The sequence below is a fragment of the Toxorhynchites rutilus genome, chromosome 2, assembly GCF_029784135.1.
Source record: "Toxorhynchites rutilus septentrionalis strain SRP chromosome 2, ASM2978413v1, whole genome shotgun sequence".
Classification (NCBI taxonomy): domain Eukaryota; kingdom Metazoa; phylum Arthropoda; class Insecta; order Diptera; family Culicidae; genus Toxorhynchites; species Toxorhynchites rutilus.
The window spans coordinates 217,315,686-217,456,159 of record NC_073745.1 but is presented as its reverse complement, the minus strand read 5'-3'; the positions used below and the strand labels follow the sequence as shown (position 1 = coordinate 217,456,159).

General features: G+C 39.5%; 8 protein-coding genes, 2 long non-coding RNA genes and 1 pseudogene across 12 annotated transcripts in view; 6 read left to right on the top strand and 5 right to left on the bottom strand.

Moving 5' to 3' along the window:
- Window positions 1-3,454, top strand: part of LOC129765481 (uncharacterized) — a 4,517-nt gene extending 1,063 nt beyond the window's left edge. The window contains exons 3-7 of the mRNA XM_055765847.1: window positions 1-78; window positions 136-459; window positions 519-766; window positions 824-3,233; window positions 3,290-3,454. The exon at window positions 1-78 is cut by the window's left edge and continues 439 nt beyond it. Of these exons, the coding sequence (XP_055621822.1) occupies window positions 1-78; window positions 136-459; window positions 519-766; window positions 824-3,233; window positions 3,290-3,360 (3,131 nt within the window). The 3' untranslated portion in view covers window positions 3,361-3,454. The remainder of the gene's footprint in view (window positions 79-135; window positions 460-518; window positions 767-823; window positions 3,234-3,289) is intronic.
- A 16,352-nt stretch (window positions 3,455-19,806) lies between these two features.
- On the bottom strand, window positions 19,807-22,553 carry LOC129769649 (esterase B1-like). Its single transcript, XM_055772033.1, has 7 exons — window positions 21,853-22,553; window positions 21,656-21,793; window positions 21,450-21,600; window positions 20,996-21,387; window positions 20,593-20,937; window positions 20,277-20,531; window positions 19,807-20,220 (listed from the first exon to the last, which is right to left on the bottom strand). Exons 1-7 carry the CDS (start codon window positions 21,991-21,993, stop codon window positions 20,020-20,022), a joined length of 1,623 nt encoding a protein of 540 aa, XP_055628008.1. The 5' UTR covers window positions 21,994-22,553; the 3' UTR covers window positions 19,807-20,019.
- On the top strand, window positions 22,177-42,839 carry LOC129769650 (esterase B1-like). Its single transcript, XM_055772034.1, has 4 exons — window positions 22,177-22,599; window positions 41,098-41,235; window positions 41,291-42,172; window positions 42,230-42,839. Exons 1-4 carry the CDS (start codon window positions 22,459-22,461, stop codon window positions 42,686-42,688), a joined length of 1,620 nt encoding a protein of 539 aa, XP_055628009.1. The 5' UTR covers window positions 22,177-22,458; the 3' UTR covers window positions 42,689-42,839.
- Window positions 42,840-54,465: 11,626 nt separating this feature from the next.
- On the bottom strand, window positions 54,466-55,827 carry LOC129770743 (uncharacterized). The gene is made up of 3 exons (XR_008742187.1): window positions 55,564-55,827; window positions 55,469-55,509; window positions 54,466-55,373 (listed from the first exon to the last, which is right to left on the bottom strand). It is a non-coding gene; the product is annotated as an uncharacterized LOC129770743 (long non-coding RNA).
- A 479-nt stretch (window positions 55,828-56,306) lies between these two features.
- On the top strand, window positions 56,307-57,514 carry LOC129769212 (charged multivesicular body protein 6). The gene is made up of 4 exons (XM_055771318.1): window positions 56,307-56,516; window positions 56,587-56,696; window positions 56,806-57,227; window positions 57,283-57,514. The coding sequence occupies exons 1-4, from the start codon at window positions 56,442-56,444 to the stop codon at window positions 57,321-57,323; spliced, it is 648 nt and encodes a 215-aa protein (XP_055627293.1). The 5' UTR covers window positions 56,307-56,441; the 3' UTR covers window positions 57,324-57,514.
- Window positions 57,515-63,064: 5,550 nt separating this feature from the next.
- On the top strand, window positions 63,065-99,844 carry LOC129767760 (CTD nuclear envelope phosphatase 1 homolog). 2 transcript variants are annotated; one of them, XM_055768943.1, is made up of 5 exons: window positions 63,065-63,806; window positions 86,203-86,451; window positions 93,439-93,621; window positions 93,691-93,885; window positions 99,590-99,844. In XM_055768943.1, exons 1-4 carry the CDS (start codon window positions 63,702-63,704, stop codon window positions 93,880-93,882), a joined length of 729 nt encoding a protein of 242 aa, XP_055624918.1. In that variant the 5' UTR covers window positions 63,065-63,701; the 3' UTR covers window positions 93,883-93,885; window positions 99,590-99,844. The 2 variants fall into 2 exon arrangements, with proteins under 2 accessions (XP_055624918.1, XP_055624917.1); XM_055768942.1 differs by having other exon boundaries at window positions 63,066-63,806; window positions 86,194-86,451.
- On the top strand, window positions 64,603-64,733 carry LOC129772191 (U4 spliceosomal RNA; annotated as a pseudogene).
- LOC129767761 (uncharacterized) lies at window positions 84,870-86,422 on the bottom strand. Its single transcript, XR_008741571.1, has 3 exons — window positions 85,632-86,422; window positions 85,356-85,526; window positions 84,870-85,266 (listed from the first exon to the last, which is right to left on the bottom strand). It is a non-coding gene; the product is annotated as an uncharacterized LOC129767761 (long non-coding RNA).
- Window positions 99,845-118,131: 18,287 nt separating the features above from the next.
- On the bottom strand, window positions 118,132-120,255 carry LOC129768385 (peroxisomal membrane protein PEX14). 2 transcript variants are annotated; one of them, XM_055769999.1, is made up of 5 exons: window positions 119,813-120,253; window positions 119,427-119,750; window positions 118,768-118,988; window positions 118,505-118,702; window positions 118,132-118,449 (listed from the first exon to the last, which is right to left on the bottom strand). In XM_055769999.1, the coding sequence occupies exons 1-5, from the start codon at window positions 119,894-119,896 to the stop codon at window positions 118,443-118,445; spliced, it is 834 nt and encodes a 277-aa protein (XP_055625974.1). In that variant the 5' UTR covers window positions 119,897-120,253; the 3' UTR covers window positions 118,132-118,442. The 2 variants fall into 2 exon arrangements, with proteins under 2 accessions (XP_055625974.1, XP_055625975.1); XM_055770000.1 differs by lacking the exon at window positions 118,132-118,449 and having other exon boundaries at window positions 118,501-118,702; window positions 119,813-120,255.
- Window positions 120,256-129,853: 9,598 nt separating this feature from the next.
- Window positions 129,854-132,283, top strand: LOC129768449 (protein SHQ1 homolog). The gene is made up of 4 exons (XM_055770114.1): window positions 129,854-130,478; window positions 130,550-130,727; window positions 130,792-131,487; window positions 131,546-132,283. The coding sequence occupies exons 1-4, from the start codon at window positions 130,324-130,326 to the stop codon at window positions 131,777-131,779; spliced, it is 1,263 nt and encodes a 420-aa protein (XP_055626089.1). The 5' UTR covers window positions 129,854-130,323; the 3' UTR covers window positions 131,780-132,283.
- A 7,443-nt stretch (window positions 132,284-139,726) lies between these two features.
- The window catches only part of LOC129769957 (UDP-glycosyltransferase UGT5-like), a 20,230-nt gene continuing 19,482 nt past the window's right edge, over window positions 139,727-140,474 (bottom strand). The window contains exon 4 of the mRNA XM_055772498.1: window positions 139,727-140,474. This exon is cut by the window's right edge and continues 535 nt beyond it. Within this exon, the coding sequence (XP_055628473.1) occupies window positions 139,883-140,474 (592 nt within the window). The 3' untranslated portion in view covers window positions 139,727-139,882.

The window sequence follows — 140,474 nt, the reverse complement described above, 5'->3', positions numbered from 1 at the left end:
GTCTCGAAGATGTGTACGACATTTTTGAAAGGATAGGTTCAAAATCGTACATGCTGGTGGCGGGTAATACTGCACACGGTACGTTTGAAGATCATAACAGCCCATGAAAATAATCTAGAGCTAGAATATTTTCAGGTGTATTTCGTCGAGCGTACACAGAAGTGTTTATTGATGTCACTTCAATAGAAGAACTGAAGGACCACTCACTGAACGAATATTTATCAATCGGAGCGAACGTTTCCATAACAGAAACTATGAGAATACTCAAAAACGCTGCTGCTGAAGACCCTAACTTTTCTTATTGTAATGAACTGGTCAAACATTTGGATTTGATAGCAAACATTCCAGTTAGAAATACAGGCACATTGGCTGGCAATCTGTGTCTCAAAAATCAACACAATGAGTTCCCTTCGGACTTGTACCTTCTGTTGGAGACCGTAGGGGCACAATTAACCATAGGTTTACATGGATTTAGTTATTTGTTGTCACATTTCGCTCATTTTAACCGATATTTTCAGTTGAAGCTGGCGGCAAACTCAACATTGTCTCTGTCCTTGATTTTCCCAAACTCAATATGAACAAGAAAATTCTTCTGAAAGTAACATTGTTCCCACTGACTCCGGAATTCCACGAGTTCAGATCGTACAAAATAATGTCTCGGGCACAGAGTGTTCATGCCTACTTGAATGCGGCATTCCTTTTCACAGTCACAAGAGAGTCAACCGTTGAACATGTGTCCATCTGTTTCGGAGGGATACATTCGAAGGTTTACTATAGATTTTTAATTTAGTATATTTTCATCTGTACATGAATATTTTCACAGTTCACACACGCTACAAGAACCGAAGGCTATCTTCGAGGCAAAAAACCCTTTTTAAACGAAATAATGCAGGAGGCACTAATCACATTACTGTCAGAGGTGGAACCGCACAACACGGAGTTGGGATCATCTCCTGCTTATCGCAAACAACTTGTTTCCGCACTTTTCTACCGAGCAGTCCTAGACATCACACAAAAGAGGCAGCTACCCGTGAACCCGATTTACAGCTCCGGGTGCACCGGTCTTCAGAGACCGCTTTCAACCAGCAAGCAAGAGTTCCAAACCATCCAGCAAAATTGGCCCATGACCAAAAACATCCCCAAAGTCGAGGGTATGGTTCAAACATCAGGTGAGGCCAAATACATCGAGGATCTTCCCAATCTACCAAATGAACTGTACGGCGCCCTCGTTTGCGCTACTCGACCGAGGTCTCGGATCATCGATATCGATACCTCCAGTGTACTAAGTGTTCCGGGAGTTCACGTGTTCTATTCTGCCAAAAATATTCCGGGTAAAAATAACTTCATGCCGTCGGAGTTGGACAATCTGTACGTAGAAGAAATCTTCTGCAGCGAAGAAGTTCTGTACCACGGACAACCGGTCGGAATCATTCTGGCAGACACATTTGATCTAGCGCACCGAGCAGCACAACAAGTGGAAATATGCTACAGCGAACCGGATGGTAAACCTGTCCTACCGACACTAAAACATGTACTCGCAGCGGATGCTTCAGATCGCATCCATGATCAACCGTACGATAAAATAGGTGAGAGATATGGTTCGACCGAGAATTGCCACAAGAAGATTGAAGGTCGCTTCGAACTACCCAGCCAGTTCCACTTCTCGATGGAGCCACAAACCTGTATCTGCGTTCCGGCCGAGGATAGCATGGATGTCTACAGCTCCACCCAGTGGGTTGATCAGTGTCAAGTGGCAATTGCTCTAGCCCTTAACATCCCCGAGCATCGGTTGAATTTCTACGTACGACGACTTGGAGGAGCCTTTGGGGCGAAACTTACCCGCGCCTCGCAGGTGGCTTGCGCTTGCGCAATCGCTGCACACTTCAGCCAGCGACCTGTGCGACTTGTCCTCTCGCTCGAGTCCAACATGGAGGCGATTGGGAAGCGTGCCTCCTGCGTTAGTCACTACGAAGTGGAGGTCGACGAGAAGGGCAAGATTATGAAGTTATTGAACAACTACTGGGAGGACTACGGATGTAGTTTGAACGAACCGATAGAGATGGTAACTGCGCAGTTCTATAAGAATTGTTACGACGCAAGCAGCTGGAAGCTGATCGGCAAAGCAGCCTTGACGGATTCGGCTAGCAACACGTGGTGCCGTGGTCCCGGTACGAACGAAGGTATTTCCATGATCGAGAACATTATGGAACACATTGCTCACGAGTTGGGAAAAGATCCGCTAGCTGTTAGACTGGAGAATATGGGCCCTGATTGTAAAATTCGGGATCTTCTGCCAGATTTTATCCGCAATGTACAATACGAAGAAAGGCTGCGGAACATAACACGTTTCAATGAATTAAATCGTTGGAAGAAACGTGGAATTGCAGTGGTTCCCATGCAGTACCCTCAAATATTCTTCGGGCAGATGCATGCATTGGTATCGATTTTCCACGTAGATGGAACGGTGTCAATCACAACAGGTGGCATTGATATGGGACAGGGAGTGAATACTAAGGTTACCCAGGTGGCAGCACACATTTTAAAAGTACCAATAGAAAAGATCCTCGTTAAGGGAATGAGTAACTTAACTTCTCCGAACGCAAGTGTTTCCGGTGCAAGCATGACCAGCGAGGCGGCTAGCTTCGCAGTGAAAAATGCATGCGAAATCCTAGTGAAACGCATAAAACCAATTCGAGACGAGTTTCCGAACGAATCTTGGGAGCAATTGACTCAGAGGTGTTACAAGAAGAATGTGGATCTATGTGCAATGTATCAGTACAAACAAGGAGACATAAAGAATTATGACGTCTGGGGATTATGCTGTGCCGAGACCGAGGTGGATGTCTTAGCAGGAAACGTACAAATCTTGAGAGTGGACATTTTGGAAGACACTGGAGAAAGCATCAGTCCAGGAATTGACATCGGCCAGATTGAAGGAGCCTTTGTCATGGGAATAGGAATGTACTTCACAGAGAATCTTATTTACAGTGATACCACCGGCCAGCTTCTGACGAATCGAACTTGGAACTACCACTTACCAGGGGCAAAGGATATCCCTGTTGACTTTCGAGTTAAATTACTGCACAATACATTCAATGAAAATTTTGTTTTGCGTTCGAAAACCACCGGAGAACCTGCATTGAACTTGACGGTAGCCTTACTGTTTGCGTTGAGACAAGCATTAAATTCAGCTCGGAGGGATGCCGGATTTTCGAACGAGTGGTACACGATTGGTAAGCACACGTACAAATAAAAAGGGGACATTGGTGTAACACGTTTTTCATTCCAGCGACCCCTGCGACACCTGAGGAAATTTTTCTGACAGCTGGCTGTGAAACTAAGAATTTTATGCTACAATGAAATCTACAAATAAGTTAAGCATAAATTGTGAGTCAATGACCTTAGCGATAAATTGTTTTGTTAGTCATTAGATATATCTAAAAGATGATTTTCAAAATTGTCATTTTTTATTTCATAATGAAATACAGAAATGACAACAAAATGCATGAACTTTTGATTCAAACCAATAAATTGGTGTCAGCCATTTACGTTTTCAATTTCATCCATATTGTCAAATAATCTCTCATATTGTCCATTGCTTCAATCGTTGTATATCTACAGACTTGGCTTGACATAACTCGACGAAAAGCAACGTTTGCATTTTTTGAATGCAGAAGGAATGGACAATTTTTGGATGGTTAAAAAAAACTACAAACAACAATTCAATGGGACAAATTTCACATGAAACATCATTTATTGACCAGGCATCAGTCCGGAATTTTCCTCATTGATGTCGAAAACATTTTTGTTGGGATATTTTTCAGTTCTTTCTTATCTTTAGTTATTAGTTTCTCCTCCATTCTCGCCACAAAAATGATGGAATAGACATTCCGCTTTTTGATTGACCAGAAAATTTCGATGGATGCAGCTGGGGAACGTTCGGAGGGTTAGCAGTTCAGTTCTTGTTTTTTAAGGGACTTTAATCCGAAGGTCATTCGTCCCTGTCGGAGGATTAGCGGACTTCGGAACAACATCTGTCTTCAAGCGGTTCATTTACCCCCGCGTTTACACAATATCAGTGTCGGTCACAGCTTCCAAAATATCTTTATTATATAAAAAGTAAATAGTCAGAGATTCGTTTGAAAAATTGCCATATTTTGTAACACATCCGCAAACAAACCATAAGTTTTTTTTGTTCTCATTTAGTAACAGCCGGTCTTTATCAGTTAACGCTCTCCTGACCAAAAGCTTAGTGTCGGTCCTTAGCAACCGACGCGGAGCTCAACGTGTTAACGCAATGCTAGCCAACTCCGCCGACCAATTGAGGACGAAGGCTGGCGACTCCTTTTGAGTCCGAAAACGGAAATTTCCACAATCGAAATAGAGGAGATAAATGTGATTTTCATACAATTTACTTTTTTATTCTTTCCTTTTAACTCTACTCTTTAATTTACTTCTGTCCCTATTATATTTTCCCTATCACCTTCTCATCTATCCCTGTGACGTCACAGACATTCAGATTTTATACTTGCAGTATTTTTCTTGCATTTCCCTCCTTCTCTCGCCATTCTCCGTGGTTTTAATAGGATGAAACTCTAACTGTAAAGCGTTGCGTTGATAGGATACTTCCGGTTCCGGTACCCTGAATCGACGCCGAATGGCGGATAGTTCAGTGGAACGTCCTTTTTCTTAATGTCGGGTACTACGCTTGTCGAAGGAGAAAAACTCTAAACATAAAAAAGGCCCGCTGAAAGGACCTTTTTTTCTCTCTTCCGGTTCTCCTCTTCTTTTTAGCTCTCCTATCTTTTTTCTTATAATTTATTTTATTTCTTATAACAATCTTTCTCTATCTTCTCTATTTGCTTTCGATGCACTCTGGTACTATTAAAATTTACTTCCTCCGGCGCGCACTTCCTATTTCCTCGATGGTGGAAAGTCGTTAGCCGGCACTATTCTTTATCGAGCTTTTCTTTGTTTTTTCTTTTGTGTGAGTTCATTTATGTTTTGCCTTGTTGGCAGCTCTGTTGAATGACAGATGGTCCAATGAAGCGTATTTCGCGGCGGGCATTTTTACCCAGGGCTCACACCGTTCACTATTGGGCCAACTGTTCACAAGCAACAGGCGGTGGGTATTTATGGCGATTTTCATTAAAACATTTATTAGTAGCCCAAATTAGTACTTGGAACCAACGGTTACACATGTCAACACAGTTAGCGAGTGAAATTCGATAACTGGGTTGTCTTTTAGGTCAGTTAGCGAACAAATACTACAAATCGGATTGTTGAAGTCAGGAAGCCTAGAATATAAACAGTGGATCTCGCTGAGGCAAACTTTCATTCGGCATCGGACTGTTGAGCAATCCAGTTCACTTTGCTTTCGCTGCGCTTCGATCTAAGATTGAACCCCACCAGTGGTAATCCAACTTGGATATCGTCGTTTGGTTTTTCTGTTCGTTTTTCGCTTTATTCGTATTGTGTTTTTCTTTCCGCGTCATAAATTGGACGCTTCGCGTAGTGTCTGATGAGTACGAAGAAGAGGAAGGCAGGCTCGAGCCCTGCAATAAAACGAACGCTTTGCTAGGGGCAATAAAATTTCGAGGCAAGCGTCATCGTATGATGCACGCGATGTTGGTGCAGTGAAAAGCGCTCACACTGAACCGAGCTTTCGCGAGTGTGACACCGCATCGAACAACAGCGAAGTAGCCGATTTCGGTGCGTCGGTCGAAAATGTAAACGCCGTTACCCAGGCAGCAACCAAAATCAAGCTTACCCCGCTGGTGGTGAAGGTGGTCGCTTTTGACAAACTAATCAGCGAATTAGCATCGATGGGCAGAGTACAAGTTGTTCCGTCCCAACGGAAGAGAAAAATCCCCGTCAAATGCCACACCTACGAACGTCGTATGCCACACCACCAGCGAAGAAATTACGCAGCACAGTAGAGAAAAACTAACAACGCAATTCGCGCTCACTATAAAAGCGAGGTGCGCTGCCCGAAAATCATCACTATTTCACCGACCATCGCGACGACAACATCCGAGGAAAGCAGCAGCAGCAACGGAAGAAGAAGCACCCGACCAAAACATATAGAAGAAGTGTAAAAGGAGAAAGAAATATATGAAAGAGTTGTTAAGTTTTCGCCATATTTTCTTCTACATTTCTAATTCCAAAAGAGTATTTAGCCTTTCTCAAGGCTTCCGATCCAGCGAATCAACCCGCATCCGACCACGATCCCCGACGAGAGCTCCACCCCTTCAGCCAATTTGTCCCGAGCTCAGAAGCCCGAATATACAGTCCACCGCAACCTAGTCTTTGTTCCTAGACTGAACACAAGCTGTGTGGCATAATTCAGTCTTTTTCCAAGAAGTTAAAATTGTTTGTTTTCCGTCATCATAAGGGCTTCGTTGGTGCCTTTGAGAATGCATCAATGCATTAAACTGACGTTATGGTGAAGCAGGCGTTAAGGTTATGTGCCCAAAAAATATTTGAGGAATACCCAGCATCTTGAATGTCTTACTGGAATGTTAAAAGTCATTTAGGTTCACGTGCCAGTCGCAAAACTGCCTTCAACTAGGATTGCATTTGCGCTAATATTGATCATAATGAAGCATTGTTGCTATTAACAAAAAGAGTTTATTTCGCTTGTTTAGTCACCAAGAAAGTAAATATTCTGGAATTTTGTATGTGATTAGGTTTCGCTTGCAAGTAGCAATACTTCCTCCTCTAAGGGTGACAGCTGCGCTTCTCTCGAGCATGAGAAAGTAATGCAACTTTCAACAACAATGCAACAGTTGTTTCTAAAATTTCACAGAATTATAGAATAATATCCGAAGGTATAAATGAGCGACTTATATAAAATAACAGCGTTGTTCTACTTCAACAATGCGGTCGTATCTTAGACACAACCTCCTATATTTTTTTTCACTCGCAAATTGCAAGTATTCTATTACATAGAATACATATTCGGTACGGAAAAATGATTTACATTCATGATGTTTATATCGAAATATACTTATTCCAACTGAAATTTCAACGAAGCTGAATGACGTCCACGCGAATACACTACGTGAAAAACCTTTCTGAGTTTATTCCTAAATTTCATTTTATTCTTAAATAGTATACACCCAGGTTTTGTTTTCGCGGGTTTACTCAGCTCGTTGTTACGACGAGACCCCTCAAAGCAGCAACGTCTCGCGAAACGATGTAACGTTAACTATCAACGAAGTGACTTAGCTAAGGAGAAACGTTATGTAACGCTGAAACGGCCAGGATACCATAAAAACGGTGGCAAATAAATGGATCATTGTGTAGATCGATAGGCATTGTTGAGTCGTGGTTTGTGATCAAATTTATTAAAAAATCTTAAATCTAACTAAATTCTATACTTTGCTGGGCAGCACTAGATTTTCAGCTTAAAACCTATCTATCGTGAGTACGGTTTGGTAAAAAGAGAAAATTGGGATAAAAGAAAAAAAACATTGTATTCAGAATTACATTGTAATTAGCACTATAAGCCGTGGCATTCCAGAGGCATTTTATACACCAAATTCATAATATAAAACCTAAGGCCTAAACTATATTTGAATTAACTAAATACATAAATGATTTGCAGCTTAAAGCTCACACGCTGAAAACGTGGTACTCAATTAGAGTTGGTGACCCTAACCCAACACTCGGGCGACGAAATCCAAGAATTTTCCATAGCAATTTTCATCTTTCAATTGAGTAAAATTGAGCAAAAATTGTAAGGGGTTGTATCCGCATATTTTCGATGTAGAACTACGCAATTATATCATGCAATCCACTTGTTTACCACTTCGAATATTATTTTAAAATGCATCGAAATTTTTTGTAGTAGATTATGTTCTTTGTTACAAATAAATTTGATGTACGTCCTTTTACGCTTGATACAATGTCTAGGACTACCAAAATATGTGAATGGAAAAATTGTCAAACGATCATTGTATTTTACATTTCCCTCTGAAATTATTGCACATCTCATGTTTACGGAGTTCTCTAACTACGAAAGTTCATTCACCTCTTGTATCCGAAATGACGATTTTTCCAGGTTTCTCAGTTTAAAAGTACATTTTAGGGAAACATATTCCAGTCTGCACAACGACAAGCGACTACAAAAGTATTCAACACCATGAAATACCCCCGACTTGCATGTATTCGCAAAGCGGATTCCCTCAGGCACATTAATTTTGAAGTCCGTGTTAGGGAAACACGGCTCAGTGGGGAAAAATACCCCCGACTTGCATGTTTTGACAAAGCGGATTCCCCCAGGCACATTGATTTTGAAGTCTGTGTTACACACAGCTCGGTGGGAACAAAAATATACCCGACTTACATGTATATTTGCAAAGCGAATTTCCACACAAATCGGCAGAACAAATGTATGGGAAAAAAGGAAGTTTCATGAATTTAAACCGTTTAGAGGTCAGCGAATTGTAATGTATAGCACATCAAACAAATCCTAGAGAATTTCCGATTCGATTGGTATGCAAACCATGAGAATTCCTTCACAGCCAAAATAGTTATTAACGTTAACTTTATTTCATAAAAACGTGACCTGTTTCCTGATTTGGCACGCTTCCTGAAAGACGTAGTTCTACGTCAAAAATCGTGGTGAAGAAAATGTTCACGTTCATATTAAAAGTTCGCCATTAAACGTGAAGAAAACAAGCATCGAGTTTCAATAAAGCAACTCGGATGAAATATACAGTTGTTAACGAATCAACCCGAAGCAACGAAATTTTTAAACCCGTGCCGAAATCCGATTGAATGAAATTGCATCCAAATGGAAATTGATGCATGAACATGAACGGAAAAATATTTTGACGTCTATATTCACCACTGTTTTCACGTTCACGGTCATCGAAAACGGAGAACTATGGAGAATTCACCAACATCTCGATTCCACAGTGGAAATTCAGAATCGTAGTGAAATATTGGATTAATCCATTTGTATCAATATGAATTGTGTTTAAATATGTTTTTCAACTATGTTCACTAGAGCTCTAAACCAGCCTTAACGTCGAGACGGCGCTTCCTGGTGTTATGCTGGCATCGTGCGAACGCAGTTTTAGCAAGCTTAAATTGATTAAAAATTATCTGCCTTCTGGAATGAACCAAGACTGACTCACTGACTTGGCAATTCATTCGATTGAGCCTTTCTAGTATTTCAAATACGAATAAACTGCTCAAAGTGAATATTGGAGTAAGTGAGAAGTTTTCTCGAAATATCACAATCTCAAGACTAGTGAAAAAATCGAAAAAGTGGTTATTTTTTGGGGCGCCATTTACATAGTTTGCCGGGGCGCTGTCTACCCTCTCTACGACCCAGGGGGTCGATATCGACCACTTTGAGAAACCCTGGTTTAAATGTTTAAGAAGGCTTCGACAGAGGGAGACATGTGATATTGCTTACTTTTTTTTACACGCGGTCCGGAAAAAACGCGTTACTTTGAAATTCAAAAAATCATCTCATTTTTTTTTAGTAAGTCAATCAATATTATACAAAATAATTCAATTTAGGCTCCCGTTTTGCCAAAACCGAAACGCCGTGCCTTCTGCACAACACCCGGCATCAGCTTTTGTGCAGCGGCCTCGTTGACTTTATTCGACACAGGAAGCCAGATTGCTTTGAGCTGTCTTTCGCTTTTCACCGCTTTTTTGCGTCTTCTTAAATATCTCTATAAGTAGTGAAGTCATGGTATTTGGGCACTATCATCACGTTGTTCCCGGCACACCATTCCATCGATTTCTTTCCATAATGGGAGGTTGCCAAATCCGACTAAAACAAAATGGATTTCACGTATTTGTTGAGCAAATCAGCACACGTTCGTCCAACTTGGATTATCGCATTGTACAAACGTCAAAATCAAAATAGAGGAATCATTCTGCACGCGCACACCGGCGGATTAATTATATAGTAGAACCCCGATTATCCGCAAGATAGTCGGGCAAGCTTAGCGCGGATAACAAAAATTGCGGATAACGTAATAAAGGAGTTTTATCAATACAGAATTCAATAAACTATCCATCTATAAGGTCGTGTACGCTAGTGGCCAAAAAATGTAAAAATCATGACCAAAAAACAAGAAAGTGAGCCTACCACTCATTGGAAAATTCCGGGAAAGACCCTAGATTTACTATGAAACTCACTGTCGCGTTCTATTTTATTTCGCTGGTGCAATAATATGGTCGGTGTTAAGTCAGACCGAACCGTGTGACATTTTCATGATTTCGAGAAAAACGCGCTTGAAGTTTGGTGCTATAATTTTCGTTGAGCATTCGAAACAATTTCGATACATTATTCCTTCTGTACGCGTGATTTTCGAAATCTGATTAATGTAGTATGTATAGGGTTGGGGAAAAAGAAATGTCGTATTTCTGATCGAAATTTGACGCTTTATTTAACATACTTAAAATTATCCAATTTAAGTCAAATATGCGCCGTTTTGTTCGCAAACTTGTTGCCATTTAGAAGGCAACAAATAGGTCCAAACATTTTTATGCAAATGACCGTTTGTTACATGTTATGAAGGAAAAAAGGAGTCTAAAATAGTAAACAAATTGCGTTACGTAATATTTTAACGACCCCTAGTTGCAAAATTAACAAATTTGACTTGTGTCATAAACTATAACATACTGAGGAACGAAATGTGAATGATTCTTATTTTTCGAATTTATCATCATTCATTCATACAGCAATCACCGACAAATAACGTCCGGCATCTGCAGCAGTCTTTAACCCTTCTGTACTCGCGTGCAAAATCATAACACGTATACTCGCGCACGGTGTCACAGACCGAAAATTGAACTTCTCTGTTATGTTGCCATTGTGTATTTTTCAGGCTTTATTGGCATTTATTTGAAGGAGAAAGTTTGATTCAATGAAAAAACTCAAAGAAAATATGATTTCTTCATCTTTATTATGTTTTAATAGTCATTTAATTCAGCCTCCTCAAAACAGAGTAATTTTTGATACTCCAACACAAATAACGAAATTCGAATTTTTCACTGTTATAAATTAAAAGTAAGCAACTGAATATAATTCATGGAAGTATAAAGAGCTATAAAACAACATAAAAATGTATTAATCGATTGTGGTTTCATTGGAGTAAGAATCAGAACATAGCATAACTGCATGCTCAAAATAAACATATTTTTTTTACATTTCACGTAGTCTTTTATCAAAGAGAAGAATGTATAACGACCTTCTAGATTACCTATTACCAGATGTTAAAGGTTCTGGAATACAAAGTTTGCATATTTCTAATATTCTTTGTCTCTGTATTCTTGGTAAACTGAGAATAAATGCCTTTTTAGATAGGGCATGAAAAGATGATATAAAAGGATTTCTAGGAACTTCCTTTTCTTTTTCTTGTTTTCTTCTCGATATTGTCCATTATAAAAAAAATATCCCCGGAACTGTAATTGTTAGAAATTAGCATAAGTCACCGATTAGTTTATAGTTTACTGTTTACAATTATTCCTCATTGTCTCACAAATGTGTATATGTATGACCATTATATTTAGCGAACAACTATACGAAAGTCAAACATTTATGTTTTGCTTTTGAGCGTATGAATCCAACGACGAATAGTTCAATATGGATCGGTTCAATCCAGTTAAAGGAGGGGACTGAAATCAAATAAGAATAGTCCGGTAATGATCCTATGCATTATATGCAATAAATATTCCACTCCACTAACATTAATTTACACATTTCGTTCAACAATATTCTAGAATATGAAAAAAGGCACTTGTCCAAAAAAGTTACTCCTATACTCGCGTCGGTGTGTCAGACCGAAAGGGTTAAAAAAGTGGTACACGTCCCCTTTGTACCGACACATGCGATACGCTAAACGATGACGAACGACGAATAACGAAGCTAGAGAGAATCGCAAAGTCGTAGTGTTGATATTTTCTGAGAAATGAACGAATTATTGATTTCTCGGTCTGACAGACCAATGCGCGAGTATAGGAGTGTTAAAAAAATAGTCGATCTCTGCTGATTTCAACTTAGCCCAGGGTTGGAAGAAACATGGGGTGAGTTAAAATGCTCAGAGCTATACGGAAAAAGATATTTCAGTTTAGTTTTCAAAACCACTACTCTTGATTATCCCTATTATCCGTATTTAATTACCTGACGCGCACTGATATTTTTGAAAAACTCAGTGTTTTTGGACCGATTGAGCCAGCGCGCAAAAATGTTTGTTTTGATTTCACGGAACAAGGAAAAGTAAACAAATGCGCGGATTGCGTTAAAGCATCCCAATATTCTGGTAACGGCTGTCATAACTTGCCACGGTGTACCTTATGTCGAAAACAAAATTGACTGTTTGCATTCATATATACCGTAAGGTATTGCTACACTGAGAGAAATAATTAGTAAATATAACGATTTTTTTGGTAAATACTACCAATCTATAGTCATTTTCGACCGTACTAATAAACACATATGTCAAGCAGGACCATGATTCGGAAGCCCAATATCGGCTACATTTTCTCGCCGAACATGCACCTATCAGAATTATATCCTTATTATACCTCCGTATTGCCTTATGGGAACAATGAAAATGGTTAATACGCGCTTTTCTCACCAGTTTTCAGATATGATAATATCCAAGCTTACTAATGTTATCGAGTAAAATATACTAATCTCTGGTAGGGATGCGGGTTTGTTGACAATATGTACAAAAAATTTGTACATTCTACTAATTTTGCATTACCAAATGTATTTGGTAGTTTTCGACCGAGGATTTTTCTAAGTGTAGCTGCGAGAAACAAAACTTTTCTTGTTCCAGTTCTATCCTCATTCGTCACTCGCTGCTTGAAAAGTTCCTCAATGCTATTGGAAGGGAAATCAGCGTACAACCGACGCTTCAAAATGCGTCCTTATTTTTTGTAGATGCCTCGTGTTTATGTGTTAACACGTTCGTCACCTAAAGCGGCTTTTCTGAGTTTCTTGCGAAGCCCAACTTGCGGATAAATTATTAAATGAAGATCAAATTTAGTTTGTAGACAACTTTTACATGATATAGCAATATTTTATTTAATTTGAAGATGAATTGACAACAATAACACATGCCAAAGTCATATTATATGGGTTTTGCAAAAAGCTGCAATACAAACCATCCGCACTATAAACTAATAAAAAATATAGAATAAACATTACAGTAACATGGTTATAATTTTATTATTTTTCTCCATATCCTATAGTTACACTTAGGTGCCTATTCTAACAAATTCCTTTTAAAAATCTTATTCAATTTAAACGAGGAAAGTGTCACCCATATCTGGGTGACGGAGCGACGAAAGTGTTAAAGACAAAACGGCAAAGCCGGTCTGAGCCTTATTACCGATATCCGTCGTCTAGCTTTTGAAATGGAGAAAACACCCTTTCAATACGAAAAAGATAATTGCTGGCTAAGATTTCTAAACCGACAACATAGCAGTGAGAGTTATGGGGTTCTATAAGTCAACCTTGAAAAGCTTTTGTTTGCAATCGAAATACATTAGTTTGTTTGTTTTTTATCATTTAAATTACGTATCATTTGCAACTATCTCCCTCACCTCTTTTCAAGTATCCAGGCAGTATAGTCTTTTAGTACTTTGAAATTGTTGTAACAAGTTTTCTTCTTTTTTTCTCGTGGTGTCGGTTGTCGACCAGACAAGGTGTCGATTTTACCTGCTTTTGTTTTTTCGTCGTTTCCGGCACGCTTTTTTCCAACCACTTTCCTAGCAAACATTAAATCGCATAACTTGGCATTCATTATGTACATCGAAAATCGTGTAAAATCTTTATGCGATTTCATTTATCTCACAGATTATTTCAATTCGGTGGAACAAGCATCGGTTTTATGATATACACTATCGTAAAATCGATCTATTCGAAATCATATATGCATATCATGCTCATGCAGTTTGTGAGTCGCATAAACACATAAATTGAATCAATGTAATACTACGAAAAATTGTAATACAAGTTGTTGAAAATCGTACAACAGCAAACCATTTTAGATCATATTTAATGCCATATTACATCATATTAAGAATTTGAAATATCAAGATCCGAAATGTCGTATGAACAGCGTCGATGTCTGGTAGTGATATGGTGATTTAGGGAGCAGACCCGGAAGCAGTTTTAAAATGGTAAAGTTTGTTTTTTTTACTTCTTACTTTGAGTTTTATACTGCTATATAATTATATTTCAGATAGTTGTGTAAGATAGCTGTCGCTTATCATTCAAACCAGAGTTCGAATCCAATCGGAACAAATTTTGTTAACTATTACCACCACTCATTTCAAATATTTATACCCCCTCCTACTAAAAGTCAATTGAAAAATTCCTATTTTTAGAAGTATAAATGATGTCACACATACAAATGGCGGTTCGTGAGGATATAAAAATAAATATTAGGTGTACCGGTAAGTTTCTTCGGTTTTACAACAGATGAAGTAACTTAATTATTATTCCAGTGAATCAAATTTCCAAACATTCGTTGGAAAGCTACTGTCATTGCGTGTCTTTTCAGTATATGTCAAAATGTTGAAGCGTAAACAACATAGTTTTTGCCACTTCTAATATGTCGAATTTCGTACCAACGAGAGTGTTTTTGCGGGGAGTGTTACTTCATTACTACAGTATGAAGAAAAAAAACTGCGGAAAGTCATCGCATTTTGTTGGAAGTTTATGGTGACCATGCTCCAACTGAGTGAACGTGTCAGACATGGTTTGCACGGTTAAAAGTGGTTATTTTGACTTGGAAGACGAAGAACGTTCCGGACCGCCAAAAAAGATTGAAGATGGAGAATTGGAGGCTTTACTCGATCAAGATCCGTCACAAACGCAACAAGAACTTGAAGATACACTTGGAGTAGCTCAGCAAACCATATCCGATCATTTAAAAGCAATGGGAATGATCCGAAAGATAGGACATTGGGTGCCGTATGAATTGAAGCCACGAGACGTTGAACGCCGTTTTCTCACGTGCAAACAACTGCTCGAACAGCATAAAAGAAAGGGTGTTTTGCATCGAATCGTTACTGTTACTGTTACGTTACTGTTACATGCCATGCATCAACATCGACGGCCGCGCAGAATATTCACGACCAGAAGGTTATGCTGTCTTTTTGGTGGGACCAGCTGGGTGTGGTGTACTATGAGCTGCTAAAACCAAATGAAACCATTACGGGGGACCTCTACCGACGACAATTGATGCGTTTGAGCCGTGCACTGATGGAAAAACGGCCACAACAGGAGCAAAGACACGATAAAGTTATTTGCAGCACGACAATGCTCGGCCGCATGTCGCGAAACCGGTCAAAACATACTTGGGGTCCTATCCCACCCGCCGTATTCTCCAGACATTGCTCCGTCCGATTACTACCTTTTTCGATCGATGCAACCTGGCCTGGTTGACCAACACTTCTCCAATTTTGATGAAGTCAAAAATTGGATCGATTCGTGCCGACAAACCGGCCGATTATTTCCGTAAAGGGATCCGTGAATTGCCAGAAAGGTGGGAGAAAGTTGTGACTAGCGATGCGCAATTTTTTTGAGTATTAAATTTTGTTATCACTTTTATCTTTCCCTGCTCAAGAGGGAAAGTTATCAAACTAACTGCCAGCACTGGCCAATCAAATGCATGCCAAGAACTCAAACGAGAGCTTTCGGAGCAAAACAACATCCGAAAGTTCTCGCACCAACACACAGCTTACAATTCACGATCTCTCTGTTATGTCGCACTTACCTTCGATGTCACGTTGCATGGATCAAGCCTTCTTCTATGTTTCACTCCGCTATCTCCGCTATCTCTCACTTCTTGATTTTCTTTTCAAATTTAACGACTATTATCCGTCGGCACTTCCTTTTTAATTCACTACAGTCCAAATGCCACACAAATCGATACGCTCTTCTGGCACTTTTGCGTCACTTCCCGACCGGCCACAAACGATTGATTTCGAAAAACTTCTTCACCACAAACTCAAGATTCTTCAATCTCGCCAAAATATCGCACTCCAAAAATCGAACGGCAAATTTCCACCTTCGCTCACTGCACTCCAAAATTAACTGCCCTTTTTTTTTTTTCTTCCTGCTCGTGATCCCCCGGCCGAAAGCTTTCTCTCGCTTTTTGGGATTCAGTCGCTCTTTCTCACCGACGTGACACTCTCACAGGGAAGCTTTCTCCCAGTGAACTCTTTTCGCTTAATTTATGCTGAGTGTGCCATGTGCGACTATGGCATGAGAGATGTATTGCGAATGTGTTGGTATGCATATTTTCATGGAAGTTTTGAGCTAGTCAGCTTCAATGTGACTTTGCTGACTAGGGTTGCTACAATTTGTAACCGTTTTTTGTAGAATAGAGCATTAATTTTTGAAAAAAAAAAACGAAGAAACTTACCGTTATTCTTATTATAACCTCACGAACATTTTCCGCCATTCGTTTTTTTTCTGTTTGCCAGTAATAAATCGTATATACGTATGATAATAATCGTACTAGATGCATGTGTAAGTGGTATATTCATCTAAATCAATACGCAAGCAATTGTGGTGATGGCGAAGCTCAGGGGCCCAACGACACCTTCCGAAATGTGTCCCGAAAAATTAAAAACTATCGTGGAAGGGTTATTTCCGCAGCACGACCCAACGACCTGGCCACCCACGCCATATGGAGAGGATGAGGATAGCATCGAACGCAGAGAGGTGACGAACGACGAGCTAGTTGCAGCTATGAAACGCCTAAAAACGAAGAAAGCGCCTGGCCCAGATGGAATCCCCAACGTAGCTTTAAAAGCGGAAGTCCTAGATTCCCTGATATGTTCAGGACAGCAATGCAGAAGTGTCTAGACGAATGCTACTTTCCGGATCGATGGAAGGTACAAAAGCTAGTACTACTGCCCAAACCAGGAAAGACGCCGGGTGATCCAGCATCGTATAGACCCATATGCCTGTTGGACACTCTGGAGAAACTTTTGGAGAGAATCATCCTCAATAGGCTGACGGAATGCACGGAGGGAGTTCGTGGACTGTCCGATAGTCAATTCGGATTTCGGAAAGGGAGATCCACGGTAGATGCCATTCGCATAGTGGTCGAAAGAGCAAACAGAGCATCCAAACAGAAGCTCAGAGGAAATCGATACTGCGCATTGATAACGATCGACGTTAAGAACGCGTTCAATAGTGCCAGCTGGAAGGCCATCGCGACTGCGCTCCACACGATGAGAGTCCCTGACTACCTGTGTAGAATACTTAGGAGCTACTTCGACAACCGTGTGCTGGTGTACGAGACAAACACGGGCCAGGCGCAAATTAAAACTACGGCTGGAGTTCCGCAGGGCTCTATCCTGGGTCCATCGCTCTGGAACAGTATTTACGATGGCGTACTAAAACTGAATCTGCCCAGAGGTGTGGAGATCATTGGCTTCGCGAATGACATTGTTATTCTCGTGACCGGAGAATCCTTGGAACGGGTCGAAATGCTCGCAACCGAGTCGATAGACATGATCGGAAGGTGGATGCAAAGTGTGAAATTGCAGATAGCCCACCACAAGACGGAAATGTTGATTGTCAGCAACCGCAGGGCGGTGCAACGTGCAGAAATCACCATCGTAGAGCACTTGATAACTTCGAAGCGAGATTTAAAATACCTGGGGGTGCAGATCGATTATCGACTGAACTTCAACAGTCACGTCGACTATGCTTGTAAAAAAGCAACGAAGACAATCAATGCACTGACACGAATCATGCCCAACAACTTTGGCCCAAGCAGCAGCAAGAGGCACCTTTTGGCTAGTGTCTCCTCATCGACATTACGATACGGGGGTCCAGCCTGGATCGCGGCGTTAGAAACTCAGCGAAACACGAGGAGGCTGAATAGTACGTACCGGCTCATGGCGATGCGAGTTGCGAGTGCGTACAGAACCATATCAACAGAAGCGGTCTGCGTCATAGCCAGGTTGGTCCCTATCAACATCATCTTGGCGGAAGACAGCGAGTGTTATATGAGGAGGGGAACCAGAGGAATCCGGAAGCTAATGAGGGCAGAGTCGATGGCTAGGTGGCAGCAAGAGTGGAGTGCGGCTCAAAACGGCAGATGGACGCACAGGCTCATACCGACACTAATGGGCTGGGTAAACAGGAAACATGGCGAGGTGAATTTTTCACCTAACGCAGTTTATGTCTGGGCATGGCTGCTACCGGCAGTATCTGCACCGGTCTGGACATGCAAGATCGCCTCTTTGTCCGGAGTGTGGAGATGTGGAGGAAACACCGGAACACGTCGTATTTGTATGTCCAAGATTCACCACAAGGCGCGAGGGGCTGCCTACCCTTCATGCTGGGAACATCGTAGAGGAAATGTGTCGTGACGAGGGCACCTGGAACGCAGTGAACAGTGCAATCGTCCACATCATGTCTGAGCTACAGCGGAAGTGGAGGACCGACCAGCGTGCGGATAACGCCTGACTATAAAAGATGAACCACAGTGAGATCTGAAGCACCGGAGTACCCCACGAGAGCGGCCGTGACGGAGTGCGCGTTATGTTGGAGGGCACTACCTAATCAGCGCTCCGCTGGGAAGAGAAATCCTGCGAGGGTGACTGTGACGGGGCGCGCGTTACGTTGGAGGGCGCTTCCTAATCGGTTCACGTCTCGACAGGTGAAAAATCCCGCGAGGGTGGCTGTGACGGGTTGCACGTCAAGTTGAAGGGCAATTCCTAATCGGTACACGTCTCGACGGGTAAGCGGAATCTGGCAAGAAGGATTGACAAATTGCTGGCAATGCCTCATGGTGGATTGTAAAGAAGAATACTGCGAGGAAGGCGTCACCAAATCGGTGTGTACCTCACGAGAGTAGCTGTGACGGAGTGCGCGTTATGTTGGAGCGCACTACCTAATCGGCGCTCCGCTGGGAAGAGAAATCTTGCGAGGGTGACTGTGACGGGGGGCGCGTCAAGTTGGAGGGCGCTTCCTAATCGGTGCACGTCTCGACAGGTGAGAAACCCCGCGAGGGTGACTGTGACGGGTTGCGCGTCAAGTTGGAGGGCAATTTCTAATTGGTACACGTCTCGACGGGTAAGTGGACGCCAGCGAAGAGGACGTAAGCGCAGCGAACTGAAAAGCGGATAGAGAGGAAAAAATATTGAGAAAAAGGGAAGGACAACGCTAGTCAGCGTTGAAAACTCGAAGAGTGCATGAGCACAGCCACCCCCTGAAGTTGTCGCCTAGATGTGGTCCCAGGGGGAATAAGGCAACGAGTAGAGGGCTTGGTTTTTGTGGGTGCGATCCCCACTCGACGTCTGGGTTAACCCTTCCCAGATAAGGCTGGTAGAGCGTTCCTCACCTCTATAAAAAAAAAACGCAAGCAATTGTCATACATGTATAACACCTCCACTTTTGATGTGTATGCCAGTTAGAGACGAATGAACTCTCTGAGTTTCAAGTCTCTTTAATTCAATACCGTTACCGTGTATTTCAGTTAGCATGTGTATGCCACCCAAAACAATATGGGATATATGATGCTGCATATACGCTAGTTATACTGTTTAATGTTTGCTGGGTTATTCGGAAATGAAAACATCGAGCGCATGTAAACTATGACTGTGAAAATCACACTTAAGGTAGCGCCATCAGTCGATAAGGATGAGTCCACAAACAAACGAATACTTGTAACCCAAATTTAAGCGACTACTATTTTCAAACTAACTTTGTATGAAATTTTAAGGGAAGCTATGAATGAGGATATGGAAATTTCTTATAGTTCAACAGTTTGATGGCAGGCGTTCGACACAAAGTTCTATTATGTTCCTTGATGTTCTTTCTAGTTCGTTATGCCAATATTTCAGTGTCCGAAATTTGACGTACACAGGTTTTACCTATTACTAAAAGTGTTTTCTAACACCAACCATTAATAAATTCCAATCCATTTATGACAGGAAAACGTTGTAAAATATAACACTAGGAAAATGCAGCAGCATTGAAAAATTGGTGAAGTTTTCTGCACAGGTTCAGTAAAGTTGACCAATAGCGTATAAAGAGTCCCAAAGTTCCATCCGTTGCCTTTCAGGTAAATCAATGAGCTCTAGTCCACCGTTAGAAATGCCGAGGCATTTATATGACCCAACATAGTTTGCCACCGGTTCCCACTCGTCAGTGACTCCTCCATTAGGATTTCCGTTATTACTTGCGAAAGTGGTGAATAAATCAACCTGTTAATTAACATTTTTTCATCAGTGTTATTTGAAAGAGAGTAAAGTTTTCTTACCATGTTCATCATGGCGCGATGCTCAAATGTATCCTGTGCGGGAGCATCACTGAATGAATTCTTGAAAACATACGACAAATCATCGGCATGTGCTGTTCCGCGAACATTCTTGTCACAAAAATAGATTCTGTAGTGATTATAGGTTTCCGAATCAACCGAAAAGTGGTAAACGTACGTGTGGCCCGACTTCCCGGAATTGATTCTGGAATAAATCGTACGATGCAATCCATGCCAAATGAGCTTGTCGGACATTAGCTGGTGGAAATAAATGCATACTTGTACGAAAAAAAAGGATGTAATAATAATATTATCATACCGTTAGATATCCGTTACGGTTTTCATACGACGGCTCAACGTCTCCATAATAGAACTTCTTGAGTCTTATTCCACGCTCCTTGCAACTTGGCAAGCTTCTTACAGGGTCCAATTCTAACGGAACTAAATGTTCAAAATCCCTGAGATTGCTCATCATTGATGGATTTTCTTTAATTTCATCCATAAAGAAAAGTCCCTCGTCAGAGGTTCCACCAATCAGAATGTTAATGTTGTTACCCCAAGCTCCCCGACACATTTGTAATGGGTCAACCGGAATTAAACAGTTGGCCTTTGCATATGGTTCAATCACAGGTCCGAAGGGGAAAAGTATTCTGTTTGCAATCTCCTAAAAGTCGAAAAAACGGTTCAAAGATTCGCTTCTGAATATTTGTAGATGATTTTACCTCATCCGTGAAAATTGTTGCCTGTTTCATAGCGATATCTTCCGCCTTAGCTGTTATCAGTACATCCAACGCCCCTCTTTCACCTCCATGTCCATCCCACCCAAGTGCTTTGGCAAGTCTTTCGCTGAATTTGTGACGCGGTACGATTGACCAATGACTCAAAACACTCCCTGACATGATGATTGCACGTTGGAATAGTCCTTCTGACAGCTTGGATATCATGTGGTATTGAACGGAACATCCACCGGCACTTTCTCCGAACAATGTGATATTTTTCGGATCCCCACCGAATTTATCGATGTTATCAACAACCCAACGGATGGCGAGATTTTGGTCCTTCAGACCCGCGTTTCCGGGAAGTTCTAGCTCGGGACAATCGAATGAGATGAAACCTGCCGAATGGATTCGTTATTGACTGAATGTAATAAAAACCAATAAAAAAAAACAGTATTACCGAATGCACCAACTCTATAATTGAATGTTACTAGCACCACATTTCGTTGGATCAAATAATCGGGACCATATACATCTGTTCCGCTCGATCCACGCATGAATGCTCCCCCATGGATATACAGCATCACCGGCGCCAGATTATCATTTCCCAGCTACAAACGCTACAATGTAGTTTACAACAAAAAATTTAATATCTTCATAACCAACATTTTTGGTGTACACATTAATATGCAAACAATCCTCGCTTCCGATAACATCTTTCAGTAATTTGCTTATCTGGTAACATTCAGCTCCTTGCACCGTGCAATCTAATGGTTCTGTCCATGGGTTAGGAGGTTGAGCATCCTGCAATTTGATATATTAGAACATTAGCGAACACAATTTGATACCAACAAGCACTCAACCCTGAATCTTAGCATTCCGATTGGAGGTTTAGCGTAGGGAATGCGTTGAAAGCTGTGATAATCCACGCCGGTGGCTGCCTTTTTCCTAATTCCCTTAATGGGACCATAGTTGGTCACGATTACTGGATTTAGAATATTCATATTTCGCTCACCGCCAAAGACTGAATTGTTTCCGCCGGCAAATAATTTGCGAATGACCAGATATGAAAAAAAAAAGTATCACCCCATATGATGTCTAGTACAATTCGCTGATAAAAAAAACTGTCTCTCTTTCCATTTCATTGAGAGTCATTCCGGCGCAGCTTATTGGACACATTGGCAAATTGAATCACAAATAAAAATAATGTGAAACGAGCTGCGTTGGTGCATGCTGTACACATCTTCTGCGTAGAGAGAGTGAATTTTGTTTATCAGGAATCCAAATGATTTCGGCATAATTTGCGGTGATACGCGAAATTTTTTCTATGTTTAAATTAACCGTAAACCGGCATCAAACCAAAACATTCATCAAAAAAGGTCAGAAATAAGAGTGCAGCGAGCCGAAATAGACGTTCTTAGTTAGCTTAGTTTGAGAGAAGGAATACATCGGACCACACCCGGCTAACGATGAGTATAAGAAGTTTCATCATTGATACCAAGTATGGACCGGTGCGGGGTACGACGAAGCAGTCCTTGTTGGGACAGCAATACATCAGCTTCCAAGGGATTCCCTACGCCCGGCCACCGATCGGGAAACTCAGGTTCAAGGTTAGTTTAGGATAGTTTAAAACGCACGAATTGTGAATATTTGCAGGGAAGTGACATTTCAATTTATGTTTGCTTACAGTCAATCGCAAAATTAAGTATACACCCCGTGTTGTTTTTTTTTATTTTTGAGTTTTTCAGGGTCGAAAAGTAAATAATTAAAAGCGACTCATATTCATCGTAAAATTGATCCTTTTCACTCTCATGTATTGATAAGAAAAAATGAAATGGTCACATTTCTACTTCATGTTTGAAAAACAAACAAAAAAAACTTCAATTCAGACGTTGCAAAATTGAGTGTACAATTCAAGTTTTTCTTAAAAAGAAAATTGAAATCAGTTCAAAAATGTTAACAGATAACAAAAATCAATCTCCTAGTATTTGGTATGGCCCCTTTTGGCGTCCAGCACTGTTTGCAAGCGACGAGGCGAGATTTTTGGTCACTGTAAACGGAATGCTCTCCCAGATCTCCTTAATCATCGTTTCGAGTTCTTCTTTGTACCCTGGATTTTTATTACTCAGACATTTATTGATTTCCCGCCATAGATGCTCAATAGTGTATCAAGTGATTGCGGAGGTGTTTTGAGTTGGTTGGGACATTATAGAGTAGGCACTCCCGCACGATGAGATCAGTTTGCTTCGGGTCGTTATCCTGTTGAAAGTAGTAACCACGAAAGAGACCCAATTTCTGCACGGGACACTGAAGGTTACGTTTCAGGATGTTCATTGAAGCCATCTTGTCCATCGCCAAATCGATAAACTCCATGGTTCTAGTTCCAGAAGCCGCCATCGTATCATACATCATCTGACTGACGCCGCCGTGTTTTACTGCGGGTACCAAATGACGAATCTGGGGCACCGATCCTGGTTTCCTTCACACCATCTGTCCTCCATCCGATTCAAAAAGATTGATTTTCATCTCATTCGTATGAAGGACCTTGTTCCACAACTCCTTAGGTCTGTTAACACATGCTTTAGCAAACTGTAGTTGCTTTTGGCATAGGACTACGCCTTACATTAAGAGTGCCAAATCAGAAAACAGGTCACGTTTTATGAAATAAAGTTAACGTTAATAACTTTTTTTGCTGCGAACGGATTTTAACGATTTGCACACCAATCGAATCGGAAATTTTCTATGATTTATTTGATTTGCTATATATAACAATCCCATAGTATGTATATGGTTTAAATTGATGAAAATTAGGAGCATTCCCTCATACGTTTGTTCTGTCCATTTGTGTGCTCTCCCGAACAGAGCTGTCAATAACGAGTAACTTATGCAGCCACTAGAATAGAAACAACGAAGGAGGATAGCGAATAGAGAATATTTGCGAAGTAAACTCCATCCTTACATAGTAAATAAGCTGTCGCTATCGTAGAAGTGTTGCATCTCCTCTGAGGAAATTCTCAGAATATTTCTGTGCCCGAAACAACGAAGGTCGCTTATTTTGCTCGTTTTGTGTTTTATGTTTCCCCTCGAGCTGTAACGCTATTTCACTTGAAGTGCATCTGGCATTTCAATTAACACAATAATTCGAGCCATGGCAAAGCTGACGAAAAAAGAGAAGAGTGCAAATGACTACAGATCGCTTCTAGCCATCAGTGTTTGGCTTTGTGTGTTGCTTGTTTTCGTTGCGCGAAACTTAGAACTTATTCATTCCCTGTACATGTGTGAACAGCACACCTTCGATACTTTCAGTTGCCATTCGTATTTGCTCTTGTGCACATTGGCTCTGTTCTAATGCAACAAGTTCCTAGCTTTGTTGACGGTTTTGACCGAGAGTCGAGAAACGATTTTTCATAAACGGTAATTCTCGCGATGTTTCATTTTTATCGCTGCAACTAATTGCGACATATGACCAATTAGTGTATTGTTCTCGCTAAGGCAAGAAAGAATCGTTGCTTCTCGAAATGATTCTACAAAATCACGCAAGCCATTAAACCTTTTCTGGGTCCCCGGAACTTTCTACTAAAGAGTTATTTATGAAATTTCGTCGTATTCGCAAATAATATCCGAAATTATACACCAACAAATTTAAAAAAAAGAAAAGATTGCGTAATCCGAAGTCCTAAGCGGTCGGGTCTCGGATACAACTCCTAGATTTTTTTCATATTCACCTTTGAGATGAAAGGTGAATATGAATCACGGCCAACACGAACTCTCAGATAGTTCCTGTATGCTACTCTCCGGACAGTGTATGTGCTGACAGGTCTTCCAACAATGCCGGCTACTTCAGTGGTCAATTGAGGAATGTTTGTTCTAGGGTTCTTTCGCAATGTTCGCACCATCGTTCATCATCAGAAGATAGAATCCGTTTGCGTTACTCCGGCAGATTTTCCATTTTTCTTTCGTACGAGGGTCGTTCAAAAAATAAGTTTCAGTGCCTCAGAAATCGCGGAAAAATAAAGTTAAGACAAAAAACAGGGTGATTTTCGTAACCTACGTTTTATTTTTTATTTTTCTACATAATCACCGTAACGTTCGAGACATTTTTATAGCGTGGCACGAGTTTTTCTATTCCGAGCGCGAAGTGCGTAGCGTCCAACTTTTTGAAGTACGATTTAACGGCGTCACGAATTCCGCCGAACGCCTGGTTCATCTTACGAAACTTTTTCAAGTATAGCTGCTATTTCCTGCAATATCTTTCCACGACATTCATACTTATTATCATTGTACGTGTAACAATATCTAATTTCTTTCCTATCACATGCCATTTTGATAAAAAACATTTTCAAACTTCAATTGAAAACAAAAACCAACACTGCCAAGCAGTGGTTAAGTGGTGACACCAATCACTGACGAAGGCTAATTTGTTCGGAGAAATTTAAGGTGAACACTCAATTTTGCGATGCCTTGAATAGAGATTGTTTCAAATTTTTAGGAATAAACACTTAGCAGAAAATATTTTGCGGAATTTTATTGCACGTATAGTTAGCTAATTGTGTGAGTAATTAATATGCATCAAAAGAATCAATGTATTCAAAATATTGTATACCAAATAAATGGAAAGTATCGTCAAGTAACATTTGTACACTCAATTTTTCGATTGACTGTATATCGGTTCGTTTTCTCTCCAATTTAAGCCTCAAGGTCATTTGTTGCTCTGAATATGCGAGTTATCATTTCAAATCGTAGCATTCGTAAAGCACGAACAGTGAAATAGACTGAAAACGATATAGAGTCAATCCACGTCGAAATGGGCGGAAACTGGACAATTCTAACTCATTTTTTGATGTAGGACTACGTTTTTCATCAAGAGCGCCAAATCAGAAAACCGGGCACGTTTTTATGAAATAAAGTTAACGTCGTAGGCTGACCAAATAGCTCAGATATGAAAACGAGATACGTAAGCCAAAAAACTATCTTTTGGTATTTTTCGAAAAATTGTATTGAGTGAATAAAGCCGATAATAAACATAATCACACATTCTTAGATGTACCTGTTTTGTTCTCCACAACAAAAACAAACCGGTCATAATCTCATGAAATAAAATTAACTTTAATAACTACTATTCTCGTTACGCATAAATTTCAATGATCTCACACCAATAGAATCTGTAGTTTTCTAAGATTTGTTTGATGTATATATTGTGATTCTCTAATCCGTAAAGATTTTAAATTAACGAAATTGTAAGGTACATTCTTTTCTTTATGTTGAGAGGTTTTACACGATACGGGAGGTGGCGGTAAAACGGACATGTTAAGAAAAACTTCAAATATATCTTTGGAAACTCATATTTCCCAAAACATTGATACAGTTTCTTGCAATTCAATATACTGTTTTTCTACCTAACTGGCTAAATATTTTATGAAAAAGTGTTTTTCAATGTTTTTTACTAAAATTAAAACAGACCGAAAAGTACAACATTTTTTTCGATGCGGATAATATGGACATAGAGTGGGGGTAATATGGACAGGTTTGTAATATATGAAGCGTAGAGGTTTATGGATCGCATGAGGAATAATTTTATTCAACCAAGGTCTGAATTTATCACGAATGTCTGTTAAATGATGAAAAAGCCGAATTAATCCACCTAGAAGTGATATTGTGCTTTTCAGCAGTATAAACAGGCAGACCGTCAACTATTTTGCTTTTGGTTCCAGTCAGCTTCTAAACAGTTCACATTTGGAGATTTGATTTCCGTTTATAGACGCAGGGCATTCCTTAGGAATAGATTAAACAGACTTCTTTTCACAGTCTATTTCACTTCCAATGGCAACTGTCCGTTTTACCCCACCAGTACAATTATTTCAATAATTTAAATTTTCCACTCAAAAATGAATTTACTTTTCCGTACATACCTAATATCGCTTCTCTGTTAGCTCACAAACCGAAATATAACCATCAGCGAATTGAATTTTGATAAACCACTCAAAATGCTTAATGTCCAATCAGCTAAAATTACATCCACACGCGGAATCATGTAAGATTTCCGGTTTCTATTTCCGTTTTCCACTTTTGATCAATATTCATTGCCATAGGGTGGTTTAAATATTATAGAATAGCATGTAGGAGGTGTTCTCATTGACATAAATCTGAAATTCAAATTGTAACTATACAAATCAACCATATGTTTATATTACCCCCACTGTCCGTCTTACCCGCGGTTCTCCTACATAAAAAGAATGGAAGAAAAAGTGAACAGTAGTGTAATTTTGTTTGATAGGTGAATTCTGGCATTGTTTTCGGGTTAAAAGCCAAACGTCAGCCTGCAGCGTATTTCAAATCGGATGCTTTTAGCAACCGATTCTCGCATGTGTTTTATTGGAAATCTCGTCGAGAGGGGTCTAAGTGCTTTTGATGGTGCTCTGCGCTTCAAACGTACTTCGTGTTAAGCTGAATGGATGCACACTTTTAACGTCTCGGAGTTGGAAAAAAAATTTTCGAAGCTTCAGGCGCAACAAGATATTGCCACATGGAAAATGAAAAACGCAGAGAATTCTGTGCATTGTGTTTCTGTGTTTCCGGGGTAAAGTGGCTTCAAAGTCCAGCATGTTTTCAAGCCAGATATAACAAAGCTGTATTCTTCGGCGAAAACTGAAAATCAAAGTTTGTCCCGCAATGCTTGTTCTCGCTGGCAATAATTTTGTAGTCTTACGTTAACAGTTTGAGTTTTGGACCATGTCACCCTTCTCATTTTTTTAGCCTTGTGGCAACTATTTAAAATCACAATTTTCATTTTTTTCCAATTCAATTTAGATGACCAATTTCAATTAGGATAAATTTTTAAAAGGGCGTATCCAATACAATTGTCCATTTCTGACGAAAAAACTCATTTCTCGAAATTGTTGAGAAATCAATTAACTATTTAGGAAAAATAACATTTTCAATACATCGTTACAATTGAGTTTAATATCAAAAAAATTGATAGTTCAAAACATGGCCCCATGTTATTTTCCAACAACTTTGCCGTAGGGTAACACGGGGTGAGTTGGACATACGGGGTGATTTGGACCACCCCTTTATCTCAAAAAGTACGGCTCAACTTGGATTTTTTATAATGTCATCTCCTTCTATTGTTAAACCGTATGTACCTAACGTAAAAAAAGCTTTGGTAAAATTCGACAGGTGGAAGGAAACGGTAGCATGAACACAACAAGCACTTTGATTGTCAAAAAATGTGAGTTTTCCGATCGTGGTTTTAAGGTTTTTCCAGCTGATTAAACAAACTTTTCGTGTAAAGGGCGAACACGAAATTATTGCGACACATTCAACAGGGTATAACTTTTTTACCATTGGGTAAAAATCAACCAAATTTTGCACACTTTCTCATTGATGTGTATTGTCTACATACTGTCAAACTCGAAGTCGTGTTTTTCGATTCAATGAAAATGGAGGTGAACCAACGCGAGTCGAGAGAACAAATTCTTTCCAAACACCTGGAATTTCCTGACCTGTCGCACCGGCAGTTGGGAAAAATGTTGAACATTCACCATTCAACAGTCTCCAGTGTGTTGAAGCGGTTCCAGGAGCAGTTGACGTTGGACCACGGCAAATGAGCTGGAAGAAAACCGGGACCGGAGAACAAAAAGACGGAGGGAAATGTGAAGCGGATGATTAAAGCAAATCCCAACGTCTCAAGCCGTAATTTGGCTAAAAAGATCGGCATGTCGCAGAGCTACGTCCGGAATGCAAAGAAGAGAGCTGGACTACATACATACAAGGTACAGAACTTCCCAAACCGCGATGAGCGGCAACAATCGACGGCTAAAACTCGGGCACGGAAACTCTACGAGAAGATGCTGTCAAAATATGGCTGCTGTGTGATGGACGACGAAACGTATATAAAAGTCGATTTTAAGCAAATTCCGGGGTTGGAGTTTTTCACCGGCAAAAGCAAGATCGATGTGGACGACAAATTTAAGAAGAAGAAAATGTCGAAGTTCGCCTCCAAATATCTCGTTTGGCAGGCCATCTGCTCTTGCGGACTGAGGAGTGAGCCTTTCGTGACAAAGGGCACAGTAAATGGCAGATCTACAAATCTGAGTGCCTAGAGAAGCGCCTTTTGCCGTTCTTGCAGCAGCACGACGAAGCTTCGCTATTTTGGCCAGATTTGGCATCATGCCACTATTCTAAAAGTATACCACTCCATATGAGGCCAATTCTGTCCATTTTGTTCCAAAGGACATGAACCCGCCAAACTGTCCGGAGCTGCGCCCGGTGGAGCAGTACTGGGCAATAATGAAGCGGGAACTTCGAAAGAACCAAAAAGACAGTCAAAGACCAGAAGGACATGTTAAGAAAATGGGAAAAAAAACTGAAAAACTGGTACTGGATGGCACTGTATAGACTTTGATGGAGGGCATCAAGCAAAAATGCGTTCAATTTTACACTCAAGGCTCCATCGATTAACTTTTCTTTTGATTTTTGAAGTAAATATATGTATAAAACTACCCTAAAATTTTGGTTTGATTCTAAACATTATAAGAAAATTGGCATGACATTTTCAGTGTCGCAATAATTTCGTGTTCGCCCTTTATTATACAGTAAAGTTCTTTTCGTCTACAGAAGAGGAACAATTTGATGCAGCAAAACTGTCAGCTTGATAACAATAAATGGAATTATTTGCTTTTTAATTGTTGCATGTTGTGTGGGGTGACATGGACACGTTTTTGTGGGGTGAATTGGTCCTACAGGTTCGAGGCTTTTCTTTGGTCTTATTGATTCCAGATGCCATTGAATTATAAAAAAAGGATAGGCAGACAACGTTGGAAGAAGGGAGAGCTTGAAAGAGCAACGCAGGCCATCAAGAACGGTTTTTTTTTTTGACCAAACATCGAAAGTGTTTGAAAATGATCAAAAAACAGCGAAAAGATCCATGCAGAATTCGAGATGGTCTCAATCCAATTTTTCTGGTCTATAATCTTCCAAGACACCTGGTATTGATCCTAGAACATTGTTACTGATTGTAACATTATCCAAAAATAGTTTACATAAACATAAGTATGTTTTTTTCGATGAAACACCACTGAACCAAATCACCCCACAGACGGTCCAAATCACCCCGCATCAAATTTTAATGTCCAAAAATCATCTCTTTTATTATATGACTAGCTGACCCGGCTTAATGTGCACCCGTGGTCGAGTGGTTAGCGTCCCACACTATCATGCCGGGTGTTCGGGTTCGATTCCCGTTCTGGTTGGGGGATTTTTCGTCAAAGAAAATTCTTCCGGCTTGCACTGTGGTCACGCGTATTCTAGAGCTTGCCGCTTTAGAGTACATTCAAGGCGTGTTATTCGGCATAGAAATCTCAACCAAGAATTAATGAACGACGCTAGTTAATGAATACGTTGAGACGGCAAAAGTTCCACAGGGAACGTTAACGCCATTCAAGAAGAAGAAGAAGCTGACCCGGCAAACTTCATCCCGCCCAAAATTTGTTTTTTGTTATCAATATCTTCAAACATTCATGTTTTCTTACTAAGAGCAAGTTCATGAGTCCAATACCTGAACTGTTCATTGATTGATCTTCTAATCGACCCCGTTGAATTTACCTTTTACTAAAAAACTCCTAGTACTTCTACTAAAACTCATCATTATAATATCAGATTATTTTCAGACACAATTCTCGTTCAATATTTTTCAACCATTTGCAAATAACATGTTTCTCCGTTACATGAAATAAATGTTTGATGCAGAAAATATGATAGAACGAAGACAGGCGCCTTCCCTCTTCTCCCCTTAGAGAGGGAGGAGGAGTGTCTATTCACCCTAGAAATGTTTCGTGCCCCTTAAAATCTTCACATGCTAAATTTGGCTCCATTTGCTTGATTAGCTTTCAAGTTATGCAGAAATTTGTTTTCATTTGTATGACAGCCCACCCTAAGAGAGGGGGAGGAGTGTCGAACCACCATAGAAATATTTATTGCATCCTCAAACATCCACATGCCAAATTTTGTTTCGTTTGCTTGATTATTTCTCGAGTTATACAGAAATTTTTGTTTCATTTGTATGGCAGCCTCCCCTAAGAGAGGAGGGAGGAGTGTCGAACCACCATAGAAACATTTATTGCGCCCTAAAACCTCCATATACCTCATTTGGTTTCGTTTGCTTGATTAATTCTCGATTAATGCAGAAATTTGGGTTTCATTTCTATGGCAGCCCCCCCTAAGAGAGGGGGAGGAGTATCTAACCACCATAGAATCATTTATTGCACCCTAAAACCTTCACATGCCAAATTTGGTTTCGTTTGCTTGATTAATTCTCGAGTAATGCAGAAATTTGTGTTTCATTTGTATGGCAGCCTCCCTAAGAGAGGGGGAGGATTATCTAACCACCATAGAATCATTGATTGCACCCTAAAACTTCCACATGCCACCCTTAGAGAGGGGGTGGAGTGTCTAGCCACCATAAAAACATTTATTGCATCCTAATAATAATGCCAAATTTAATTTCATTTGTTTGATTAATTCTCGAGTAATGTAGAATTTGTGTTTCATTTGTATGGCAGCCCCCCTTAGAGAAGGGGGAGGTGTATCTAACCACCATAGAATCATTCATTGCACCCTAAAACCTCCACATGCCTTATTTGGTTGCATTTGCTTGATAAAATATCGAGTAATGTAGAAATTCGTGTTTCACCTTGTTGCACCTTCCGATTTGCAACTGGTAGGGATTCTTTGTTTCATATTTTTATCTCAAAAATTATTAGGCTGTCAAAAAAGTCCTGCGGTATTTCCGCGAGGTGTCGTTGTAAACGCGTAGTTCTAGTTGTATTCATTGTATCGAGTCATACTATAGCTTGTTGGAAAGGTATTTTCGCGCGCTATAATATAGTCCTTGACAGTTTTGTTTGGTTAAGTTGTTCGTGAGTTATAGTGTCGCAAATATGGAGCAAAATAAAGGGAAAATCCGACATATTTTACAGTACTACTATGACAAAGGCAAAAATGCATCTCAAGCTGCCAATAAAATTTGTGCAGTTTATGGACCCGATACAGTTTCCATTTCCACCGCACAACGATGGTTTCAACGTTTTCGTTCTGGTTTAGAGGTCGTCGAAGATGCGCCACGCTCCGGAAGGCCTGTCGTCGAAAATTGCGACAAAATCGCTGAATTAGCCGAGAAAGACCGGCATAGTAGCAGCCGTAGCACCGGCCAAGAGCTGGGGATAAGTCATCAAACCGTTATTAACCATTTGAAGAAGCTTGGATTCACAAAGAAGCTCGATGTATGGGTGCCACACACGTTGACGCAAAAAAACATCTTTGACCGTATCGACGCATGTGAATCGCTGCTGAATCGCAACAAAATCGACCCGTTTCTGAAGCGGATGGTGACTGGCGATGAAAAGTGGGTCACTTACGACAACGTGAAGCGCAAATGGTCGTGGTCGAAGCCCGCTGAAGCGGCTCAGACGGTGACCAAGCCCTCATTAACGGCCAGGAATGTTCTGCTGTGTGTTTGGTGGGATTGTCAAGGAATAATGGCCAAACGCTCAATTCGGACCTGTACTGCCAACAACTGGACCGCTTGAAGGTAGCACTCATGAAGAAGAGGCCATCTTTGATAAACAGAGACCGCATTGTCTTCCATCAGGACAACGCCAGGCCACACACTTCTTTGGTGACGCGCCAGAAGCTCCGGGAGCTCGGATGGGAGGTTCTTTTGCATCCGCCGTATAGTCCGGACCTTGCACCAAGTGACTACCACCTGTTTTTGTCCATGGCGAACGAGCTAGGTAGTCAGAAGTTAGCCACAAAAGAGGCCTGTGAAAATTGGCTATCCGAGTTTTTTGCCAATAATGAAGCGAGCTTCTATAACAGGGGTATTATGAAGTTGGCATCTCGTTGGGAACAAGTCATCGAACAAAACGGCGCATATTTGACTTAAAACAGATGATTGTAACTAATTTTATGAACAAATGAAAATTCAAAAAAAAAATACCGCAGGACTTTTTTGACAGCCTAATATGATTCCTTCAACTATTGTCGACTTATCGAACAAAATATGCTCATCTATTTGAACAGGATTTTTGTACTAATGCTACTTTGAACATCTGACCATTTAGGAATGAACTTTTATACAATTCATACATTCTATTGTGTTTCTCCTAGACTAGCCTTCCATTATTCAATGTATTCCAACGCAGTATCAAAACTTTTTTCATATTTAAAAAAAATTACTGGAGTTTTAAGGACAGTTTGCCTTACTAGTCAAAAATACTTCTCTCCTATCACGTTGAAGAATTCTAATAAAATTATCAAAAAAAAGAGACCACTTCAGCGATATTGTCTCTTCAACGATAAGTATCTGGAAGGTCACTAACCGATCTCTGGTAAAAAGCAACCATAGTTTGAGGCACGCGGCTTAAATGATTCTCTTTATACTCAAAATACGGTACAGATTGATAAAAAGAAAGGACCATAGAAAATGGTCGGAAAAACGGTACTGTACCGTTAATAACGGTACGTTTGGTCAGACTAGTTAACGTTAATAACTATTTTTCAACGTTCAGTAGCGGCTGTCCAAAATTCTGAATTGCAAAATCCTGAATCATTGAAACATTTAGATTCCAGAATCCTAAAGCCAGTTGTATCTTGAGATTGGTTAAAGAAACCAAAAATTATATTATATCAAAATTCATTTATTGTGCTTTTCGTACAAAAATATCGAAAAAAATATTCCTTTACAGATTTAATTAATTTTCGTACCTTTTCTCGGATACCCTCCATCGTCTGGAGCATCCCGATTCACTTTGACACCCTTTTTCAATTTCCGCTTGACATTTGTCAAGCATTTGGGCATTTGCCCAATATTTTTCGATTGGGCGAAATTGGGAGGATTCAGATCGTTTCTCCAGGCACTCTTCCCGATACATTTTCGAGTCCATTGTCTTGTTTGTGACGAGAACCTTGGTTTTCTGTCCAAAGCTGCCAAATTACGAGATTTGCCAACGAGAACGAACCTAAATCTGCTTAAATCTGGCGTTCGGCGGCAGTCTTGTTAATGGTTACCATCGTATCACTAATTATGGAGACGTATGTGCTGTGTCATTAATGAACATCATAACATGAACAGTCAAAGTACCGTCGACCTAAAAATGTCTGTCATATGACATTTTTAGGTCGACGGTACTTTGACTGTTTGTTTCGGTTTTTTTCCGTCTTATTCATTAGCTGTTCATCGTCCCGTAATTAAACAACAGTGTTCACGGGGAACGCTCACCGCTTGAAACGTTCATTCAACACATTCGCACTTGATAGGGAATAGTTTGTCGGTTGCTTTGATCTGAACACTCCATCTAAATATCATCCATCGTGTATGGATGTGTGAGTGAGAAGGTGGATGTATATGTGCAGCTACGCTTGAATGCAGAATAGAGAGAGAAAAAGAATGCATACCACTGCATTTTTAATGTCAAATGACATTAAAACTACAGTCAAAGTAGCCGGAATTAAAAGATGGTTATGAGCACGAATGGTAGAATGGAAATAGCATATTTTCACCGCTCTTCTGGGTACGTTCGACAGAAAGAGAGAATATATAAACGTTCGGTTGATTGTCGTGTTTGCGGCTGTGCGTTTATTTCAGAGGTGATTGTTGGAACCGAGCAATGCTTTCTTGGTCACATTCACAATACATATTGAGCTGTGACTCTCGTGCAAGAGCAGTATGTGATGGTTGAGAGAAATATCGACCGTTTACAACACTGTTCGGCGGTCGACGATATTCGATAACACGCTACGATTCGATAACACGCTACGCATTTCGCGCTCGGAATAGAAAAACTCGTGCCACGCTATGAAAAATGCCTCAAACATTACGGCTATTATGTAGAAAAAACGGAAATAAAACGTCATTTGTGTTCCCAGTCTTCAAAAAAGGTTACGCCTGCCTATGCACCATCTCGAAGCTTTTCGAAATTATCATCTTGGATTTCATGTCTTATGTTTGCAACAATTACGTCGCTGAAGAACAACATGGATTCATGGCAAAACGATCAATTTCAACGAACCTCGTCCTTTACACATCATGTATTGCTCGTACTCAAGAATCGCGACAACAGATCGATGCAGTATATACTGATTTTTCAGCGGCTTCTGACAAAATCAACCACAAAATCGCAGTAGCTAAACTTGAACGACTGGAGTTCCACGGCCCCTTTCCCAGTTGGCTACGTTCATACCTCGTCGATCGTGAGATGTCGGTGAAAATAGACGACATTATATCCACTTGTTTTCGTGTGTCATCTGGCGTTCCACAAGGGAGTCATCTCGGTCCGTGTATTTTCCTGCTGTATCTCAATGACGTTAATTTACATTTGAGACATTTCAAACTATCCTATGCAGACGACTTTAAGCTGTTCCTTCCTGTGAAGTCTACTGAAGATGCAGAATTTCTACAACAGCAGCTAAATATTGCCGCGGAATGGTGCACAACCAATAGAATGGTTCTGAATCCTTTGAAATTTTCTGTTATTTTGTTTACACGCAAGAGATCTTCCATTATTTTTGAGTACAAGCTTCGTGGTGAAATTTGAAACCGTGTTAATGTTATCAAAGTCCTTGGGATCATGTTAGATTCCAAGTTAACCTTTCGAGATCACATCTCACACATTACCTCTACACCCAAACTAGCCTTGGCAAAAATCATTCCATCTTTGGCAGAAATGATGCCATTTCGTGTGGTGGAGGGTCAAATGCGCAAATAATGAACTGCTTAAAAAAACTTAAAAATGTTTTGTATGTAGCAGACATCTCTTTCTGTTTTCTTTTCTCATTTCATTTGGGATTGTGCAAAAAAAAATCCAAGCGACGTCAATGGGGATTGAACCAAGGCCGGATGGAATGCAAAGCTATTTCACACGACCACGCTATCCATATAGCTGCCAGTGCTGCTATATTAAAGCGTGATAATATTACACCTGATCATAAAATGAAGTTGGAAAGTGTTTTCTAAGAGGATAAAGAATGAATGAGAATATATATTTCTCTGACTGGGCCGTGTATTTGGCAAACTATACGAAAACCTTTCATATGCTTTCATTTAAATGTGTCTCGTGTTTCGCTCGCTCATATTGGCTCTAGCATATATATTATACAAATGATACACATGTATTGGAGAGTAGAACATTTTCTGTTATTTTTCAGCTCATTTAATGTTGTGGTAGCGCAGATTAAATAAAAAAGCACACCGTCCGTTACTTGCTAATTCCAACTGTATAATCTTTTTATTTCCAATCTTATGCATACATAAGGTGGTGCGAATAGAATTCTACTTGCATGTGTTAGTAAGACCACAAATATCTACTACAGACGTTCCACCACATCTCCCCTTCATATTAGCTAAAACCACTCACATCAATAATCTAGAACACAGTCTTCAAAACGACGTGGTTTTCTTATAACACGCTGTGGTCGGTTCCGCTCCGATACAGGTTCATCATTGTTCACCTCAGCTTGAAACGAATGATCACTCATGGAGCCGTCATGACATCTGTCCAATGATTCGCGTATGTCCTCACTTTGTTGAGTGCTCGTCTCGAACGGTATCGTCTGTTCAAATCGCGTTTCATCTTGGTTTCCCACAGATGTAGCTACTTTCTTCAAATGACTCGTATTTCTATCATATTGCTTGTGCGTTTTATCATTTTATACCGTTATTCGTGAACCATGTCTTGCCATAACCGTCGTCGTGTTTGGAGCAAACGTTGGAGTGAGCTTGTTACCAGGCAATACGTTTTTCACAATGACTTTATCACCGATTTCCAAATTTGACACCTTTGCCCGTCGACGTCGATCCTCTGATACCTTTCCATAATCTTTTAATTACTGATCTTTGTCCCTATAATCCGTTGTTGTTACTGAAATCCAAAGTTCATTCAGCGAAGGTAGTTTTGTCCGAATAGTCCTTCCCATCATTAATTCAGAGGGTGTTTTTCCCGTGGTACAATGAGGCGTAGAATAATACATTGTCATATATTCATTAAGATCCTTCTTCCAATCTCTACAGAGAGCTTGACTAAACTTCAGCCGTTTCATCAGTGACCTGTTTTGACGCTCCACAAACCCGTTCTCCTGAGGTCAATACGGAGTGGTTCGATTAAGCACAATTCCTCGACGATCGCAAAACTCTTCAAATTCGCGACTAACAAATTGTCGCCCATTATCCAGGGTTATTGTTTTCGGATAACCAAGCCTGACAAAGATTTTGTCCAAACGCTCCACTGTTTCTTGTGCGGTAATCCTCCTTAGAACCTCAACTTCCTTGTATCTACTAAAATAATCAATGATAACCAAAAGATAGTCACCGGAGGGTAGAGGTCCCAAAAAGTCTATGGCTACGTCTAACCACGGGGCTTCCGGTAGTTTCCGTCTCTGCATAGGCTCCGGGCGGTTGGGCTGGCTCACCAAATGACAGCCTTCGCAAGCATCTACAACTCGAGTTATCGCGTCATCCATTCCAGGCCACCAGCAAGTGTTCCTCAGCCGTTGTTGCATTTTGGTTTTACCAGGATGACCTTCATGCCCTAACTGCAACATACGTTTCCTCAAGTTCAGCGGTACTATCAATTTACTACCTCTTACAATCAATTCTCCTGCTTTTCTTAACTCTGTCCGAAAAGCATGATAGGGCTTTATTATATCAACGGTGTAGTTCCAAGTTCCTTGATTCAAACATTCCCTCAGTGCCGATAATTCCGGATCTAGTTTGGACGCTTCTTCTATTTCACAAATATCGATCGCCGCAAGTTCTGTGACATTCCTTTATATACCTCCGACTCCTCGTCGAACATCTGTTTACGAGTCTTCAATTTAGGGTCAAAATGGGCAAGGCCTCCAATACATGTCATTTGTTCAATGATGCGATCAGACGCCTTTTGCTCTTGTGCTCCCCAACAGAACACTACATTTGCTCCAGGAATGAAGGAGCCAACGTAGTTTACTAAACCGAGGAAACTCCTCATCTCTTCCCCGGTAGATGGTACTCTGAAACTTTGGACGGCTTCGATCTTACTCGGCGATGCTGTCATTCCATATTTGTTAAATCGGTGTCCCATGAAGTCAATTTCAGACAATCCGAACGCACATTTAGTTTGATTCAGTAAAAACCCACTTTGTTTCATTTTTTCTTAAACCTCTTTCAGAGCCTCATCATGTTCTGGTTCCGTTTCTTACGCTACAATAATGTCATCAATGAAGTTGATCGTATTGCTGCAACCTGCTAAAACATGTTCAAAGACCTTTTGAAACATCTCCGGCGCACATGAGATGCCAAAAACGAGACGAAAAATTTATATGGAAAAAGCCCTTTGTGAGTGATGAACGTAGTAAGCAGTTTACTCTCATTATCGAGTTCAAGTTGGTGAAAAGCATCTTTTATGTCCAGGCGGGAGAAACACTTAGCTCCGTTTAGCTTCCATCTAATGTCCTCGATTGTAGGCAGCGGATGTGTCTCCCGCAAAATCGCTTTGTTAACTTGTCGCATGTCGACACATAGACGAATATCTCCGATATCCTTCACTACCACGACCAATGGGGAAACCCATGAGCTCAACAACTTTCTCAATGATGTCTTTTGCTTCCAATTCTTTCAGCTTCTCCTCCACTCGATCGAGTGTTGCATATGGCAAACGGCGCAATCGCTGAGCAACGGGTTCCACAGATTTATCGACAGGAATGTAAATCTTTATATTCCGCACACAAGGAAATGGCCTGCTCACAGACACTTGATGAATACTCTCTTGCTGACTTGGTAATCCCAATATGAGCACGCCCAATTTCTTCGCGGTGATCTTTCCCAACAATCCCCCTTGCACAACATAAAACCTTGCTACTATAACTGTTTACGTTGATAAGTGATGACAATTTCCGCCTCAAACATGCCTGGTACCTTGAGACAGCCTGTCTGTGCATACGCTTTAAATTTCTTGTCTGGATGCCACATCAACCCAATAGTTTTTACACCATTCTGTAACATGCTGTTCCAAGTTTGGTCATCGATGATGTTGGCGTAAACACCGGAATCAATTTGGATCTCAATTAATATCCCGCCAACCTTTGCACACAAAACTTCCTCAGAATCGTTTTTTGATGAAACCATTTCCACTAACTCAGTGTTCAATTCATTGTTTTTTCATCCTCTATTGCATGTAACCGCTTTGGTATGCGATTATTGTAGAATTACTTCGACGGACCTGGATTCGTCCGGGAAGCCTGTGCAAATGTATTACTTCGATTGAAGCAAACAGCTCGAAAGTGTCCACGTTTATCGCAGTTAGAGCATGTTTTGTTCCATGCTGGACAAGGACCATCAGAAGCATGTGATCGTCCGCAAAAGCGACATGATGAGACAATACGTGAAACATTTTCTAAGTTCTTGACTGACTGCTGCAGAATACTTTGGCCACTGATTTGTTCACTGGTTGACCGTGTCGTTTCAAACGCGTTGACTTGCTGTATGACTTTCTCCACAGACAATTCCGCTTCTAATAAAAGTTTTTCTCGCAAATTTGCAGGAACAAATTGTAGTAATTTATCGATGACAGCTATACCCGAACTTTCCAATGAGGTGTTTCCGAAATTGCACTTGCCGGCATGCATTTGAGCGCGCATTAAAAAAATTTCCAGGCCCTCTTCGGGTTCCGGTTTCATTGCCCAGAATAAATAGCGTTCATGTGCCTCGTGACGCTGCGGGGCAAAGTAAGCATCCAACTTCTGGATAGCCACTGCATAAGAATCAATGTTGTTCTCCTCGTCTGTGGTAACATCTGCTCCGGGGATGTTAAAGAATATGTCTTGCAGTTCGAAGCCACCCTTTGCAAGCAATAAATCCTTTTTCTCATCAGCATCGATGACCTTCGAAGCTCGTAAGCAAATTTCAAAACCGCGCTTCCAACTGTACCATTTAGCGCGACGCTCTGCCAGCGGTACCGTGATGTGAGTAAACAACGGAAAATTCGAGAAACTGTTTTTATCCATTGTGTTTTACGCCTCTATAATGTAATACGAATATATAAGTATACATTCATCATCAGAATATGAAACCTAACCGCTCTCTGGTCCGGGTAGCTCTTCCTGCTCCAAGTCGCAAATCTTATCAACGCGTACCAACCGTTTTTTTGCGCGGCACCTCTTCCTGCTCCTAGTCGCAAATCCCTGCTTCAAGTGGCAAATCCCTGCTTCAAGTCGCAAATCTTGGGCTAACGCAAACCCTCTTTTTTCTGGAAGGATAGAATCCTACTTGCATGTGTTAGTAAGACCACAGATATCTACTACAGACGTTCCACCACAAATGTAATAAATCGGGATGCCATAACATGTGCTAAAAATTAACCTTGGGTGTAGTAGTAGAAATAGTAGTAGTTGTAGTAATAACAGTAAATTTATGTTGATTAGGGCAAACGTTAGGCCTGTTGACATTTGTAAAATAAAATAAAATAAATTAAAAACTTCTCATGCTAGTAGTTCGGATTTTCGCGATGCGCGAGTAAAATTTTGATGCGTTGGTCCTCTAGCTTCGAAGCCGTTTTGATACTTGGAGAGCGAATGACAAAATCGAAATGGAGACGTCGATGTGCACACAAACACCTACCAAATTCAACCCTTCCTCGGGATTTTATTTTAACCAATCAAAGATTGGCGTCAATTTAGTATCGAACAAATTTTGTTCGAACACCCTTTAGATTGCATGACATCGTTGTTTGATTTTTGGTATTGATGGTTCTGTTACAGACAGTATTGTTCCAAATTGGGAGACTATACTTCGAATATTTCCTATGTGTAGGGGTTCTAGCAGTTTCTGGATTAAAGTGAAGTAGAAATCCGATTATCCACGGACAAGGCCACCAATTCGGAATAATTTTTTCGCTATTTTTTCTTGAAAGTGTAAAAAATAACCCTCATTTTAAGTACTCAACATTTTTATTTCATTAACATGGTCATGAGATAGATCCGTTTTTTTGCATCCAGATTTTAAATGACATGCTTAAGAAACCTAAATTACTGAAGAAAGACTGAATTACTGAACAAAAAATTTCAACATTATTCTGTTGCAGGCTCCTATTGCTCCAGAAAAGTGGACAGAAGATTTGGACTGCAGTCAGCAATGTCTTCCGTGCTATCAATTCGATCGGCGTGCCAACGAAATCGTTGGAAGCGAAGATAGTCTCAGGATTAACGTTTTTACCAAAACTGTAGGTTCATTTAACCCACACTCAATTTTTAATGCAAATCATTCATTCTATGTAGATCAACACGAGCAATCTTCTTCCGGTGATGGTTTTTATTTACGGAGGCAGCTTCACAGAGGGAACAAGTGGAACAGAGTTATTCGGACCGGATTTTCTGCTACAGAAAGACATTGTGCTAGTGTCCTTCAACTATCGTGTTGGAGCGCTCGGATTCCTTAGCTGTCAGTCCCCCGACGATGAAGTCCCCGGGAACGCTGGATTGAAGGACCAACACATGGCTATCAAATGGGTTGTGGAAAACATTGCAGCGTTTGGAGGTGATCCACAGAAGATTACACTCTGTGGTCACAGTGCCGGTGCTTGTTCCGTGCAGTATCACATCATATCCGATGCCTCGAAGAATCTGTTCCAGCGAGCCATCATCATGTCCGGCAGTAGCTATAGTGATTGGGCTCTTTCCCCACAGCGCAATTGGACGGAGAAATTGGCAAAGGCCATTGGGTGGGACGGAGAGGGGAATGAATCTGTCGCGCTGAAGTTTTTGCAGACTGCTAAACCTGAGGATATCGTGAGCCACCAGGAAAAGTTACTGGAACCTCAGGATCGGCTGGAGGGGCTTTCCATAGCGTTTGGACCAACCATCGAACCGTACTACAACGATAGTTGTATTATTCCAAAGTGTCCATTAGAAATGGCACGCGATGCGTGGGGCAATAATATTGACGTTATGATTGGTGGAACTTCTGAAGAAGGATTGATTATATTACAAAAAGTTAAACTTCAACCAGAAATTATTCAAAATCCCAAACTATTTCTAGACTCTGTTCCAGTAAATTTGAAAATATCAACAGAACAAAGAGAAGAATTCGCCAACAAATTGAAACAACGGTACTATCCTGATAGTGAGCCGTCATACGAGAATAATGCTGGATATGTTAATGTAACATTAATACCGTAACGTTCAAACATTCAAATTTTTATGAATTCTCTCTTTCAGATGATGTCAGATAAAATATTCTGGCACGGCATGAATCGTACCATCTTGGCACGTGCAAACGAGAAATCTTCAGCTCGGACCTATGTATACCGCTTCGCGGTCGACTCGGATTTCTTCAATCATTATCGTATTAAATTTATCGATCCAAAGCTACGTGGTACGTCACATTGCGATGAGCTATCATATCTTTTTTCCAACTTCACCGAAGAAGTACCCGGAGAGGATACATTCGAGTATCGCGCCATGCAAACTCTCGTCGATGTGTTCACCTCGTTTGTCTTCAAAGGAGATCCGAACTGTGAACACACAGCAGGTGTTTCCTGGGAACCAGTCACACAAACAAAGCCGACGTTTAAATGCCTCAACATAACCAACGATGGTGTAGCCATGGTTGATTTCCCGGATGCAGGAAGAATGGACCTGTGGGATTCCTTCTATGTGAACGATTCATTATACTGATCTGGTGTTTCAATAGTCTACGATAAATGTTTTTTTATATATTCGAATAAATGTTATTCATTTTTGCAATGTATTTCGAATATAGTTGCATTGTGTCGGGTTTTCAATAAGAGCGCTACAAATGTTTTTTTTTAATAAAACAAAAACTGTGTTCATGTGAAAGTACATTTGATGACATTATGTATTGAACTCAATTTCTTTTGCATGGCCACCACGGGCACGCTTGCAGAAGTCCAAACGCTGAACCCAATTTTGGCCTCCTGCACAAATTACGTAACGCTAAAAATCCGCTTTCGATGATAATCCGGATCATTTTCAAGTTCAAGTTTTCAAGTTCTTGCGTCAATTTGGTTTGTAAGGATGTAGGCCAAGATCTTTTCGCAAAATTCGCCACAACGACGCCACAGAGATGCCTAACGCTTGAGAACGACGTGTGAGAGACTGATTTGGGTCTTCCTCAATTGATGCGCTAGCGGGAGCAATATTCTCGACACTATTTGTCTTGCAGGAAGGTGTAGTTTTCCTCCAGCCCCATTTTCAGCATGGATTCTTCCAGGTTCTCGCACAAAATGTCGATGTAACCATCGGCACTCACAATACCGTTGACCTGCCCTAAGCAAGAAACAGCCCCACACCATGATGCTTCCACCACCATGCTCTTCTTGTTAAACAGCTCGAACATGGACTCGTCCGACCAAATAACGCGCTTTCTGAACTCCAGCGGCTTGTTGACATGGTCCATAGCAAACTGAAGTCGTTTTTTCGTTGGTGTTGCTGAGCATCAGTCGCTTTTTGGCGAAGTAGCTCTTCAGGTCCCGTTCCACCAAGCGCCGTCGAATTGTGGAATTGGAAAGATTCAAATACAACCTTTTTTTCTGTATTATAGTGACTTTCAACGCATTTGGCTGGTCCATCACTTTTTACTTCCATTTTTGGAAGAACGTCGGGAGTGAGAATTGAACTCGCGATCTTTAGCGTGAGATGTATGGATGTTACCACTACGCCAGATCGCCTCCGCAATCCAACCTTTCTTCAATCGCACGAATGTTCGTTCGTGGGTTTTTCTTTACATCCCGAATGATTAGTGTGTCCGTTCTTGCATCAGTCTTACGTTTCGGTCCTCTTCCCAGACGATCGGCCACGCTGCAGAGCATCTAATGCTTTCGAATAACCAGATGGACTGCACCGTGACTTACCCCATACTTTCCAGCAATGTTTCGTTTAGACTTCTTGCGCTGGATGTCATGCACAACCAAGTTTCGGACATGTGTTGAGATTTGCTTTCCACCCATTTTTCGGAAGCTTCTTCAGCATCAAAAACACGTCACTACGCACGAAAAGTTGACAAAACAGCTACGAAAATTATGTTTGTGTCAGATGTAAACAACCACGGCTTACAGAGACAAGGCTAGTTCTTTAGCGAGTAAACATTTTTTTTTGATGACGTCATCCGAGTCGTCAGTGTAAACAGTCGCCAGTTGTATTTTGTTTTCCGACTTACGCGTAAATGTTCCTCAAATGAAAAATCGAAAATGGTTCAATGCGCTGTGAGCGGGTGTATAAATTATGAAAATGACATTATCGGGCCAAAAAAGAGATTCTTTCGCTTTCCGAAAAACCGAGAATTATGTTCTTTGTGGATAAATGTTTTATCAAATTATTCATGGAGTTAAATATAATCAACTATATTATCAACGCACAAACTTACAAAGCACGAAAAATAAAAAATAAGAACACATTGTTTACTTCAACGACTCAGATGACGTCACTAAAAAATGACTGATCCGGAGTAGCTAGCCTTGTCTCTGTAAGCCGTGTAAACAACCAGCTCTCAAAACCGAGGGGTGAGTCGAAGAAGAAAACACGGTAAAAAAAATTACCCAAGTGAATTTTTTTATGTCATACCCTAAAAATACCCATTTAGGAACAAAAATATTTTTTTGTTTTTCTAAAAAATAAATCAACGATACTGAAATGGTAAAAGATGTCTACTAATTACCTCTTTTTACATAGTATTGACTGAAATACCGAAAAATTTGAAAAAAAAACTTTCAATAATGGAACACTTCGATTTAAAATGGGATGGATTTTTTTTGTGTCCATCACTTTATGTTGAAACACATGAATTCAATTTATTTTATTATTTTATTTTATTTTATTTTATTTATCAAGAGACTGTATTTCAACCCTGATATCGTTCAAATATCAGGTATAGATCGGGGATAAGCTTGAATCGACGGTCAAGGATCTTGGATTACTACTTGATTCCAAGCTTACATTCAAGGACCACGTCGTCTACGTGGTGTCGAAATCTTCTTCTCAACTCGGGTTCATGTTCCGCTTCGCCAAAGAATTCAAGGATATATACTGCCTTAAGGCTTTGTACTGCTCTTTGGTTCGACCAATACTGGAATGTTCGGCTGTAGTGTGGTGCCCATACTACCAAAACGAGGTGAACCGCATCGATGCAATCCAACGAAAGTTTATCCGTTTCGCTCTGAGGCATCTTCATTGGAATGACGTCCACAACTTGCCCCGCTACAAAAGTCGTTGCATGTTAATACACTTGGAATCACTTGAGGCGAGACGTAACATCACGATGGCATGCTTCATTGGGGACCTGCTTCAAGGTAACATCGACTGTTCTTCGCTGTTAAGTTGTCTTAACATAAACATCCGCCGCCGTAATTTACGCTCACATATTTTCTTATGCGTCCATCCCTCGCGAACAAATTATGGATTTAAGGTGAAGGTGGAAGCTAGCCATTGTAGTAGTATAGGTAAACCCACGTGTAAAAATGGGGTAATAGTGTTTGTGAGAGAAGAGCAAAGCACATGTAAATAGATCAATTCACTTATAACAATTCAATACTGAAGTTAAATGTATGAACGATATGTTCCGATGAACGATTGCAAACATAAATATATATGGAAGGTGCATTTGAATATGAAGTAAAATTCTGATTATACGCGAGCGTAACATGAGCAAATTTATAACACATGCGAATTGGGGCTCTTTTGATATTACCAAGTTCTTCCTCATAGTATCGATGCTGATAATTCCTCAATTTTTTTTCCTTCGTTGGTCGTATTGTTTTCACATATTCACGTTGGAGAGCCTTAACCCTTCTCTTCGTTGGCCGAGACATTTAGATTGAATGTAATACTTTTCCGTTTATTGTTTTTGAAAGCATAGGGAGCCGTGGCAGTGTTCCGAGCTCTGCAATACAATTTTCTTACCCTATGTTAAAGTTGCTAAAACTAACATTATATACCCATTAAACGTAAAAATAATGATTGTATTGATATCAACACAATTTTATCCTATTGATTTTCATAACATGAAACGCTATAACTCAGGAATAACATTTTATTGAGTGGTTTTGATAGCTGTTTCGATGATGTTGTCTGGCATCAGTGTCGAAAAAATAACGATGCTTTCACCAATACAAACAAAACTATTGCCGAAGATTGAAAAATGAAAATTTAACTTTCAGAGCACTTGCTCGAGTTTTCCGACGTTTTTCACTATACAGTGCGACAGCAGGTGAAAATTTAATATCTTGTGAGTAATCGATTAGAGTTCGGTTGATATTACTTCATGGGAAGTGTGCGAAAACGATCATTTTCTTCACACTGTTTCGCAAAATTATTGATTTTCGGGCGAGGGGTGAGAGAGGGAGATGAAAGAAATGAGCGCCATTGTGGCAGCCATTTGTGGCTAGCTTCCACCTTCACCTTAACGAGCCCATGCGAAGGATGTGCCGTGTCTTCAACAGATACTACGATGTGTTTGACTTTAATGTTTCACGTTGTAGAAATAAGAGTTGTTTCCGTAGATTTTTTACTTACGAGACTGTGCTCCGCATTGCGTTCCACCATCTGCATGCAGCCTTTATGCGTGATATCGTACCTCTCTTACGAAGGCAATTCGGTACAACGGTCAACATGACAGGGCAGATTGACCGGATCGTTCCACGGGAGAGAGCCCAAAGCGAATCACACAAAGTTTCTTTGGACTCGTTCAATCGCAAGACTCTGTGTAACTAGGAAAGGACATTAAACCGGGGAAGCATATTCCAAAATTCTTCACACCAGCGAAAAAAATTGCGTCTTGAGGCAATGAACATCAGTAAATCCAGATGCATGACGGCGGATGAAACCAAGCACTGTATAGGCCATTGCTGTTATGATGTTGATGTGTCCGTGAAATCTTAGTCTCGAATCAATAGTAACACCGAGATCGCAAATTGAATTGATACGCTGATTCCATGTTGTATTGATGGAGTACAACATTACTGCAGCGGGAGAAGGGTATCACTTTGCATTTTTGCAGTTAACTCGCATTCCATTGTCGCCATACCAGACAAAACGAAATTTCATAGCAAGTGTGTGAAAGTAGATGTATTCATTAATCCTCGTTATCGGAATCTGTGGCAGTAGAAATTGTTTGACGAGTGCGTGATTAAATTCGGAATTTTCGACTCTGTTGGTAGACTCATTTTGTAGAATTCTCGTTCGTGATTCATATTCTCAAAATGGCTCCAAGTTTGCGGGCACTATCTCGGCAGGAACGTTTCTGCACTGACTCAATGAAAAATCTAGTTGATCAGGTTAGCAATTACGATGAGCAAAGTGACAAAAATTTACTGGAAGGTTGGAAACGAAGAGTGGAAGAAATTTTTGCGCAGTTTCAGTCGGTTCGTTTGCAAATCGAATTGGAGGAAGATGAGAGTAAATCTATTGATACCTCATACGCGGATGAAAAAGAAAATCGCAGGATACGCGATGAATTTGAACGTAACTATATGATGGTGTATGGGTTCATTGTTACTGAAATTCGCAAACAGAACAATACCGATTTCGATGCAAATAAATAAGCAAATAAATAGCTCTGACCAAATGTTTTCTCACTTTTCGCGACACTTTCGTGAGCATGATAGATTCGAACTCACAGTTGAAACCTGTAGACAAGTTCACATAATTACTATCGTCACTCTCAAAAGAAGCAAAACGAGTGATCGAGTCAGTAGAATTGACTGGTGCGAATTACACAGTAGCTTGGGAGCTACTAAATAAACGTTACGACAACAAAAAACTTGTAGTGAAAAATTATATTGATTCTCTTCTCTCAATTGAACCTATGCGTAGGGAATGCTATGAGTCCCTAACACTATGAGTCCCTAACACGATGATTTTGAACGAAATCTTAGCATGATACAGAAGATGGGAATACCCACCGATGGATGGAGCGTACTTTTAGCACACATGCTGTGCGCACGCTTAGAAGGAGCCACTTATAAGCCATAACCTTATTGAGTTTTTACGAGGTCACGCATCAGTACTACAGTCTTTATCGTCATCGTACAAATCTCGTAATCCCGAATTCGCTGAAACAGAACCTGTTCCGCCAATGAAACCGAAATTAATTTACGCTGTCACCAGTAACTTATCGTCCAAATTATGCATATTCTGCAAGCAAGGTACACATTCTGCATTCCACTGCGACGCACTTCGTAAAATGAACGTTTCTCAACGCTTTGATGCCGTCAAAAGGAGTTCGCTGTGTATCAATTGTCTTTCGCCGAGTCATCTCGTCAAACAATGCTCATCGAGCTCTTGTAGAGTCTGTGGACAAAAGCACCACACTATGCTACATCAAAATGCCACATTTCGCACACCAGATCCTTCAAACTCGAAACACATACCACCAGAAAGCATTCTCGAATCCAACAGACCTCAACCTTCTCGCAACCCTCTAGCTGCCCAGCCTCTCGCCAACCCTTCAGCTCAGCCCTCTAACATTGACATACCTTCGATTTCGACCACCACCAGCTGCATATCGACCACTCTGATAGGAAATATTCGAACAGTTCCTTCCACCGTATTACTGCAAACCGCTGTCGTAAAAGTTTCGAATCTTAACGGATACGCCGTTTGGGCAAGAGCATTGCTTGACCCAGCATCGCAAATAAATTTGATCACGGAGCAATTAGCACAAAGACTAACACTACGAAGATACAAAAACCACCAAGAAATTGGAGGTGTAGGAAATTCGCAAATCATCTCATCTCACTCTGTCGTCGCACGAATTCATTCTCATTGTTCAAATTTTATCGCTGATTTCTCGCTACATGTTTTGCCGGGAATCACCAGAGAACTCCCGAGCAGGACAATTCATACAGAAAAATGGAAACTTCCCAAAAATATCGTACTCGCCGACCCTACATTCAACGAACCTAGTCTAATCGACATGATTTTAGGAATGGAGGTTTACTATGATCTGATTGAAGACGGACTTATACGACTAGGTCCAGAGCAACCGGTTTTGCAAAAAACTGTCCTAGGATGAGTGGTGTCGGGAAAAGTAGGACCACCACCACCATCAACAGCACCCAGTTTTACGCACGTTTGTAATGTGCAATCCTTCAATAACCAACTAGCACGACTTTTCGAGTTGGAAGCTTACCAAACTAGCAGCACATTCTCCGTAGAGGAAACGTATTGTGAAGCACATTTTTCCAACACAACTACACGTGATGCTACCGGACGATTCATTGTTCGTCTTCCGAAGCGCTCTGACAAAATTTCCACGCTTGGTAGCTCGAAGGAAGTTGCCGCTCGTCGCTTAGGCGCGTCGCCTAACCTTAAATTCCTCATTGAAAAAATCCTATTGCGAATTTATTGAGGAATATCGCCGACTGGGTCACATGAAAGAAGCATCATCAGACAAACCCAATAGTAATTTGCCAACATACTATTTACCGCACCATTGCATAGTTAAACCCGAAAGTCTTACTACGAAATTGAGGGTCGTCTTCGATGCCTCCTGTGCTACTGACACCGGAGTGTCACTAAACGATGTGCTCATGGTCGGACCTGTCGTGCAAGACGACTTGATCGCGATAATTTTGCGCTTTCGTATGTTTCGATACGCAATAATATCTGATATCGAAAAAATGTTTCGGCAGATTGTCGTTCATCCATCCGACTGCCAACTCCAACAAATATTATGGCGAGACACGCCCACAGAACCACTAAAAACTTACCAACTTACAACAGTCACTTACGGGATGTTGAGCCCGTACCTAGCAACTAGATGTTTAAAAGAGTTAGCCAAAATTGGTGAAAATGCACATCCTCTCGCCGCAAGAGTGACATCCAATGACTTTTACATGGATGACTTATTAACCGGAGTTGATGATATCGCGACAGGTCAGCAGCTTTGTGCGCAGCTGATACAATTACATCAGTCCGCCGGATTTTGCTTACGCAAGTGGTCTTCCAACTGTCCCTCAATCCTCGCACAGATTCCTCTTGACTTGCGAGACGAGAGAACGCTTTTAGAGTTAGAACCTTCTTCGAATCCAATCAAAACACTAGGGCTACGGCTACAGTGGCAAACGACAACGGATCAGTTTCTCTTCAATGTTCCGCGATGGAACGATTGTAAGACGTTCACGAAAAGAGTCATTTTGTCAGATGCTGCTAAACTCTTTGATCCACTTGGATTAGTTGGACCAGCTATTGTCACAGCTAAGATTTATTTGCAACACCTTTGGCGAAACCAAAAATCTTGGGATGAACCGCTAGATCAAGAATTGTGTGAACGGTGGATTGAATTCAGACACAATCTCGAATCTCTCAGGCATATCGCAGTTCCCCGATGGGTCATTCGTATTGGAAATCCAATCATGATTGAGATGCACGGATTTTGTGATGCCTCCGAAAAGGCATACGGCGCGTGTCTCTATTTACGCGCAGTAGCTAGAAACGGAGATGTTGCAGTAAACCTTTTTGTAGCAAAATCTAAGGTCGCTCCTCTGGGCGGCACACGAAAACAGAAAAGAGTTTGCCTGCCTCGACTAGAACTTTCGTCAGCCTTGCTTCTCTCTCACCTATATCAAAAGGTTCAAAGCTCCATCAAGCATGAGATGAAAGCATTTTTCTGGACAGATTCCACTATCGTCCTCCACTGGCTAGACAGCACGCCTTCCCGGTGGAAAACATTTGTTGCGAACAGGGTCTCGGAGATCCAACACATAACATCGTCTGGATTGTGGACTCATGTTCCCGGGACAGAGAACCCTGCGGACATAATATCTCGTGGAATGGACCCTGCTCAACTCCAGCATACCAATCTCTGGTGGAATGGACCACCTTGGCTGTCTCAATCGACGAGATTTTGGCCAGCGTTTCAACGACCTACCAGAGAAAACCTTCGGCGAGAAGACCTAGAAGAACAGCCGATCTCGTTAGCCGTACAGCCAATCCCGCCGAACCAAATCTTCGCATTACGGTCAACCTATATTGCACTACTTCGTCTAGTGGCATGGATTCATCGATTCCGTTTCAATGCTGATCCTCGTAATCGTCATCAGCGCCAACAAGGTCAGTTAGGACCCTCCGAATTAGAAAGGTCTGTTGAAATATTAGTGAGAATTGCACAACACGAAATATTTCGTGAAGAATTTGCTTGTTTAGAAGGCAACGAACAAGTGAACAGAAGTTCAAAATTGAAGAATTTAGTTCCCTTCATTTCCAACGGAATACTACGCGTTCGAGGCCGATTGCGTAACGCTGCTGTTTCGTCGAATAGAATGCATCCAATGATTTTACCCCCCAACCACCCACTAACAACAATGATAGCTCAATATTACTATGAGAAAATGCTTCATGCCGAACCGCAGTTACTCATCGCAAGCATACGAGAAAAGTTCTGGCCGTTACGTATTCGTAATCTTGCCAGAAGAATTGTACATTCGTGCATAAGCTGTTTTAGATGTCGCCCGAAACTCCAAGAGCAAATCATGGGTGATTTACCTCCCGAGAGAGTCTGTCCAACATTGCCTTTCCTTTCCACGGGTGTGGATCTTTGTGGTCCACTGTATTATCGTCATCCACAGCACCGTTCGAAGACAACAAAATGTTATGTCGCAATTTTTGTCTGTTTATCCGTAAAAGCGGTTCATATCGAACTAGTGGGAGACCTCTCCACCGGTTCGTTCATCGCAGCGCTCCGGAGATTTATTGCACGACGTGGAAAACCACGCCTTATTGAATGCGATAACGCAACAAATTTTAAGGGTGCTACACGAGAACTATGGGAACTTGAACAACAGTTTAATTCGCAGCAAATGAAGCAGGCTATCCAACGTTCATGTGCAGAGGACAGTATCGAGTTCAAATTTATTCCATCTCGTTCACCGAGATGGGAGACCGATGTGGGAGGCCGCGGTGAAGTCGGTCAAGACCCATCTTCGTGTCACTCTCGGTAATTCATCGCTAACAGCAGAACAGCTACCACCCTTCTAACCCAGATAGAAAGCTGCCTGTATTCGAGGCCGCTCACCCAGCTCTCAGCTGATCCCGAAGATCTCGATGTGTTAACTCCGGGACATTTTTTAATCCATCGCCCACTCACTGCAGTAGCCGAACCGTCACTCGAAAGCATTCCCTCGAACCGACTCGATCGCTGGCAGATCGTACAGGAATATTTACGCAGGCTGTGGAAACGGTGGAACACGGAAAACCTCTTCAGCTTGCAGCCTCGTACCAAATGGACCACTGAAAAGGACAATATCCGTATCGGAACTATGGTTCTGGTAAAGGAGGACAACCTGCCACCCCTCAAATGGCGTTACGGAAGAGTGACGCACATCTTCAACGGACCTGACGGCAAAATCCGTGTCGTTATCGTGAAAACAAAGATGGAGAATTCAGGCGCGCAATATCCCGGATCTGCGTGCTCCCGATACGCGACAACACACCATGCTCAACCACAGGACAATGACGTCCTTTCCAGCGCAGCAACAATGCTGCGCATCGACCGGAGGCCAGGTGGCCTCCGGACCGTGTAAGTTAATTTATTCAAATATTTTTCAAAAAACTAATAGAATGTTTTTACTCCGTCGATGACTGGCCTTCGGGATCCTTGGAGCTCCAACCCACAACCACGAGCACAACTTCTTGAGCACGCTGCAACATGCATTATGCGCTACAACCCACAACCGCAGCGCCCAGGACCAGGAAACAACGGCAACCAAGGGATGAAGGATGTGAGATGGAGGAAGCCGAAGGAGGAGGAGCAACTTGACGTCATGAGGATCAATTACCAAAACAGTGAAACAATTAGTTCTTGGCCACTATCATCACACTGAAATCCAACCAATTTTACGTTCAAGAAAATCAACGAATATTTGTATAAAATCATAGATCATTGATAAGTGTTAGGATAGTAAGTCGCAGGTCACCACCATAGTGAATTTAATGTTGAAAATGAAATTTTCAACGGTGGCCGGCGTATGTTCAGGAATGTAGATAATTTTCCTAGCCTAGTCCTAGAAACACGGAGAAAGCTCGCTAACTTTCGAGCTCTCGCTCAATTTGTCTAAATGGTCAGCTTGACCTATCGTAAAGCCTTTTCTCGCGCTTTTAATCTGACCAAGACTATAAATATTAAAGCGCAACGCAGAATCACTCTCTTCATCAGTCGGAAATACATACTGAAGTACTCAACGTCTATCGTGTTATCGCTGGAATATCAGACAGAGTTAAATTCAATAAAAATCTAACCAAACTGACCGCGTGTTTTAGCACCATCGATTTTCGATTTCTTAACAGTATCATTATACAATTTTATAGCGAAACACACGCTGATCGTGTTTAAAATACATACTTTGTGTTGAATTTCTTTGAACTGAAGCAGAACTATCCAAAAAAAGCAGAAAGAAAAAAGGATTCGGGCCAGGAATTGGATGCAAAGAAAAGGAGCAACAATATTGAAGGAACTCTACAAATACAACACCAATATACACTCATGAGGGATGCTGTACCTGCAACACTGAAATTAGAAATGACATTGATGTGCCTTTCTTCTGGAATGTTCAGATTGTTGTCGGTATTTTTTAGAATCTCGAAAGCATCCCTAGCTGAGATAATTCCGGAAGTATGTGATGCTATAAATGGCAGTCTGAAAGATTTTTTCAAATTTTATTTATTTATTATTTTGCCTTGCCAGCAGCTTCGTGTACCAATTTGTGAAATAAAAATGATACTAGATTTTCAGGTGGAATAAATACGCGTCAAAAAATAAAATAATGAATAAAAATGTACTTTTTTAAAACGAATATGTATTCTGTTTTTAAAAAAAAAATTTTTTTTTTTTTGCAAGTTGTGAGTGAATTTTGAATGAAAATTGTGCCTGATAATGATTCTATATTAGAGATTCTTTAGAAAACTATCTCAAAAAGAAAGCGAGCAAAACTAAATATCAACGATTTCGTTCCGAAACTATGAGGGTTTTATTTGTTCTTCCAATCATTTTCAAATCTATAAATATCTTCGCATATTTTCAAATATCTTAAAAATAGAGACATTTCTTTACATTTGGCATCCCTGATTTGAACGCTAAATTCTGTTTTTGACGTTTTGAGGGATGCGAGTGCGAGTAAATTCAAAAAACTTTGAAGTAGCTCGCACGCCGGATCACATATGACACTAACTGGCATGATGTGTTCACACGGTGTGAGTAGCTGCACTGCAGTAACTGACTAGACCGACACGCATACTTATTCGCTCCGTCTGAACCGGCTTTATTCGTGTCGCGTTACACTGTCCACTGTCCTAACTAGATGTCGAATTAGATGTGAAGGCTGATTTAGACGATGCCAGTCAGCGCTCTAGTTGAGGTATCCAGCGAGGTATCCAGTGAACAGAGAACAGACACTCTGTTCAAGTTACTTGTACCAGTATCGAACAAGTATTTGGCCTCTAACTTGAACAGAGTGTCTGTTCTCTATTCACTGGATACTTCAACTAGAGCGCTAACTGGCATCGAACTCCCCCCTAGAGTTCGATATCAGAAAAATACTTCTTCACGGTGGAATCTGTCATGGGCAATACCTTCGAAGAGATCGCAGTTTTCTCCAGTGGACTGTTGTTTTCCGATCCTATGCTGATGTTGTTGTCCCAGGGGAACATGCCAGTAGGGGCAGTTGACACGGTTTGGCGTTAGGCTTTATACGATTTTTTTTCTGCCATGTCGACGATGGATTTGGATCTCTGCCTCCGCGCTGACAATACGACCAGAATTAAGGATGTTACTGCTTGATGTGACGCTCCAAATTCGAGCGGAGGCAGCATGTACCGATCCAGTAACGAAGCGCCTTGAAGCAAATTTACCACGCAAACTGACTCTCCCCATCATCCTCAGACGCGGATTTCCTGTTGTTGAGCTGTTGAGTGATTTGTGGAGGAAATTGTGTCACAAATGGGACACATATCGCTTTCCCTCCGATCCTTTGATGGAAGGATTAGTGGACTGCTGTCGGTGGTAGTGATGATGATGGTTTTCGCTGGGTGCCGTCGTCAAGTACCGCTTTAGAATTAATGTTGTCGGGACGATGTGTTTGAAATTGTGATACTTTCGCCGTAGCATATCGTTCATCAACTAGTGGAGTTTTTACTGCAGACAGTATATGGAATAACACCGACAATCTGCGCTGTTGCTGCTGCTTCCATCCGAGTCAATGTTGTCCGAATCGGTCGCTGTTGATTGCTCAGTGTAAAACGGTTGTTGTTGGTTTCCTTGCTGCTGACGGTACGATTGGCCCAACTGATATCCATCGTTTCCTGGAACAACGAATCGATCGAGAGGCGGTCAATTGCTGCTGTTGGTTGCGATCTTTGGATAATAGAATAAGGGGAAAAAACAATCAATTGTGCACGTCGACATCCGCCGTTTTTGGCCTCTGATGTTTAGTTTATCTAAACACTTACGACTGCGTGAAACTGTTGCTATGGATTTCTACGATTTTAAGCTGAAAAAGAAAAATATTTAGGTAAAATGAATCATAATAAAACCAAATGTTTACCTCCGTATCGCATCCGTATCGTAATGTTTACCTCCGTATTCCATTAGAGAAATGGCGGTTGCATACACAGTTGCCAGAAATGAAATTACTCAAGGTTACACCAAGATGGTGGAGTTAACAAGTGGAATGGCAAGACGAAAAGTTTGGATTTGTTTATGTTATTTCTTACGTTGGTATGGTTACATTTGATTTCGTCGAAGGTATATTATACTGCTTAATAAATAAACAGTTTTCGTTGAAAATAGTAACCTAGTAACCTTTATGCAAAAGCTTCCGCCAGCTGGCTCGGCTAATGAGATTCAGGGAGTGCTTTGTTCGTGGTACCGCCACTGGCGCATAATTTGCAGCTTTGTTTTTTGTGCTGGTTCATAACGACAATCAACCGAGCCGGCGAAACTGTAGTCAATGTTTAGTGTTGTTTGGATACCATCTATGTAAATAAGTTCAAACTTACGGGATACGTCCGAACGGCAATTCTGGCATTCCGTTTTACCTTCCACTTCACTTTTCTTGGATTACACATGCTATGAAGTAAAATGTACGAATCATTGGTGTACATTGCATCTGACATCAGTTTTACAAAGTTTTTGTAATATTTACAAAAAAAATGTGTACATTTTACAAATTTTTCGACTACTAATGATTTGGTAGCTGCATTTACTAAAGTTTTTCTCCAGTGTAGCACAACACTTTCAATATCAAATTTACCACAAGGGAGCAAATAGTAAACATTGCTGATAAAAACAACAAATTAGAAGTGTCATCGATAAGTGTCTTATTTTATTAATCCGATATATACTTTCTTGGCTGAAAATCATCATATTTATTGAATTAGTAAATAGATTATACTTCATCTGTTGTGATATTTAATTGAAAACATGGGAAACCTTTTCGGAAAATCTACTAGTAAAACGAAAGTCAGCAGAGTCACTGAACAGGACAAAGCGATTCTGGTTAGTGTACAATTTTTTAAATGAATCATTTCACATTTATTTTTATGCTATGTTGATTTATGTTCTGCAGCAATTGAAGCAACAAAGGGATAAGTTAAAGCAGTATCAGAAAAGAATCGAGCTTCAGCTGGAGAAAGACAGAGAATTGGCGAAAAAATGTTTAGCTTCTGGACGAAAAGAGTAAGTCATAAATAAAGATTTGTGTTATCAGCCACATTTCATCAAAGCAAAAATTGATGAGCATTTGGCTAGTCCTTTTATCTCAGAAATAAATAATACTATTTTTCAGGCGAGCAAAGACGTTGCTGCGGAAAAAAAAGTACCAGGAAAAGCTACTTTCGAACGCGGACTCGCAGCTGGAAACCATAGAAAAGCTAGCATCGGATATCGAATTCGCCCAAGTAGAAACTCAAGTCATTGCCGGCCTCAAAGTAGGAAACGAAGCCCTGAAAAAAGTCAACGAAATCCTGTCGGTCGAGGAAGTGGAACAAATCCTCGACGAAACTCGCGACAGCATCGACAAGCAGCAAGAGATTGATGCACTGCTCAATGGCGTGCTTACGGAAGAGGACGAAGACGAAGTGCTGGCAGAGCTAGATCAGCTGATAGCGGCTGATGATGCAGGGAAGTTACCGGATGTGGACATCGATGACAGGCTTCCCGAAGTTCCAGAGGATGAACCAACACGCGAGAAGAAACGGAAAGAGAAAGGTTTGTTCAATTTGATAATTTACCAAAACTCATATTTATAGTTTCGATATTACAGATGCGAGTCATGCTAGCAAGAGGGTAGCCCTGGAGGCTTGAATCCGTTAAAACCGGGATTACATGGAATGGTTCATTCGTGATTTATACACAAAAGGAGCCATACTGAACTATAAGACGAGTTGAGCAAAAGTGTAACATTTTAAAATCTATTTTTACATTTCAGCTACGTATCTGGAATTAATGTTTTTTTTTTTTGTAAATATAAATAGCATTTAAATATATCGCTGATATTTTAATATCGTGTACTTATTCATTGTCACAATCATGTATATGCTTTACAAACATTGAAATTCATAGGAGCTGAGTTTATTGGATCACGATCAATGCAAATTTCAATATGTTCCAGCTTTATATTTATATTAATAGAATTTCCTTTTTATCCAGCATCTCCAATCCAGAATAACTTGCTCGGGTTATCAATGGTTTGATTGGAACTCTGCGAACCATATTTTAGAAATTTCAGATATTTTACATCATTTGGCAACCTAACATGACATGGGATGGTTTAAGCGCGATGCACATTCCACGTGACGTCATGTATGCACTTGCACAACTTGTCAATCCAATAGCGACTCAACAGTTCTGTGTCTTCGTGTAAACAACCCCTTAAAACATTTCAATATCTGTCAATGTGTTAATGTGCCGTCAAAACGATAATAAAAATCAACCAATGCTAATGGGAAGCCGCCCCGCACGAATCAACGAAAATATCGCAGTCGCAAGTGAATCCATCCGAAATTAACTGAATCAGTCAATTGCACGGAATTCTCAAGTATGTGGCATCTCCCAAACCTCGTTGTGGCGTGTTTTGCGAAAAGAATTTGGGCTACATCCTTACAAAATCAAGTTGAGTCAGAAACTAAAGCCTCTTGACCATATGAAGCGCCGAAATTTCTCAGATGGGACTCTGGGGAATCTTGAAGAACATAATGATTCTGATCACAAAATCATCTTCAACGATGAGGCTCATTTCTGACTAAAAGATTTTTATTTTCTCATCTGTTTATTTTATAAGGCTCATTTAGCACATCGGCTGTAACTAAGCCGAATTTATTCGTGTACATTTTTTCTTCTTTCGATAATTTTGTTATACAGTAAACATCCGCTAACTGGGCGAAAAGGAAAGACCAGTTATCGACATTCGCGTATTAACTGGTCCGGCATGTAAAACGTCAAAAAATCGAGGGGAACTTCAACGAATTGTTTGATTCGCGTTGATCATGAAATTGGATTAACAAAAGGTTTCCAATGGAAGTTTCGCATTGAGTGCGACAACAGATTACTTACTTACTTGAATGGCGTTAACGTTCCCTGTGGAACTTTTGCCGTCTCAACGTATGTATTAACTAGCGTCATTTATTAATACATAGATGGGATTTCTTCAGTCAAATAACACGCCTTGAATGTATTCCGAGGGGCAAGCTCTTGAATACGCGTGACCACAGTGCAACTCGAAGGAAATTTCTTTGATGAAAAATCCCCCGACCAGAACGGGAATCGAACCCGAACACCCGGCATGATAATGTGAGACGCTAATCACTCGGCCACGGCGACAACAGATATGAAAAATAATTTGAGGAAATTATTTTTCTGTGATTTAATCAATGTTTTCCATTTGATTACGACGTAGATTGTTTACGAAATTCTGCTTTTTAACTGGTCCAAGGACCAGTTAATGTTCGCCCAGTTAAAAAGCAGACCACTTAAACCAGGACCAGTTAGCAAACGATTACTGTATCACTCAGTAGCCAGTGATGCTATGTCAAGTCACTGGTCTATGCCAACCAACAACCCAGCAACTTTAGAAGAGCGTGAAATTCACAACATTCCGAGTTATGACCGAGTCAATGTCCTGGAAAAAAAGGTAATGGAGATGGTCGAGTTTCGAGCGACATAGCATGCGCTGTCATAACTATTTAGCAAATAGTGACGTCAGTCGTTGTGTTTATTCTTGATTGCCCACCGAATCCACGTAAAAATGCTTTTTTTAGAAAGTAATTTATCAATTAAAAACGTACATTTTCGTAGAGCTCCCGCTGAATATGAGGCTAATGTGATAGCGTGGAGTGAATATTTGTGAAATCACGTCGAAAAAGATGGATGAAAGTGATATTTACATGTGTCATTTTTACTCCCCCACGTTCATAGAAACAAACGAAGTTTCATTATTTTACCGTTATGAAGATGATCTTTCGAAGGCTCTCAGTGTCGGTATATGTTGTGAGATAATAATCGCCAATTAATCAAAATTTCACCGGAAATGTTACTGCTTTCGAGAGCTAAGCATACGACTGCTCTCTGGACCTTTTTACCACATGAATAATCGAAATAAGCCACGATATAATTGCCATCTGTTAAAAAACAACCAGTTGAATGATTTCATGAGTGATTTCAACCGTGAGTACTTTGAACATTGTTTTATATCTTCCATATACATTCCATATTGAATGCAAATAATTACGACACGATATTTTGCTTGCCAATACAGATATACTTCGCCTACTGCTCCACCTCCATATGTACCTCACTGTGACGAGTAGTGTAAATTGGGTCCAACGGATCGATCTCTGTAAACGGCCCGTGGTGGCCATATGACCGAAATCGAATTCCATTCTTAACATGTAAGACAAGCAGAATAAACTTGAACTCAATATCTCTAAAAACCTGTGTTTTATTTAAAATAAAGTTTACAAGTCCTTAATGAATGACTCGATATTACTTACAGCGTTTTCAAAAGTACTTAGTTGAGATTCCAAATGCCAAATAACATGCCCTGTGTGTATTCTGAGAGGCAAGTTCGAAAATACACGTGTGCCGTTGAGATTCATAAGAAATTTCTGCACAACTTACTACTTGCTGTTACTCTCATTCTAGAATCCGATCATGCAATTCTACATTTACGAAATTAAGCTTCGTGTTCCGTTTCTGCAAAGCGAAAATGGTAATGGATTTCCGGGTGGAATAAGCACACTTTGAAAATAAGAATTATGAATGAAAGTATGTATATTTTATGTAATAGAGTTACACATTTTTTGCAAGTGGTGAATAAATTTTAAACGAAAATTGTGTTCGACAAAGGTTTTATGTTATAATGAAAAAGTTTCAACAGAAATACTAAAAAGTTTCTAGAAAAAATATTAAATCAGGATCAGGACTACGTATTCCAAGTATTTGAATAACATGAAGTAATATTTTTCTTCAATTTTTTATGATATCATTAGTGTACTAATTTAAGACGTAGTGCACAAATTATTACCGGTTTTTGGACACTCTCTTCCCTTACGTAACGCAATTCCTACCTCTAATACAAAGAAAGTAACGCAACCTCGACCCCGTAATTACGTTACGTAATTTTCGCACGACGCTTAATCCGCGTTGACGGCATTCGCGTTGACAGTGGAATGGTGTCGACATCTGGATACGACATTAGTTTGTATAAGGCTAACTATTCTCTATCAGATTAGTCAGCCCTAAGGAAGTTTTAAATTGCTAAAATTTGTATGAAAATTTTTACTTTGCGTTATTTACCTACTTGAAGTACGTTGTTCTGACCCTAATTTAAACTATTATCTATGAATTTTTAGATATTCTCACCAAAACTTACCATTATAATAAAAAAATAATGCGCCTAGAAGTATATCCTATGGTGAGGCCGTTTCGTCACTAAGTTGGTTAGGGGAGCGGTATACGGAAACAGTACGGAAGCAAGCAGAAGGGGAATTATTTGCTTGAAGCGTGAAAGAGACAGACTGATCACGAGCGAGCTTGGGCACAGGCGTATTGTGTTTTGATAACAAACAAAACACAGTACACTTCCAAGATGCAGGTTTGACAGACAGATTATCGCGCACCATTGCAAAGAGCTGCACTGAAAAATATCGCGAGCGAGTATATCGCATGCGATTAAAAGCCTGCATTGTAATTCATTACATAGCATAGGTAAATAACGCCAAGAAAAAAAATCATACAAATTTTTGAAATTTAAAACTGCCTTAGGGCCGACTAATCTGATAGAGAATAGTTGGCCTCATACAAACTAATGTCGTACCCAGATGCGACACCATTCCGCCATCATCGCGAATAAGGAGTAAATTGCTTCACAAATCCCGATGAAATATTTTGACGTGTGCTTTATTTCAGGATCAGATCCAATTTGAAACACGATCGGATATCGCAACTCGATCGGAATCGATATTCTGAAATCCGTTGGATTTTTTATGAAAATTATTTATTTATTCATAATGATTCTATATCCAATTGAACGACCTCGTTCGCTGGGATTCTCTCCTTCTTGTTCCCACCGAGTTCGGTACGAACACCATCTTTGCGAGACTGCTGTCCGGCAATCTTGAACATGTCCTCTCCTATCGCACTCGTCCAACCTTGTCAACTTTTGGATGTTGGGTACGCCGTAGAGTTGTGCCAATTCGCGACATATCCTCCTTCTCTACACTCAGATCAAAATCACCTCCAATGCGACACGGAGTGTTGCCTCGCCATATCGTATTAAATGTAAATTGCTGTATTACTTACTTAAATATTTTCTATAACTTACCTACAGTTCCCGCTAAAAATTTGAACAAAATATAATATCGTCAAAATACAAATACCATGTAAATGTAGCGTCATCTGGTGGATATAGTTGCAACCTCTGTGCGACTTTCGCGAAGCAACATTTTTTATCGTACACGTAAGTGCTTTAGTTTCCATGCCAATTCGAGTTAATTTGTTCAAATTTAGTGCACAATTATTTCTTCTTACTGTAACACTTTTGATGGACTATAAAGAGATTAATTTTATTGTTGATTGACTCTGATATAAATAGATAGTTTGTAGAGAATAGAGTATTTTTTTTCTAAACAGCGTGCTGTTTCAATCCATATTCGATCTCACGAACCAACAATTAAAATAATTGTAGATAATTGTAAATAATTGGTAACCCCGAGTTCGCGTAGAATACTGTTGGACAAGATGAAAGATGAGAACGGCCAAGAGATTGGTTACATCGATTCCATTTGTTTACCTTGACTGAATCCACCGGTAATTACTGCATCGAACATACAACCTTACTTCTTATCATTGGAGTTCTAATTTTTCGCCTCTGAATTAAGGAATCAATACGACACTAGGAAAAATAACATCGTCACCGCACAGCTACCCTCGAGTGAGCTCACGGAACTACGGTCCATTATAGAGGTCACATCAGCCGCAGATAAGGATCCATACACCATGAAAATGCTTACTAATCATTTCTTCGACAGTCAACTGCAGCGTGTATTTTTGGATATGCCACTTAACATGAAGCCCAATCAACTGTATAACGAGACGAGACAAGTAACAGAAAACTCTTTAAGTGAGCGTGTGATTTTTGAATAATTGATCTCCAGAATTTTGCGAAACGCGAAACAGCAGATGTTCTGGTCTCAAAGAAACTCGCGGGACTAGAATTTATCAACATTTCGTCAGTGGATCGTCGTATGATATGTGCTAGTACTTTCGGAATAGAAACACGCTCCTGTCGGAAACCGAGGTCTTTCGGACAATCGTTTCAATTATCGCATCCCATTTAACAATGACATCTGTTGAACCTGTGTTGAAAATTGGTAGCCTGCATCCAATATTGATTTTCGTTCAGTGTAACGAATAAGCGTGCTAATGTCACTCAACGCAGTGAGTCGAACCTCTATGATGAACATTGTGATCTCAGACAGTTTGAGAAAAGTCACTCGCTACACTGAGCTCACCCCTACATTCGTAGTCCACGCTGGTGCTTTTGCTCTTACCACCACAAACAAAAGTTTGCATGAGTGAAGTAGTTTCTTCTAAGAAATTTTTGGTGGTAAGAGGCATACATTTCAAATAGGACGGCTCGGTTATAGCATAGAAGTGAAGAAAGTGGATGCAGAAATTGTTTCTCGGCTTTTGCATTCGCGTGTGAGAAAACTCAGAATCGCGATCGATTGTGTCGCTAGCGTTTGTGGTATCCACGGGCGGATGGATTGTACCGAATTTGGAAAGCGAAACCATCGAAAGAGGAGTGTTTGAATTTTGCGAAAATTATCCTGCCAATTGTGAGAGAGTTTGCGTTTTCGAGCCGCAGACGAAGGAGCGAAAAGAAAACGGCTTCGAAGAAGATGAGATTTCCTTTCTGGCGCGAGCAGTTTTTCACCTTGGTCTTGTGATTTCGTTTTTTTTATGAACCAACATTCAGTTTATTTGAGCCGTAAATTTCCGGCTGTAAACGGAGACAACCGCAAGGAAACAAACGTTGGATAAATTCAACAGCATCATATCCCCGTGGCCTCACGCTCATCTGCTTGGATTGAAGGATCGCTCTTCTCTTGCGGGTAGCTCCAGCGAGAAGCCGATACCCCTGGAGAAAACCGTGGATAAATCCGGGCGCTGGGCTGGTGGACGATGCCAATGTTGTCTCAATTTCATATGAACTTTCGTGCGTTTCTAGTACTAGCATCGAAGATATGGACCTGTCTCTGTTATATGTTCAACCGGCAGGTTAGAGCGGTGAGTGCAATTTTAACCATTTTTAACCAACCCTTTTTGATCTGAAGGAATTATACCGCGTTGTATAAACATTATCTTCGTGAAAACGGGAAGCAGCTTGGATCTGGCATAATTTACGCGTAGTGGAACTTGCGTCTTTCTCCAATAGGAATACCAATTGATGTTGGATGATTCTTGATTTGCCATTTGGAAATGTGCGAAATTATTATGTTTAGATTTGCCTTATTGCAGCGAGTATGATGCTGAATGACGACTGTCGAATAAGAATCGCCGTTTGGGCTCTTTCGGTTTACAGTGTCAAGCACAAAAATATCAACTCTTAAAATATGAAAACGTTTGAACATAACTGTTTTGGAAAATGATAATTCTGTGATTTTGTGAAATTAATCAAGGTAGCTTATTTTGTATGAAAATAAAAAGTTCTTAATTTAAAAAATGGTTGGCACGACAAGAAAAATCCATGTTAAAAACAAATAATATAGAACTACGTTGAAAAAAGTAACTAATTATCAATGTGATCTCCCCAACCTGTTTAAATGTGAGAATCTAGAATATTTCAAACTATTTGCATTGCTAGAAAATTTGGTTAATCATTACATAGACGGGTTTCAACTAGTGATGAAACGGATAGTGGTTTGGCCGGATATTCGTCTCTTTATTAGCAAATACAAAACTGAGAGAAACGGCATGCGACATGGTCAAAATAAAGTATTGAATATAAGAAAGGAATAAACAGTTTTTAAATAAAGTTTTTGAACGAATATTACATTTTCCGTTTAAAATAAGTATCCAATTGTGCTTTGCGTAGTGGCGATGTCGTAACCAAAGAGGTTATACCGAGGTGCGATTATTGCCAATTGAAAATAATCCTATTTAATAGTGTATCATGTATTCTACAAGGAATTTAGAACAGTTTTATTATGATAATGGTTTTATATTATTATATAAAGATTTTTGTGAGTGTATTGAGAATGCTGGCCGAGTAAGAGTAAGACTTACATGCAATCAGCAATCAATTATTTTCATTGAGATTGAACTTGAAACTGTCTTCAGGGACGGTCGTCTGAGAGAGGGTACACTTACATCACTACAAATAGAAATTATGATCGGCGACAAATTCACTAATTTGAAGACTCAACGAGACTGCACAAAGAACACCGAACTTACTTCGCATGAGAACATATTTAAACGCTGGAGATGTCGTTTTAACTACTTAGAAGAAGATCAAAATTATCTGATTGCAACCTTTTTAGACCCAAGGTTCAGGTCAGATCATTTAGGTGTTCTCGAGACGTAAACAGACAGACAAAAATCATTAAAATCAAAATCATCTTACAAAAATATATTGAGACGAATCTTCTGAGAATAACATCTCATTGCCGTCTTCAACGAACGAAACGAAATCGATGGAGCTGGATAAAACTTCGATGATATGAGTTGATAATAATTCAATTTCAATAACATTTTGACATGTCACTAATCACACCTTATTTTAAATCAAGTGTGAATGATGTTTATATGCTATTGTGTTATAATATATATTATGTAAATCATCTTTCAAATATCTGGTATCCGGCCGGATAATGAGTTACTATTCGGTATCCGGTCGGATATCAAATATTGGTCGGATAGGCCGGATACCGGATAGTTACCGGATATCCGTTTTATTTCTAGTTGAAACCGTATTTTATCCAGAATTTCCCAAGCGCTCTTCATTTTATTCAGATCGAAACATTGAGGGCTTTTACAGCGGGTGTAAATGGCTCGAAATCTCATCTATTCGCGATTTTCTTGAAGGGAAATTTGAAGTCGTGTTTTTTTCTGTTGTCGACTTGGATAATGAATAGTAGCTAATAGTATGTTGCTTTTCTAATTTTCAGTCTTGCCTCCGATTTCGACATTCTACACATTTTAAAACTACGCATGACGAACTGTTGAAACATTTGAGCCTAATTTCCATTCTGAGATAACGAAATTGCAATCCCGTTCATCACCGACAACGCCAAGTAATCGGACGTAAGTGCTTTCTATCTCGTTATTGTAATCGAGTCCCGCCCTGGCTTTGTTTCGTCGAGCGTTTCTTTCACCGTGGATAAAATATTAAAAAACATCAGTAAGAGAAGAAAAGTTAGCCTCAAAGACAGGCAAAGTGACTGGCCTTCGATTTTCGTCGAATCAGCGCCATTACGGGCATCGATTTGGTGTGATCCGCTGTTTGTCAGTGTGAAGAAGCGTCCCAGACTACTTCTTGGTGGTGTGTGATACACTATCTCGTTTGTGCCGATTACACAGCACGCGATCGGCCGACCGTTGGGTACAGTAGCAACTGTGTGTGCTGCTCTATCGTCACCGTTCCCCCTCAAACCTCGACATCGTCTTCCTCTTCTGTTGTGTCCTCTCTCCGTGTCAACGTTTATTTAGAAGATACACCTGGAACTGGTCTCTGGGTTGTTTTCTTCCGGCCCAAACCAAACGGTAAAGCCCTGAATGTTATTCAGATCACGAAAGATCTGACAAGATACTCCTCCGTTTTAAAGGTTAGGCCGAACGAACTGCGTGTTATCGTGGGTGATCGGAACACGCAAACAATATTGTGATCGACCAGAGAATCACCCTAGAATATCGTGTCTTCGTGCCTTCCCATGACGTAGAAATCTCGGGGGTGGTAACTGAAACGGGTATGTAATGATAAAAGAAGGGTTTGGTATATTTTGAAGACTCCATTTGATGAGTGTTAAAATCATGAACTGCCGCCAACTAGGGAAAGCCTCTCAAGAAGGGAGCAAAACTAAATTCACGTTGCCGACTCGTTTTGAGTAACTTTGGCTGGTTCCGCTCTCCCTGACTACGTTATGGTGGACAAATTGAGGCTGCCGGTGCGACTCTTCGTGCCAAAATCCATGATTTGCCAAAATGCAAGTCAGTTGGTCACACTTCAGTTTATTGTGCCAACAAGGAGCGCTGTGCCACTTGCGCAGAGCAACATACGGGCGAATCCTGCAGTGCGAGTGAGCATAAGTGTCCATATTGCGGAGAAACCTCACACGTGCTCTCAGCTTGTTGAACTTACAAGACTCGCTGGGAGAAACAGAAGCGCTTATTAAAGGAACGCTCGAAGCGCGCGTTTGCGGAAATTTTAAAGGGCGCTTCTCCACTGGCCCAACATCAGCAACCTTCAACCGTAAACAATGTCTTCGCTTCGCTGCCAGTTGACGAAATGGAAACGGACATAGTTAACGAGGGCACACCGTTTATTTTCAGAGGGATTCCCCGGCGCAAAAATGTGACCGCTCTAAAGGTTCAAGAACAATTCCCCCGGCGGTACCCCCTGTTAGATTGACTAAACAATCGAATGCAGCGAATAAGCAAAATCAGGTTCCTCCTAGCTTCCGTGGGAATAGTTCACATTCGAACGACCCAGCACTCGAGGGGACATCAAAAACCCCAACTGTCTCTGTTTTTCCGTCCAGTTCAACTTCCCAATCGGGATTTATAAAGTTGACTGCTATTGTGGATCAAATCTTCACGTGTTTCAATGTTTCCAACTCCATCAGAACCATTGTCATCTCAATGCTTCCAGTATTAAAGACAATTTTGCAGCAATAGATGCAAACATGGCCCCTCCTTGCAATGATGATCTCTCTTGATGTCTAATTTAAATAGAGAGGTCGGAGATATCACTGTGTTACAGTGGAATTGTCGTAGCCTTATCCCGAAATTGGATACATTTAAATTTTTAATTCATAACATCAATTGTGATATTTTTGCTCTGTCCGAAACCTGGCTTCCTTCGCGAGATGATCTCTCTTTCCACGATTTTAATATTATACACTTGGACCGTAAGTGCCACTTATTTTCAAGAATTGACCTTCCACTTAATGGAGGGATTGATGCTGTTGCTTGTCATGCAAACATCAGAGGCAAAGACCTCTGTATTGTCAGCTTATATTGGCCTCTGAAAATTGAAGTTAGCCGGAAGTAACTTGCTGACACGTTAATGCTAGATCACCTAGTATAATTAACTTGCGTTGTCTCGTCTCGTTCTAATCGCATAATTCAAATGGAAATGCGGATCTTTGCGCCGCCATCATGCTTCAACATTGCCACACACTCAATTGCCGTATTTCCGAAGTGGATGCATACACACATGGGACGACAATACACACGCACACATGCTCACTCACCTTTGTACTCTGGTCTGACCCTGTCTCTTGTTGTTAACCGGAAGTCTCCTCCAGGTTCTTTTTGTGCCGCAAGCGATTTTCGGCGCGCCTCGAAATACGACAAAACCCACGTGATACTATCGTTGCGGGCTATGTTCATCACCGCACGCGGTTTTGTCATCGAGATTCACCAGCTCAACCTTTCGTCTCGGTGGTTCAACACGCAACCTGAACAAGCGCGTAGTCCATGCTTTCACGCACCGACTCTTTTGTCGTATACTTAGATGCACTTTTGCCCTTCAAACCACACTTTTTGAGGGGCCAATGACCCGCACCACGGCGACACCGACAGTGATCACTTGCCAATCCAGATTTCCATCACTACTAAGTCGAATTCTTCTGAATCTATAAACATGGCACATGACCTCACAAGACATATTGACTTGAAAGAATTTGCGAACACGATTGCTCTAGCCATCTATTTCAGATATGACTTACGTCTATTGTAGAAGTATAGCTTCCTTTCTCATTTGATCTATGAAAGCGCAGTTCGCGCTCAAACGAAACCCATCCCAGGTTCCACCATTCGACGAAGGCCTCCTAATCCATGGTGGGATAGCCAGTATTCTAAGCTTTATGCAGAAAAACCGAATGCATTTGAAGCATTTCGGAAACGTGGAACCCCTGACAATTTTCAATTGTATTTTGCCCTTGAAAATCAGTTCAAACATTTGATCAAAGGGAAAAAGCGTGCTTATTGGCGAAATATCGTGGGAAGTTTGTCTCGAGAAACGTCAATGCAAAAATTATGGAAAGTGGCTCGAAACCTGAGAAATCGCTCTTCAACGAATGAAAGCGGGGAATATTCACATCGATGAATTTTGAACTTTGCGCGGAAGGTTTGTCCCGATTCCGCTCTCGTGCAAAAAATTGTTCGAGATATACCACAAGAATGGTGCGTTCTTGATTCCGAGTTTTTGATGGTAGAATTCTCTCTTGCTCTCCTTCCTTGTAACAATTCTGCTCCAGGATCGGATCGAATTAAGTTCAACTTGTTGAAAACCCTCCCTGATGTGGCGAAACATCGCTTGTTGAATTTATTTAATCAGTTTCTGGAGCATAATATTGTTCCAGACAATTGGAGACAAGTACGGGTTATGGCTATTCAAAAGCCCGGGAAATCCGCGTCTGACATCAATTCGTACCGCCCAATAGCAATGCTGTCTTGTATTCGAAAATTATTGGAGAAAATAATCTTGTTTCGCCTTGATCGATGGGTTGAAACCAATGGGCTACTCTCAGATACACAATATGGGTTCCGCAGGGGAAAGGGGACGAATGATTGTCTTGTGTTGCTTTCTTCAGAAATTTAAATGGCTTACGACGAAAAAAAACAAATGGCTTCAGTATTCTTGGAAAAAAGTGGGCTTTTAATTCTGTTCCAATGGAGGTTTTGCCAGACAAATTACACTCTCGGGGTCTGCCGCCTCTATTGAATAATATGTTATATAACTTGCTTTGTGAGAAACATTTGAATTTTTCTCACGGAGATTCGACAGTAAGTCGGGTCTCCTACATGGGACTCCCCCAGGGATCATGTTTAGGCGCCTTTTTGTACAACTTCTATGTAAGCGACATTGATAATTGCCTTGCACAAAATTGCAGCCTAAGACAACTTGCAGATGATGGAGTGGTGTCTGTCGTAGAATCAAACGAATCCGACCTGCACGGAGCCTTATAAGACACTTTGAACATTTTTTCAACCTGGGCCATTGGTCTAGGGATTGAGTTCTCCACGGAGAAAACAGAGATGGTTGTCTTTTCTAGGAGGCATAGACTAGCAAAACCAAAGCATCAACTTTTGGATAAATCGATCACTCATTCCATCTCATTCAAGTATCTTGGGGTCTGGTTCGACTCCAAATGTAATTAGGATGCCCATATTAGGTATTTGAGTAAAAAATGTCAACAAAGATTCAACTTTTTCCGTACAATTATCGGCACATGATGGGGAGCCCATCCAGAATATATTATAATGTTGTATCGAACAACTATTCTCTCGGTAATGGAGTATGGCAGTTTCTGTTTCCAATCAGCTGCCCAAACACACTTCATTAAACTCGAGCGAATTCAGTATCTTTGTCTCCGTATTGCGTTGGGATGTATGCCCTCAACGCATACCATGAGTCTCGAGGTTTTGGCAGGCCTACTCCCACTAAAAGATCGCTTCAATTTATTATCTCTTCGGTTCCTCATCCGGTGTAAGGTTATGAACCCATTGGTGATCGGAATTTTGAGCAGCTGAGCGAGCTAAATTTTCATTCTGGATTCACGAGCTCATATCATGAATTCATCTCCACGCAGGTTGTTCCTACCTCCGTATATTCCCAACCGTGTTTGTTCTCCTGAGTACATTAATTCCTCTGTACATTTTGATCTGCCCATGAAACAGGATATCCATGGAATTCCAGATTATCATCAATCGGAGTTTATTCCAACGATCTTCGAAGCAAAGTATGGGCGTATCAATTGTGATAATATTTACTTTACTGATGGGTCCTCTATGAATGAGTTCACAGGATTTGGAGTGTTCAACTAATTTTTTAGCACCTTCCACAGTATTCAGTATCCTTGTTCAGTATATATTGCTGAATTGGCAGCAATATACTGGGCGCTGGACAGCGTCACGCCATACTTCCTTGAGAAAAATTTTGAGTGCTTTAACCAGACGCTGTTATGTCAATACCTTTGTCTGGGTCCCTTCACATTGCTCAATTCCGGGTAATGAGAGGGCTGACTCATTAGCAAAGGTGGATGCCGTTGAAGGCGATATTTATCAGCGTCAAATCACCTTCAATGAATTTTATTCTTCAGTACGTAAAAATACCATCGCCAACTGGCAACGCAAATGGAATGAAGATGAATTGGACCGGTGGCTCCACTCGATTTCCTCTAAGGTTAGCCTCAAACCGTAGTTCAAAAGTCTGTATCGGTACTTTATTCGCACCTTCTCCCGACTCATGTCCAATCACTGTTCTTCAGATGCGCTACTTTTTCGTTTCAATCTTGCCGACAGAAATCTCTGCGTTTGTGGCCATGTTTACAACGACATCGAACACGTTGTTTGGTCGTGCGAGTTGTATCTTGTTGCCAGATCGAATTTAGAAAACTTTCTTCAGGTCCGAGGAAGGCAGCTGAATGTGCCAGTTGGAGATGTGTTGGCTCGGCTAGACCTTGATTACATGACCCAAATATATTAGGCTGTCAAAAAAGTCCTGCGGTATTTCCGCGAGGTGTCGTTGTAAACGCGTAGTTCTAGTTGTATTCATTGTATCATACTATAGCTTGTTGGAAAGGTATTTTTGCGCGCTATAATATAGTCCTTGACAGTGTTTTTTTGGTTAAGTCGCTCGTGAGTTATAGTGTCGCAAATATGGAGCAAAATAAAGAGAAAATCCGACATATTTTACAGTACTACTATGACATAGGCAAAAATGCATCTCAAGCTGCCAATAAAATTTGTGCAGTTTATGGACCCGATACAGTTTCCATTTCCACCGCACAACGATGGTTTCAACGTTTTCGTTCTGGTGTAGAGGTCGTCGAAGATGCGCCACACTCCGGAAGGCCTGTCGTCGAAAATTGCGACAAAATCGCTGAATTAGCCGAGAACGACCGGCATTGTAGCAGCCGTAGCATCGGCCAAGAACTGGGGATAAGTCATCAAACCGTTATTAACCATTTGAAGAAGCTTGGATTCACAAAGAAGCTCGATGTATGGGTGCCACACACGTTGACGCAAAAAAACATCTTTGACCGTATCGACGCATGTGAATCGCTGCTGAATCGCAACAAAATCGACCCGTTTCTGAAGCGGATGGTGACTGGCGATGAAAAGTGGGTCACTTACGACAATGTGAAGCGCAAACGGTCGTGGTCGAAGCCCGCTGAAGCGGCTCAGACGGTGGCCAAGCCCTCATTAACGGTCAGGAAGGTTCTGCTGTGTGTTTGGTGGGATTGCCAAGAATTAATCTATTATGAGCTGCTTCCCTATGGCCAAACGCTCAATTCGGACCTGTACTGCCAACAACAGGACCGCTTGAAGGTAGCACTCATGACGAAGAGGCCATCTTTGATAAACAGAGGCCGCATTGTCTTCCATCAGGACAACGCCAGGCCACATACTTCTTTGGTGACGCGCCAGAAGCTCCGGGAGCTCGGATGGGAGGTTCTTTTGCATCCGCCGTATAGTCCGGACCTTGCACCAAGTGACTACCACCTGTTTTTGTCCATGGCGAACGAGCCAGGTAGTCAGAAGTTAGCCACAAAAGAGGCCTGTGAAAATTGGCTATCCGAGTTTTTTGCCAATAAGGAAACGAGCTTCTATAACAGGGGTATTATGAAGTTGGCATCTCGTTGGGAACAAGTCATCGAACAAAACGGCGCATATTTGACTTAAAACAGATGATTGTAACTAATTTTATGAACAAATGAAAATTCAAAAAAAATACCTCAGGGCTTCATTGACAGCCTAATATGTTTTCCTTAAAGCTTAAAGTGTTTGTGAGCTATCTTCCCTTCCTACTAACATTAGAATAAATTAAATTGTAAATACATATTAGATGTAAGGATGGTTTCAGGAATTAAGTGTGAAGTGTGAGTGTGAATGAGAATGTGAATGTAAGGGGGAGTGTGAACACACATCTCCTTACATCCCATCGTTTTCCTAATGAAAATGTGTCACCCTTCTAAACTCGAGTCGACCGCGATTAATCGGTTTCCTATTTTATTAACAATAGAACTAAGACAATATTTTAATATATTCTAGTAAAAATATAGTTAAAGTTTGGCTCCTTTAAACCTATATAACTGAGCCTGTAAAAATAAACGGAATTATAAAAAAATCCTTCCAACTTCCAAACTTTCGATCTCAAAATGTTGATTTCTCGGCTAGATCTTGATAACATGGTCCAAATATATGTTTTCCTTAAAACTATCGATCTTCGAGTGTAATTGTTCTTACATCCTTTTCCCCTCCTTTTCGTCCTTTACGAGCTATCGGTTCCCTTCCATTAGAATAAGTTGAATTGTAATACTTATTAGATGTAATGATCGTTTTTAAGAATTGAGTGTGAAGTGTGAATGTGAATGTAAATGAGAATGTGAGTATGAGTGTGAACATTGTTACAACCTCCTTACATCCCATCCTTTTCCTAATGAAAATGTGTCACCCTTCTAAACTCGAGTCTACCGCGAGTAATCGGTTTCCTATTTTATTAACCATAGAATTAAGGAAACATGTTAATATATGCTAGTAGAAATATAGTTAAGAGTTTGGCTCCTTTAAACTTATGTAACTGAGCCTGTAAATTTTTTTTTAATAAAAAAAATTGATTTCTATTTTCTAGTAATTTTTCTCCTCTCCATTACCAGATTTTCTCATTTCATGTTTATTTCAAAAATTGCTACAAATGGCAAATCTATCGACATTGTTTAGTTTAATGCCCAGTTTGCAACATTGTTGTTGTTGGTTTGGTAGAAACGCTGATCAGCGCAAGTGTGAACCTTCGGCATTAGTATCGGTATAAGTATTAGAACCAACCATGTAACAATTATCTTGCCCAGCTGCTCCGCACTCTGAGAACAACTCTGATGAATACACTGAAGCGGTCAAAGCGGGTTTAAAAATAAAAACCAATACTCTCCCATTCCGCTAGTATTCCCAAGGTTTGCCGAAATTTCATTCACAAAGTTGCCGAGTTTTGCCAGAGTGAATAGCCTTTACTGTAGACGTAAACAAAAAAAAACTTGTTCACACCGATGTCATATTGTTATTCATGTGTTCTGTTCAACACATTTGAATGTAACGTTAGAGGAGGAACATATTTTCTCCGTTCTTCATTCTCTCATTCCCAAACATAACGTTTCCATAATTTCTTAAATGAAGCGCAACGCTTCGGTCTCGTTTCTGGCGCATGTTTTGCCTTTTGGATAATTCTGCCAGTCAGACAATCATATCTGAATATTCTAATTGCTATACGAGTCTAGCAACGAGGCGCCACACGTTTCCAATCGTAATCAGATTTCCAGCTGGAATCGTGTGAGTTTATCGCTTTTTCATTTTGTGTAAGGGATGGTGAGCATAAGTTATTGGGCTAGTTTTGGTCTACGCACCTATGCTGGAATGCTTCCGTTTTCCTCAACCCCAATTACTTCATTCCATTGAATCTGTTAATTTTCTCTTCTGCTATTTAAAATAATTGGCTATTTATCAATAATGACAATTTAATTATTTTCAAATTAAAAACACCACACAGCGACAGTTGGCAGCCGGGAGCATAATGCTATCGGTGTAATGTAAGCGAACCTTGCCCCAGACCGCCGCAGCACGTGCATAGCAGCGTTTCGAGTGTACTGCCGCATAAACAAAACATCCTTCAACTCCGAGGCATCGTTCGCACACAGAGCAATTTTGAGTTTGATTTATTTGTTCGTTCTCTTCGCTAGAATCCGAAGAGCCGGTTGAAATTCGAGACATCTGGGTGTGCTCGTATTGAGGAGATAGTGATAGAGAAAATAAAGGGGTATGTTTGGATAAGTTGTAGCTTAACTTTTTATAAGTGGGAACTAGGCACGAAATCAACATAAAATACAATGAAAAATAACGTTTACGCGGTGGAAAATATAAATACATTTTTTGTTCACAAAAACAGTTGAAAATGATTAAAATTAGTAGCAGTTTTGTTTATCACTGCAGGATATCTTTCAAGAAACGAATGAAAGTTAGGCCATTTTCGCAAGAAATAATCGAAGCGTGATATTACACAAAGTGGCATTACACTTAGAACATTGATTTTCGGATTCTTACGTGGGACTACGTCTAACCGGACTATATGAGGGGTAAAACGAAAACCTAAACAGAACATGCAGGAAAAAAGTCACAGGAGGCTTGTGTCCGAGACACGACCGCATACTTGACGTAGGATTCCGTTAGGCTATCTGTTGATTTTCATTTACATCGTTAAACTCTTCGATAATGATTTGGTGGCCCTGAGAAGGTCCGTTTGGTTTGGTTGTTTGGTATTGTTTGTTCACTCCCCCAGTGTTTACCGAGTGGTGATGATAGAAGGATGGTAAACAGTCGTTGGATGGTGCGTATCAGATAAAAGATACTGAAGTGGAACGAGATATGTGATATGTATGGATTAAATAAAGAAAAAAAAAGTGAGTCCATCTGACGGTTCCATCGTAAAGTTTGACATTTTTGACGATATACGTACTCAGATCATTTTGTCATACGGACGCTAATTGTTTATTTTATATTTAGTTGAAAGTTTGGTCTCGGCAAAAAATGGAACTGAATCGTGAACATTTTCGTGCGATGATTTTTTACGACTTTCGACGTGGATTATCACAACAAGAGTGCGTCAATCAACTTAATTTGACTTTTGGAGATGAAGCTCCATCAAAAACCACTGTGTATCACTGGTATAGTGAATTCAATCGTGGTCGTAGTTCGCTGTCCGACGAGTTTCTTGAAGGTCGTTCAAAATCGACTGTAGTGCCAGAAAACATCGATGCTGTGCACGAAATGATTAAGCAAGATCGTCATGTAACCTATTGTGAGATTGAGGCATCCCTAAGCATTAGTTCCACCAGCATATATGCGATTTTACATGAACACTTAGTTGTGCGAAAATTATGTTCACGTTGGATCCCACATAATTTGACAATCGCTCAAAAAAAGGCTCGTGTCGATTGGAATAAATGCTTTGAAAATTGGTTTAAGCGCATGCAAAAGTGTGTCGATCATCGTGGCGAGTACTTTGAAAAACAATAAAAATATATTCGCAGCTTAACTATTTGTTTTTGTTCCTATTCCCGAAATATAAATAGTGACCCTCGTATAAGATAATTACCAATACCGAACACAATTATCTATTTTTCTCATCAGTGAAAACATGTTACTTTAATATAGAGAAAACATATTTGAAATAGAAAAGGTAATTTTCTTTCATGATTTTTACTTTTTGCGTGCTTATTCAACCCAATGCGAATTTTAATTGGACTAACAACACCTGATACTATATTTAGAGCATATGGGAAATTACTTTTCCGAATATTCTTTCACTTTTCCAATTTTTCTCACCGTATAAACTTTCCTGGGGGAAAATGAACACAACAAAACAGACAGCTTAAACCAAACGACCCGTTCTAGAGCGGGAACACACCTTGGTTTTTATTTATGAAGATTGAAATAAATAGTTTCATATATCAAATTTCACGAATCAACCAACATTAAAGTTCCAAATTTAAATTTAATTTGCTAGAATTAATCGTATCACTCACCTTGCAATACAAAAATGCCCCCGACATTCATATATTTGAAATGCCGATTTCCCCCAGGCAGTTTGTTTTTTATTTTATTTTATTTATTTTATTTTTATTTATTTATTCAATTGTTATCAACAGGCGGAATTTCGCCCTAATGATATTAATGAAAACTACGTATTTGTTCAAAAAAATTTTGCCGAACCGCATTCCTTGAGTAGTGGAAGTCGAAGTCAGAAGCTACTCTGTTGAACAGACGTTGAAGACCCAATATGACTGAGTTGTATCCATGATTGGTACGACGAAAAGGAACTCGGAGGAAAGCGTGGACACGTAAAGTTCGAGGTTGAACCAGAAGGTTGATGTTCTCCAGAATAACTAGGCATTCTGTCCTAGTCAATAGTACATCATATACAAATAAGGCGCGGTTCACATCCCTTCGCACGTACAACGTGTCAAGAGCCATTAGTTGGCACCGGCTTTCATAGCTAGGTAGCTGATGGGGGTTACTCCAGGGTAATCGTCTTAAGGCGAACCGGACAAATCGCTTTTGTACTGCTTCGATTCTGTTGACTCTGTTCAGATAGTGCGGATTCCAAATTACTGAACAGTATTCCAGACTTGAACGAAGTAGAGCGCTGAACATAGATTTGAAGCAGTGTACATCGGTGAAATCCCTCGCAGTGCGCATGATGAATCCAAGACTACGGGAAGCTTTTCCAACCACGTAGTTGACGTGAGTTTTTAAATTCAATTTACAGTCTAAATACACTCCTAGATCCTTCACGCAGTCAAGTTTAGTTAGAGGAGCACCGTCGAGAGAATAGTTGTAGCGAATAGGATATTTCCTTCTTGTGAAAGTTATCGTGGAACATTTGCTTGGATTCAGTGTTGAAGAAACAAGGCATCAGCCTCCGAGTTAACGTGGAAAAATATTTTCATATCATCGGCGAATGAAAGATGAGGGCCCTCCAGGACGAAATTTACGTCATTGAAATAGATGAGAAATATCAGAGGGCCGAGATGACTCCCCTGAGGTATTCCTGATGTAGCAGGGAATTCTGCGGAGAAACAATCGCCTATTTTACCGGGAGAGAGCGTCCGGCCAAATATGATGTAAGCCAATGTAGAACATTGCCGCTGAAGCCAAGCTTATCCAATTTACCCACAGTAATGTCATGGTTGATTTTATCAAAGGCGGCGGACAGGTCCGTGTAAATCGCATCCGTTTGGGACATACCTCCGGACATTCCGTCAGCAATATATGTCGTAAACGAAAGAAGATTCGTTGTGGTGGAACGCTTCGGCATGAAACCATGTTGATCGATAGATAATGTCTCTGTTATGTCTCTGTTAGGCAACACATTCCGGTTCCCCTTACTTTCATGTATTTGCAATGCCGATTTCTCCCAGGCAGCTTGGTGTTGATGTCTCTGTTAGGGACCCGCCGCATGTGTCGTCAATTTCGACCAATCAGAAGTGGGTATTTCCGTTAGGATAGTGGTTGAAAGTTTTCAATTGTTCCATAGTTAGTTTCATGACATATATTATTCTCTTCAATATGAAAAAATGTTATGGAGTGAAAAAAATCGATTGACGCAAAAATTTCATCAATCCATCATGAAATGATTGAGCAATAAGCGTTTGAAATTGGACAATTTTCACGATGTACTCGATTTTCGATTTTCAATTTGTACCCCAATATGTTTCTGTAAGACGTAATCCTACGTCAAAATGAAGGTTTCGAATGTTTCTAACTCGAGCATTTCTCAATAGATCGGAAAGATGCATCAATTGATAGGAAATATAACATGCCGGGGTTTCGGGTTCGATTCCCGTTATGGTAGGGGGAATTTTTCGTCAAAGAAATTTGCTCCGACTTGCACAGTGGTCACGCGTATTCTAGAGCTTGCCACTCAGAATGCACTCGAGGCGTGTTATTTGGCATAGAAACCTAAACCAAGTACTAGTAAAATTGACGCAAGTAATACTACGTTGAGACGGCGAAGTTCCTTTAGGAACGTTAGTGTCATTCAAGAAGAAGAAGAAGTGATTACTAAGCCAATGCACAATGGTCCAGGAGATGCATTTAAGTGGAAATTAGCATTTAGAGCTCGACAGTTATTCTCTAGACAAAAACTGTCTTCGACAAAGTTGTTACATATGATACATATGTTACGCTCATTTTCATAGTTGCCAACATTTTCGATGAAATAAAAAATCTATCTTTCTCATCTCTATAGATAGAGGTAAACATAGTTTGACAATGTTGTAGTTCCAGTTATTTAAAACATCTTTTTAGAACAAAGTTTTTTACTATCTCTTGAAATAACCGATATAGCGCCTTTTTCCTAATTTGCGTTGCGGTCATCAGTAAAAAAAACTGTTTTTTTTGCTCTAACTTTTATATTTTCGAAATTCTACATATAAACTGTCTTCGAAAGACTTTTAGAACATACTGATACAAACATTTTGCGATGCAGAACTTGTCAATATCTTAACTTCACTCAAAGTTATTGATATTTCTTCCCAAAAAATACGCTCCCTTCAATTGCTTGCCATTTTTTCTGAGGCAAACATAAAAAATGTTTGTTGACGGAATTTGAAAGAACAAATATTATTGAAAGAACACTCTATATTATATGTGATTTTCAAAGATAGGTTATTTTTTGTATTTGAGTAAATTGAAATTGAAATCATGAGTTTTTGAGCTAAAACCCATCAATAACTTTGAGCAGGATTAAGATATTCTGCATGGCAAAATGTTGGTATTCATAAGCTCTAAAAGTCGTACGAAGACAATTTTGATGTAGAATTTTAAATATAAATGTTAGAGCGAAAAAACTGGTTTTTCATGGTTACCCTAATGCAACTCAGTTGTTACATATGATAGAGCGCTCATTTTAATGTTATCAAAAATAGGGTGACCAAAATTATCGATGAAATAAAAAATCTATCTTTCTTGTCTTTATAGATAGAGATAAACATAGCTCGACAATATTGTAGCCCGAATTATTTTAATTAACTTTGTAGAACAAAGCTTTTTTTCTATCCTTTAATATAATCGATTTATTTATGAAAAATGCAAATCCAAAATGGCCGCCACCACAATATGGCGCAATATATATTTTTTCACAACCCCATCAATATGGGTATCAAATGAAAGTTCTCAACTGGTAGAACACAGTAGATAATGAAAAATTCAATTCCAAGATGCCCACAGTTCCTAAATAAACAATTATTTTTTGATGGTTTCATTCAGCTTGCTTTGTTTGTATGCATGTTTGAGTGTTTGTAGGATTGTCCCACAATACTTGAAATTTGACCCGGTTCCTGATCACTGATTGATCTGAAATTTGAAACATAAATTTAATTCTACTGCCATTATAAAACTGCGTAATTCATGAACTTGAAAAATTCAATTTGGCCGCCGCAAAAAAATCGCTGAATGGCTTGACTTGGAGAATACGCTACATTATTAACAACATAAATTCGAAAAGGTCACCGCCACGAAATGGCGACTATGTATTTTTTGCAATCCCCTCCATATTGTTATCAAACGATATGATTTAACTAATAGAATACAGTACATCATCAAAACATTCCGAAGAACGAAATAAAAATTAAAAAAAAAAGTTGAATGGTTTTATTGTAGAGATGTATACTAATGATACAGATAATTTACTAAAAACTAGAAAATAAAATGAGTAAAAAAACTTTTTAAGTTATACGGTTTAATGTACCAAAAGCCAAAAAATAATTAGACAAGTTGCAGTTAGTAGTTATCACATTCGTTCCTCTATTATTCTAGGGCAATGATGAGACTAAAATAAAATCGTGGGGAATATGATGAAAAAACTAACTGTTTTTTGTAGCGGCCGCCATCTTGTATTTACATTTTTCATAAATAACTGTGTTCTACTAGTCAAGCCCTTTCATTTGATACTTACATTGAAGCGGTTCTGAGAAAATATGTAATCCTCCATTTTGTAGCGGCATTCATCTTTGATTTACATTTTCCATAAATAACTGCGTTCTACTAGTCAAGCCCTTTCATTCGATATCCACATTGATGGGGTTTTGGGGAAAACCCATATTGATGGGATTTGGAGAAAATATGTACATAATTCGCCTTTTTGTACCGGCCGCCTTCTTGGATTTTCAAGATCATGGAATATTCAGTTTTTTAATGACATATATAAGGATGTGTTCCAAATTTCAGATCAAACGGTCAACAGGAAGGAGGTTAAATTTCTATTAATGTGTTACAGCGCTACATACAAAGTTACAAAGTCACAAACATACAAACGGGTCCAAGCTAGATAAAACCGTTTAATAAATAAGTGCAAATCATAATTATATTACGTTTACCGAGAGAAAATTCCTTTTTTTATGATTCGATTATCCGGAGTGAAAGAAAAACATTCGTCCGGATAATCGAGTCTGACCTGTATAACTATATCATCCACTAATTATAATACGGCGGCGATTTCTTCATTCTGTTGGAATGAATGATCTTCTACTATCGATAGCAATAGTGGGATCGATCCCAACTTATGTCTTGATGAAAATCGTATATATAGAATAAGACGAAATGGTACTTTAATTATAAAAACCTGGGTTTTTCTCTCCAACTGGTCCAAAAAGTTACAACATCTACAAATCATACAACAGTTACAAATCTTATTTCACATGCGAATTCATCAGAACAGCTGTAAAAGAATAACGACGTTCAAAGAACAATTGTGGCGACCTGTGGTTGATTCAAGATTCAATTATGGCTGAAAGCAATCACCTGCATAGAAATGACAAAGCTGGAGAAATCGGACCTTTCCAAGCGGTTTCGCACATTCTCAACGTGGCGAGTAATCGACAATCGACGAACAGCTTCAGAATATTCGATTGATTGATGAATTAATTGATAATTTCAAAAATCGGGGATTACTAGGCAGGAACAAAACTAGGTGATAAAAATTGCAAATGTTTTGCTTGTGCTTCCGTGGCCAAGTGGCTAGTGTCACACCTTTTGACGTAGGACTACGTCTAACCGGAAGATAAAATGCAAGATTTGGAACGCTTATAACTCGAGCATTTCTCAATAGATCGCAAAGGTTTTTGCATCAATTGATAGGAAATATATCTACGCATCTATCATAACGAATAACATTTCATTTTTCTTGAGATAAATAATTGAATAATTGTGAAATATCAAGCATTGTCAAAATGCACTATGTGCCCATTTTTGATTGGTCCATTTTGTGCTCCTCAAATCGTACCGACCAAAACGGGCAACCAGAGCAGCAGCGAAATAGAATGAAGCACGATTGGAAAGGAAAAAGAAAAAAATGAACGAAACATTGGTCGCAGTGCGTAATTCTCGAGCCAGCCAGTCAGCTTAAAAATCCCCGCTCCGCTGCCGTATCGATCATTCTTTGTGTGGACACCGACTGGACAACATCGTTGCTGGACAAGCTGGACGGCGAGGGATCGAGCGCCTTTCTCAAGGCAAGAGGGCGGAGGTGGTAGCGCTGGAGTAGAGTAATAGAGTAGAGTAGAGTTTTCAAAGGGCCTTTCTCAAGGCTAGAGACGAATGAACTGCAAAAGTTTAAAGTCTCTATAATACAAGACCTTCCTTCCTTCCGTATCGATCATTATCATTCAAACCGTACACCACATCGGTTCGCATCACAACACATCAACAAACCAACACAAGCAGCCATGTCTGGACATGGTAATGGAGGAAAAGTGAAGGGAAAGGCAAAATCCCGCTCGAACCGTGTTGATCTGGAGTTCCCCGCAAGGGTAGCTAGGCCGAGCGCGTTAGTACCAGTGCACCAGTCCACCTAGCCGGCGTTATATAGTTTCGGCCGCCGAAGTGATCGAGTTAGCTGGTAAAGCTGCTCGCGACGATAAGAAAACCCGCATTCGGAACAGAACACATTCGGTTCGGCGGACATCAAGACAACAGACAGTTGCAGCGAGTGGCGAGTGGCAAACGCAATCGCAAAACGGCATCAGGTAGCAGAAGAAAAAAGTTTGTTCTTTATACAAACTGCTTTGGTGGCAAATCCAGAACAAGGCGGCATCGAGGGCGTTCGAAATGGTTTTTTTCAAAACCACGAGTACTAAGTTTTCTAAATTGGAACCATTCCATAAAACAAGGCGCTTTTCAGGGCCATTAAACCTTCCAAAAAAGAGTTAAGGAAATACAGTTCAATGCTTTCTAAAACAATATCCAAAATAATAATAAAACACAAATAGATTTTTTCATAATTTGTTTGCCAGGATATGATGAGTATGTGAATTTGGCAGTTGTTCTGAGCTTATTGATTTTCACCAATTCTTAAATTGCTTCTAGATTGAAAGTACAGTAATTTACACTTATCTCGACATTTAGCTAATTGGACGGACCTGCAATGCGACATATTTAGTTGGACATTTTTGTAAACATAGAGTTCGGGGTCCAAATTATGACCCCACATTGAAAGTCGACACTGTACCACTGTCATCGCAAATGTTCAATTACAGGTTAAAATTACCTCCACTCCGACACTGAGTGGTGGTAATGCGACGTGCCATTGAATGTAATTTGCTGTAAAATATGTCACAAGCTGGATGGGAAGAAATTTTCCAACTGTGAAAGCTGTGGCGAGTGGCAAATGCAATCGCTAAACAGAAAGGTTTAGCCGAACAAGATGGGGATATCGAGTGATAACAAAACAATAAACTCTTTAGATTGAAGATAATTTTGTGATCCTGAAAATGACCCTTTTTAGCCTGCATGTGAATCCAATGAGCGAACAAATCGTAATGAATGTATTTTTTGCCATCGCTCCCTTTTAACGCTCATTCGTTCGTCTCGTTGGACTCGCCCCTCTGGCTGAGTCTGCCGATTTGTCTCTATCCTGTGAGTGTGTACCGCTAGAGTATAAAACACGCGGACTCCCAAAAAATATCTTATTTTCTTTCAAACCGTAAACCCGTGTGGTTGTACGGCATCGGCATCGTGGACGCAACAAAGGAGAACAAGTTAAGGGAAAGGCAAAGTCTCACTCGAACCGTGCAGGTCTCCAGTTCCCTGTTGGTCGCATTCACTGATTGCTCCGCAAGGGTAACTAGGCCGAACGGATTGGTGCCGGAGCACCAGTATACCTAACAGCGATTATAGAGTTTCGGCCGTCGGAGTGCTCGAGTTGGCTTGCAAAGCTGCTCACGACAATCAGAAAACCCGCATCAAGAACAGAGCAGCTTCGGTTCGGCGCTCATCAAGGCAACAATTAGTTTCAGTGAGTGGCAAAGTGTTTCTTCGGCACATCGCATTAAATGTAATTTACTGAACAATATGTCACAAGCTGGATGGGAAGAAATTTTCCAACTGTGAAAGCTGTGGCGAGTGGCAAACGCAATAGCTAAACAGGAAGGTTTAACCGAACAAGATGGGAATATCGAGTGATAACAAAAACACAGCACCAAAGGTTCTTTTCAGAACCATCAACATATTCATAAAGAGTAAACAGTAAACTAATCCATTTTTCAGGTAGATAGGTAGGTATTCACGTAGGAGAAGAATATAAAACAATATACTTAAAATATATATTTAACAAAAGCTGTCCCCTTTGTATAGTCCTACGTCACTCCGGTTATGTCCCCGACATTACCCACCCGTCTTTTTGTCAAAGAAATTTCCTCCGACTGGCACTGTTCCTCTAGGAACGTTATGCCATTTAAGAAGAAGAAGAAGAAATGTTTTACGCTCTGGCCGTGTGAATCGGACGGATCTTAAATTGCAATATTTTCTCTTTCCACAGATCCAGCTTCTATTTTTTAGGGGATTGTAATGTATAGCGTATAAACCAAATAAAAAAATCCGTTTCTATTGGAAGGCAATTCATCAAAATCCCTTCACAGTAAAATCTATTTTGGTTTTTGAAAGACATTGTCAGTCCTATGACAAAACGTATATAACCAAATTACACACCCAATATCAAGATCAATTGTAATCGATCGGTATAAAAATTAAGTAGGCCGATTGACCCACCATTCGGTTGAGATTAACTCTGGAACCCAGACACACATTGTCCATGACAATGCATTCCATCGAATTTCAAGTTTATCGGACACAGAACACACATTCAATTGTTCTATCTTTACAGGAACAATTTATACACTTCCTGATAACGTCGATAACGGTTCTATGATACTATTTTGTTTTATTTTTCTTGAGTTACAATTTCAAAGCATTTCGGTCGAGGTTTGTAGTATTATCTCATGTTGTAAGCTACAAACGCATGATTTTTGCAACCGTTCGGATGTCAGTTTTTGCAATAGCTCAGGAAACTGTAAACCGAAACAATCTAGCTCAAAAAGCGGTTCAATACAGAAAATATGTTGGTACGTTCGCATAGAACACAAGCCTCTGAGAAACAGAGATAACGCCGCTGTGAAACACACGCTACAAGTACACACAACTTAATTTGGTCGCGCCTAACATGCAATGACACGGAGAAACGGAAGCAATGAGCAAGCGATAAAACAAACAAACGATTCGAAACTGATTCAGTTGAGGCCAACGGTCTATCTAATCACTTTATTTGTCACATATGCGCTCACGTGAGCGGACGAGTTTGCGAGGAGGAACGAATGTGATATAGGTGCTTAATTGCCGAGCGATTCAATTATGCGCCGTGTATACACGGGGTATCCTCATCCTCTGTTTGTCCCGGTGGGGGACACTCGGCATGGATTCTAATAATAGTATTCCGACGGAACGGATTTCTAAATGCATGATTGGTGTCGCACAGGGGGATACGACTAGCAAACACTCATGCGAACCATTTTGCGAGTTGATATGTTCACACACTGCTTGGTACCGATCTGGGCACACAATACGCAGATTAGTGGAGTTGCTTCTGAAATGTAATGTTTCCAACTGCCAGCTGAGCTCCTATGTAACGGATGCGAAAGGTCTGCAATGAAATGAAAAATAGGTACTCAAATGCGGATTATTATGTGTTACATGAGTAGTATTTTGTTCTTTTTTTATTTGTAACCATACCAATTTTTCATTGAAAAATTTTGATTCGCCAAGGAATTGAAGTTTGAGCGACGGATACCTTGTTGATATCAAAGCGTTATGTTACTCAAAACAACTTTGTTCGAGACCTACAAACTCTCTGCGTACAGCTTGTACGAATTCACAAAAAGTTAAAACTGAGAATTGTTCTTTCTGCAAAAAAAAACAAACAAAAAATGTCACATTCAAAAATCTCAAAACAAGCTAGCCGTATAGCGAAGCAAGGGGCTTACTTTTACGGTTATATAACTCACGTACTCTTTGGACAGACGCCAGCAATTATTGCTTCAAATACAGAGTTTCCATTCGCAGGCGGGTTGAGTGGCCACATCATGTCTATTATTGAATGAGATTACCCCGCCATGAGTGCTGTCTAGCTCTTGTGCACATTGTCGATTTTGCAATAAGAAGAGGTCGCTTGATGTTGTAATTTTTGCGACATGCTTTGTCGTTAGAGATTCATCATAATCATGTGTGTAATTAACGGTTCGCGAAGTGGAATGGTGGAGCTTGCTTCTCGAAGCAAATCGGTGCCATTACAAACAGATAATTCCTATTGGAGAAAGATGTTCCACTATCGAGTTCCCACGCCGCAAGACTCTATTACGTAGCGAATCGAATCTTTTGTTTACAACCATTTGCTTCTTATAATTTCGCGTGCGCATTCGTTCCCTTTCCCAAAAAAAACAGAGCGCTTCCTTCACCGCTGCACATCTCTGCTGCCATCATTGAACCAGAAATAATAACAGAAAAAAACACTACACCACCATCACACCAAATGATTTGCCTTTTCTTTTCCTACGATAATCAACTGACTTAGTTTGTACAGCATCAACCGGTGAAATATGAACTGTTCCCGATGTCACCGGTGTCCCGGCACCGGCTCAGCATGGTTCAGCGGAAGACGCTGGTGCTGGATCTGGACGAGACGCTGATACACTCGCACCACGACGCGATGCCCCGGAACACCGTCAAGCCAGGCACTCCGCATGACTTCACGGTCAAGGTCACGATCGACCGGCATCCGGTGCGATTCTTCGTGCACAAGCGGCCCCACGTGGACTACTTTTTGGACATTGTGAGTATCGCTTGTGGTTGTTTATATTTAGATTTGGTTTACAGTACCTAAAGTGGGGTGAAGCAGTTCTGATTTCGAGACAGCGTAAATAAATTACCCCGTATCTGTTATGCTTAGTGGTGAGATCATTTACATCGTGTCCGATATATTTTCTCTCACCTACTCATATCGTTCTGAAACTTGTGTTCGGATCGCAACTTAGTTTCTACCCGCCAATGTTGGATGGTGATGAAAATAGTTATAGTGTTCATTACTATTTCATACTTTTTTTATTAGTTTTCACTCATCTCCATTATATTTATGCAGCGGATAAAATAATTTTCGTTAACAACTATTTGTTTTTGCTTTGTAAAAAACTATGGGATGGTTATACCTAAGATATAACCACAAGGTTGACCTAGGACTATCGTTGGCTTAATTAGAGTGTATCGATAAAGTTATTGATTGAACCAGTGATTGAATGTAACAATTTCCGAATTTATTCTCGGACTTCTAAAATATGTGAACGGAAGAATGTCTAAACGATCAATGTATTTTTCATTTCCCTCTGAAGTTATTGTGTCTCCCAAGTGAACGTACTTCTCGAACCGCAAATTTGCTTGATTTGATGAACTTCAGGCACTCAGTTTTGATTTTGACATGTAAGTTGAACGCATATTGTTCAATCGACGTTATCGCAGCAAATTGTTATCAACATTTTGCCAAACGATATACGTAGAAGCACAGAAACCTGAAGATATGAAAGGATACCTTCTAATGCAGTTTTGAACAACCGAGCCAAAGCGTTCTGTTCATACCACTTTTGAAGTCCGCACACATTCCGGAGTGCAAAATGGCATGCGGGTACAAAAGTACCCGCACCTTGCATATTTTTGCAATGCCGATTTCCCCACACTCCTTGATTTTAAAGTCTGTGTTGGGGAAATTTATTCCGGTTTGCAGAAATATCATTCCGAGCGGGCATTCGTTTATATACATATTTGTGTGATTTTAATACCCTGTTTTCAAAGAAATTTTTAAGCTATTGAAACAAGTTTTCGGGTCAATAATCACTCTTAGACATTTGAACTTGCCCCTTAATACAGAAATAAAAGACGTAGTCCTAGGTCAAAAACACCGTCTTGGCAGAGCATTTTCCGTTTGTGGTCCTCGACTGAAAGACGTAGCGGAACAACGTCTCCGCAGAGCATTGTCAGTCTGCATATGAGGTGCGATGCGTGGTCATGCAGTTGCTCCGTGTGATCATATGAACTACACAGTGGATGTTAGATATATCTACACACGCATGACGGAGCATCCCTTTTGTGTGAAAAGCGTTGGAACCATTCACGGTAGAAACTATTGGAACAAACTGTTAAACTAGAAAATTTTATTACAATCTGAAATTTGAATACCGTGAAGCCAGCTTATACCAGCCGTTGCATAATTCCGCTCACTTGACATAAAATACGGTTTTTCTCACTAGCTATCTTATTTTTTCTGATAAAAATTTCTAATTAAATTAATTATGTATACTAGCAAAACTATAATTATTCAAAAAAATTGGCAACCAAGTACTATTGTATTAATTTCAGCCAATATCGTTCGTCGCAGTGTCATTCGCAATATTTGTTGTTTTCCTTAGCAAAGTGGCTAACAGCATTGTGCACTGTTGTTATGAATTTACAAAGTGTAAACGATTGAAAATCTCCGAAAACAATGAAAATTGAACTTTTCATTACAAATTCGATAAGTTATCACCAAAATAAACATAGCTGGATACCCATATTTCTACTTGTTTCTTACTCCACCCAACAGATCTCATTTGCTATATTGCGATGAATAGAACAAACGTCGGTCAGAAACGCATACAATAGGATAGCTCAAGAATAGCAGACGCTGTGGAAATGGTGAGAACCGGATTTTCCGTTCCCGTTGCACGGAATTCCGTATTCAGCAATGCACAAGAAGGTCTTAGGAAGGTATTCCAGATCACGTCCTGAAAAAGCAACCGTTCTTGATGCCACAGAAGAACGAATAGTTGAATGACCGTTAGCCAAAGCAAAAGCTGAATTTCCCGTGAACAAAAAGGGATTACTGTTGAGCGTAGCACAGCGTAGGAATACCGTCTCGTAAATGGATCAATGGGTTCTTCAAACGCATCCAGGAATATTAAAACGGGTGCCAAGCGTATTGTCAAAGTATCGTGTAACTGTTTTCAAGCAACAAATCAGGAGCTGGTTTCATGAAATCCATTAGGAAATGCTGTTCAATGTGTTGAAATGTCCGGGACAGATGTTCAATTTGGACGAAACAACAGTACGTACAATACCTACAAAAGAACTGGTTTTAGGTGGTTCCGGCCAAAAAACGTTCAGGCAAAAGAAGTTAACACTGATCTAAAATCTTACACTGCACTGTTTTGTGGAAATATAGCCGTGCTGTTAGCGGCTACGTTGATGCTACACCCGTACAAATCCAGGATGCAAAAAGAGATATGGCAGAGGCCGAAAATTGAGCCACAGCAAGAAAAACTGCTGGATGTCAGCTATTTCCGACCCCTCGAAAGCTGTGGATAGAATGACGAACCTACAATCGATATTGGTCAACGGCTTCCGGCGATGTGGATTGTATCCGTTATATCCTGATGCTGTTAATTACTCAGGTATTATTGGAAAATCCAGTGAAGAATCTTCATCACAAGCTGTGTAGCCAATAAATAAACGACATATTACTACTTCAATTCATTCGATTATTGATTTCGACTCATTTAATTCGTTTAAAACAACAGAAACATTATCAAATCTACTATTCAAAACGATTCATTATTATAACAATTTGATTATTGGAATTAAGACAACCAATTAACGGAATTAGGAAAATGACGTTTTTGCTGGTTGGAATTAGGATCAAAAGGTGCAAAATGTTTTCCATCATTATAGGTGGAATAAATACAGCAATGCTCTCATCGGTATGTTTATCAGTAGTGGAACGAATACCAAGCTAATATTTGCATCAATGACTGACGAACAAGTCAGCCGACTGGAATTTAACTTTTGATTTAATATGTTTGTTTTGGACTGATTTCATACAAAAATATCCAAAAATGGTTGATTCTGACATTCTGACCCTCTGCGACGTATTCAATGGTCTATATATGATGAGAGTTACTATTTTAATACGGTTTAAATTAAGCCTATTTGTTGTTAAAGGGTATAACCAAAATAAGGAACTGCCGTCATGATTGGATAACTCAGATATTTTGTTTCAAAACGATTTTTACGCTTTCAGATGAGACTTGAAACGTTTAGAATCCGGATGAACTGTTCTTTCAGAAGCAGTGGTCGTGGTAGGCGTATCTGAAATCTATTGACTGTAAATTGTTTGGAAAATCTGTATCTTTCGACCGTAAAAAATTTACGTTGATTCGTTTAGAAGAGAATTGTTGTTGATTCGAGAGAATAAATTAGATTTTGGACACCCTCATTAAAATTCGGCGTGGTCAGGTACTAAAATCGCAAAACCCCAAAATCGACTGTGGAACTTACGATCGAAAACTGAGATTGAAGGTATTGAGAACAATTAAGGCAAATCCGGGACTCATAAACTACGAAAATGTATAGGGAAGAGTGCCTGCAGAAACGTCTCCTTCTGTTTATTGAGGCTCACAAAGATACAGTGTAGTTTTGGTCAGATTTGTGATACTGTGGTACAGTGACAATGGTGTCTATTACATTGGGAAAGATCTCAATCCACCCGATTCAGCCCATTCGAAAAATATTGGGCAATTGCCAAGGGAGCCAAAGTGACTCGGGATGCTGCAGAAATAAATGGGACGCGAAATAAAATGGCCGCTGAAGTTGACCAACAGAGAGTCCAAACTATGAAGGATGGTAAAGGGTGTGTCACATCAAATTGCACCACGGAAAAAACGCTGTAGAAATTTAATTTTAGGAATTATATCTTCAGCTTTCGCTTATAATCAGATAAGACTGTATAGATCACGTTGGCCATGCTTCACTGTCAATTTTTCGTAAATTTGGAAAAATGTCGTCGAACGGAAAAGAGCGTCGTGAATTAATCCTGTGCACTCATTTCGAGAATCCGGAGTTGTCACATCGGGACATCGGTAAGATGCTGGGAATCATCCAATCCAGCAGAGTACTAAAACGATACTTCGAGAACCTAACCATCGACCGGAAGGTGAAGAACGGCAAAAATGGATGCTCCGTCAGTGAAAAAGATCACAAGCGTGTAGTTAAGCAGTTTAGACGTGATCCGAGAAGTTCGGTCCGGGATGTCGCCAATAAGCTGAATTTGTCAAGTTCATTCGTCCAGCGGACCAAGCAGTGGGAGGGCCTGCGTACATACAAGGTTCAGAAGGCTCCTAACCGCGACGAAAGGCAAAACATGGTGGGGAAGACGCGAGCCCGGAAGCTGTACACCGAAATGCTGAGGAAGGCGCATTGCCTGGTAATGGACGACGAAACCTACGTCAAAGCGGACTTTCGTCAGCTGCCGGGCATGTTGTTCTTCTCCGCAGAGGACAAATTCAGCGTTCCGGAGGAGATTCGCAAGCAGAAACTATCCAAGTTTGCCAAAAAGTACATGGTGTGGCAAGCGATCTGCTCTTGCGGAAAGCGGAGCGCCCCCTTCGTGATGAACGGCACGGTAAACGGGCAGGTTTACCTTAAGGAGTGCCTACAGAAGCGCTTACTACCACTATTGAAGCAGCACGAGGGCCCGACCATCTTCTGGCCGGATCTCGCTTCGTGCCACTATTCAAAGGACGTGTTGGAGTGGTACGAAGCCAACGGGGTCACCTTCGTGCCAAAGGAAATGAACCCGCCCAACGCGCCGGGGCTTCGCCCAATAGAGAGATATTGGGCGATTATGAAGCAGGCCCTCCGGAAGAACCCAAAAGTTGTCAAATCGGAGGCGGACTTCAAGAGAAAATGGATTTCTGTACAAAAAAAACTACAACCTGACGTTGTACAGAACCTTATGGACGGGGTAAAGAGGAAGGTGCCAGCATACGGGCTTGGGCTCGAAGTATGAATAAAAAGAAAATGCCAAAAGTTGTTTAATAGTTTTTATTTTACTGTCTAAAATTTTCAAAAGGATCGGTCTACTGGGCGAATTTCTACAGCGTTTTTTCCGTGATGCAATTTGATGTGACACACCCTTTATCATTAAAATTGTGGGCGTCTTCGTAGCCACATTGGTTGCGCGTTCGCTTACTAAGCGATCGATCGTGAGTTCGAAATCCAAGCCCCCCAATTGACCATCTTTGTGTTGTTATGGAATAACTACGTCCACGCTACAATCATCAACAATGGAGATCGATTCACGATTCACTCTGCTCTGTAAGAAACATCGGACTGTTGTGCAATCAATAGAACAATAATGATCATATGAACTGTTTCCGTTATCTGATCTAACTGGACAGTGAAAGAACAGAAAGAATACTCTTACATCTAAATGGCTACTGTGTGTGTAATTTTCCAATTTATAGAAACGATAAAACATGTACCATGTACAAGATAAAGGCCGTCACAGCTAAAACGCTAATGAGCCTAATTAACTCGTTTTATGCCAAGCGTTCAAAAAATTTAACAGGAACTTCGATAAGTTTTCATTGCTTCGGAAAACAACCATAATGTTTTGGTATTCAATGATAGCTTAGTCTATTAGCTACCACTTACTACCAATTACTACCAATTACTACCAATTTTGTTCGATTTTGTATAAATTTATTAGGCAATAAATTCGGTTTAAAGCAACTATGTGCCGAAAGTACATAATCTCACATAACCACATAATAACATAACCTTTTCTACAATATTACTTTGATAAAAGATCACACATTGTAATGTAGGGAAAAACATTGGATTGAACCTCCTACAGGCACAAATATGTGGGTTTTGACCAATGTTTTTGTTTTGCGCCTTTTTGATTCCCGGAAAACGGGAGAACAGAAAAAAAAAATCTTGAAGATTGGGGTTTCTGTAACTTCAATAATCAAAATTACACCAATGGATTTTGTTAAAAAAATATTTTTTTAAATCGTTAGCCCCTTGCCGTATGATTTAATTTCCAACAACAGGGCCCAAACACGAGCACAGTGAGTCGTTTCGATACTCTGCTGAGTGTGTGTATCTTACTTACGATCGTAGCAGTCCCGCATCATCACACGCCTGAAGCATGTATCCATTTCCCATCGATAGACGACGTGTGAGGTTCGATTTTGTACGTTCTGGCACAGTCTAATCGCCACGAGTGTGGTTCGACGTTATAGGTGAAGGGGTTAATGGGTTAAATAAACAAAACTATATAAAAGTATAAATCCTCTAAACTTTTGTGTTTCTAAGGAAGACATATATGGAGAACATAAGATCAGTGGCGTCGACTGTGGGGTGCGAGGGTGCGTACCGCTCCCAGGTACACGATTTTAGGGGTGCAGACACACTCCTACGTTAACAAATACTTCACCATTCAGCATACTCCATATATTGAAGAGAGGGGGTGGAACCAGACGCTTCTGCCCGGGTGCGATAGCCTCACTCGACGCTACTGCATAAGATTATGATCGCGACCCGGTCAAGTATCGCGGACTAGTATACGCAAGTGTCTCTACGATCTCTAAATCGGCAATCAATTTAGTACTTTCATAGCCAAATATATGCAGATAAGATGCGCATTGTGTACGAAACGATTGAACATCATTCTAATAAAATTTCTATATCGTTAAACTTTTTAACTAGGCTCACATCGAAACCTTGAGACTTAATAAATCTTCGGTTGAATTTGGCTTCCTACGCGATAATTGAATAACAATAATCAGTCAGAAAAACAATATACAAAACAAGTTAATCGAACGGTGTTAGTATGTATTAGAATTTCTATTAAACTAAGTTACCATTTTTGTATCTTTGAGCGAGAAATTTTTTTCTTCGCACATATTCATTGTGTTTGTAATATTATTCTATACTTATTTCGTCCATCCAGGTATCACAGTGGTACGATCTAGTCGTGTTCACGGCCAGCATGGAGATTTACGGCGCTGCGGTGGCCGACAAGCTGGACAATGGCCGCAACATACTGAAACGACGCTACTACCGGCAGCATTGTACGCCCGACTTTGGTTCGTACACCAAAGATCTGTCCGCGATATGTAGCGATCTCAATAGAGTAAGCATAGAGATAAACAAAATTATGGTGTTCTTAATTAACATTTCGATTTGTTTGTCTACCTTTTAGATATTCATCATAGACAATTCACCTGGTGCGTATCGATGTTTCCCGAACAATGCAATACCGATCAAATCCTGGTTTTCGGACCCAATGGACATTTGTTTACTGTCACTGTTACCCATGTTGGATGCGCTGAGGTTCACCAACGACGTACGATCTGTGCTTTCGCGAAATCTTCACCTACACCGTTTGTGGTAGCAGGTAGGTTCAGTTTGTTTCGGCTCCAGAACAATGTTACCAAGGTTAGCGTATCATCTTATTAAACGTCTTTCTACTATGCTTCAAGCTTATATACTGCTTGTTGATGAAGAAGTAGACTGAAAGCTATAGCGATAGAACTGCCAATCAGGAATAATCTGTTTGATTGATAGCCTTATCAAGGTGTTGAAGTCTGCGTCTTGTTAGAACTTCGCAATTGCAGAGCAAATGTTCCGTGGCTTTACTTTCAGCATTACAAAAGCGACTAATATCATCTTGTACTAAACCTATGATTTTGAGATGGTATTTACTCGTAATACAGTTGAGTAATTTCAATAATCGGTGTGATAAATGTTTTTGACTCGTTAAGTTGTACAGCCATCCAATTGGCTATCACTTCCCGGTCTTCCCATTTCTTCAGCTCACTTTTCAACAGATAATCAGAAATTCCACAGAATGGTTCTGAACCAGTGAAGGGTGAGCTTGAGCCCCTTCTTGTGGGTTTACCTGCTTGTTCATTTCCCTCTGTATAGCAATGACCAGGAATCCAGTACAGTTGTACCAAACTTATCTGACTTAGTTGCCGAAAAAGACAAATACATTCCCAGACAATTTTTGAACAGTACTTGAAAGCATTGAGGCCGCTTGACTGTCTAAGAAGATGCAAATATTAGCTATAATTTATTTTAAGCCAGACATTTATACATTCTATTACTGCAGCTACTTCTGCCTGGAAAACTGTTGGCCAGTTCCCCATAGCTACAGAAATTTTTACGATGGGACCATACACTTGATTGCACTTGTACGAACACTGGAACCAACTTCATCCCATACTGAACGAGAAGTTTCGATTGCACTGCATGGAATGTCATAATTAGTCCTAGGTTCCATCCAATCATTTCATCTCTGAGAATGGTCCAACGAGTAAGAGATTCAGGATGCTCAAGTGCCCAGTTTTGTCCCCGTCTAGTTTTTTTTCCATCTTTAAGGCGCTTTTCATAGCCTCTAGCTGAAGATGTTGGTTCAAAGATAACAGGTGAAGGATAGCCTCCATCGCCTTCGAGGGTGTGCTTCGTCGAGTCTTCATCAGTAAGTCTAATACTTCTCAGAGAGATTTTGTGCACGACCCGTCATCCTTCTTAAGGGAACCAAGCTCGTTGGGGTGGTCTTTTGCCAGAGTCTTATTGAGTCTTGCAACCATTGGGGTATTTTCAATGCTCTCGCAGTAATGAATTCACGATTTTCGTTCAGATCGTCTTAGTTCTCTGCTATATTCGCTTAGGACTCTCCTATATTGGGACCAATCCGAGGTAATTTTAGATTTGTTGAACAGTTTCCGCGCTGTTTTGCGAAGCCGTTCGAATCTTTCATTCCACCAAGGAACATTCCTTGTTGAAGAAACTTTTTTTAGTGAGCAATCACTGTTGTAGACAGAAAATATTGTTTCGTTCAATGTTTTGAAGCAAGCTGCTGAATCGTCCTTATTTTTTTGTTGAGAGCTTTTGACTCGAGTTCAAAGGAATACCGGTCTAATTGTTTTTTTTGGGATCTCGATATTCTCTCTGAACTGTCAAGCCACCATCCCATTCCAAAATAATGTGTCAGACAAAGACGCCTTTTCCGAAATGTGACAGTTATGAATTTTCTCTGAAATAACCGGGCTTCTAAGACTTCTTGTCTGATAGCGTTCGTGGACGTTAGTTCATTACCTTTTTTTCCAAAATACATATATATTTTTATTGAGGCTCATACTGCGTTAACTTAACGGGGCCGGGAGTTCAATAGTTTAATTTTTGCCTTATGACTATGTTAGTAATATGTAACCGATTACTCACGGTTGACTCAAGGTTAGTATTACATTGTATTCTCTTATTTTGGATGTTGCAGTCTCCAATGCTCTGTACGTGTGGCCGACACGGGATACTTCCTATTGGGGTGCAACTGACCATCAATCAGCGACGCCCCCCTCATTACCTTTGTTAGTGATGTCTATGTTTTTTGACGAGACTAATTCTAAAAAAAACTCAGCTCGGTCGTTAATGTCGGCACTTATCGTTGCAAAGTTCGGTAATGAGTGTTCTTTCGAGGATCTCTGCAGAAGTGGACGAAAACCCGGACCAAGCAATCCGAAATTGGACTGAAAAGTTATTATATTCAGAAGAACAGGTCTGCATCTATTCGTGATTTGTACCAGTTTTGGGATGATTCAGCGGATTAAACAGAGACATGGTCTAAAGACCTATAAAAAGCAAAAAGTGGCCAAATAAACACCGGAGCAGCAAGATCGCGCTAAAACACGAGCTCGAAAGCTATATGAGCGTATTTTGAACAATCCCAACCAGTGCATTCTCATGGATGACGAAACATACGTCAAAGAAGATTCCAGAACGCTGCTGGAACCTCAATTTTATACCAAATCGATTGAAGAGAGTGTCTTACTCTTCTTACATGGCACTAACGTTCCTTGTCTCAACGCCGTCTCAACGTAGTATTACTTGCGTGCTTTTTACTAGTACTTAATTGAGATTTCTATGCCAAATAACACGCCTTGAATGTCTTCCGAGTGGCAAGCTCTTGAATATTCTCGACCACAGTGCAAGTCGGAGGAAATTTCTTTGGTGAAAAATCCTCCGACCAGAACGGGAATCGAACCCGAACCCCCGGCTGTTAGGTTTGACGCTAACCACTCGGTCACGAGAGCACATGAAGAGAGTGTACCATTAGCGGATACCACTGTTGCGATGGAATTTTTTTTTCAAAAGTGCTCGTTTGGCAAGCAATTTGTACGTGTGGCATGCGATCGTCTACTTTTTTCAAAAAAGGAACTAGAAGTGCTCAAATTTATGCGAGTGTGAACATTGTACAATATCCTTATATCCCCTCCTTTTCCAAAAGAAACTATGTCACCCTTCTAATCTCGAGTCGACCGCGAGTAATCGGTTTCCTACTTTATTAACCCTAGATTTAAGGAAACATGTTGATATATACTAATAAAAGTATAGCTAAGAGTTCGGCTCCTTTAAACCTATGTAACTGAGCCTATAAAAATAAATGACTTAAATAAAAAAAAAGTGCTCAAATTTATGTGGAAGAATGCTTGAAGAAGAGATTGCTTCCACTTTGTAGAAAGCACGAGGTTCCTCCTCTATTCTGGCCAGATTTGGCATTGGCACATTATGCCAAATTCACTCCACAATGGTTTTCGAAAAACAACAATATGTTCGTCGGAAAAGACCTCACTCACCTAACTGTCCCGAGCTGCGGCCAATTGAACGTTACTGAGCAATTGTTAAAGACAAGTTCATGAAAGAAGGTACAGCGTCTAAAAATATGTCAGAGTTCAAGAAGAATTGGTCTGCAGCGTCCAGAAAGTGCACAAAGACTACTGTGCAGAATTTGATGAGTGGAGTTAAATCTAAGATTCGCTCAATTTTTTAGAAATCAACAATAAGCTTGATTTTTCCATTTCATTGCTATGTAAACATTATATTCTTTTGTAAAATTCACTTTTGTAAACACTTTCTGAACGTTTTCAGTTTTATTTTGATGTTTGAAAGTTTAAGACTACTTTTCGATACACTCCTTAATAGAAAACCATTTCATATTTGCATAGACTAATACAACAGCTCTTTTTAGAGTCATGCTTGTCGTCGTAGAACAACTTACATGAACCTGTTTGAATACCTTCTATTCTTCCTTTGTGGACCCAAGACTCTTGGATAAGAACTAGATCCACAGCGTCTTTTATAGATCTTCTTTAGCATGATAAAGGTTTATTAGCAGAACCTTCGTGATCCGCATCAGGTTGGCTTATCCGGTCTTCGTTTGGGAGAGTCGGAATCCCATCTGCTTGTTTGAAAATATGGTCAACTTTTTTGCTTCTTCCAGTATCCGTGTTCGTTTTGGATTCGGAGTGATACGGGGTTTCAAGAAATTCACCTTTTTCCCTCTGCTTAATCGAAGTTGCGAAGTTGCTAGCGGTAACCGCTGAGTTTGTACCGCTTAGGTCAGGAAATGCCAAATTGTCATGCTTCATGGTTTTCGGAGGATCTTAGCGAGGAATTTTCGCATTACCCTGCTGACGTCTCTTCGAGCTTTTGTCAGTGGAGAGATTTTCGTTTTGACTTTTTATGTGTCTTTTGAGTTTCTCGTTGTTGAATATTGCGCTTTGTGGGAAAAAAGCAAAAAGAAAATCTATAAATTCTTTGAAGTGGTTGATAAATTTAGGTCTCACCAGTTCGTTTCTTGGTTTCTAATCAGTAGAGCATCCTGAATGGAATCTAACTGAACCGTTGATAGGTTAGTGTTGGGATAATCCTATTCCACCTCTGATCTTCTCCAAGGCCGCCCTGAAAGAGATTCCAGATTCGGCAGCGGTTTTTGTATTGATATTGTTTTTAAGAACATGATGAATACCTTTTTTTGCTCATTCAACCCCTCTCGTTTGCTGGAGCAAAGATTTTGCTTCGGTTTTTTGAGAATGAGTTTTTAGTCACTACTAGGTAGTTCCGGTGCTCCACGTGGCCCAGTGGTTAGCGTCCCACATTATCATGCCGAACCTGAACGATTCCCGTTCTGACCGGGGGATTTTTCATCAAAAGAAATTTCTTCCGACTTGCACTGTGGTCACGCGTATTCTAGAGCTTGTAGTTCCGATCCTCGGCAAACTTGAACGCTTCATTTGTTCGGATTCCACGAATGAGATCGTTTCCTTCGATGTGGATGAGACGAAGGCGAGCCATCGGCAGGCCTTGTTAGATTCTTGGCAAACCAAGGATTTAACCTTCAAGTGTAGAAAACACGGGTTATTTTGTGATCCATCCGTAACAGACGGAACGCGAAACGCGAGAAATCTCGTGAACGGTCCGCAATGTGTTTAGATCCAGTTTTTGTAGTGACGTTACTCTCATTACTCTCATCCTTTGGCGACTCACAACGAGTAGGAGTGTTGAGGATAACGGAGGAGCGAGACATCCGCGGGTGCGTTGCTCAGTACTACATCCTCTTCTACTACGCTCATAGAGTCGATCTCTGTGAAGTTGTTTTTTTCAGAGAGAGGTTGCCGCAACCCAGGTTTTTTTTATTATTTAGATTATTTTTAGAATATGTAGGATTATTTATTATTCATATTTGGATTATTTATCTGTTTCTTCTTTTGCGTAATAACCATGAATAACTCATTAGGTGCTTTGGATGCACTGCTCTGGTTCTAAAAATATTGCGAAGTCGCTCCGACTTTGGACAGAAAATAATATATTTCTCAAGTAATACAAACTTTCGTACGTCATCTAAATGTTTTTATAGTGAAAACGACAGCAAACAATTCTAAAGCTCTTAATGTACTCTTGACTTTTCATTCGTGTAGAAAAACAATCCGTATCAGTCCATTTTGAGAGTATTATTCCGAAATTATCATATTTCCACTTTAATGTCGACAAATAACATGACTTGTTACCCAATTCGGTTCACTTTCCCAGGTGATCTTCTCTGGTGCACTTCCTTTCAATTATGGCCTTTATGGACATAATCAGTTCAAAATGAACCTACGTGTTCATTGTTTTAAATTTACTCAGTCTGATCACAATAGTCGTGAACATAGAACAATTTGATGTGATTTTTTTATACAATGCTATCCATATGTAACAGTTCGAATGCAATAATTATCAAATGTCGTAATAAAATACTATTTTTCCTCATTTCGTTGCAGAATTTAAGTAACATTTTATGGTGCGCTGTGAGACTTCTGAAATCTTACAAATATTCGTTTATTTTATTCTAAATTACGAAATCATTTTTGTACGGTGAAAGACAGAAAACGTCAAAGATAAACCTGAATTACACTAAAGAAAGGACAAAAAAGTAAATGCAAACGAGAACACACTAATAACTAATTTAAAAAAAGACGAATAGTGTATTTCGTACAGTAAGAGTAAGTTATTTAAAGCACTGTCCAAATAGCCATCATCTTCCAGCTTTTCATCACTTCGAAAACTTGCCGACAACGGTTCGTCTGATTATTACCTTCAGTTCGAAATTGAACGCGTTCGTTTTGTGCATCGAGCACTGTTCCTTTATCGATGGGCCCAGCTACTCAACTCAATATTATTCATAAAATTGGCCGCTAAATTGAGGTAGCGGCGACAGACATATGTTGGATGCGAGAATGTCATTGACATTATTTGATGCGTTTACCTGAGTGTTTGTTTTAATAGCTAAGTACAAGTTGAAGACAAATTAATTTATGATGAAAGATTCTACGATTAATTGAGTGTATATTAACATGAATATTTAAGAGATAAAGCAACTGTAAGTTAGAGAAATCGAATGACACAAACAAAAAATATTAGATCAAAACATAACAAACGTTTTGATCGATGATTTGAATAATCAACCAACCCAAGGAGAGGGTATACCTTTTTTTAGAAGATTGTAATACTACTCTACAATGAAGAAGAACTGCATAATACACACACACTCTCATAACACAAAATACAACGGCTAATTTTCCTACCTGACATGGCCTGAAGACGGACTAAAAGTGAAACAAACATTTGTTGGCTTCGTTAAGGAGGACAAAACCTAAACCAAATGAAATAAATTAATTGAATACGATTGGTTGTGTCTCACTGAAACTGACATGGATAGTACTTCCCCGTTCGATAAATAAAAGGAATACATTATTCACCATCAATTCTTCCAAAATAATGGTATATAGGCGGCGGAAACAAGTATTTTCAAACTGTATTAATTTTACAATGCAAATATTTCTCGATTGCGCTTTGAATCACAATCAATTAACGAGACTATAAAAAATACCGCTTGAAAAAGCATCGCATACAGTCTGCTAGAAGTTCTTCGTTTTGTTAGAATACTCCAAGAAGTAATTAAATTTGTTTTTTTGTACACCTGATTCCGCAAAAAAAAGTTTACGGATAGATAAATATTTTAATGAATGTGTTCGAAACATTTTTGTTAATTATGATACAACAGAAAACAGTCTCCATCCAATTTCACCTCCAATATTTTTTCTGTTTTCATTGGATTAGAATCCGCTTTGTCATGTTTCAAAATAAACGAAACCCCGTCTCATTTGCAAAAAAAAAGATCAGAAATAAGACAAAGAAGGACAGTTGATAGTGATAGAAGCAATGCAGTCGAACGAATACAACTTTACACCAGTTAGAAACGAAGTGATGCGCTTCATACGGCATAATTTGAGTCGATTAACCACACATACAACAACTCCTCTTTCACACTGTAAGCCACTCATTCTCTTTGAAAAAAAAAACAAAATCCTGGTCAGTTGAAGGTAATGATTTGTAAATATAGTTTGGTAACAGGACATAAGAAAATGATCCCAATAAGGAAATAGAAAATAATTTGAAAAATAACGTAAATTTTATCATTACACTAAACCATTCCGAAAAAGATTCCGTCGAAACAAAGTCAACAAACAATGTTGATCATACATAAACTACGTAGATCCCCTGTGCTGTTTAAAATGTTGCAGTTTAAATTTGTTCTATGATGACAATTCTGGAAGTCTGACCACCTCGAACATCGAGTCGGCACACACCCGAAATTCGACTAGATATTCTTTCATTCTATAATTTACGGACCTCGTCAAAAATACGACAGATCCGCGTGCGAGCTGAGTAACAACTTACTTCGACGATTTGCCGCGAAGATATGCTAGTTTAGACCAGTGATATATTCATGTGAAGAAATATGATGAGATTTATAGAAATGGCATCAACCGTTTACACTAGCGTGAACTTCTATAATGAATATATTCATATATTCGGTGAATTTATTCACCTAAAGTAGAACTGCATCCAACTTTAGTGATTTCTCACCAGTGAGAAATTCACAAGCGTTTACATATGCTGAATTTTTTCAAGTTATATATACCTCGAATAAGTGTATCATATTTATTCTCACCCGTTTACACCTATTTTCACGTGAATGAATCCATCTATAGCTATAGATCTTCCTAATGTAAACCCGCCATAAGTGAAAGCACTCGGGCACTAATATACAGGCAAACATGTTTTTGTGCGGTCCCTTTTTGCGTCATTCCTCGTTTGTGCGACTCTTTTTGTGCGATTTTATTATGACATCGGGTCTTGAATCACACAAACCAATCGCACACATCATAAAATCGCACCTAAACAGTCACATAAATGAGAAATCGCACAAAAAGCAAACGCACAAAAACAGGTTTGCCTGTACACGATGTATACAGTGTCGGAAAAAACATTAAGTCCACTGGTCGAGCAAAAAAGAACGTGACAAAACTTTGATAAAAAATAATCCAATCCAGTGCCTCAATCCACGTATAATAATTTATTTGCATTGTTCGAAGAAATTTATAACATCTGTAGTAAAACAATAGTCATTCATTAAAAAATGTGTTTTAAGCATACTTAACAATTAAAATAACTTGACAAAATCTAGGGACAGTTCCTCGTTTCGGCTGTTGCGGTCGTGGAGGGCATTAAACACGGAGGTTTTGGATTGTCCCATGTACTCAGCGATTTCGCGTTGGCTGCTACCTGCCTGGGACATTTTGCGGATGATCATCCGCTGTGTTTCCGTGCAATTATGCGCGCGACCCATTTTTCGTCAACTGCAACTAGATGTCGATAAATAAACACACTTCTTGTTCACATGATAAATAATTACCAGGATCCGATTAACACAAAATACCACCGATATCAATTTGTGCTTGCGCTTTCTGACCTGGTGGACAACATTTTAAATGCTTTAAATATAAATGACCCTCTTAAAAGCATAGTATTATGTTTGCTTCCGATTGTGAGAACATTTTTGAAAGAAAAATGTGGTTTTTTGGCAGCGTTCATTTCCCTCGATACCTGATTCAGGGCAAGAGGTCAAGGATTTGACCAATGTAATACAGTGGAATTGCAGAAGCATCATTCCTAAACTAGATCAGTTTAAATTTTTAGTTCACAGCTCTAACTGTGATGTATTTTCTCTCTGTGAAACATGGCTTTCTTCAGCCGATGAGCTGAATTTCCACGATTTCAACATTATTCGCCTCGATCGAAATGACTCGTTTGGTGGCGTACTATTGGGGATTAAAAAATGTCACTCCTTCTATAGAGTCACTCTCCCATCGATGACAGGCATTGAAGTTGTTGCTTGCCAGACACAAATCAATGGCAAAGACCTCTGCATTGCTTCGATATATATCCCTCCCAGAACTACGGTAGGCCGCCATGAGTTCTTTGATACTATCGAGGCAATGCCGGAGCCGCGGTTAATCTTAGGTGATTTCAACTCCCATGGAACAGCATGGGGATCACTCTACGATGACAACCGTGCCACTTTGATTTATGATCTGTGCGACAACTTCAAATTGACAGTTTTGAATACTGGGGAAGCAACCAGAATAGCCAACCCTCCTGCACGGGCAAGCATGCTAGACATATCTCTATGCTCTTCTTCGTTATCCCTGGATTGCATGTGGAAGGTAATCCAAGATCCCCACGGTAGTGATCACCTACCAATAATTTTATCGATCGCTAATGAATCAAGCTTTCGTGAGTCAGTCAATATTTCGTATGACCTCACGAAGAATATTGACTGGAGAACATTTGCGGAAATAATATCTGAAGCAATTGTTTCAATGCATGAACTTCCTCCACTCGAAGAGTATAACTTTCTATCGAGTTTGATTTACGAAAGCGCACTTCAAGCTCAAAAGAAACGTGTACCGGCTACCACTTTCCGACGTCGTCCTCCATCACTTTGGTGGGACAAGGAATGTTCAAAGGTCTACGTTGAGAAATCATCCGCTTTCAAAAAATTCAGGAAAACTGGATTAGTGGAATGGTTTCTAAAGCACCAAGCTCTAGAAGCCAAACTAAAAGGTTTGATTAAAGCAAAAAAGCGTGGATATTGGCGGAAGTTCGTCAATGGTTTGTCAAGGGAGACCGCTATGAGCACTCTTTGGAATACGGCTAGGAAAATGCGTGGCTGGAACCTTACAAACGAAAGTGAGGAATACTCTGACCGTTGGATTTTTAACTTTGCAAGGAAGGTTTAACCCGACACCGCTCCTGCACAATACGTCGTACGCGACATTCCACTTTAAAGCGATTATGAGAATTTTTCGATGGTGGAATTCTCAATTGCCCTTCTCTCATGTAACTATTCAGCTCCGGGGTCGGACAAGATTAAATTCAACTTGTTGAAGAATCTTCCCGACTTGGCAAAACAGCGTTTGCTGAACTTGTTCAACAAGTTTCTGGAGCTGAATATTGTCCCGCATGACTGGAGACAAGTGAGAGTGATAGCCATACGGAAACCCAACAAGCCGGCTAGCGATCACAACTCGTATAGGCCGATTTCAATGTTATCCTGTATTCGTAAATTGTTAGAGAAAATGATTCTACTTCGTTTGGACAAGTGGGTCGAAACTAACAATTTGCTGTCAAATACGCAGTTTGGCTTCCGCCTCCGTCGTTGCAAGATACCCTGAACAATCTGTTCACGTGGGCCCTCAAGCTGGGTATCGAATTCTCTACGGAGAAAACTGAAATGGTCGTTTTTTCTAGGAAGCACGAACCCGCCCAATTCCAGCTTCACCTATCCGGCAAAACGATCCAACACTCTATGTTTTTCAAATACCTGGGTGTATATTTTGATTCTAAGTGTACCTGGGGGAGACACATTGCGTATTTGAAACAGAAATGCCAGCAAAGAATCAATTTTCTCCAAACAATTACCGGAACATGGTGGGGTGCCCATCCAGGAGACCTCATTCAGTTGTACAAAACAACGATATTATCAGTGTTAGAATATGGCAGTTTTTGCTTCCGATCAGCTGCCAGAATTCATATTCTCAAGCTGGAGAGAATACAATATCGTTGCTTGCGTATAGCCATGGGGTGTTTGCATTCGACACATACGATGAGTCTCGAAGTTTTGGCAGGAGTACCCCCGCTTACTCTTCGGTTCACAGAATTATCCTACAGATTTCTCATCCGTTGCAAGATCATGAATCCATTGGTGATTGATAACTTCGAAAATCTACTCCAACTGATTCCTCAGTCAAGTTTTATGTCTTTATACCATGAGTACCTTACCCACGACGTGCACCCTTCACCAGGCATCTCCAACCAAGTTTGCTTCCCATACTTCGGCAATTCCTCTGTCATTTTTGATCTGTCCATGCGACAAAAAACCAATGGAATCCCAGATCACCTACGCTCCGATTCTATTCCGCCGATATTTTCGGCAGAATATGGGAAAGTTAGATCTGATAAAATGTTCTTTACTGACGGTTCATTCATAAACGGGTCCACTGGCTTTGGCATCTTCAATGAAAATTCCAGTGCCTCTTTCAAACTCAAAGATCCTTGTTCCGTGTATGTCGCTGAACTGGGTGCGATATACTACGCATTAGGGATCATTGAAACATTGCCCATCGACCACTATTTTATTTTTTCAGACAGTCTCAGCTCAATAGAGGCAATCCGCTCAATGAAAGTTGATAAATGCTCATCTTATTTCCTAACAAGAATAAGACAACTATTGAGTGTTTTGGTCGAAAAATTATTCAAGATTACCTTAGCATGGGTTCCCTCTCATTGCTCGATTCCGGGGAATGAGAAAGCGGACTCGCTAGCTAAGGTGGGCGCTTTAGAAGGCACACTTTTTGAAAGGCAAATTGCTTATAATGAATTTTTCCACATTCCTCGTCAGTATACGCTCGTAAGTTGGCAGCACATGTGGAGTGAAGATGAGTTCGGTCGTTGGTTACACACGATTATCCCTAAGGTTTCGACGAGTGCATGGTTCAAGGGATTGAATGTAGGTCGTGATTTCATTTGCGTGATATCTCGGCTTATGTCCAATCACTACAACCTAAACGCGCATCGCTATCGCATTGGGCTCGCAGCAAACAATCATTGTGATTGTGGCGATGGCTACCACGACATCGAGCATGTTGTCTGGTCGTGTATCCGGTTCCATGCTCTCTAGAGCACTGAGAGCACAAGGCAGACAATCGGATATCCCCGTCCGGGATATCTTAGGTAGCCGTGATCCTGATCTTCTGCTTCATCTATACCTGTTCCTCAGAAACGCCGATGTCAACGTTTAATGATGTTTCCTTCGTTGTGTCCCCGTTTCATATCCCTCCTATCCAAACGATAAACTTTTACTTAGTCGCGGCAATACATACACACACTCTTTACAGATACACGGGCCAAAGGTTGTGCAGTCCACTGATCATTGAACAAGAGCCAAAGGTTGTACCGCTTATGACAACTCTACACGAGCTGATGATTGCGCCGGCTAGTGACCATTCTATCCTGGATTCCTCGAGTCGAGAAAGACGCACCACGCTAGATATGGGGTACATACTAGGGGGGCGTTGCTGATTAATGGTCAGCTGCATCCCAATAGGAGGTATCCCGTGTCGGGCACATGTACAGAGCATCGAAGACTGCAACATACCAATTATGAGAACACTTGTAATACTAACCTCGAGCCAACCGCGAGTAATCGGTTACATATTACTAACATTGTCGAAATATTGAACTCCCGGCCCCGTTAGCCATATGACGCCATATGAGCCTTAATAAAAATATATATTTTGGATAAAAAAAAAAATCAATTTTTCTTCAAAAACTCAAACTCGATTTCGACCGATTTTTGAAGAAAATTCTGAACCCTATAGAGAATTTATGGGAGATTGTACACGGAGAAGTCGAAGAATAAGGTCTTCGTTTTTGTCGCGTCATTTTAGTTGTTAAGTATGTTTAAAACGCAATTTGCAATGAATGACTGTTGTATTATCTACAGATTTTATGAGTTCCTTCGAAAAATGCAAATAGTATTATTATAAATGGATTGAAGCACTGGATAGGATTATTTTTTCTCAAAGTATTGTCGCTTTTTTTTTTTGCTTTAGCAGTGGTCCCAATGTTTTGTCCGACACTGTATTTACTACATGGACTGAAAAGTCCCGGGATTTTTAATAAGATATATTGTTTTTTGGGCAAAGCTGTATTTATTCCTCAACAATATTCGAGGGCAATACACTTGGTATAGCGACTCTTTCATATTATAGCAAGACTAAATATGGTGTATGACTACACTGAGAGGAAATTTTAGTAAATATGACGAATTTTTTGGTACATGCTACCAATTCTCTAGTCATTTTCTACCCTACTAATCATTGGTACATGTTACGAAAGAAAAATGGTAGGAAAAAATGTCAAACAAACTGCGATTTGTTGGTCCAACATTGGTTGAATATCAGTGAAAATGTTGCTTCTCATTTGTGATGAATACCTATCAGGGATTATGAAAATATTTTTTAATAATTATTTTTAATTCAAAAAATGTATTTGATTACATTTAACTCCACATACTTAGAATACATTATACTAATAACATATAACTTATTCTATAAACAGTATCAATTATTCTACAATATAAAAATTATCATTGTGAATAATAATAACAGTACTTAATAACATCAATTATTCTATGAGCAGCGTACAAGGGGAAAATTACTATCGCAGCCTCAACCACATCAATTTCATATGCATTTCCAAAGTCTCGAGTACTCGAAAAAGTTTCCGTTCCTCTTCCTGCTGCATCGCTCTGATTTGCATTATTCAGGGACGGAGATAGCTGATTAACAAAGTGTCGGTAGCACAGCGTTTCATCCGTATTTTGTTCTCTCGTGTCCCCATGAACAAAGGAAAAACATATGTTAATAATATTAAATATGTATACATGTAATGAAACATAACATCAACAAAATGCTCACCTCCGAATATCTATCTTTGTCTCCAAAAGAGAAATGGCAATTGCAAAGTGCGCGCTTCACAGCTGTTAGGTATGACAAAACAAACAAGGTTACTAATGGTATGAAGTAACATATACGAATCCTTGGTAAGAACGTTCATTGCGTCTGACACCACTTTTACGCGATTTTGGTAATATTTACCAAAAATATGTATATTTTACCAATGTTTTGGCTACTAAAGATTTGGTAGCTGCTTTTACTAAACTATTTCTCCAGTGTAACCAAATGGCTAAAAAGTATAGCACAAAATCAAAATCTGAAAGATGGCCTGTCTATATATTTTTCAACATTTTAAATTTGCATTTATACCAGATACCAGATGATTTATACAAACAACAACCGTAGAAAACATATTGCGACAAGAATTTCTATTTCAGTTGGCAGAGGAACTTGCCACTGAATACCAAGATTTTCAGGAACAATGAAAAAAAGTATGGAGAAAACTTCAGCAGAATCAAGCACAATTTCAGAGAGACGATAAACCTGTCAAAGTGGATAATGCAAAAAGTATAAATAATATTCTACATTTTACATGCAAAAAATATGTTTGTTTGTGGAAAATGTTTGCGTTAAAAACCTTACATCTGTAAAAAGTGGGACGACAAAAACCCGAAAAAATTAATATTCTAATGAGTATTACATTATAATCATTCGGTGTTACATTGTTTATGAAAAATTCTGTATTATTCATAATCAATTTGAGAAAATCAGGTAGTTCCTTGATCATCATATAGAAGCATATAGCAGCATAATCAGCATATAGAAGACACCATTATGATGGACTGACGATACCGCGACGCAAATTAGAAAGTTCTGTGAAGGCCTCTGCTCTGATCGACACAGTGCGGCCACTTGGTGCCAACGTTCATCTCAGTCGTCGTGGCCCTGCTGTCGAATCTGTAGCCGAGGTAGTTAAATTCGCAAGTACGTAAATAAGCACATTCGTTATAATGAACTTCCACTTCCTGATCGCCATTCCGCTTTCAGAAATCGTCAACATTCTGGCGAAACATTACTCATAACACATAACGTATGACCGCAAGTTGGACCTCTATTTCGTTTTGCAACGAGATTATGCTCCTGTCATATCCGAGGTTCCCGAGAGTTTTTTAGTCTATTAGTATTTTGGTTTGTGCAAAATAATTGTTCGTCTAGGCCCTAAAAGAAATATTCAATATTATTGTTACTTTTATTATTGATCAATAATATTGAAGTCTATGGGCCGCTTAACACAAAAGCACTCACAACTTTTGAATCAATGACTGCTCCCGTCAACTATAATTTCTTCAAAGCTGAGCATGTTCACCGGCTTCAAAGCATGTTCACCGGTGCAGACATACTCACATATTCTCGGCTAAGGAACTTATCAGCAACGATCAGCACGGATTCATGCCCGAACGCTCCATAACTACGAACCTGCTCGTCTTCTATACCGACTACCGACTTGTCAGCTGCCTTCAACAAGCTGAACCACGCGACTTCAAAGGATAAGTTGGAACGCATGGGAGTCTGTGGTAATCTGCTGCAATGTTACCTTACTGGCAGAACAAACTGCGTGAAGATTGGCGAACGTCTATCCTCATATTTTGCATCGTTTTCTGGTATACCACAGGTCAACCATCTCGAAAGCAACTGGATTCCTCTGCAGCTTGGTGCGAGATGAACACGATCATACTGAGTCCCACTAAATGCTCGATCGTGTTGTTTGCAAGGAAACGAAATCCTATCTTCTTCGATTACCGGTTTTCAAACGTTGTTCTACATCGCGTGAAGTGCATTAACAACCTGGTGTGCTTCTGGATGCCAAACTTTCATACAAGGATCACATCGCATATATTGTTAACAAGGCATCGAGACAATTGGCTTTATCATTCGAACGACGAAAGACATTTACTATCTGAAGGCTATATACTGTGGCCCTGTTCGTTCCATATTGGAGTATTGCCCTACCGTCTGGAACCCGTATCACCAGAACAGCGTGTACCGCATCGAAAGCGTGCAACGACGGTTTATTCGTTTCGCTCTGCGTTTACTACCGTGGCGTAATCCGTATAGTATAGTCCCAGCTATGAAAATCGCTGTCAGCTTATCAACTTAGACACTCTGGAAGTGCGTAGGAACATTGCCCGAGCCATGGTGATAACTGATTTTTGACGTAGGAATACGTCTAACCGGAAGATATAGGGGGTGAAATGAAAATCTAGGCACTGAACAAGTAGGAAAAAATGCAAGATTTGGAACGCTTATAACTCGAGCATTTCTCAATAGATCGCAAAGGTTTTTGCATCAATTGATAGGAAATATATCTACGCATCTATCATAATGAATAACATTTCATTTTTCTTGAGATAAATAATTGAATAATTGTGAAATATCAAGCATTGTCCAAATGCACTATGTGCTCATTTTTGATTGGTCCATTTTGTGCTCCTCAAATCGTACCGACCAAAACGGGCAACCAGAGCAGCAGGGAAATACAATGAAGCACGATTGGAAAGGAAAAAGAAAAAATATGAACGAAACATTGGTCGCAGTCTCACACATGCGTAGTTCTCGAGCCAACCAGTCAGCTTAAAAATCCCCGCTCCGCTGCCGTAACGATCATTCTCATCCAAACCGTACACCACATCGTTTCGCATCACATCACATCAACAAACCAACACAAGCAGCCATGTCTGGACATGGCAAAGGAGGAAAAGTGAAGGGAAAGGCAAAATTCCGCTCGAACCGTGTTGGTCTGCCAATTGCTCCGCAAGGGTAGCTAGGCCGAGTGCGTTAGTACCAGTGCACCGGTCCACCTAGCCGGCGTTATATAGTTTCGACCGGCGAAGTGATCGAGTTGGCTGGAAAAACTGCTCGCGACGATAAGAAAACCCGCATTCAGAACAGACCACATTCGGTTCGGTGGGCATCAAGACAACAACCGGCAGTTGCAGCGAGTGGCGAGTTGCAAACGCAATCGCAAAACGGCTGCAGGTAGCAGAAGAAAAAAGTTTGTTCTTTATACAAACTGCTTTGGTGGCAATTTCAGAACAAGGCGGCATCGAGGGCGTTCAAAATGGTTTTTTTTTCAAAACCACGAGTACTAAGTTTTGGAACCATTCCATAAAACACGGCGCTTTTCAGGGCCATTAAACCTTTCAAAAAAGAGTTTATGAAATACAGTTCAATGCATCCTAAAATATTATCCAAAACAATTCTTAAATTACACCAATTCTTAAATTGCTTCCAGATTGAAAGTACAGTAATTTACATTTAGTTCGACATTTAGCTAATTGGACGGACCTGTAATGCGATATATTTAGTTGGACATTTTTGTTCGGGGTTTTAATTATGACCCAACATGTCCCAAGCTGGATGGGAAGAAATTTTCCAACTGTCAAAGCTGTACCACTGTCATCGCAAATGTTCAATTACAGGTTAAAATCGCCTCCAATGCGACACTGAGTGGTGCTTCGGCATGTCGCATTAAATGTAATTTGCAGTACAACATGTCCCAAGCTGGATGGGGAGAAATCTTCCACCTTTGAATCCTGTGGCGAGTGGCAAACGCAATCGCTAAACAGGAAGGTTTAGCCGAACAAGATGGGGATATCGAGTGATACCAACAAACAATAAACTCTTTAGATTAAAGATGATTTTGTGGCTTTTTAGGGCTTGCTTCCGAATCAGCGGTCGGAAAACGTTCTTTATTTGGAGCTGGTATATTTCTTCACCGCTTTGGTACATTCGGAAACCGCATGCAAGTTCACCGGGCAGCAACAGACTGATTGGGATCTGAATTTTCCACACCGTAATGGTTGACCGCTGATTGTAGTGGGTCAGACGCGAGGCTTCCGCTACGATACGCTCAAAGATGCATTGACGAAGCTCATGACGCTCATCGCCTTCGATGAGAAACCGGTGTCGGAATGATCCTGATTCAGCACGGCTTACAGAGACAAGGCTAGCTACTCCGGATCAGTCATTTTTTAGTGACGCCATCTGAGTCGTTGAAGTAAACAATGTGTTCTTATTTTTTATTTTTCGTGCTTTGTAAGTTTGTGCGTTGATAATATAGTTGATTATATTTAACACCATGAATAATTTGATAAAACATTTATCCACAAAGAACATAATTCTCGGTTTTTGGGAAAGCGAAAGAATCTCTTTTTTGGTCCGATAATGTCATTTTCATAATTTATACACCCGCTCACAGTGCATTGAACCATTTTCGATTTTTCATTTCAGGAACATTTACGCGTAAGTCGGAAAACAAAATACAACTGGCGACTGTTTACACTGACAATTCGGATGACGTCATCAAAAAAAATGTTTACTCGCTAAAGAACTAGGCTTGTCTCTGTAAGTCGTGCTGATTCAGCATCTTTTGATGTAGATAGCATATGATTCCTTCTTCATCTTCTTGTCGGTTTCCGAGATATTCTTCTGCGCCGTGCCGAACTTTTCGGCGGCTTTTCCACTAGTCTTCGGTGCCTTCGTGTTTGTTAGAAACAACTGCATGTGAACCCAACGAGCGAACAAATCGTAATGAATATATTTGTTTGCCATCGCTGCCTTTTAACGCTCATTCGTTCGTCTCGTTGGACTCGCCCCTTTGGCTGAGTCTGTTGATTTGTCTCTATCCTGTGAGCGTGTACCGCTAAAGTACAAAACGGGCGGACCCGCTGAAAAATATATCAATCTTTTTCAAACCGTACATCAGTGTGGTTGTATGACATCGTTTCACATCGCATCGCATCACATCAACAAAGCAACACAAGCAGCAACGTGGACGTGTGGACGCGGCAAAGGAGGACAAGTTAAGTGAAAGGCAAAGTCCCACTCGAACCATGCAGGTTTGCAGTTCCCTGTTGGTCGCATTCACTGATTGCTCCGCAAGGGTAACTAGGCCAAACGGATTGGTGCCGAAGCACCAGTATACCTAACAGCGGTTATAGAGTTTCGGCCGCCGGAGTGCTCGAGTTGGTTTGCAAAGCTGTTCACGACAATAAGAACATACCACATTCGGTTCGGTGGCAACAACTAGTTTCAGCGAGTGGCAAACGCAATCGCAAAACGGCATCAGGTAGAAGAAGGAAAAAAATTGTTTATACAGACTGCTTTGGTGGCAAAACCAGCCACCGTAAAACACGGCGCTTTTCAGGGCCATTAAACCATTCAAAGAAGAGTTATTAAAAGTTATTCACAATATCAAAATTTTAAATTGATCATTCAGTTTTCACAAACCCATGCATGGTTTCCGAATTGAAAGTGGCTTCAAATTACAACACATTGTATGCATGATGGCATTAACGAATTTTCTCGGTAGCAAGAACTGCTTTCTTTGGTTGATAACTGATGTTGAAAATTGACTGACGTTACATCTGCATTATATAGAAACATAACTAAGGAGCAACATGATGAGCTATGTATTTCCTGCTGCTCTGTTCTTATTTTAAAGGACTTTAATCCGAAGGTCATCCGTCCCTGTATTTACTGTTGGTTTTTCAGAACGCTTATAGCTCTTCTATTTCTCGACTGATCGTAGAGTTCGTCTCCAAAACCTCAGTTCTTTTTCATTTTTATTTACTTTGTTTGCGGATACTACAAATCTCACAATTCATTCGTCTCCGATACCACAGTTTAAGGTACGGTAATGTACTCAATAGTGAAATATATGATAGTGAATGAGCTGATGACCACCTATACATTCCCTATCACAGCCATCATTTTGATTGTACGATATGTGCATACGCCAAAAGATGCCCGGCGTTGAACATTTAATAAGTACAACGCCTTCAGAAAAAAATCAAGAATCAACTAAGACAGTGAGAAAAAAATGAGAAAGTTTGTAAAAAAAAAACAAAAAAACACCACCAAAGGTTCTTTTCAGAACTTCCAACATGTTCATAAAGAGTATACAGTAAACTAATCCATATTTCAGGGAGATAGGTAGGTATTCACGTAGGAGAAGAAAATAAAACAATATATTTAAAATATATATTTAGAAAAAGCTGTCCCCTTTGTATAGTCCTACGTCACTCCGGTTATGTCCCCGACATTACCCACCCGTCTTTTCAGTGCAAGTATGTATGTATGCATCAATTCAGAAAATGAAAATTAAAAATATAAAAGTGCCGCACAATATGAATTCAACAGTGTTATCATCAATGCTTCATATTGTTGGATTGTCCAGGCTAAAGTTTTTACCTACATCTGATAATTCAGTGTTGTTGATGTATGCGTTTGCTTCATGAAAGATAACTTTTTTTTCTGTTACCTTCTTAGGTCACCGAAAGATATTTTCCAACGGCGTGTAGTGAAATATAGAGTTCATAGGCTTCTAAGAGCAAGGTTTGATATAACAAATCGGCAGTTGAAAATTATAAACGCGCGTTTGGGGTATCGACGTCAGATTAATAGTTCATGGCAGTGTTGTAAACGGTCGATATTTCTCTCAACCATCACATGCTGCTCTTGCACGAGAGTCACAGCTCAATATGTATTGTGAATGTGACCAAGAAAGCATTGCTCGGTTCCAACAGTCACCTCTGAAATAAACGCACAGCCGCAAACACGACAATCAACCGAACGTTTATATATTCTCTCTTTCTGTCGAACGTACCCAGAAGAGCGGTGAAAATATGCTATTTCCATTTTACCATTCGTGCTCATAACCATCCTTTAATTCCGGCTACTTTGACTGTAGTTTTAATGTCATTTGACATTAAAAATGCAGTGGTATGCATTCTTTTTCTCTCTTTAGTCTGCATTCAAGCGTAGCTGCATATATACATCCACCTTCTCACTCACACATCCATACACGATGGATGATATTTAGATGGATCGTTCAGATCAAAGCAACCGACAAACTATTCCCTATCAAGTGCGAATGTGTTGAATGAACGTTTCAAGCGGTGAGCGTTCCCCGTGAACACTGTTGTTTAATTACGGGACGATGAACAGCTAATGAATAAGACGGAAAAAACCGAAATGTCATATGACATTTTTAGGTCGACGGTACTTTGACTGTTCATGTTATGATGTTCATTAATGACACAGCACATACGTCTCCATAATTAGTGATACGATGGTATCCATTAACAAGACTGGTTCATGGTAGTGAAGTTTGGGTTTATTGTCATGTGCTAATGTGCATTTGTGAGAACATATTTATATTTCGAGTTATAGAAGTGAATTAATCAGTGCGTAGATTAAATTAAATTAAATTAAGTATGTGGTTGAGATATCACTGATGAACGCTAAGTATATTTTTTCTCTGATGCTCTCTGCTTGGGATGTTTTTGTGTTTGTCTGTATAGTTTTGCTGGGAGGCAAAGCTCTCTCATTTCCCTCTTTTTCTCACATATTTAATAGGGGTTTCAGCATTATTCAGGGGAATCTAGTATAGGGGTTCATGTGTGTTTCTGTTCTTTTTTCATTTATTTCTCCTCCATCGGCGTAGATCATGGATCTGATGTTCTCTGGTGTTCAGGGATGCCAGATAATTTTTCCAAATATCTTCAAATTAGTGCTTTTTTATGTTTTTTTTATGAACAAACCTACCTTTACAATACACATAACCGATCACACATGTCATGTTTTTGATCAGAAATAATTATTTTTTTTTGTTTTCCAAATATTTTGAATAGTCTGTGAATGTCGACTGGTAACTGGCTTTCTCATTATTTGTTGATGGTTGTTTGGTAGTGTTATGTGTTTCAGATTTATTTTACTAAATTGCACCCGATTTAATCTACTTTACATAAAATTCCGTTGTAAAAAAAATATATTAGTTACTTTTTTTCGTTTTAATTTTTCTGCGCGTGCGTGTTTATGTGTTTATATAGGTTTATGGAGTTCTTGCGGGTATCAAATTGTACGCATAATGCTAGTATTCTCGACTGTGCACAGGTAGTTTGTGTGTAGCCATGTGTAATGTATGTCGTAATACTTTAATTTGTAATCTATTATTTTAATTCTTTTATCATTATATTAATTTGTTCTTCCATTTTTTTAATAACTTATTCGTTTCGGCTTTAATTATTCAATTCTTATCTTAATTTTTTTGATTCCTTTCCGGCTTCGCGATTTCAGTTCGATACAGTTCGTTCGGTTACCTTCTCAGGTTTCCCAATGATAACTCTCGGTCACGATTGTATTTCTATAAACAGTACGCGCGATGCACGACGGCACATAATGCCTGGACAATTGTTTCTAGAGAAACTTTTGTCGGTCACCTTATCAGGTTTCCAAAAAAACAACTACGCCATCGCGATTGAAGTTTGGTACAGAATACACACGATGAATAAAAGATTATATCGCCAGTCCGATTGATTTAGAGAAGTTCTCCAGGTTTCCCTCAGTTAAATCTCCGCCATCGCGATTTGGTTTTCATAAAGATTACATGCGATAAATAATAGAGTATATAGCCGGTCCAATTAATTTTACAGGTTTTACTTCTCAGGATACCTAAAGATAATCTCTGCCATTAGTTGTAACACATAAGGTTTTCGGATTTTTGTTTCGTCGAGTGGTCGATAGTTCGTGTTTACATAATCATATCACTTACCACAGTGAATCCTGATCCTTCTTCTTCTTCTTCAATGGCACTAACGTTCCTAGTGGAACTTCACCGTCTCAACGTAGTATTACTTGCGTCATTTTTATTAGTACTTAGTTGAGATTTCTATGCCAAATAACACGCCTTGAATGCATTCTGAGTGGCAAGCTCTAGAATACGCGTGATCACAGTGCAAGTCGGAGGAAATTTCTTTGACGAAAAATTCCCCCGACCAGAACGGGAATCGAACCCGAACACCCGGCATGTTAGTTATGACGCTAACCACTCGGCCACGGGAGCACATCCTGATTCTTACCTCTCCCCACTAACAACTATTCCTTCCATGATATTCGCTAGGGAACCACGTTATAGAGGCGACCCTTCTGGCCTTCGGGCGGCGAATATCATACTAACATTCCTTCCCTTCCACTGGTGACTGTAAGGACGTGGCCGGCGTTGTTATTGACCATTTAAAGCTCGAATCACCGGAAATTGCACAACGAGAATGATTTGCTAGTCTCAAGCGTCATTCTGTGTGTTCTTTGTGAAATTTGGTTGGTTCAGGTCAATCACGGAGAGCAACTACGAATTGTACAGTCTAACCAAGCTCAAGCTCTCTAACGCGTTCCCAGTTTTGCGATAATCGTCAATTGTATTGCATTGCACTTTTAGTTCACTAACATTTCCGCGTTGCACATTGCGGTACAGAAAATTGTTGCTACCGATATTTAACTAGGTCAATCGCGTTTCTGGTTACCACCTGACGCAGGTAAATCGGTGCAGGCTTCGGTTGGACAGTTTCTTACTGTGCATTTTCCTGCACCAGTGTTTGCACTATTGGACCTATGTACTGTAAGATGATGGTTTCGTATCGTATTCAGCTAAATCAAATAAATCAATGAAAAAAGGCGACCGATTGATAAATATTTCTGTATGGACTGTTTTATTAATAAGGTTTTTTATGTACATTTATGAACATCCAGACAAGAAAACCAGAGAATGTGTAGTTTTCATGTTAATGGTGAAATATCTATCAGATTGTATTGAAAATAGAAATTAATCATTAATGGTCCCGGATTAATCCTACCTCTACAACTCATCAGTCCGTTTGAAGTTCAGCTCATATGAAAACGCGGTTTTTCTCAAGTTCAGCTCATATGATAACGCGGTTTTTCTATGGCCACCATTTGGAATTTTAATGAGTTAAACTTGTGCATTTCTGAACTGTCCGAAAAATGCAGTTCAAAAAGCAAAAAGCGTTCACGCTTCAGCACATCATGCATGGTCGATTTAGCTGCTTTCAGCGATTTCGAGATTTTAGTACCGTTTAGTACGTCGAAATTTTAATGTGGGTGTCCGAAAAAAAAATTGTCTCGGCTTCCATCCTGCACAACCTTTTCAAAACAAAAATTTTTCAAACAATTTACTGTCAAAAGACATCAGATACGCCTACTACGAACGCTGTCATAAAATGAGCAGTGATTCCGGATTCTAACTGAATCAAAACCTAATTTGTCTTTCGGACAGAGAATTCAACAATCGAATTATCTTCAAAGAAAGCCGAATTGGTAGTGTATACTGGAAACGGTTTCCAGTTCAATTAAATCTTGAGCTTTTGGGCGGAAGTATTACCCAATCATAAATTTTCTCTCTCATACTGGTAAAATACGGAGTCACTCACTTGAAATTGAAAATGAACAATTCATCTCAATTATTTATCGTCAGATATTTGTCTTCAGTTCTTCAATTTTAGTCAATAACATGGGTGGGTTTTCTCCAAACTTCAAGCGTATGTACACGTATTGTTGAGTAACAATAATTACAACAATCATTTTGTCTAACGTAAGTAGGAAATGTTTTGAAGTCAGTCGATTGCGACATTTATTTCCGTCATTCTCCGTCCGGTACATATTTCGTGGAAACATCATCTCTCATGTATGGCATCCATAAAAAAAGTTCTGATATGAACAGCAACATAAAACTTTCTATGGTATACCTAAACATGGTACGCTATTCATACCAAAACAATAAAAATTATTTTTGGTCTAACTAAAACTACATAGGAAAGGTGCCAAATTAACCCCACATACAGATTCGTTTCAAATGCTACCCTCATCCATTTTCACTGTGTCCATCACTCTGCATGTGTATCCCTCTCACATTTTATGATCTGCAATGGAAAAACACATGTTTTAATCGGAATGCAAAGTTTATAGAATCATTACATAATCTCCAGACTGCTGTCACTGTTCTTCAACACCACATCATGATCACTCGAGCCCGATCCTGATCCGGTATCGTTGTCATCGTTCTTGTCCGGTTCGCCTTCACTGTTGGGAGTCTGTTCCTGCGATTGTGACTGCAGCTGCCAAGCTGGGATAGAGGGTGGTACAACAGGAAGATTCGGCGAGGCAAATTGTTTCCTTGGGGTTCACAGTTTCGTATGAATTAATAATGCATTTTACTAAGATGTAGGGCTTATGTTTACCTATTTAGCAGCAACCCTTTGATGGAATCCAGATCCGATTTGAAATTGGTCAGATCCTTGGAAGTTTGGGCCTGATTCACGCGATTTAGTTCCTCTTTTATTTTCACTAGTTCCGAACTCAAGCCGTCTATTTTTACCTCAACAGTTTTGTTGAGTTCCGATATTTGTTCATCTACTGGCTTTTTCTTTTTGTCTTTGAAGATAAGCGGCTCTATGAATTTCTATTTGGATACACAAACATAAAATTACGTGATAATGAAATTTGAACTCTAATGAGTGATTGAAGAAAATTATCATGGTACATTGGTACATTTTTGGGTGTGTTGCATTTGTGCGGTTATTAACCTACTTATTTTCACGTCCTATCATTTCCCAAAAAGAAGTATGAGTAACACGCCAGATAGGAAAATAATGAGGATTCAACATAAAAGTATAGCTAGCATTTATTCAGCAAAAAAGTAAATATTAAAATTTGGAGCCATAATGACACATATAATTTTATAATAAAGCTGAAAAACTAGTCTACAAATACGATTTAAGAATAATTCTTATTATTAATTCCCATTGAAACTAAGTAATTTAAGGATAGCAGGAAAAAGACTATCGACTCCTCCACCATACCAAAGCAGTTTATGCGCAATAAAAGACTTTCTATGTACCTTGTACAATAAATAAACGCCATACATTAGCCCACTGATGAGAGCAACGGAGCTCAGAACTTCTCTAATTTTTCCAAACATTGTTTGCCGTGGCTGTATCACATAGTGTCCTTTTGAATGCCCAGTTGGTCCGCTCACATCCATGTTAATGACAGTTTCACTCGGAAATGCTGTCGTTGGATCCCTGCTGAAAACTCCTGCCCTCTCGCATGCAATCTGAATTTCATTTTCCGTCAGTCCTTTGGACCGCAGGAATGATTGTTTCTGGTTGATGGCACTACGCAGCACGTTAGGATTGTGGAGGAATTTGACTGCGGTGTTAATCTGAGGATTGAAAGATTTCAGAACGATAGACATCCATAAATTTATACCATTAGAAAATTTACCAAATGCTCCCGAGGTGGTATAGCTGGCGGTACGACGGGTTGTGGGATCACTGCCGACGAGGAAGTGTTTTCCGCTTCACTCATGTTTATTTCTACTGAGAGATTAATTTTGAAAGATGCAAATGTGCGAACTCTACACGAAATCGGTATTTCAGCGATTATGTGAATTTCGGCTTTCGTTATCAGTTATGTCGCTCATCTGATAATTTGATTCAGCCAGCGATAAACCTTCGGCCTGAAGAAAACAATATATTGCTCACAGAACACGTTCAACTTGAACTATACGGGTTTAGGATATATGGTGATCGATGTTGCACAACTGGATAAGTTTTAGCTCAATCAGCGAATAAATGCCGATGTGAAATCGTTTCTTTTGCTTTCGTGATTGAGTATTGAATACAAAATGCATTGATGAAAGTCGCCAACAAATGTCAGGCTTTCTGCACAATAAAGCAAGGATAGGTAGAATCTCGCTGATTGTTACTCAGCCCCACACTGAGAGGAAAATTTAGTAAATATGACGAATTTTTTGGTACATGTTACCAATTCTCTAGTCATTTTCTACCCTACTAATCATTGGTACATGTTACAAAAAAAAGAATGGTAGACACATATGTCAAACAAACTACAAATTGTTGGTCCAACATTGGTGCAATAACAGTGAAAATTTTGCTTCATATTTGTGAGAGGTAATCATCTGGGATAATGACAATATTTTTTAATAATTATTTTTAATTTAAAAAATTGTATTTGATTGCGTTTAATCCTACTTACTTAGAATACATTATACTAATAACTTATTCTATAAACAACATCAATAATTCTCGTTGGAATCATTCTATAAACTGCGTACAAGTGGCAAATTTTAATCGCAGCCTCAACCACCTCAATTTGATGAGCATTTCCAAAGCAAGTTCCCGTTCCTCTTCCTGCTACATCGCTCTGATTTGCATTAGCTGATTAGCAGAGTGACGGTAGAATTAGCACGTTTCATCCGTATTTTGTTCTCTCGTGTCCCTATGAAGCAAAGAAATGTTAATGATATTAAATGTGCAATAAATTATGTATGTTCACCTTAAGTTTTTTACGGTCGATGATGTGTTGAAGAAAGATTCCAATCTTAGCGACAAACTCGCCGTTACCTTCAATCCCATAGCTTGGATGGTTTTTGGTAAACAAGTATTACGAGTCTGGGATCATGCCAGCTGTAAAGACAAGGAAAAAGGTCAATAGTGTTGTAATGTATAGAATATAACTGATGTTTATCCTTGGCGGGAATATGAAAATAGTTTCCCGACCGAGGTGACTGCTGTAATGATGTAAAAAAAACGAAAACTTATCTCCGATTTGTTTATGACGAATGATTGTACTGCATATAATTTTAAGGCCAACTAAAAAAGAAAAAAATGGTATTAGGTCAATTATATTAATATGGATCAAAATTTCTTGTGATATTTTCCCCGCCGAAAATATGAAAACAAATTCTCGGGGGAGATGAATACATAATTGAATTCAATAAAAACAAAGTGCTTACCTCCGAATCGCTTCGTCTCCAAAAGAGAAAAGACAAAGTGCGCACATCATAGTTGTTAGGTATGACAATAAAAACAAACTTACTAATGGTATGAAGTAAAATATACGAATTCCTGGTAGGAACATTCATTGCGTCTGACATCTTTTTTACGCAATTTTAGTAATATTTACAAAAATTATTTATATTTATATTAATTTATAAAAAACTCACAGGAGGGTTGTGTCCGAGACACGACCGCGTAGTTGACGTAGGATTCCGTTAGGCTATCTGTTGATTTTGGATATGTTTGGATATGAATAACAGAAAAGGTAATTTTATTTTATAATTTTTACTTTCAACCCAATGCGAATTTTAATTAGACTAACAACACCTAATATTTTATCTAGATCATATGGGAAATCACTTTTTCGAATATTTCTTCACATTTCCAATATTCTCGCCGCATGAAATTTCCTTGGGTGAAAATGAACATAACAAAACAGACAGCTTATCCCGAACGGGAACGGGAACATATCTTGGTTTTTATTTATAAAAATTGAAATAAATCGTTTCGAATATCGAGTCATTTTTAAAACAACTGCTACCATGTTAGAGGCGAATGAACTGAAAAGTTTAGAACCTCTTAAAAACAAAGAAGCGAAGAAGCTAACATGTACAATTTTACACTTACACTTGTGCTAATTTTTTCACAATACACGATCGGTCATTGATATGAAATTTCACGAAGCAACGAACATTAAAGTTGCAAATTTAAATTTTATTTGCTAGAATTATTCGTATCACTCACCTTACTTGCAATATAAAAATGCCCCTAACTTACATATATTTGCAATACCGATTTCCCCCGTGCACCTTGGTTTTGATGTCTCTGTTAGGGAACACATTTCGGTGGGAACAAAAGCTCCCCATACTTTCATGTATTTGCAATGTCGATTCCCTCCAGGCAGCTTGTTTTGGATGTCTCTGTTAGGAAATACATTTCGGTAGGAACAAAAGTTCCCCCTACCTTCATGTATTCGTAATGCCGATTTCCCCCAGGCAGCTTGGTTTTGATGTCTCTGTTAGGGAATCGCCGCATGTGTCGTCAATTTCGACCAATCAGAAGTGGGTATTTCCGTTAGTATAAGGGTTGAGATTTTTCAATCATTCGATAGTTAGTTTCATGACATATATTATTTTATTCAATATAAAAAATTGTTATGGAGTGCCGAAATCGATTGACGCATAAATTTCATCAATCCATCATGAAATGACTGAGCAATAAGCGTTTGAAATTGGACAATTTTCACGATGTACTCGATTTTCGATTTTCAATTTGTACCCCAATATGTTCCCGAAAGACTTACGTCCTACGTCAAAACAGATACAATTATTAATCACGAGTGCAATATTTTCCAAAAACTTCTAGGCTTTAATTTGATATGTCTATCATCTGAATCGCTCTAGCAGTTCAAATGTTATGAATTTTTGAGAATAAGAAAAAGGGAAAGAAATTAATATTCCAAACTATCGGTTAACTTTAAAAAATTATAACTCAAAAAAGAAAAAAAGAACATATCTAATTTTGAGTTAAAAATCCTCAGTTTTCAAGAAAAAATATAGCGCCGTTGGTCCCGAAACCATGTAAACTATAAAAACGGATACAATCAAGAATTACAAAATAAAATATTCAAATTTCTTGCAAGTTTGATATTTTTTCCAAAAAAGACTAGCTCATTAACTTCAATTTGATGTATTGATAATCTGAATCGGCTTAGTGGTTCAAAAGTTATGAGTTTTTGATAAAAGTCGTTTTTGGGAAAAAGTGAAAAAAATCGAATCACCCCAGCAAACATTAAATCGTATAACTTTGCACATGATAAGTTACATATAAATTCGTATCAAATCACAATCGCATAAAATATCAATCAAAATATAGATCATGTATATCTCAACTCGCATAAAATGCAAAAACATCATTAACTTCCTTGAATAGTGGATGTGATATAATCCACTTTATATATATATATATATATATATATATTAATGAATATTTTCAAACGAATACATTTGTCAAACAAACTGCAAAACTAAATACTTTTATACTGTGCTTTAATTTTTTGAGTTTAACGTTCAAAGACCCTTCAATAAAAATGGCATTGAAAAACTGAGTAAAACTGACATACAATTATGACGGACGATTGCTTCTTGATTGGCGCGGCGAACTGCCAATTAAAAGGCACTCCAACTAAAAAAGCGCCAATAAGCAAATGGTACTATAAAACTGTGAAAAATATAAAAAAAATATGCGATCGAAGACTCTTTTTGTCGTTTATGAGTTTGTTTTTTTTTAAGTTACTACTAGGCATGTTTGCGGATTAATGGAAAGATATGATATGTTAATCCTTGAATTAAGTTTAAAAGTTAACAATTGGAAAAAAATATAAAATTCATGTGAATGGAAACGACTTTTGTGTACAGCACATGCCACTGGGGCCTTTTGCTGATTAAATAAGTAAGATTTCTTCCAAAACGTCATAATTTTACAACCATTGAGTCGATTTCAAAAATCGTAATATCAAATAAAATCTTATTCTTCTATGAACTTCAATCTGTCATTCAAACAAACTCAAAAATTGAATACTACATAAAAACTTTAATCATAAAGTTTAGAAAATTTGCGACTTAATTTTCCACAATTCGCTCTTTCACACCAAATTTCTATCCTGTCGCAATTTTAAACCTCTCAAAATGAATTGTCAAAATGATAAGTCAAAGAACGAAAAGCAGGAAAAATTAACAAATAATGGGGGGTAAATAATAAAGCAAAGGTAATCATGGATTTTTAATAGACGTCTCATAAAAATATCGAAAAAAAAATTCCTTTTTTAATTTCTCTTTCAAATTTTGATAAAATTGCACTGAATAGTTAAATAAGAGCAATATTAATATTTGAATAAACTTATGAAATTATAAACATGTTTATATAAACCTTCCCATCTTCTCATTCTTCATTAAAGACCTTGCGTCAAGACAGCTAGAAATCCATACACTCTCAAATCAAGTGTGCCTGAAAAAATTATATTCTTCACGTAAACAAGCGATGAAAATGTGGACACTTTTTAGTCAGTGAATTGTATGGAGTTCCACTGCTGTGCTTTCCCGTTCCGACTCGTTGACATGCCATACTTTCAAAATTTTTCAAATTAATCCGTTTACGACATAAAAAAGTTTTTAGCTAAAGAGATTGATGTAATTTTGATTATTAGCGCGAAAAAAAAACCAATGTTCAAGAATTAATTCTTTCCGATTATTCATTTTCCCAGAAATAAGACGTTTTTCAAAACGTGTAGAGTACAAATACGCCGCGAAATTGCGAAATTGCAACAATTGCATTAAGGGCTGGGAGGTTTTCATTCGGCGAAATGTAATCGTCATCTAGGTTTTCTTCATCAGTGAATGACCCGGATCCGGTGGAAAAAAAGACGGGTGGGTAATGTCGGGGACATAACCGGAGTGACGTAGGACTATACAAAGGGGACAGCTTTTGTTAAATATATATTTCAAATATATTGTTTTATTTTCTTCTCCTACGTGAATACCTACCTATCTACCTGAAAAATGGATTAGTTTACTGTTTAATCACTCGATATCCCCATCTTGTTCGGTTAAACCTTCCTGTTTAGCTTTTGCGTTTGCCACTCGCCACAGCTTTCACAGTTGGAAAATTTCTTCCCATCCAGCTTGTGACATGTTGGTCAGTAAATTAAATTTAATGGCACGTCGCATTACCACCACTCAATATCGGATTGGAGGTAATTTTAACCTGTAATTGAACATTTCCGATGACAGTGGTACAGTGTCGACTTTCAATGTGGGGTCATAATTTGGACCCCGAACTCTATGTTTACAAAAATATCGCATTACAGATCCATCCAATTAGCTCAATGTCGAGCTAAATATAAATTACTGTACTTTCAATCTAGAAGCAAATTAAGAATTGGTGAAAATTGGATAATCGGGAAAGTCCCCAACCATCAATAAGCTCAGAACAACTGCCAAATTCACATACTCATCATATCCTGGCAAACAAATTATTAAAAAATCAATTTGTGTTTTATTATTATTTTGGATATTATTTTAGAATGCATTGAACTGTATTCCGTAAACTCTTTTTTGAAAGGTTTAATGGCCCTGATAAGCGCCGTGTTTTATGGAATGGTTCCAATTTAGAAAACTTAGTACTCGTGGTTTAAAAAAAACCATTTCGAACGCCCTCGATGCCGCCTTGTTCTGGATTTGCCGCCAAAGCAGTTTGTATAAAGAACAAACTTTTTTCTTCTGCTACCTGATGCCGTTTTGCGATTGCGTTTGCCACTCGCCACTCGCTGCAACTGCCTGTTGTCTTGATGTCCACCGAACCGAATGTGTTCTGTTCCGAATGCGGGTTTTCTTATCGTCGCGAGCAGCTTTGTCAGCTAACTCGATCACTTCGGCGGCCGAAGCTATATAACGCCGGCTAGGTGGACTGGTACACTGGTACTAACGCGCTCGGCCTAGCTACCCTTGCGGGGAACTCCAGATCAACACGGTTCGAGCGGGATTTTGCCTTTCCCTTCACTTTTCCTCCTTTGCCATGTCCAGACATGGCTGCTTGTGTTGGTTTGTTGATGTGATGTGATGCGAAACGATGTGGTGTACGGTTTGGATGAGAATGATCGTTACGGCAGCGGAGCGGGGATTTTTAAGCTGACTGGCTGGCTCGAGAATTACGCATGTGTGAGACTGCGACCAATGTTTCCCTCATTTTTTTCTTTTTCCTTTCCAATCGTGCTTCATTCTATTTCGCTGCTGCTCTGGTTGCCCGTTTTGGTCGGTACGATTTGAGGAGCACAAAATGGACCATTCAAAAATGGGCACATAGTGTATTTGGACAATGCTTGATATTTCACAATTATTCAATTATTTATCTCAAGAAAAATGAAATGTTATTCGTTATGATAGATGCGTAGATATATTTCCTATCAATTGATGCAAAAACCTTTGCGATCTATTGAGAAATGCTCGAGTTATAAGCGTTCCAAATCTTGCATTTTTTCCTACTTGTTCAGTGCCTAGATTTCCATTTCACCCCCTATATCTTCCGGTTAGACGTAGTCCTACGTCAAAAATTCACATCAGTAATCTCATCATAATCTCAAATCATCGTGACAGAAAAAAAAGTTCATTATGGTAAATGTTCGATTTTTCGAACATTTTTTCCCACTTATTTTTTCATGTAGGAGATTCAATCGAATGGCTTTCGTCCTACATCACAATGTGTATTCTTTTATATATGTAATGTTGCAGAAAGGTTATAAGTGTATATAAAGCCGTATATACTGATATATGATATTCGTTACACTTATGTGATTTGATATGACAATGTTATATAAAATGAATATAATGTACGTATATAATACCGCACATCGTGATATAAGGATGATTGTCATACTGATATACAACTTAATCTATCAATGATATAGCAAATCATGTTTCTGCATTTTATACGATTTCAGATACATATGATGCATCCTTGGGTTGATATTTAATACGATTGTTATTTGATGCGAATTTAGCAAAACAGAAACTGCCCAGCAAACATTAAATCGCATAACAAGCGTATATATAACATCATATGCCCTAAAATTTGGTTGGCCTATAATGCGCCTAACTGGCATATGCATGCAAAAGTGGAGGCCATATACATACATGGCAAATGCTTACCGAATTTGTTTGGATGAATATGCAACTTTGACCGGCTATAATAGCGACTTGTGCCATACTCATATACGATTTATTACAGACATAGAGAAAAAAAACAAATGGCGCAAAATATTTTCGTGAAATGTTTATTATAGCCTCACGAATCGCCATTTTTATATATGAGTATTTATGTTTGTAGAAATAATAATTGTTTGATTGACTTGTGTTGGGAGTGGAATTGAATGTTTAAAATGGCACAGATTGATGTTTGGTGAAAACTGCTCCGATATGGGTTCGAACTCCGGTCGTCTGGATTATCATCCACCATCTATCTCGCGTGGCTATCTGCAGTTTAATTCAACAGCGGTTAAAACTTTCGAGTGCATCAGCATTTCATTGACATTTTAATATAATGTAATATGTCCTTTATTAGGATCTAATATGATTTACTGTTTTATGATTTTCTTCAGCATGCAACACGATTTACTACAGTACTGAATCGATTTAAATTATACGCTTATACGACACACAAACTGCATCAGCGTAATATACGCATATGATGCGGATTAAATATATTTTACGACAATGTACATCATAAAATTGATGTTTATTATACCGATATACGTCTTAATTTGATAATGGTATATAAAATCGAGTTTTTACATTTTATGCGATTTCAAATATACACGATACATACTTTGATTGATATCATATGCGATTATGATTTATTCGGATTTCTTGTAAGACTTGGCACGTGCAAAATTATACGATTTAATGTTTGCTGGGTGATGCTCGTGGATATGAGTGCATCTTTGCTCGAACGCATTTGCAAGCGATTAAAAGAAATCACAGCATGTATTCGCGATGACGGTTCCTCCAGGTGCCTTAATTTTGCGTCTGTGTTCGGGAACACATTCCGATCACCACAAAAGCAAACAAAACACTGCTGTCCGGCAATCTTGCAACATGCCATGCCCATCGCACTCGTCCAGCCTTGGCGACTTTCTGGATGCTGGGTTCGCCGTAGTGTTGCGCCAGTTCGTGGTTCATCCTCCTTCTCCATACTCCGTTTTCCTGTACACCACCATATATTGTTTTGAGCACTCGGCGTTCGAAAACTCCGAGCGCTTGTGAGCAGTGTCTTAGAATATCAACAAATATTCACGAGAAACGAATATGATTTTGTTCCAGTGTAAATGACTTTTTTTTCAGCTTGAAACACACTGCCCTCATTATATTGATAACAATAACAAACGAGTTCATTTTGTTCATATCGCTGTTGCATGAGCAAATTTGCTATAATGAATGTATGCGACATTGAGTGGGGTTCATAACATCGCTGTTATTTATACTTTGGATATCAAAAGCAACAAATTGATATTCATCACATCCGAAACTATATTCGTTCTGGCAGTGAATTTAAGTTCAAAATAAATTTTATTTAGCGAGACGGTAGCAACGGCAGATGCAGAATGGATACAACGAGTGATTTTAGCTACCGTCAAGTCATTTGCGACATCGGGAATTTCATAAGGTATTTCCGATTACGGCATCCGGCAACTGCAAAACCCAACCGCTCACGGCAGCCTCAGGTTAGAAGTTAACAACAGCTGATATTCATTTGGCTGAAATGCAATTCAGTTCTGACGTTTCCGATAATCAAGATGAAAATGACACTGGGTGGAAAAAATAAACATCAAAACATATTGAAAAACAAAAGTTCATTTGCTCATATTCAATGGTTGCCTGGATCTGTCATTTTAATTTTCGTTTGGAATATATAGGTTTTCGATCTTAGCGAAGATGATTTTTTCCAACACTGCTTGTGAGTCCTCTTCAAGCATCGTCCATGCTTCGTGCCCATAGAGAACAAAGTGGACGTAGAACTACCATTAAAAGACCTACGTCCACCTTGCAATCAATAGTGAGCGAGAACATTTTACACCCGCTTTACAATGGTTGTTTGGAGAAAGTCCTAAACATTTATCGTGTTGTATAAACATACCCAAAGGATGTTTACAAAAATGTTCAATTAAAGGATCAAATGATGTATGATGTTTCTTGTCACATTACAGGTCTGTTCAATTAGCATTTTTTTTAATTTGCTTGTGACAACACCTCTGCCAGCGGTTTTACAAAACTTTTGTCCGGGAAGCTGTCCATAATTCACTTTCACGTATGTTTCGTCGTTCATGAGGATGCATCCTTCGTACTTCGTAAGAACCTCATTGTATCACTACATCTACCAGCTGTGTGGCACCCGCCATGTTTTGGTGCCAACATCTCAAACGTCAAAAGTATTTGTTTTCTTCAAAACAGTGATCCGCGTTGACGGCATTGAGCTTCGTTTACTAGTTTAGGGGATCGTCAAAGAATAGCTGATTTTCAGTCGGAATGAACGTTTTCAAAATTAAAATTATGAATGAAAATTAGCCTTTCCATATTAAACTAGTATTCTATTTAAATTGAAAACATTTTTGTTTGCAGGTGGGGATAAAGTCTCATACCAAAATTGTTTATGAAGATAACTTTATATTATAATGAAAAAAAAATCAGTAACAATGTTGGAATTGTATAGCCATATGGTTGAATGAAAGTCAGAAATACGTGTTTCAAGTATTTAAATAACATGATGTGAAAATTTTCATTCAAATTTTAAAGTTTAAAAGCCGGCTTCGTGTCTTCTAATCTGAAAGCGATTACACTAACGTTTGGGACCCAAATTATGGCCCTAATTTGAAGTCGCCACCAGACGTCGGCAACATGCCACTGTCATCGCGAATTACCAATTTACCACCATCTTTTACAGCAGAGGAATAGTGAAATAGGCGGTGACGGTAGGTAGAGTGAGAAAGCGAGAATCGTGCTATAGAATGTTTCGAAAACTTTGTTTCAACCTTCAAAAGTAGTGAAAAAATATCTGCATGGTAGGATACGAATTTGAATTTGAGTCACTGCATGAACCCGAAAGACGTAATTCGGCGGCAAGATGTGTTACTATATCACATAGAATACATCTTTTTTACAAAAAAGTGTTCATCCAAGCACAACGTCGTAACGCGAATTTAATAAAAAATATTTAACGTTTAACAATCGTTTCGCCCCTCCTCTGTGCACGAACTGTTGTTTTCGAATGATTGTGTAGTGTGTTTATTTGTAAACAAACCAACGTGCTAAGCATCCGTTCTGCACCATTCGTTCTATACACACTCGTATATTTTCTTTTGAACTGTACGATTATTTGCGCTGGAGTATGGACGAGTCAACAAAGTATTCTCTGGAATATACGGAATCATTCGTCGTATTGACCATTAACACTCCTGAGCTGGATTTAGAACAGGATGGTTCTATCAGTATGGAAGTGAGCAATCGGGAACTTGTGTTCACTGCGCCACCTTATCATCTTAGGTACGTATGTTTTTAGCGTTGATATCGATTTGGTAATATGAAATAACTCTATTCAATTTTCCTTTTATCAGATTACCAGTTGAACGAGATCTAGTTCAAGCCGAGGTGTTCCCGATAAGCATAGATTACGAAAAATGTGTCATCACATATCACATTCCGATTAGAGAGGCCGTTCACGTCACTAAGGACTCGATGGACGATAATCATAAATATGGCTTCGGCAATTTCTACAGTGGTATGTTGAATATTGTGAGTAATAGTCAAAACATCCACTTTGATAGTTTCAAACTAACAAATATTTGTTTCCAACCAGATTAACAGTCAGGATTTCAAAACTCTCTCGAACCCAGAAAAGAAGTCGAACGAAGAACGAAGAAAGACACGTCTTCTGGACGAGCAGAATGATTTCGATGCTGAGTACTACGGAATGGATTATGTTCAGAACGAGATTGATGGATTTGGTTTGAGGACGAACTGCATACCAATTGCTGTAAAGCTTACATCAGACCAAACCTATCGCATCGGTGTCATAGTTGAGGAGAAGAAGCGTAGCTTAGGAAGCTACTCACCGCTTCAGAAAGATGGTAAAGTTATCCGTAGTTTGGTTGATATTCTGTTAGCAACGTTGTATGACAAGCTGATCAACTGTAATGAGGCAAACGAGGCAATGACACACGTTACCATTCATCGGATATCAGCCACATTGTCTTACTTTGAAAATTTCGATACGTTAGAAGAAGTTCTGGTCGCATTTTATAGACGATGTTGTATTTATCCACTGTATCGGAGTAAAGATCTGGCCAAGGTTTGTGTACATACGTTAGCCGAGGCTTTGGATGAACCCAGTTTTGATGAGTGGATTTTGGAGAAACTCATGTATTGCTATGAAGCATTCAAGACGAACGAATGCGTTCTGTTGAACCAATACTACATCAAAGATTATATTAGGTTTGTAAAGACCGGATCATCGAACGAGGAGATACGTCAAGTAAGCAGTGAAATTTTAAAGGTGAACAGTAGAAAATTCACTTCCCAGTCTGAAAGGCACTTATCTATTCTATTTTTAGTTGCTACCACGTGTTCATGTCATGCCGTTGGGGTTCGATGAAGAGCATACTGTACGGAGGTTTCTTAGTGAAATTATAGGAAAAGAGGATGCGACAACTGATTCGGACGATTCAAGTGGGTCGGAAAGTGAGGATGAAACAGAAACCGATAACAGTACGGACGATGAGCAGACTGTAGAAAAACCTGAGGAGAGTGTACTTGATAGGTTAATGAATTTGAAAATACAAGCTTGATTTCATAAAACACTATCTGATCCGACAAACTTCATCCCACCCAAAATTTATTTTCAGTACTTCTACCAAAACTCGATATTATAAAATCAGATTATTTTCAGATACAATTCTCGTGCAAGATTCTTCATCCACTTGCAAATATCATGTTTCTCCGTTACATAGAAAAAATGTTTGATACACAAAATATGATAGAATAAAGACAGCCCTAAATCGGCCTTTCTCGAGTTTCGCTCTTATCAACACATTCGGCGATCCATTTTATTTATATAGTTAGAAGACGATATAGGAGTACGTTTTATCACATTAAAATTCATTTCCACTTTCGAACGGAGATCAATTTCCTTAGCGCAAACATCAAATGAACTAACAACGCTTGTCAATATGTAATACAGGTCGGACTCGATTATCCGGAGTATTGATTTTTTATTTCACGAGTCAAAACAATTTTTTTTATTTGTTTTTTTGCATGCATTTTTCATTTTTGAAAATAAAAGAGGAATTTGATTTTTGATTCATCCCCTTAAAGTCAGAAAACACCTTTCTCACATGACAAAAAATAATTTATCCTGATTCTCTCAGGAGGTGATAGACGATCATTTTTGATGAAAAAAATCTTCCTACGCATATGTTCGAATTACAACAATGACAGAGTTATAGAACATTTTTTTTGTTTCGGACTCTGTTGCTTCAAACTGGCTCTACATTAAAAAGTACGCTACGGAAGACAATTCTGATGCTTTCATTTGATAGATGAGCAAATTTAATCAAGGACATAGTAGTGGAACAACTAAATTAGTGAATTTTTATAACATTTTGGAAGTTAAAAATATTCAATGTGTTATTATTAATTTTATCCTAAAAATTAATATTAAAACAGATTGTTTCTATCAATTAAAATGAAGTTTTTTAACCGCTCCACAATTTGTTCTTTGAAGCATAACTTCTATCTTTCTTAATTTGGCTGCAATATCGATATAAACAATTCCTGGTGAAAATTCAAGCAAAATCTTCAAAAATCACGATTTAATTGTTTTAAAAGTTTAGGGTTCTGATCAAAAATAAGTTGCTGTGAACATTTTTCCGGAACAACTCATGGTCACCTATCACCGTATTATGTCACCATTCGCCGTGCACCTAGGGCTCTATTCACCGTGCATTTAGAGTTTTCATCCTAGTTCCATTAGAATAGATAAAATCATCGAATGAAGTGTAATATCATGGTTTATATTCAGTCGTATAGTTTATTTGTGAAAGAAATAAAGGTGATACAAAAAGGAGTATCAAATTCAATTCTGTTAAAATTCATTGTGGAATATTTTCTCAATACGAAAACCATTCAATTTTGTTAAGTCAGGCATTTTGTTGCTTATGCACGTTCTGGGATCAATACCTTAGTTGACGCTCTGTTACTGCAGCGCTGTGTTTTCCGAATACATTTAGTTTCCTGGCGGAGACTTGAGGATGCAATTTTTTCCCAGGGATCCAGGAATGAAGTTGAACGGAGTTTTTAACTTCATAAGGCGCCTACATTGTCCCACACAGATCCGGAGCCTTTGCAATTGGATGACCCTAACAAGCATAATTTTTAATCCACTCCACAATCTTCCGTTCACATTCTGCAGATAACAATAATAATGCGCCTGGTTTTGGTCCGGGAAGGTATTTGCATTGAACCTTGTCGCGAATAGTCTGTACCGGTGTTGTGAATTCCCGGCTCGCGGATCTCATAGATACTCCACATCGCAGAGAATCGATTGCTTTCTTCAGATCATCTGCGGAATAGCGCTTCTTTTCGAGTTTCTTCTGGCTCATTCCATAAAAAAAATAGACAAATTGTCATTTATGTATTTAAAATTTCAATGCACGGTGAATGGAGAATGCTGTTTCATGAAGCATCCATTCACCGTGCATTTTTGTTTTAATGAAAAGTCAATGTAAACACAATTTTCTTCTATATTTGATACGTGGCCTCAAATTACGAACCCTTAAGCTGTGATTGTATGGTAAAACAGGAGAAAACCCACTGTCACAAGTATTTTAAACACTAAAATCTCAAAAACGATGTTGCCACTTTTTTTCGTAGGGACGCTGATGGGGAGCTAATTGGTTCGGATGCAGACAAACAAACACGTCAAAACGACATTTTAAAAGGATTTTGATCGCAACTATTCCCCATATCGAAGCTTTTATACTATTTTTGATAACATAGATGCAAAAGTGGTGCATTTTGCCACTATTTTGAAAAAATATTGGAACACATTTCGAAAATGCACGGTGAATGGCGACTTAACGGTATAATCGAATCACATATAATCGAGTCTGTATATAATCGAGTCCGAACTGTACTGTATTCTATTAGTCAAATCATTTCATTTGATACCAATATTGAGGGGATTGCAAAAAAAAATACATAATCGACAATTTTGTGGCGGCGACCTTTTCGAATTTATGTTGTTCATAGTGTAGCCATTCAGCCATTTTTTGCGGCGGCCAAATTGAATTTTTCAAGATCATGGAATACGCAGTTTTATAATGACAGTAGAATTAAATGTTTGTTCAAAATTTCAGATCAGTAATTCAACAGGAACGGGGTCAATTTTCTATTAATGTGGGACAACCCAACAAACATTCAAACATACATAGAAACAGGTCAAGCTGAATGAAACCATTCAAAAAATAATTAGTTGTTTGGGGACTGCGACCATCTTGAAATTGGATTTTTCATTATCTGCTTTGGTCTACTAGTCGAGAATTTTCTCTGGATACATTTTTGGGCATTTTTCATTAATAACTGTGTTCTACTAGTCGAACCTTTTCATTCGATACCCATATTGATGGGATTCTGATAAAATAGGTAATCCGTCATTTTGTAGTGGTCGCCATCTTAGATTTGCATTTTCCATAAATAACTGTATTCTACTAGTCAAGCCCTTTCATTTGATACCCATATTGATGGGGTTGTGAAAGAAATATATATGGCACCATTTTGTGGTGGTGGCCATTTTGGATTTGAATTTTTCATAAATAACTATTCTACTAGTCAAGCCCTTACATTAGATACCCAAATTGATGGGGTTCTGAGAAAATATGTAATCCGCCATTTTGCAGTGGCCGCCATCTTAGATTTGCATTTTTCATAAATAACTGTATTCTACTAGTCAAGCCCTTTTATTTGATACCCATATTGATGGGGTTGTGAAAAATGAGTGGGTTATATCTATGATATAACCGCAAGGTTGACGTGGAACTACCTTAGCTTAGCAATCATTCGTTTGTATTGATTAAATTCTTGATTGAATGAAACAGTTTCCAAATTCAATTGAGTTCAATATATTTGCTCTGTGAGTGAAAAAAATGAAGAAATGCCGTGTAAAGTCAATTAATTTATTGTGATTGATTGTTCTTCGTTACAAGTAAATTTAATGACGGACCTTTTACGTTTGGTATGATGACTAGAACAAAATATATGTACGGAAGAATTATCAAACGTTTGATGAACCAGCCTAAGGCTGAAAATCTTTCCAATAAAGACAAAAAAAAATTATCAAACGATTATTTTATTTTACATTTCCCTCTGAAGTTTACATCCCAAAAGTGTACATACTTCTCGAATCTCGAATTTGCTTGAAACTGGGAAGTTCATTCGCTTCTAGTGGCTGCACGATTTTCCCAGGTTCCTAAGTTTAGAAGATCATGTTAGGACAGACATATTCCACTCTGCACAAAGGCAAGCGAGGACAAAAGTACTCGCAGTTTGCATTTATTTGCAGAGCCGATTTCCCCAGAAACCTCGGTTTTGAAGTCTGTGTTAGGGAAACACATTTCAATCGGAACAAAAATACCCCCGATTTGTATGAATTCGCAATGCCGATTTCCCCACGCTTCATGGATTTGAAGTCTGTGTTAGGGAAACTCATTCCAGTCGGAACAAAAATACCCCGAGTTGCATGAATTTGAAATACCGATTTCTCCAGGCACCTTGGTTTAGAAATCTCTATTGAGGAACACATTTCGGTGGGAACAAAAGCTCCCCCTACTTTCGTGTGTTCTTCTTCTTCTTTTTGGCTTTAAGAGGGTTTAAACTTTTCAGTTCACTCGCCTCTAGGCTCTTTCGTGTGTTTGCAATGCCGATTTCGCTGCTTGGTTTTAAAGTCTGTGTTAGGGAACATTTTTCGATGAGAACAAAAGTCCCCCTACTTTCATGTATTTGCAATGCCGATTTCCCCAAGGCTGCTTGGTTTTGATGGCTGTGTTAGGGAAACCGTAAATCGGGCCAATCAAAACGATGCAGTTAGGGTGTTTAGATAACGCCTAATATTTTACAGTTATTCAATTGTTTATCTAATGAAAAACACCATTTTGTTAGTTGCGATAGATGCGTAGAAATATTCCCTATCAAGTGATGCAAACATCATCTCTCCTATCCAGTACGAAATGTTCGAGCTATAAGCATTCGAAATCTTTCATTTTTTCCTGCATGTTCTGTGTTTAGGTTTTCATTTTACCCTCCATATATTCCGGTTAGACGTAGTCCCACGTCAAAAAATATATACGGCACCATCTGGCGGTGGCGGCCATTTTGAATTTGCATTTTTCATGAATAACTGTGTTCTACTAGTTAAGCCCTTTCATTTGATACCCATATTGATGGAGTTCTGAGAAAATATTAAATCCACCATTTTGTAGTGGCCGCCATCTTGGATCTGCATTTTTCATAAATAACTGCATTCTTCTAGTCAAGCCCTTTCTTTTTATACCCATATTAGCTATGCAAGAATTATTATACAAGTTATTCAAAATTTCCGAAAAACATTTCACAATATCCTTAAGAGTTTTCCGCAAATTTTCAATTTTCATGTTTGGTTGAAATATGTGTATTATTTCTATGGGACCCCCTCTCCATTCCAGAGGAGGGAGGGGTGTCACACCATCATGGAAACATTTCTCGTACCCAAAAACCCTCACATCCCAAATTTGGCTCCATTTGCTTGATTAGTTCTCAATGTTATCTAGAAGTTTGTGTTTCATTTGTATGGCAGCCAGGGTTGCCAACTATAATTTTCAAAAATCAGTGAAAATGAAAATAAAAATCAGGATAAATCAGGATAGCTCATTTGGGATGTCCGGAAAATTTGGGCCAATTTTTAGAAGAACAAAAGCATCATTTTTAAAACGGCATTTTCGTTACATTTATAAATCGAGCCGCAGATTGAAATACAATCCATTGAAGGCATTTCGTTCAAATTGTGTGGAACCCACAAATCGTCTCGAAATACGTAACCAAGCTTCAACAGATGCTCATCAACGGTGGATTTAGATATCTGTATTAAATTTGCTGATTCATTTGGCGTATACTGAGGATTACTCTTGATCAACGTCTCGATTTATTCATCATCAATGGCGGCACGAATTTGCTGCGAAAACATAAAGGAACCAATATCTATTTTTTTTCTGTTCTACATAATTCTTAGTGACCAATATTCTTTCCATTATTTCCGTACCCAGTCTTTTAATAATCTTTGTTTTATTATTTGTATTACTTTGTTTTATACTTGAGCAAATTTTCACTTGTCCTTTTTTAAGCATTTCCACAACTATGCATTAATAGTATTGTGGTTCGTGATACTATGACTACGACAATAAATGTCATACATTTTTTACGGTTTTTGAATAATTTATAATTTTATACTTTACAAAGAAAATTTACTAAATATCTATAACTCTGTAATCGTTGATATAGGAGAGAGAAAAAAAAATCTCGCAAAACTATCCCCAATGTTCATTCATTCAATTGGCGTTGACGGTTTCATTTTATGTCATTGTGAAGCGAAAAATATAATGGATTTTCAGGTGGAATAAACGCACTACGTGTTTTGAGCGTTCGAATAAATATTGATACGTAATAATACATAACAAACGAAAGAAAGAGCAATCACTATACAAGGGCCTAATCTGGTTTCATTTGCTTGATTAATTCTCGTGTTATGCAGAAATTTGTGTTTCGTTTGTATGACAGAACCTCCCCCCTTCCTTAGAGAGGGGGGAAGGGCTCGAACTATAATGAGAGCCTTCCCCGACTCCAAAAACCCCTACATGCCAATTTTCATGCCGATCGGTTCAGTAGTTTCCGAGTCCATAAGAATCAGTCAGACATACAGACAGACATCCATTTTTATATATGACTTCATGTTTCCACTCATCGAATGAGGCCCTCTACAGGCTGAGGAACGAATCTCATACGGGTTCGGAGCGAAACACAGATGGGTGAAAACTTTGTGAACTGTGGAAAGGCTCCTAAAGGTTGGAGCTAGCTGCATGAGTAGTCCCGTACGAGCAGATGGAGCGAGGGTTGATACAACTAGCACCTGAAGAAACTCTTCTAAATACCACGATACCAATATTCGGAACAGTAGATTATCGAAACTCGTGGGTAGGGATAACATTAGAAATGAAACGGATATCCGATATCCTGCCTATCCGGCCTATCTGGCCAGATACCGGATATTAGGAAAAATCAATAGTTTCTCATTTGCAAAAGATGAATCATTACAAAATAGCTCATTGGCATCATTCATACATTATTGAAAGTAAGGCTTGATTACTGAAATGCTAGAATTTTTGTTCAAAATTAAATTTATATTAATTCATGACAACAAATCATTAACTGTATTAGCTTCATCTTCAATTCCTTAACGGTACTTAAAATTAACCATTGGTAGATTATGATGAACAAATAATCAATTTTCAGCAGTTGATGGTGACAACCGATTATGCTTTGCTTCGTACACCAGAAACAGCTTCAGCGAACGGTCTTTCGTTGTAAACACTACTGCATGGAGCTGAAGATAAACTCTAGCTAACCTTGCCAGTTGGGGACACTGCTTAGTGTTTAATGACCACCAAATATAAGGATCGTGATTACGATTAATTCGAAATGTTTTAACATAACAGTCGATTTTGTTAGCAATGGGATTTTATTCCTGAATGCGACGCTCACTAGTCTTTTTATTTGCCACTTCGTTGAAACAGTTCCAAATGGTGTCGTGAATTTCGCACGTAAGGTTTGATTCTGTTTCGTATCTTTTGCTTCGTTAAATAGATGATGAGGACGGCAATGAGTTGTTACTTGCAGAAGATTCGTCGAAATATATTTAATACACTCCAATAAGATTTTCTGTCGGGGTGTTTCCATTTCAAGAACTCCTAGGTAGTCTTACTTGAACCTTGGGTTGCATTTGTGTAATTTGGATCTTCTCCTAAGTAGTTGAAATGACTTCCCAATCCAGCATTTAAAGATGCTCTAATGCCAGGAAAGTTCCATGTTCTATGTGCAGTCTCGCTACATAACAATTTAGATAATTTATTTTTACATTTTACATGCCAATTTCAGCCAGATCGGTCCTCTAGATTTTGAGAAAAATGTACCACCAGTTTTAGATCTTTCTAACTTCCAAGCGCTCAGCTGCCAACAGCATAATATTGGCACTCAAAAAATTAAAAAAAAACATGTTCGCATACACTTTAACCAATCATCAAAATGTCCCAATACTCAACTTTAATTCCAATATTCGGAAAAAAAAATCACGAAAATACATTATTTTCTGACCTTCCAGAGTAGGGTCCCCATCAAATAACACAAAAAATGCGTTCGTGTGATATTTTGTTACATTTTGCGCAGTATATTTGGTTTGCTGTCCTATTGAACACAAAATATGAATGTTCCAATGTAACAGTGTATTTTACACTTTTCACATCGGAGAAGAAAAGAGATATCCAAATTGCAATATTCGTATATAATTAGTATGGAGAAAGTATTTTAGCAGTGTATTAAATTTGACGAAAAACGACATTGTCGGTTGAAAAACGGCTGAATTATTCTGAAATAACTAACTCAAAATATGAAACGTATTTATGTGATATAGAATCAACTAACATAAATGAAATGCATACGAGCGAAGCGAAAGTCACATTTATTTAGCTTCATTCATTTCTTAACTAATATTTACCTTCAGATTATAAAGTAAATATCATCGTGATAGGGGCACGTGCTTATATATTAGAACTTTGAACACGTTGCTGTTGTTTGACAATTACCGCTCTCGACTAGTTGCGCTTCTTCCGGTCGTTCATCTTGTCAGACTTGGATGGCTTCACCCGAGCGATCAATCGACTTAGTAAATATATGACAAGAATCGGCACACCTAGCAGAACACCTAAAACGTCCAGGTTGTGATATTGCATGAAGCTGAGATCCATTGACGCCGTTCGAATGTGTGGCGCGCCGTTGTGTCGAATGACATATTCAACCCAGAAAACGGCCAGTTCAAGGGGCGTCTGTGGCTGATCGCGGTACCGCTTCGAGATGGTTTTCGCGTTCTCCGTGAACTTTGGATCATTGAGCACCGTATTGATTGCAAGTGAGAGACGCTCTTCGCCGATTTCCTTATAGCCTACCGCTAGCCCATAACCCCCTCGTTCTGCCTTGGCCATGTTGAGATGTTGATCGCCGAACACTGGAATACCGATGACTGGTACCCCGTGGTAGAGTGACTCGATCGTACTTAATAGACCGCCGTGTGTGATGAATAGACGCACGTTGGGATGAGCAAGGATGTCATCTTGGGGCCACCAGCTTTGAATAAGTACGTTCGCTGGTTTGGACGGGAGGTTTTCGTCCTCCCATTTCCACAGAACT

What these genes read in the sequence shown, in the direction of transcription:
- LOC129768385 (XM_055769999.1), bottom strand. Translation starts at nt 119,896, where the DNA reads ATGAGTGAAGCGGAAAACACTTCCTCGTCGGCAGTGATCCCACAACCC. An exon ending in TACCACCTCGGGAGCATTTG is followed by an intron (nt 119,751 to 119,812) that starts GTAAATTTTCTA and finishes TTCAATCCTCAG; the next exon opens with ATTAACACCGCAGTCAAATT. An exon ending in GCGTTTATTTATTGTACAAG is followed by an intron (nt 118,989 to 119,426) that starts GTACATAGAAAG and finishes GTATCCAAATAG; the next exon opens with AAATTCATAGAGCCGCTTAT.
- LOC129769649 (XM_055772033.1), bottom strand. Translation starts at nt 21,993, where the DNA reads ATGAATATTCTAAATCCAGTAATCGTGACCAACTATGGTCCCATTAAG. An exon ending in TCGGAATGCTAAGATTCAGG is followed by an intron (nt 21,794 to 21,852) that starts GTTGAGTGCTTG and finishes ATCAAATTGCAG; the next exon opens with GATGCTCAACCTCCTAACCC. An exon ending in CAACAATTTTCACGGATGAG is followed by an intron (nt 20,938 to 20,995) that starts GTAAAATCATCT and finishes TTCGACTTTTAG; the next exon opens with GAGATTGCAAACAGAATACT.
- LOC129769212 (XM_055771318.1), top strand. Translation starts at nt 56,442, where the DNA reads ATGGGAAACCTTTTCGGAAAATCTACTAGTAAAACGAAAGTCAGCAGA. An exon ending in AACAGGACAAAGCGATTCTG is followed by an intron (nt 56,517 to 56,586) that starts GTTAGTGTACAA and finishes TATGTTCTGCAG; the next exon opens with CAATTGAAGCAACAAAGGGA. An exon ending in TTAGCTTCTGGACGAAAAGA is followed by an intron (nt 56,697 to 56,805) that starts GTAAGTCATAAA and finishes ACTATTTTTCAG; the next exon opens with GCGAGCAAAGACGTTGCTGC.
- LOC129768449 (XM_055770114.1), top strand. Translation starts at nt 130,324, where the DNA reads ATGGACGAGTCAACAAAGTATTCTCTGGAATATACGGAATCATTCGTC. An exon ending in GCGCCACCTTATCATCTTAG is followed by an intron (nt 130,479 to 130,549) that starts GTACGTATGTTT and finishes TCCTTTTATCAG; the next exon opens with ATTACCAGTTGAACGAGATC. An exon ending in ACAGTGGTATGTTGAATATT is followed by an intron (nt 130,728 to 130,791) that starts GTGAGTAATAGT and finishes GTTTCCAACCAG; the next exon opens with ATTAACAGTCAGGATTTCAA.
- LOC129767760 (XM_055768942.1), top strand. Translation starts at nt 63,702, where the DNA reads ATGCCAATGTTGTCTCAATTTCATATGAACTTTCGTGCGTTTCTAGTA. An exon ending in TCAACCGGCAGGTTAGAGCG is followed by an intron (nt 63,807 to 86,193) that starts GTGAGTGCAATT and finishes CAACTGACTTAG; the next exon opens with TTTGTACAGCATCAACCGGT. An exon ending in TATGTAGCGATCTCAATAGA is followed by an intron (nt 93,622 to 93,690) that starts GTAAGCATAGAG and finishes TCTACCTTTTAG; the next exon opens with ATATTCATCATAGACAATTC.
- LOC129769650 (XM_055772034.1), top strand. Translation starts at nt 22,459, where the DNA reads ATGAGTATAAGAAGTTTCATCATTGATACCAAGTATGGACCGGTGCGG. An exon ending in TTAACGTTTTTACCAAAACT is followed by an intron (nt 41,236 to 41,290) that starts GTAGGTTCATTT and finishes CATTCTATGTAG; the next exon opens with ATCAACACGAGCAATCTTCT. An exon ending in ATAATGCTGGATATGTTAAT is followed by an intron (nt 42,173 to 42,229) that starts GTAACATTAATA and finishes TCTCTCTTTCAG; the next exon opens with ATGATGTCAGATAAAATATT.